The following is a 144179-nucleotide window of genomic DNA, read 5'->3' as shown; positions in this document are numbered from 1 at the left end:
GACAGTTCTTGTGGAATTGGGAACGTGATTTTTTTTAAGCCCAGAGAGGGCTATGGTAAAAAAGGAAATATAATCAGATGAAATCTGGAAAGAAGCTTTCTGAGAAACTGCTGAGTGTTCTGTTAATTCATCTCACTGAGTTACATCTGTATTTCGTGGATCTCTTTGCTAGCCTTATTTCTGAGGAATCTGATAACAGATATTTCGGATCCCTTTGAAGACTATAGGGCCAAAGGAAAAATCCTCCGATAACAAATAGAAAGAAGTTTTATGAGAAACTTCTTTGTGTTCTTTGAAATCATCTCACAGAGTTACAGCTTTCCCTCAAGAAGCCTTTCGCTAAGACAGTTCTTGTGGAATTGGCAAAGTGATATTTGGAAGCCCATAGAGGGCTAGGGTGAAAAAGGAAATATCCTCAGATGAAATCTGGCAAGAAGCTTTCTGAGATACTGCTGAGTGTTCTGTTAATTCATCTCACAGAGTTACATCTGTATATCGTGGATCTCTTTGCTAGCCTTATTCCTGTGGAATCTGAGAACAGATATTTCGGATCACTCTGAAGACTTTAGGGCCAAAGGAAATATCCTCCGATAAAAAAGAGAAAGAAGCTTTCTGAGAAACTTCTTTGTGTTCCGTGAAATCATCTCACAGAGTTACAGCATTCCCCTCAAGAAACCTTTCGCTAAGACATTTCTTGTGGAATTGGCAAAGGGATATTTGGAAGCCCATAGAGTGCTATGGTGAAAAAGGAAATATCCTCAGATGAAATCTGGAAAGAAGCTTTCTGAGAAAATGCTGAGTGTTCTGTTAATTCATCTCACAGAGTTCCATCTGTATTTCGTGGATCTCTTTGCTAGCCTTATTTCTGTGGTATCTGAGAACAGATATTTCGGATCCCTTTGAAGACTTTAGGGCCAAAGGAAATATCCTCCGATAACAAAGAGAAAGAAGCTTTCTGAGAAAATTCCTTGTGTTCTGTGAAATCATCTCACAGAGCTACAGCTTTCCCCTCAAGAAGCCTTTCGCTAAGACAGTTCTTGTGTAATTGGCAAAGTGATATTTGGAAGCCCATAGAGGGCTGTAGTGAAAAAGGAAATATCCTCAGATGAAATCTGGAAAGAAGCTTTCTGAGAAACTGCTGAGTGTTCTGTTAACTCATCTCACAGAGTTACATCTGTATGTCGTGGATCTCTTTGCTAGCCTTATTTTTGTGGAATCTGAGAACAGATATTTCGGATCCCTTTGAAGATTATAGGGCCAAAGAAAATATCCTCCGATAACAAAGAGAAGGAAGCTTTCTGAGAAACTTCTATGTGTTCTGTGAAATCATCTCACAGAGTTACAGCTTTCCCCTCAAGAAGACTTTCGCAAAGACAGTTCTTGTGGAATTGGCAAAGTGATATATGGAAGCCCATAGAGGGCTATGGTGAAAAAGGAAATATCCTCAGATGAAATCTGCAAAGAAGCTTTCTGAGAAACTGCTGAGTGTTCTGTTAATTCATCTCACAGAGTTACATCTGTATTTCGTGGGTCTCTTTGCTAGCCTTATTTCTGGGGAATCTGAGAACAGATATTTCGGATCCCTTTTAAGACTATAGGGCCAAAGGAAATATCCTCCGATAACAAAGAGACAGAAGCTTTCTGAGAAACTTCTTTGTGTTCTGTGAAATCATCTCACAGAGTTACAGCGTTCCCCTCAAGAAGCCTCTCGCTAATACTGTTCTTGTGGAATTGGCAAAGTGATATTTGGAAGCCCATAGAGGGCTATGGTGAAAAAGGAAATATCCTCAGATGAAATCTGGAAAGAAGCTTTCTGAGAAACTGCTGAGTGTTCTGTTAATTCATCTCACAGAGTTACATCTGTATTTCGTGGATCTCCTTGCTAGCCTTATTTCTGAGGAATCTGAGAACAGACATTTCGGATCCCTTTGAAGACTATAGGGCCAAAGGAAAAATCCTCGGATAACAAAGAGAAAAAAGTTTTCTGAGAAACTTCTTTGTGTTCTTTGAAACCATCTCACAGAGTTACAGCTTTCCCCTCAAGAAGCCTTTCGCTAAGACAGTTCTTGTGGAATTGGCAAAGTGATATTTGGAAGACCATAGAGGGCTGTGGTGAAAAAGGAAATATCCTCATATGAAATCTGTAAAGAAGCTTTCTGAGAAACTGCTGAGTGTTCTCTTAATTCAACTCACAGAGTTACATCTGTATGTCGTGGATGGCTTTTCTAGCCTTATTACTGTGGAATCTGAGAACAGATATTTCAGATCCCTTTGAAGACTATAGGGCCAAAGGAAATATCCTCCGATAACAAAGAGAAGGAAGCTCTCTGAGAAACGTCTTTGTGTTCTGTGAAATCACCTCACAGAGTTACAGCTTTCCTCTCAAGAAGCCTTTCGCTAAGGCAGTTCTTGTGGAATTGGCAAAGTGATATTTGGAAGCCCATGGAGGGCTATGGCGAAAAAGGAAATATCCTCAGATAAAATCTGGAAAGAAGCTTTCTGAGAAACTGCTGAGTGTTCTGATAATTCATATCACAGAGTTACATCTGTATTTCGTGGATCTCCTTGCCAGCCTTATTTCTGTGGAATCTGAGAACAGATATTTCGGATCCCTTTGAAGACTATAGGGCCAAAGGAAAAATCCTCTGATAACAAAGAGAAAGAAGTTTTCTGAGAAACTTCTTTGTTTTCTTTGAAATCATCTCACAGAGTTACAGCTTTCCCCTCAAGAAGCCTCTCGCTAAGACAGTTCTTGTGGAATTGGCAAAGTGCTATTTGGAAGCCCTTGGAGGGCTATGGTGAAAAAGGAAATATCCTCAGATGAAATCTGGAAAGAAGCTCTCTGAGAAACTGCTGAGTGTTGTGTGAATTCATCTCACAGAGTTACATCTGTATTTCATGGATCTCTTTGCTAGCCCTATTTCTGTGGAATCTGAGAACAGATATTTCGGATCCCTTTGAAGATTATAGGGCCAAAGAATATATCCTCCGATAACAAAGAGAAAGAAGCTTTCTGAGACACTTCTTTGTGTTCTGTGAAATCATCTCACAGAGTTACAGCTTTCCCCTCAAGAAGCCTTTCGCTAAGACAGTTCTTGTGGAATTGGCAAAGTGATATTTGGAAGCACATAGAGGGCTGTGTTGAAAAAGGAAATATCCTCAGATGAAATCTGGAAAGAAGCTTTCTGAGAACCTGCTGAGTGTTCTGTTAATTCATCTCACAGAGTTACATCTGTATTTCGTGAATCTCCTTGGTAGCCTTATTTCTGTGGAATCTGAGAACAGATATTTCGGATCCCTTTGAAGACTATAGGGCCAAAGGAAATATCCTCCGATAACAAAGAGAAAGAAGCTTTCTGAGAAACTTCTTTGTGTTCTGTGAAATCATCTCACAGAGTTACAGCTTTCCCCTCAAGAAGCCTTTCGCTAAGACAGTTCTTGTGGTATTGGCAAAGTGATATTTGGAAGGCCATAGAGGGCTATGGTTAAAAAGGAAATATCCTCAGATGATATCTGGAAAGAAGCTTTCTGAGAAACTGCTGAGTGTTCTGTTAATTCATCTCACAGAGTTACATCTGTATTTCGTGGGTCTCTTTGCTAGCCTTATTTCTGGGGAATCTGAGAACAGATATTTCGGATCCCTTTTAAGACTATAGGGCCAAAGGAAATATCCTCCGATAACAAAGAGACAGAAGCTTTCTGAGAAACTTCTTTGTGTTCTGTGAAATCATCTCACAGAGTTACAGCGTTCCCCTCAAGAAGCCTCTCGCTAATACTGTTCTTGTGGAATTGGCAAAGTGATATTTGGAAGCCCATAGAGGGCTATGGTGAAAAAGGAAATATCCTCAGATGAAATCTGGAAAGAAGCTTTCTGAGAAACTGCTGAGTGTTCTGTTAATTCATCTCACAGAGTTACATCTGTATTTCGTGGATCTCCTTGCTAGCCTTATTTCTGAGGAATCTGAGAACAGACATTTCGGATCCCTTTGAAGACTATAGGGCCAAAGGAAAAATCCTCGGATAACAAAGAGAAAAAAGTTTTCTGAGAAACTTCTTTGTGTTCTTTGAAACCATCTCACAGAGTTACAGCTTTCCCCTCAAGAAGCCTTTCGCTAAGACATTTCTTGTGGAATTGGCAAAGTGATATTTGGAAGCCCATAGAGGGCTGTGGTGAAAAAGGAAATATCCTCATATGAAATCTGTAAAGAAGCTTTCTGAGAAACTGCTGAGTGTTCTCTTAATTCAACTCACAGAGTTACATCTGTATGTCGTGGATGGCTTTTCTAGCCTTATTACTGTGGAATCTGAGAACAGATATTTCAGATCCCTTTGAAGACTATAGGGCCAAAGGAAATATCCTCCGATAACAAAGAGAAGGAAGCTCTCTGAGAAACGTCTTTGTGTTCTGTGAAATCACCTCACAGAGTTACAGCTTTCCTCTCAAGAAGCCTTTCGCTAAGGCAGTTCTTGTGGAATTGGCAAAGTGATATTTGGAAGCCCATGGAGGGCTATGGCGAAAAAGGAAATATCCTCAGATAAAATCTGGAAAGAAGCTTTCTGAGAAACTGCTGAGTGTTCTGTTAATTCATATCACAGAGTTACATCTGTATTTCGTGGATCTCCTTGCCAGCCTTATTTCTGTGGAATCTGAGAACAGATATTTCGGATCCCTTTGAAGACTATAGGGCCAAAGGAAAAATCCTCTGATAACAAAGAGAAAGAAGTTTTCTGAGAAACTTCTTTGTTTTCTTTGAAATCATCTCACAGAGTTACAGCTTTCCCCTCAAGAAGCCTCTCGCTAAGACAGTTCTTGTGGAATTGGCAAAGTGCTATTTGGAAGCCCTTGGAGGGCTATGGTGAAAAAGGAAATATCCTCAGATGAAATCTGGAAAGAAGCTCTCTGAGAAACTGCTGAGTGTTGTGTGAATTCATCTCACAGAGTTACATCTGTATTTCATGGATCTCTTTGCTAGCCCTATTTCTGTGGAATCTGAGAACAGATATTTCGGATCCCTTTGAAGATTATAGGGCCAAAGAATATATCCTCCGATAACAAAGAGAAAGAAGCTTTCTGAGACACTTCTTTGTGTTCTGTGAAATCATCTCACAGAGTTACAGCTTTCCCCTCAAGAAGCCTTTCGCTAAGACAGTTCTTGTGGAATTGGCAAAGTGATATTTGGAAGCACATAGAGGGCTGTGTTGAAAAAGGAAATATCCTCAGATGAAATCTGGAAAGAAGCTTTCTGAGAACCTGCTGAGTGTTCTGTTAATTCATCTCACAGAGTTACATCTGTATTTCGTGAATCTCCTTGGTAGCCTTATTTCTGTGGAATCTGAGAACAGATATTTCGGATCCCTTTGAAGACTATAGGGCCAAAGGAAATATCCTCCGATAACAAAGAGAAAGAAGCTTTCTGAGAAACTTCTTTGTGTTCTGTGAAATCATCTCACAGAGTTACAGCTTTCCCCTCAAGAAGCCTTTCGCTAAGACAGTTCTTGTGGTATTGGCAAAGTGATATTTGGAAGGCCATAGAGGGCTATGGTTAAAAAGGAAATATCCTCAGATGATATCTGGAAAGAAGCTTTCTGAGAAACTGCTGAGTGTTCTGTTAATTCATCTCACAGAGTTACATCAGTATTTCGTGGATCTCTTTGCTAGCCTTATTTCTGTGGAATCTGAGAACAGATATTTCGGATCCCTTTGGAGACTATAGGGCCAAAGGAAATATCCTCCGATAACAAAGAGAAAGAAGCTTTCTGAGAAACGTCTATGTGTTCTGTGAAATCATCTCACAGAGTTACAGCTTTGCCCTCAAGAAGCCTTTCGCTAAGACAGTTCTTGTGGAATTGGCAAAGTGATATTTGGAAGGCCATAGAGGGCTATGTTGAAAAAGGAAATATCCTCAGATGAAATCTGGAAAGAAGCTCTCTGAGAAACTGCTGAGTGTTCTGTTAATTCATCTCACAGAGTTACATCTGTATTTCGTGGATCTCTTTGCTAGCCTTATTTCTGTGGAATCTGAGAACAGCTATTTCGGATCCCTTTGAAGACTATAGGGCCGAATGAAAAATCCTCCGATAAGAAAGAGAAAGAATTTTTCTGAGAAACTTCTTTGTGTTCTTTGAAATCAACTCACAGAGTTGCAGCTTTCCCCTCAAGAAGCCTTTCGCTAAGACAGTTCTTGTGGAATTGGCAAAGTGATATTTCGAAGCCCATAGAGGGCTATGGTGAAAAAGGAAATATCCTCAGATGAAATCTGGAAAAAAGCTTTCTGGGAAACCGCTGAGTGTTCTGTTAATTCATCTCACAGAGTTACATCTGTGTTTCCTGGTACTCTGTGCTAGCCTTATTTCTGTGGAATCTGAGAATAGATATATCAGATCCCTTTGAAGATTGTAGGGAAAAACGAAATATTCTCCGATAACAAAGAGAAAGAAGCTTTCTGAGAAACTTGTTTGTGTTCTTTGAAATCATCTCACAGAGTTACAGCTTTCCCCTCAAGAAGCCTTTACCTAAGACAGTTCTTGTGGAATTGGCAAAGTGATATTTGGAAGCCCATAGAGGGCTATGGTGAAAAAGGAAATATCCTCAGATGATATCTGGAAAGAAGCTTTCTGAGAAACTGCTGAGTGTTCTGTTAATTCATCTCACAGAGTTACATCTGTATTTCGTGGATCTCTTTGCTAGCCTTATTACTGTGGAATCTGAGAACAGATATTTCGGATCCCTTTGAAGACTATAGGGCCAAAGGAAATATCCTCCGATAACAAAGAGAAAGAAGCGCTCTGAGAAACTTCTTTGTGTTCTGTGAAATCATCTCACAGAGTTACAGCTTCCCCCTCCATAAGCCTCTCGCCAAGACATTTCTTGTGGAATTGGCAAAGTGATATTTGGAAGCGCATAGAGGGCTATGGTGAAAAAGGAAATATACTCAGATGAAATCTGGAAAGAAGCTTTCTGAGAAACTGCTGAGTGTTCTGTTAATTCATCTCACAGAGTTACATCTGTATTTCGTGGATCTCTTTGCTAGCCTTATTTCTGTGGAATCTGAGAACAGATATTTCAGATCCCTTTGGAGACTATAGGGCCAAAGGAAATATCCTCCGTTAACAAAGAGAAAGAAGCTTTCTGAGAAACTTCTTTGTGTTCTGTGAAATCTTCTCACAGAGTTACAGCTTTGTCCTGAAGGAGCCATTCGCTAAGACAGTTCTTGTGGAATTGGCAAAGTGATAGTTGGAAGCCCATAGAGGGCTATGGTGAAAAAGGAAATATCCTCAGATGAAATCTGGAAAGAAGATTTCTGAGAAACTGCTTGGTGTTCTGTTAATTCATCTCACAGAGTTACATCTGTATTTCGTGGATCTCCTTGCTAGCCTTATTTCTGAGGAATCTGAGAACAGATATTTCGGATCCCTTTGAAGACTATAGGGCCAATGGAAAAATCCTCTGATAACAAAGAGAAAGAAGTTTTCTGAGAAACTTCTTTGTATTATTTGAAATCATCTCACCGAGTTACAGCTTTTCCCTCAAGAAGCCTTTCGCTATGACAGTTCTTGTGCAATTGGCAAAGAGATATTTGGAAGCCCATAGAGGGCTATGGTGAATAAGGAAATATCCTCAGATGAAATCTGGAAAGAAGCTCTCTGAGAAACTGCTGAGTGTTGTGTGAATTCATCTCACAAAGTTACATCTGTATTTCGTGGATCTCTTTGCTAGCCCTATTTCTGTGGAATCTGAGAACAGATATTTCGGATCCCTTTGAAGATTATAGGGCCAAAGAAAATATCCTCCGATAACAAAGAGAAAGAAGCTTTCTGAGAAACTTCTTTGTGTTCTGTGAAATCATCTCACAGAGTTACAGCTTTCCCCTCAAGAAGCCTTTCGCTAAGACAGTTCTTGTGGAATTGGCAAAGTGATATTTGGAAGCCCATAGAGGGCTATGGTGAAAAAGGAAATATCCTCAGATGATATATGGAAAGAAGCTTTCTGAGAAACTGCTGAGTGTTCTGTTAATTCATCTCACAGAGTTACATCTGTATTTCGTGGATCTCTTTGCTAGCCTTATTTCTGTGGCATCTGAGAACAGATATTTCGGATCCCTTTGGAGACTATAGGGCCAAAGGAAATATCCTCCGATAACAAAGAGAAAGAAGCTTTCTGAGAAACTTCTTTGTGTTCTGTGAAATCATCTCACAGAGTTACAGCTTTCCCCTAAAGAAGCCTTTCGCTAAGACAGTTCTTGTGGAATTGGCAAAGTGATATTTGGAAGGCCATAGAGGGCTATGGTGAAAAAGGAAATATCCTCAGATCAAATCTGGAAAGAAGCTTTCTGAGAAACTGCTGAGTGTTCTGTTAATTCATCTCACAGAGTTACATCTGTATTTCGTGGATCTCTTTGCTAGCCTTATTTCTGTGGAATCTGAGAACAGATATTTCGGATCCCTTTGAAGAATATAGGGCCTAATGAAAAATCCTCCGATTAGAAAGAGAAAGAATTTTTCTGAGAAACTTCTTTGTGTTCTTTGAAATCATCTCACAGAGTTGCAGCTTTCCCCTCAAGAATCCTTTCGCTAAGACAGTTCTTGTGGAATTGGCAAAGTGATATTTGGAAGCCCATAGAGGGCTATGGTAAAAAAGGAAATATCCTCAGATGAAATCTGGAAAGAAGCTTTCTGAGAAACTGCTTAGTGTTCTCTTAATTCATCTCACAGAGTTACATCGGTATTTCGTGGATCTCTTTGCTAGCCTTATTTCTGAGGAATCTGATAACAGATATTTCGGATCCCTTTGAAGACTATAGGGCCAAAGGAAAAATCTTGCAATAACAAAGAGAAAGAAGCTTTATGAGAAACTTGTTTGTGTTCTTTGAAATCATCTCACAGAGTTACAGCTTTCCCGTCAAGAAGCCTTTCGCTAAGACAGTTCTTGTGGAATTGGCAAAGTGATATTTGGAAGCCCATAGAGGGCTATGGTGAAAAAGGAAATATCCTCAGATGAAATCTGGAAAAAAGCTTTCTGGGAAACCGCTGAGTGTTCTGTTAATTCATCTCACAGAGTTACATCTGTGTTTCCTGGTACTCTGTGCTAGCCTTATTTCTGTGGAATCTGAGAATAGATATATCAGATCCCTTTGAAGATTGTAGGGAAAAACGAAATATTCTCCGATAACAAAGAGAAAGAAGCTTTCTGAGAAACTTGTTTGTGTTCTTTGAAATCATCTCACAGAGTTACAGCTTTCCCCTCAAGAATCCTTTCCCTAAGACAGTTCTTGTGGAATTGGCAAAGTGATATTTCGAAGCCCATAGAGGGCTATGGTGAAAAAGGAAATATCCTCAGATGAATCTGGAAAGAAGCTTTCTGAGAAACTGCTGAGTGTTCTGTTAATTCATCTCACAGAGTTACAGCTGTATTTCGTGGATCTCTTTGCTAGCCTTATTACTGTGGAATCTGAGAACAGATATTTCGGATCCCTTTGAAGACTATAGGGCCAAAGGAAATATCCTCCGATAACAAAGAGAAAGAAGCGCTCTGAGAAACTTCTTTGTGTTCTGTGAAATCATCTCACAGAGTTACAGCTTCCCCCTCCATAAGCCTCTCGCCAAGACATTTCTTGTGGAATTGGCAAAGTGATATTTGGAAGCGCATAGAGGGCTATGGTGAAAAAGGAAATATACTCAGATGAAATCTGGAAAGAAGCTTTCTGAGAAACTGCTGAGTGTTCTGTTAATTCATCTCACAGAGTTACATCGGTATTTCGTGGATGTCTTTGCTAGCCTTATTTCTGAAGAATCTGAGAACAGATATTTCGGATCCCTTTGAAGACTATAGGGCCGAAGGAAAAATCCTCCGATAACAAAGACAAAGAATTTTTCTGAGAAATTCTTTGTGTTCTTTGAAATCATCTCACAGAGTTTCAGCTTTCCCCTCAAGAATCCTTTCGCTAAGACAGTTCTTGTGGAATTGGCAACGTGATGTTTGGAAGCCCAGAGAGGGCTATGGTAAAAAAGGAAATATAATCAGATGAAATCTGGAAAGAAGCTTACTGAGAAACTGCTGAGTGTTGTGTGAATTCATCTCACAGAGTTACATCTGTATTTCGTGGATCTCTTTGCTAGCCTTATTTCTGAGGAATCTGATAACAGATATTTCGGATCCCTTTGAAGACTATAGGGCCAAAGGAAAAATCCTCCGATAACAAATAGAAAGAAGTTTTATGAGAAACTTCTTTGTGTTCTTTGAAATCATCTCACAGAGTTACAGCTTTCCCTCAAGAAGCCTTTAGCTAAGACAGTTCTTGTGGAATTGGCAAAGTGATATTTGGAAGCCCATAGAGGGCTATGGTGAAAAAGGAAATATCCTCACATGAAATCTGGAAAGAAGCTTTCTGAGAAACTGCTGAGTGTTCTCTTAATTCATCTCACAGAGTTACATCTGTATTTCGTGGATCTCTTTGCTAGCCTTATTACTGTGGATTCTGAGAACAGATATTTCGGATCCCTTTGAAGACTATAGGGCCAAAGGAAATATCCTCCGATAACAAAGAGAAAGAAGCTTTCTGAGAAACTTCTTTGTGTTCTGTGAAATCATCTCACAGAGTTACAGCGTTCCCGTCAAGAAGACTTTCGCTAAGACAGTTCTTGTGGAATTGGCAAAGTGATATTTGGAAGCCCTTAGAGGGCTATGGTGAAAAAGGAAATATCCTCAGATGAAATCTGGAAAGAAGATTTCTGAGAAACTGCTTAGTGTTCTGTTAATTCATCTCACAGAGTTACATCTGTATTTCGTGGTTCTCTTTGCTAGCCTTATTTCTGTGGAATCTGAGAACAGATATTTCAGATCCCTTTGGAGACTATAGGGCCAAAGGAAATATCCTCCGTTAACAAAGAGAAAGAAGCTTTCTGAGAAACTTCTTTGTGTTCTGTGAAATCTTCTCACAGAGTTACAGCTTTGTCCTGAAGGAGCCATTCGCTAAGACAGTTCTTGTGGAATTGGCAAAGTGATAGTTGGAAGCCCATAGAGGGCTATGGTGAAAAAGGAAATATCCTCAGATGAAATCTGGAAAGAAGATTTCTGAGAAACTGCTTGGTGTTCTGTTAATTCATCTCACAGAGTTACATCTGTATTTCGTGGATCTCCTTGCTAGCCTTATTTCTGAGGAATCTGAGAACAGATATTTCGGATCCCTTTGAAGACTATAGGGCCAATGGAAAAATCCTGTGATAACAAAGAGAAAGAAGTTTTCTGAGAAACTTCTTTGTGTTATTTGAAATCATCTCACAGAGTTACAGCTTTTCCCTCAAGAAGCCTTTCGCTATGACAGTTCTTGTGCAATTGGCAAAGAGATATTTGGAAGCCCATAGAGGGCTATGGTGAATAAGGAAATATCCTCAGATGAAATCTGGAAAGAAGCTCTCTGACAAACTGCTGAGTGTTGTGTGAATTCATCTCACAAAGTTACATCTGTATTTCGTGGATCTCTTTGCTAGCCCTATTTCTGTGGAATCTGAGAACAGATATTTCGGATCCCTTTGAAGATTATAGGGCCAAAGAAAATATCCTCCGATAACAAAGAGAAAGAATTTTTCTGAGAAACTTCTTTGTGTTCTTTGAAATCATCTCACAGAGTTGCAGCTTTCCCCTCAAGAATCCTTTCGCTAAGACAGTTCTTGTGGAATTGGCAAAGTGATATTTGGAAGCCCATAGAGGGCTATGGTAAAAAAGGAAATATCCTCAGATGAAATCTGGAAAGAAGCTTTCTGAGAAACTGCTTAGTGTTCTGTTAATTCATCTCACAGAGTTACATCGGTATTTCGTGGATCTCTTTGCTAGCCTTATTTCTGAGGAATCTGATAACAGATATTTCGGATCCCTTTGAAGACTATAGGGCCAAAGGAAAAATCTTCCAATAACAAAGAGAAAGAAGCTTTATGAGAAACTTCTTTGTGTTCTTTGAAATCATCTCACAGAGTTACAGCTTTCCCGTCAAGAAGCCTTTCACTAAGACAGTTCTTGTGGAATTGGCAAAGTGATATTTGGAAGCCCATAGAGGGGTATGGTGAAAAAGGAAATATCCTCAGATGAAATCTGGAAAGAAGCTTTCTGAGAAACTGCTGAGTGTTCTGTTAATTCATCTCACAGAGATACATCTGTATTTCGTGGATCTCTTTGGTAGCCTTATTTCTGTGGAATCTGAGAACAGATATTTCGGATCCCTTTCAAGACTATAGGGCCAAAGGAAGTATCCTCCCATAACAAAGAGGAAGAAGCTTTCTGACAAACTTCTTTGTGTTCTGTGAAATCATCTCACAGACTTACAGCTTTCCCCTCAAGAAGCCTTTCGCAAAACAGTTCTTGTGGAATTGGCAAAGTGATATTTGGAAGCCCATAGAGGGCTATGGTGAAAAAGGAAATATCCTCAGATGAAATCTGGAAAAAAGCTTTCTGGGAAACCGCTGAGTGTTCTGTTAATTCATCTCACAGAGTTACATCTGTGTTTCCTGGTACTCTGTGCTAGCCTTATTTCTGTGGAATCTGAGAACAGATATATCAGATCCCTTTGAAGATTGTAGGGAAAAAGGAAATATTCTCCGATAACAAAGAGAAAGAAGCTTTCTGAGAAACTTGTTTGTGTTCTTTGAAATCATCTCACAGAGTTACAGCTTTCCCCTCAAGAAGCCTTTCGCTAAGACAGTTCTTGTGGAATTGGCAAAGTGATATTTGGAAGCCCATAGAGGGCTATGGTGAAAAAGGAAATATCCTCACATGAAATCTGGAAAGAAGCTTTCTGAGAAACTGCTGAGTGTTCTCTTAATTCATCTCACAGAGTTACATCTGTATTTCGTGGATATCTTTGCTAGCCTTATTACTGTGGAATCTGAGAACAGATATTTCGGATCCCTTTGAAGACTATAGGGCCAAAGGAAATATCCTCCGATAACAAAGAGAAAGAAGCGCTCTGAGAAACTTCTTTGTGTTCTGTGAAATCATCTCACAGAGTTACAGATTCCCCGTCCAGAAGCCTCTCGCCAAGACAGTTCTTGTGGAATTGGCAAAGTGATATTTGGAAACGCATAGAGGGCTATGGTGAAAAAGGAAATATACTCAGATGAAATCTGGAAAGAAGCTTTCTGAGAAACTGCTGAGTGTTCTCTTAATTCATCTCACAGAGTTACATCTGTATTGCGTGGATGTCTTTGCTAGCCTTATTTCTGAGGAATCTGAGAACAGATATTTCGGATCCCTTTGAAGACTATAGGGCCGAAGGAAAAATCCTCCGATAACAAAGACAAAGAATTTTTCTGAGAAACTTCTTTGTGTTCTGTGAAATCATCTCACAGAGTTACAGCTTTCCCCTCAAGAAGCCTCTCGCCAAGACAGTTCTTGTGGAATTGGTAAGGTGATATTTGGAAGCCCTTAGAGGGCTATGGTGAAAAAGGAAATATCCTCAGATGAAATCTGGAAAGAAGCTTTCTGAGAAACTGCTTAGTGTTCTGTTAATTCATCTCACAGATTTACATCTGTATTTCGTGGATCTCTTTGCTAACCTTATTTCTGTGGAATCTGAGAACAGATATTTCGGATCCCTTTGAAGAGTATAGGGCCAAAGGAAATATCCACCGATAACAAAGAGAAAGAAGCTTTCTGAGAAACTTCTTTGTGTTCTGTGAAATCATCTCACAGAGTTACAGCTTTCCCCTCAAGAAGCCTTTCGCTAAGACAGTTCTTGTGGAATTGGCAAAGTGATATTTGGAAGCCCTTAGAGGGCTATGGTGAAAAAGGAAATATCCTCAGATGAAATCTGGAAAGAAGCTTTCTGAGAAACTGCTGAGTGTTCTGTTAATTCATCTCACAGAGTTACATCTGTATTTCGTGGATCTCTTTGCTAGCCTTATTTCTGTGGAATCTGAGAACAGATATTTCGTATCCCTTTGAAGACTTTAGGGCCAAAGGAAATATCCTCCGATCACAAAGAGAAAGAAGCTTTCTGAGAAACTTCTTTTTGTTCTGTGAATTCATCTCACAGAGTTACAGCTTTCCCCTCAAGAAGCCTCTCGCCAAGACAGTTCTTGTGGAATTGGCAAGGTGATATTTGGAAGCCCTTAGAGGGCTATGGTGAAAAAGGAAATATCTTCAGATGAAATCTGGAAAGAAGCTTTCTGAGAAACTGCTTACTGTTCTGTTAATTCATCTCACAGAGTTACATCTGTATTTCGTGGATCTCTTTGCTAGCCTTATTTCTGTGGAATCTGAGAACAGATATTTCGGATCCCTTTGAAGACTATAGGGCCAAAGGAAATATCCTCCGATAACAAAGAGAAAGAAGCTTTCTGAGAAACTTCTTTGTGTTCTGTGAAATCATCTCACAGAGTTACAGCTTTCCCCTCAAGAAGCCTCTCGCCAAGACAGTTCTTGTGGAATTGGCAAGGTGATATTTGGAAGCCCTTAGAGGGCTATGGTGAAAAAGGAAATATCCTCAGATGAAATCTGGAAAGAAGCTTTCTGAGAAACTGCTGAGTGTTCTGTTAATTCATCTCACAGAGTTACATCTGTATTTCGTGGATCTCTTTGCTAGCCTTATTTCTGTGGAATCTGAGAACAGTTATTTCAGATCCCTTTGAAGACTATAGGGCCAAAGGAAATATATTCCTATAACCAAGAGAAAGAAGTTTTCTGAGAAACTTCTTTGTGTTCTGTAAAATCATCTCACAGAGTTACAGCTTTCCCCTAAAGAAGCCTTTCGCTAACACAGTTCTTGTGAATTGGCAAAGTGATATTTGGAAGCCCATAGAGGGCTATGGTGAAAAAGGAAATATCCTCAGATGAAATCTGGAAAGAAGCTTTCTGAGAAACTGCTGAGTGTTCTGTTAATTCGTCTCACAGAGTTACATCTGTATTTCGTGGATCTCTTTGCTAACCTTATTTCTGTGGAATCTGACAACAGATAGTTCGGATCCCTTTGAAGACTATAGGGCCAAAGGAAATATCCTCCGATAACAAAGAGAAAGAAGCTTTCTGAGAAACTTCTTTGTGTTCTCTGAAATCATCTCACAGAGTTACCGCTTTCCCCTCAAGAAGACTTTCGCTAAGACAGTTCTTCTGGAATTGGCAAAGTGATATTTGGAAGCCCATAGAGGGCTATGGTGAAAAAGGAAATATCCTCAGATGAAATCTGGAAAGAAGCTTTCTGAGAAACTGCTGAGTGTTCTGTTAATTCATCTCACAGAGTAACATCCTGCATTTCGTGGATCTCTTTGCTAGCCTTATTTCTGTGGAATCTGAGAACAGATATTTCGGATCCCTTTGAAGATTATAGAGCCAAAGGAAATATCCTCCGATAACAAAGAGAAAGAAGCTTTCTGAGAAACTTCTTTCTGTTCTGTGAAATCATCTCTCAGAGTTACAGCTTTCCCCTCAAGAAGACTTTCGCTAAGACAGTTCTTGTGGAATTGGCAAAGTGATATTTGGAAGCCCTTAGAGGTCTATGGTGAAAAAGGAAATATCTTCACATGAAATCTGGAAAGAAGCTTTCTGAGAAACTGCTGAGTGTTCTGTTAATTCATCTCACAGAGTTACCTCTGTATTTCGTGGATCTCTTTGCTAGCCTTATTTCTGTGGAAACTGGGAACAGATATTTCGGATCCCTTTGAAGACTATAGGGTCAAAGGAAATATCCTCCGATAACAAAGAGAAAGAAGCTTTCTGAGAAACTTCTGTGTGTTCTGTGAAATCATCTCACAGAGTTACTGCTTTCCATTCAAGAAGCCTTTCGCTAAGACAGTTCTTCTGGAATTGGCAAAGTGATATTTGGAAGCACTTAGAGGGCTATGTTGAAAAAGGAAATATCCTCAGATGAAATCTGGAAAGAAGCTTTCTGAGAAACTGCTGAGTGTTCTGTTATTTCATCTCACAGAGTTACATCTGTATATCGTGGATCTCCTTGCTAGCCTTATTTCTGAGGAATCTGAGAACAGATATTTCGGATCCCTTTGAAGACTATAGGGCCAGTGGAAAAATCCTTTGATAACAAAGAGAAAGAAGTTTTCTGAGAAACTTCTTTGTGTTCTGTGAAATCATCTGACAGAGTTACAGCTTTCCCCTCAAGAAGCCTTTCGGTAAGACAGTTCTTGTGGAAATGGCAAAGTGATATTTGGAAGCCCATAGAGGGCTATGGTGAAAAAGGAAATATCCTCAGATGAAATCTGAAAAGAAGCTTTCTGAGTAACTGCTGAGTGTTCTCTTAATTCACCTCACAGAGTTACATCTGTATTTCGTGGATCTCTTCGCTAGCCTTATTACTGTGGAATCTGAGAACAGATATTACGGATCCCTTTGAAGACTACAGGGCCAAAGGAAATAACCTCCGATAACAAAGAGAAGGAAGCTTTCTGAGAAACTTCTTTGGGTTCTGTGAAATCATCTCACAGTGTTACAGCTTTCCCCTCAAGAAGCCTCTCGCCAAGACAGTTCTTGAGGAATTGGCAAAGTGATATTTGGAAGCGCATAGAGGGCTATGGTGTAAAAGGAAATATCCTCAGATGAAATCTGGAAAGAAGCTTTCTGAGAAATTGCTGAGTGTTCTGTTAATTCATCTCACAGAGTTACATCTGTATTTCTTGGATCTCTTTGCTAGCCTCATTTCTGAGGAATGTGATAACAGATATTTCGGATCCCTTTGAAGACTCTAGGGCCAAAGGAAAAATCCTCCGATAAAAAATAGAAAGAAGATTTCTGAGAAACTTCTTTGTGTTCTTTGAAATCATCTCAGAGAGTTACAGCTTTCCCCTCAAGAAGACTTTGGCTAAGACAGTTCTCTTGGAATTGGCAAAGTGATATTTGGAAGCACTTAGAGGGCTATGGTGAAAAAGGAAATATCCTCAGATGAAATCTGGAAAGAAGCTTTCTGAGAAACTGCTTACTGTTCTGTTAATTCATCTCACAGAGTTACATCTGTGTTTCGTGGATCTCTTTACTAGCCCTATTTCTGAGGAATCTGATAACAGATATTTCGGATCCCTTTGAAGACTATAGGGCCAAAGGAAAAATCCTCCGATAACAAAGAGAAACAAGCTTTCTGAGAAACTTCTTTGTGTTTTTTGAAATCATCTCACAGCGTTACAGCTTTCCCCTCAAGAAGCCTTTGGCCAAGACAGTTCTTGTGGAATTGGCAAAGTGATATTTGGAAGCCCACAGAGGGCTATGTTGAAAAAGGAAATATCCTCAGATGAAACCTGGAAAGAATCTTTCTGAGAAACTGCTGAGTGTTCTCTTAATTCATCTCACAGCGTTACATCTGTATTTCGTGGATCTCTTTGCTAGCCTTATTTCTGTGGAATCTGAGAACAGATATTTCGGATCCCTTTGAAGACTATAGGACCAAAGGAAATATCCTCCGATAACAAAGAGAAAGAAGATTTCTGAGAAACTTCTTTGTGTTCTGTGAAATCATCTCACAGAGTTACAGCTTTCCCCTCAAGAAGACTTTCGCTAAGACAGTTCTTGTGGAATTGGCAAAGTGATATTTGGAAGCCCATAGAGGGCTGTGGTGAAAAAGGAAATATCCTCAGATGAAATCTGGAAAGAGGCTTTCTGAGAAACTGCTGAGTGTTCTGTTAATTCATCTCACAGAGTTATATCTGTATTTCGTGGATCTCTATGCTAGCCCTATTTCTGTGGAACGTGAGAACAGATATTTCGGATCCCCTTGAAGAGTATAGGGCCAAAGGAAATATCCTCCGATAACAAAGAGAAAGAAGCTTTCTGAGAAACTTCTTTGTGTTCTGTGAAATCATCTCACAGAGTTACAGCTTTCCCCTCCAGAAGCGTCTCGGTGAGACAGTTCCTGTGCAATTGGCAAAGTGATATTTGGAAGCCCATAGAAGGCTATGGTGAAAAAGGAAATATCCTCAGATGAAATCTGGAAAGAAGCTTTCTGAGAAACTGCTGAGTGTTCTGTTAATTCATCGCACAGAGTTACATCTGTATTTCGTTGAACTCTGTGCTAGCCTTATTTCTGTGGAATCTGAGAACAGATATATCTGATCCCTTTGAAGATTATAGGGAAAAAGGAAATATCCTCCGATAACAAAGAGAAAGAAGCTTTCTGAGAAACGGCTTTGTGTTCTGGAAATCATCTCACAGAGTTACAGCATTCCCCTCAAGAAGCCTTTCGCTAAGACAGTTCTTGTGGAATTGGCAAAGTGATATTTGTAGCCCTTAGAGGTCTGTGGTGAAAAAGGAAATATGTTCACATGAAATCTGGAAAGAAGCTTTCTGAGAAACTGCTGAGTGTTCTGTTAATTCATCTCACAGAGTTACATCTGTATTTCGTGGATCTCTTTGCTAGCCTTATTTCTGTGGAAACTGAGAACAGATATTTCGGATCCCTTTGAAGACTATAGGGCCAAAGGAAATATCCTCCGATAACAAAGAGAAAGAAGCTTTCTGAGAAACTTCCTTGTGTTCTGTGAAATCATCTCACAGAGTTACAGCTTTCCCCTCAAGAAGCCTCTCGCTAAGACAGTTCTTCTGGAATTGGCAAAGTGATATTTGGAAGCACTTAGAGGGCTATGGTGAAAAAGGAAATATCCTCAGATGAAATCTGGAAAGAAGCTTTCTGAGAAACTGCTGAGTGTTGTGTTAATTCATCTCACAGAGTTCCATCTGTATTTCGTGGATCTCTTTCGTAGCCTTATTTCTGTGGTATCTGAGAACAGATATTTCGGATCCCTTTGAAGACTATAGGGCCAAAGGAAAAATCCTCCGATAACAAAGAGAAAGAAGCTTTCTGAGAAACTTCTTTGTGTTCTGTGAAATCATCTCACAGAGTTACAGCTTTCCCGTCAAGAAGCCTTTCGCTAAGACCGTTCTTGTGGAATTGGCAAAGTGATATTTGGAAGCCCTTAGAGGGCTATGGTGAAAGAGGAAATATCCTCAGATGAAATCTGGAAAGAAGCTTTCTGAGAAACTGCTTAGTGATCTGTTAATTCATCTCACAGAGTTACATCTGTATTTCGTGGTTCTCTTTGCTAGTCTTATTTCTGTGGAATCTGAGAACAGATATTTCAGATCCCTTTGGAGACTATAGGGCCAAAGGAAGTATTCTCCGATAACAAAGAGAAAGAAGCTTTCTGAGAAACTTCTTTGTGTTCTGTGAAATCATCTCACAGAGTTATAGCTTTTCCCTCAAGAAGCCGTTCGCTAAGACAGTTCTTGTGGAATTGGCAAAGTGATAGTTGGAAGCCCATAGAGGGCTATGGTGAAAAAGGAAATATCCTCAGATGAAATCTGGAAAGAGGCTTTCGGAGAAACTGCTGAGTGTTCTGGTAATTCATCTCACAGAGTTACATATGTATTTCGTGGATCTCTTTGCTAGCCTTATTTCTGTGGAATCTGAGAACAGATATTTCGAATCCCTTTGAAGACTATAGGGCCAAAGGAAGTATCCTCCGATAAGAAAGAGAAAGAAGCTTTCTGAGAAACTTCTTTTTGTTCTGTGAAATCATCTCACAGAGTTACAGCTTTGCCCTCAAGAAGCCTTTCGCTAAGACAGTTCTTGTGGAATTGGCAAAGTGATATTTGGAAGCCTTTAGAGGGCTATGGTGAAAAAGGAAATATCCTCAGATGAAATCTGGAAAGAAGCTTTCTGAGAAACTGCTGAGTTTTCTGTGAATTCATCTCACAGAGTTACATCTGTATTTCGTGGATCTCTTTGCTAGCCTTATTTCTGTGGAATCTGAGAACAGATATTTCGGATCCCTTTGAAGACTATAGGGCCAAAGGAAATATCCTCCGATAACAACGAGAAAGAAGATTTCTGAGAAACTTCTTTGTGTTCTGTGAAATCAACTCACAGAGTTACAGCTTTCCCCTCAAGAAGCCTCTCGCCAAGACAGTTCTTGTGTAATTGGCAAGTGATATTTTGAAGCCCATAGAGGGCTTTGGTGAAAAAGGAAATATCCTCAGATGAAATCTGGAAAGAGGCTTTCGGAGAAACTGCTGAGTGTTCTGTTAATTCATCTCACAGAGTTACATCTGTATTTCGTGGATCTCTTTGCTAGCCTTATTTCTGTGGAATCTGAGAACAGATATTTCGGATCCCTTTGAAGACTATAGGGCCAAAGGAAATATCCTCCGATAACAAAGAGAAAGAAGCTTTCTGAGAAACTTCTTTTTGTTCTGTGAAATCATCTCACAGAGTTACAGCTTTCCCTTCAAGAAGCCTCTCGCCAAGACAGTTCTGGTGGAATTGTCAAGGTGATATTTGGAAGCCCTTAGAGGGCTATGGTGAAAAAGGAAATATCCTAAGATGAAATCTGGAGGGAAGCTTTCTGAGAAACTGGTTACTGTTCTGTTAATTCATCTCACAGAGTTACATCTGTATTTCGTGGATCTCTTTGCTGGCCTTATTTCTGTGGAATCTGAGAACAGATATTTCGGATCCCTTTGAAGACTATAGGGCCAAAGGAAATATCCTCCGATAACAAAGAGAAAGAAGCTTTCTGAGAAACTTCTTTGTGTTCTGTGAAATCATCTCACAGAGTTACAGCTTTGCCCTCAGGAAGCCTTTCGCTAAGACAGTTCTTGTGGAATTGGCAAAGTGATATTTGGAAGCCCATAGAGGGCTATGGTCAAAAAGGAAATATCCTCAGATGAAATCTGGAAAGAAGCTTTCTGAGAAACTGCTTAGTGTTCTGTTAATTCATCTCACAGAGTTACATCTGTATTTCGTGGATCTCTTTGCTAGCCTTATTTCTGTGGAATCTGAGAACAGATATTTCGGATCCCTTTGAAGACTATAGGGCCAAAGGAAATATCCTCCGATAACAAAGAGAAAGAAGCTTTCTGAGAAACTTCTTTGTGTTCTGTGAAATCATCTCACAGAGTTACAGCTTTCCCCTCAAGAAGCCTCTCGCCAAGACAGTTATTGTGGAATTGACAAATTGATATTTGGAAGCCCATAGAGGGCTTTTGTGAAAAAGGAAATATCCTCAGATGAAATCTGGAAAGAAGCTTTCTGAGAAACTGCTGAGTGTTCTGTTAATTCATCTCACAGAATTACATCTGTATTTCGTGGATCTCTTTGCTAGCCTTATTTCTGTGGAATCTGAGAACAGATAATTCGTATCCCTTTGAAGACTTTAGGGCCAAAGTAAATATCCTCCGATCACAAAGAAAGAAGCTTTCTAAGAAACTTCTTTTTGTTCTGTGAATTCATCTCACAGAGTTACAGCTTTCCCCTCAAGAAGCCTCTCGCCAAGACAGTTCTTGTGGAATTGGCAAGGTGATATTTGGAAGCCCTTAGAGGGTATGGTGAAAAAGGAAATATCCTCAGATGAAATCTGGAAAGAAGCTTTCTGAGAAACTGCTTACTGTTCTGTTAATTCATCTCACAGAGTTACATCTGTATTTCGTGGATCTCTTTGCTAGCCTTATTTCTGTGGTATCTGAGAACAGATATTTCAGATCCCTTTTAAGACTATAGGACCAAAGGAAATATCCTCCTATAACAAAGAGAAAGAAGCTTTCTGAGAAACTTCTTTGTGTTCTGTGAAATCATCTCACAGAGTTACAGCTTTCGCCTAAAGAAGCCTTTCGCTAACACAGTTCTTGTGGAATTGGCAAAGTGATATTTGGAAGCCCATAGAGGGCTCTGGTCAAAAAGGAAATATCCTCAGATGAAATCTGGAAAGAAGCTTTCTGAGAAACTGCTGAGTGTTCTGTTAATTCATCTCACAGAGAACATCTGCATTTCGTGGATCACTTTGCTAGCCTTATTTCTGAGGAATCTGAGAACAGATATTTCGGATCCCTTTGAAGACTATAGGGCCAAAGGAAATATCCTCCGATAAGAAAGAGAAAGAAGCTTTCTGAGAAACTTCTTTTTGTTCTGTGAAATCATCTCACAAGTTACAGCTTTCCATTCAAGAAGCCTCTCGCCAAGAGAGTTCTTGTGGAATTGTCAAGGTGATATTTGGAAGCCCTTAGAGGGCTATGGTGAAAAAGGAAGTATCCTAAGATGAAATCTGGAAGGAAGCTTTCTGAGAAACTGCTTACTGTTCTGTTAATTCATCTCACAGAGTTACATCTGTATTTCGTGGATCTCTTTGCTGGCCTTATTTCTGTGGAATCTGAGAACAGATATTTCAGATCCCTTTGAAGACTATAGGGCCAAAGGAAATATCCTCCGATAACAAAGAGAAAGAAGCTTTCTGAGAAACTTCTTTGTGTTCTGTGAAATCATCTCACAGAGTTACAGCTTTCCCCTTAAGAAGCCTTTCGCTAAGACAGTTCTTGTGGAATTGGCAAAGTGATATTTGGAAGCCCTTAGAGGGCTACGGTGAAAAAGGAAATATCCTCAGATGAAATCTTTAAAGAAGCTTTCTGAGAAACTGCTTAGTGTTCTGTTAATTCATCTCACAGAGTTACATCTGTATTTCGTGGATCTCTTTGCTAGCCTTATTTCTGTGGAATCTAAGAACAGATATTTCGGATCAGTTTGAAGAGTATAGGGCCAAAGGAAATATCCTCCGATAACAAAGAGAAAGAAGCTTTCTGAGAAACTTCTTTGTGTTCTGTGAAATCATCTCACAGAGTTACAGCTTTCCCCTCCAGAAGCCTCTCGCCAAGACAGTTATTGCGGAATTGACAAAGTGATATTTGGAAGCCCATAGAGGGCTTTGGTGAAAAAGGAAATATCTTCAGATGAAATCTGGAAAGAAGCTTTCTGAGAAACTGCTGAGTGTTCTGTTAATTCATCTCTCAGAATTACATCTGTATTTCGTGGATCTCTTTGCTAGCCATATTTCTGTGGAATCTGAGAACAGATATTTCGGATCCCTTTGAAGACTTTAGGGCCATAGGAAATATCCTCCGATCACAAAGAGAAAGAAGCTTTCTGAGAAACTTCTTTTTGTTCTGTGAATTCATCTCACAGAGTTACAGCTTTCCCCTCAAGAAGCCTCTCGCCAAGACAGTTCTTGTGGAATTGGCAAGGTGATATTTGGAAGCCCTTAGAGGGCTATGGTGAAAAAGGAAATATCCTCAGATGAAATCAGGAAAAAAGCTTTCTGAGAAACTGCTTACTGTTCTGTTAATTCATCTCACAGAGTTACATCTGTATTTCGTGGATCTCTTTGCTAGCCTTATTTCTGTGGAATCTGAGAACAGATATTTCAGATCCCTTTTAACACTATAGGACCAAAGGAAATATCCTCCTATAACAAAGAGAAAGAAGCTTTCTGAGAAACTTCTTTGTGTTCTGTGAAATAATCTCACAGAGTTACAGCTTTCGCCTAAAGAAGCCTTTCGCTAACACAGTTCTTGTGGAATTGGCAAAGTGATATTTGCAAGCCCATAGAGGGCTCTGGTGAAAAAGGAAATATCCTCAGATGAAATCTGGAAAGAATCTTTCTGAGAAACTGCTGAGTGTTCTCTTAATTCATCTCACAGAGTTACATCTGTATTTCGTGGATCTCTTTGCTAGCCTTATTTCTTTCGAATCTGAGAACAGATATTTCGGATCCCTTTGAAGACTACAGGGCCGAAGGAAATATCCTCCGATAACAAAGAGCACGAATCTTTCTGAGAAACTTCTTTGTGTTCTGTGAAATCATCTCACAGAGTTACAGCTTTCCCCTCAAGAAGCCTATCGCTAAGACAGTTCTTGTGGAATTTGCAAAGTGATATTTGGAAGCCCTTAGAGGGCTATGTTGAAAAAGGAAATATCCTCAGATGAAATCTGGAAAGAAGCTTTCTGAGAAACTGCTGAGTGTTCTGTTAATTCATCTCACAGAGTTACATCTGTATTTCGTGGATCTCTTTGCTAGCCTTATTTCTGTGGAATCTGAGAACAGATATTTCGGATCCCTTTGAAGACTATAGGGCCAAAGGAAATATCCTCCGATAACAACGAGAAAGAAGCTTTCTGAGAAACTTCTTTGTGTTCTGTGAAATCATCTCACGGAGTTACAGCTTTCCCCTCAAGAAGCCTCTCGCCAAGACAGTTCTTGTGTAATTGGCAAGTGATATTTGGAGGCCCATAGAAGGCTTTTGTGAAAAAGGAAATATCCTCACATGAAATCTGGAAAGAGGCTTTCCGAGAAACTGCTGAGTGTTCTGTAAATTCATCTCACAGAGTTACATCTGTATTTCGTGGATCTCTTTGCTAGCCTTATTTCTGTGGAATCTGACAACAGATATTTCGGATCCCTTTGAAGACTATATGGCCAAATGAAATATCCTCTGATAACAAAGAGAAAGAAGCTTTCTGAGAAACTTCTTTTTGTTCTGTGAAATCATCTCACAGAGTTACATCTTTCCCTTCAAGAAGCCTCTCGCCAAGACAGTTCTTGTGGAATTGTCAAGGTGATATTTGGAAGCCCTTAGAGGGCTACGGTAAAAAAGGAAATATCCTAAGATGAAATCTAGAAGGAAGCTTTCTGAGAAACTGCTTACTGTTCTGTTAATTCATCTCACAGAGTTACATCTGTATTTCGTGGATCTCTTTGCTGGCCTTATTTCTGTGGAATCTGAGAACAGATATTTCGGATCCCTTTGAAGACTATAGGGCCAAAGGAAATATCCTCCGATAACAAAGAGAAAGAAGCTTTCTGAGAAACTTCTTTGTGTTCTGTGAAATCATCTCACAGAGTTACAGCTTTCGCCTAAAGAAGCCTTTCGCTAACACAGTTCTTGTGGAATTGGCAAAGTGATATTTGGAATCCCTAAGAGGGCTATGGTGAAAAAGGAAATATCCTCAGATGAAATCTGGAAAGAAGCTTTCTGAGAAACTGCTGAGTGTTCTGTTAATTCATCTGACAGAGTTACATCTGTATTTCGTGGATCTCTTTGCTAGCCTTATTTGTGTGGAATCTGAGAACAGATATTTCGGATCCCTTTGAAGACTACAGGGTCAAAGGAAATATCCTCCGATAACAAAGAGAAGGAAGCTTTCTGAGAAACTTCTTTGTGTTCTGTGAAATCATCTCACAGAGTTACAGCTTTCCCATCAAGAAGGCTCTCGCCAAGACAGTTCTTGTGGAATTGGAAAAGTGATATTTGGAAGCGCATTGAGGGCTATGGTGTAAAAGGAAATATCCTCAGATGAAATCTGGAAAGAAGCTTTCTGAGAAATTGCTGAGTGTTCTGTTAATTCATCTCACAGAGTTACATCTGTATTTCGTGGATCTCTTTGCTAGCCTTATTTGTGTGGAAACTGAGAACAGATATTTCGGATCCCTTTGAAGACTATAGGGCCAAAGGAAATGTCCTCCGATAACAAAGAGAAAGAAGCTTTCTGAGAAACTTCCTTGTGTTCTGTGAAATCATCTCACAGAGTTACAGCTTTCCCCTCAAGAAGCCTTTCGCTAAGACAGTTCTTCAGGAATTGGCAAAGTGATATTTGGAAGCTCTTAGAGGGCTATGGTGAAAAAGGAAATATCCTCAGATGAAATCCGGAAGAAGCTTTCTGAGAAACTGCTGAGTGTTGTGTTAATTCATCTCACAGAGTTACATCTGTATTTCGTGGATTTCTTTGCTAGCCTTATTTGTGTGGAAACTGAGAACAGATATTTCGGATCCCTTTGAAGACTATAGGGCCAAAGGAAATGTCCTCCGATAACAAAGAGAAAGAAGCTTTCTGAGAAACTTCCTTGTGTTCTGTGAAATCATCTCACAGAGTTACAGCTTTCCCCTCAAGAAGCCTTTCGCTAAGACAGTTCTTCTGGAATTGGCAAAGTGATATTTGGAAGCACTTAGAGGGCTATGGTGAAAAAGGAAATATCCTCAGATGAAATCTGGAAAGAAGCTTTCTGAGAAACTGCTGAGTGTTGCGTTAATTCATCTCACAGAGTTACATCTGTATTTCGTGGATCTCTTTGCTAGCCTTATTTCTGTGGCATCTGAGAACAGATATTTCGGATCCCTTTGGAGACTATAGGGCCAAAGGAAATATCCTCCGATAACAAAGAGAAAGAAGCTTTCTGAGAAACTTCTTTGTGTTCTGTGAAATCATCTCACAGAGTTACAGCTTTCCCCTAAAGAAGCCTTTCGCTAAGACAGTTCTTGTGGAATTGGCAAAGTGATATTTGGAAGGCCATAGAGGGCTATGGTGAAAAAGGAAATATCCTCAGATCAAATCTGGAAAGAAGCTTTCTGAGAAACTGCTGAGTGTTCTGTTAATTCATCTCACAGAGTTACATCTGTATTTCGTGGATCTCTTTGCTAGCCTTATTTCTGTGGAATCTGAGAACAGATATTTCGGATCCCTTTGAAGAATATAGGGCCTAATGAAAAATCCTCCGATTAGAAAGAGAAAGAATTTTTCTGAGAAACTTCTTTGTGTTCTTTGAAATCATCTCACAGAGTTGCAGCTTTCCCCTCAAGAATCCTTTCGCTAAGACAGTTCTTGTGGAATTGGCAAAGTGATATTTGGAAGCCCATAGAGGGCTATGGTAAAAAAGGAAATATCCTCAGATGAAATCTGGAAAGAAGCTTTCTGAGAAACTGCTTAGTGTTCTCTTAATTCATCTCACAGAGTTACATCGGTATTTCGTGGATCTCTTTGCTAGCCTTATTTCTGAGGAATCTGATAACAGATATTTCGGATCCCTTTGAAGACTATAGGGCCAAAGGAAAAATCTTGCAATAACAAAGAGAAAGAAGCTTTATGAGAAACTTGTTTGTGTTCTTTGAAATCATCTCACAGAGTTACAGCTTTCCCGTCAAGAAGCCTTTCGCTAAGACAGTTCTTGTGGAATTGGCAAAGTGATATTTGGAAGCCCATAGAGGGCTATGGTGAAAAAGGAAATATCCTCAGATGAAATCTGGAAAAAAGCTTTCTGGGAAACCGCTGAGTGTTCTGTTAATTCATCTCACAGAGTTACATCTGTGTTTCCTGGTACTCTGTGCTAGCCTTATTTCTGTGGAATCTGAGAATAGATATATCAGATCCCTTTGAAGATTGTAGGGAAAAACGAAATATTCTCCGATAACAAAGAGAAAGAAGCTTTCTGAGAAACTTGTTTGTGTTCTTTGAAATCATCTCACAGAGTTACAGCTTTCCCCTCAAGAATCCTTTCCCTAAGACAGTTCTTGTGGAATTGGCAAAGTGATATTTCGAAGCCCATAGAGGGCTATGGTGAAAAAGGAAATATCCTCAGATGAATCTGGAAAGAAGCTTTCTGAGAAACTGCTGAGTGTTCTGTTAATTCATCTCACAGAGTTACAGCTGTATTTCGTGGATCTCTTTGCTAGCCTTATTACTGTGGAATCTGAGAACAGATATTTCGGATCCCTTTGAAGACTATAGGGCCAAAGGAAATATCCTCCGATAACAAAGAGAAAGAAGCGCTCTGAGAAACTTCTTTGTGTTCTGTGAAATCATCTCACAGAGTTACAGCTTCCCCCTCCATAAGCCTCTCGCCAAGACATTTCTTGTGGAATTGGCAAAGTGATATTTGGAAGCGCATAGAGGGCTATTGTGAAAAAGGAAATATACTCAGATGAAATCTGGAAAGAAGCTTTCTGAGAAACTGCTGAGTGTTCTGTTAATTCATCTCACAGAGTTACATCGGTATTTCGTGGATGTCTTTGCTAGCCTTATTTCTGAAGAATCTGAGAACAGATATTTCGGATCCCTTTGAAGACTATAGGGCCGAAGGAAAAATCCTCCGATAACAAAGACAAAGAATTTTTCTGAGAAATTCTTTGTGTTCTTTGAAATCATCTCACAGAGTTTCAGCTTTCCCCTCAAGAATCCTTTCGCTAAGACAGTTCTTGTGGAATTGGCAACGTGATGTTTGGAAGCCCAGAGAGGGCTATGGTAAAAAAGGAAATATAATCAGATGAAATCTGGAAAGAAGCTTACTGAGAAACTGCTGAGTGTTGTGTGAATTCATCTCACAGAGTTACATCTGTATTTCGTGGATCTCTTTGCTAGCCTTATTTCTGAGGAATCTGATAACAGATATTTCGGATCCCTTTGAAGACTATAGGGCCAAAGGAAAAATCCTCCGATAACAAATAGAAAGAAGTTTTATGAGAAACTTCTTTGTGTTCTTTGAAATCATCTCACAGAGTTACAGCTTTCCCTCAAGAAGCCTTTAGCTAAGACAGTTCTTGTGGAATTGGCAAAGTGATATTTGGAAGCCCATAGAGGGCTATGGTGAAAAAGGAAATATCCTCACATGAAATCTGGAAAGAAGCTTTCTGAGAAACTGCTGAGTGTTCTCTTAATTCATCTCACAGAGTTACATCTGTATTTCGTGGATCTCTTTGCTAGCCTTATTACTGTGGATTCTGAGAACAGATATTTCGGATCCCTTTGAAGACTATAGGGCCAAAGGAAATATCCTCCGATAACAAAGAGAAAGAAGCTTTCTGAGAAACTTCTTTGTGTTCTGTGAAATCATCTCACAGAGTTACAGCGTTCCCGTCAAGAAGACTTTCGCTAAGACAGTTCTTGTGGAATTGGCAAAGTGATATTTGGAAGCCCTTAGAGGGCTATGGTGAAAAAGGAAATATCCTCAGATGAAATCTGGAAAGAAGATTTCTGAGAAACTGCTTAGTGTTCTGTTAATTCATCTCACAGAGTTACATCTGTATTTCGTGGTTCTCTTTGCTAGCCTTATTTCTGTGGAATCTGAGAACAGATATTTCAGATCCCTTTGGAGACTATAGGGCCAAAGGAAATATCCTCCGTTAACAAAGAGAAAGAAGCTTTCTGAGAAACTTCTTTGTGTTCTGTGAAATCTTCTCACAGAGTTACAGCTTTGTCCTGAAGGAGCCATTCGCTAAGACAGTTCTTGTGGAATTGGCAAAGTGATAGTTGGAAGCCCATAGAGGGCTATGGTGAAAAAGGAAATATCCTCAGATGAAATCTGGAAAGAAGATTTCTGAGAAACTGCTTGGTGTTCTGTTAATTCATCTCACAGAGTTACATCTGTATTTCGTGGATCTCCTTGCTAGCCTTATTTCTGAGGAATCTGAGAACAGATATTTCGGATCCCTTTGAAGACTATAGGGCCAATGGAAAAATCCTGTGATAACAAAGAGAAAGAAGTTTTCTGAGAAACTTCTTTGTGTTATTTGAAATCATCTCACAGAGTTACAGCTTTTCCCTCAAGAAGCCTTTCGCTATGACAGTTCTTGTGCAATTGGCAAAGAGATATTTGGAAGCCCATAGAGGGCTATGGTGAATAAGGAAATATCCTCAGATGAAATCTGGAAAGAAGCTCTCTGACAAACTGCTGAGTGTTGTGTGAATTCATCTCACAAAGTTACATCTGTATTTCGTGGATCTCTTTGCTAGCCCTATTTCTGTGGAATCTGAGAACAGATATTTCGGATCCCTTTGAAGATTATAGGGCCAAAGAAAATATCCTCCGATAACAAAGAGAAAGAATTTTTCTGAGAAACTTCTTTGTGTTCTTTGAAATCATCTCACAGAGTTGCAGCTTTCCCCTCAAGAATCCTTTCGCTAAGACAGTTCTTGTGGAATTGGCAAAGTGATATTTGGAAGCCCATAGAGGGCTATGGTAAAAAAGGAAATATCCTCAGATGAAATCTGGAAAGAAGCTTTCTGAGAAACTGCTTAGTGTTCTGTTAATTCATCTCACAGAGTTACATCGGTATTTCGTGGATCTCTTTGCTAGCCTTATTTCTGAGGAATCTGATAACAGATATTTCGGATCCCTTTGAAGACTATAGGGCCAAAGGAAAAATCTTCCAATAACAAAGAGAAAGAAGCTTTATGAGAAACTTCTTTGTGTTCTTTGAAATCATCTCACAGAGTTACAGCTTTCCCGTCAAGAAGCCTTTCACTAAGACAGTTCTTGTGGAATTGGCAAAGTGATATTTGGAAGCCCATAGAGGGGTATGGTGAAAAAGGAAATATCCTCAGATGAAATCTGGAAAGAAGCTTTCTGAGAAACTGCTGAGTGTTCTGTTAATTCATCTCACAGAGATACATCTGTATTTCGTGGATCTCTTTGGTAGCCTTATTTCTGTGGAATCTGAGAACAGATATTTCGGATCCCTTTCAAGACTATAGGGCCAAAGGAAGTATCCTCCCATAACAAAGAGGAAGAAGCTTTCTGACAAACTTCTTTGTGTTCTGTGAAATCATCTCACAGACTTACAGCTTTCCCCTCAAGAAGCCTTTCGCAAAACAGTTCTTGTGGAATTGGCAAAGTGATATTTGGAAGCCCATAGAGGGCTATGGTGAAAAAGGAAATATCCTCAGATGAAATCTGGAAAAAAGCTTTCTGGGAAACCGCTGAGTGTTCTGTTAATTCATCTCACAGAGTTACATCTGTGTTTCCTGGTACTCTGTGCTAGCCTTATTTCTGTGGAATCTGAGAACAGATATATCAGATCCCTTTGAAGATTGTAGGGAAAAAGGAAATATTCTCCGATAACAAAGAGAAAGAAGCTTTCTGAGAAACTTGTTTGTGTTCTTTGAAATCATCTCACAGAGTTACAGCTTTCCCCTCAAGAAGCCTTTCGCTAAGACAGTTCTTGTGGAATTGGCAAAGTGATATTTGGAAGCCCATAGAGGGCTATGGTGAAAAAGGAAATATCCTCACATGAAATCTGGAAAGAAGCTTTCTGAGAAACTGCTGAGTGTTCTCTTAATTCATCTCACAGAGTTACATCTGTATTTCGTGGATATCTTTGCTAGCCTTATTACTGTGGAATCTGAGAACAGATATTTCGGATCCCTTTGAAGACTATAGGGCCAAAGGAAATATCCTCCGATAACAAAGAGAAAGAAGCGCTCTGAGAAACTTCTTTGTGTTCTGTGAAATCATCTCACAGAGTTACAGATTCCCCGTCCAGAAGCCTCTCGCCAAGACAGTTCTTGTGGAATTGGCAAAGTGATATTTGGAAACGCATAGAGGGCTATGGTGAAAAAGGAAATATACTCAGATGAAATCTGGAAAGAAGCTTTCTGAGAAACTGCTGAGTGTTCTCTTAATTCATCTCACAGAGTTACATCTGTATTGCGTGGATGTCTTTGCTAGCCTTATTTCTGAGGAATCTGAGAACAGATATTTCGGATCCCTTTGAAGACTATAGGGCCGAAGGAAAAATCCTCCGATAACAAAGACAAAGAATTTTTCTGAGAAACTTCTTTGTGTTCTGTGAAATCATCTCACAGAGTTACAGCTTTCCCCTCAAGAAGCCTCTCGCCAAGACAGTTCTTGTGGAATTGGTAAGGTGATATTTGGAAGCCCTTAGAGGGCTATGGTGAAAAAGGAAATATCCTCAGATGAAATCTGGAAAGAAGCTTTCTGAGAAACTGCTTAGTGTTCTGTTAATTCATCTCACAGATTTACATCTGTATTTCGTGGATCTCTTTGCTAACCTTATTTCTGTGGAATCTGAGAACAGATATTTCGGATCCCTTTGAAGAGTATAGGGCCAAAGGAAATATCCACCGATAACAAAGAGAAAGAAGCTTTCTGAGAAACTTCTTTGTGTTCTGTGAAATCATCTCACAGAGTTACAGCTTTCCCCTCAAGAAGCCTTTCGCTAAGACAGTTCTTGTGGAATTGGCAAAGTGATATTTGGAAGCCCTTAGAGGGCTATGGTGAAAAAGGAAATATCCTCAGATGAAATCTGGAAAGAAGCTTTCTGAGAAACTGCTGAGTGTTCTGTTAATTCATCTCACAGAGTTACATCTGTATTTCGTGGATCTCTTTGCTAGCCTTATTTCTGTGGAATCTGAGAACAGATATTTCGTATCCCTTTGAAGACTTTAGGGCCAAAGGAAATATCCTCCGATCACAAAGAGAAAGAAGCTTTCTGAGAAACTTCTTTTTGTTCTGTGAATTCATCTCACAGAGTTACAGCTTTCCCCTCAAGAAGCCTCTCGCCAAGACAGTTCTTGTGGAATTGGCAAGGTGATATTTGGAAGCCCTTAGAGGGCTATGGTGAAAAAGGAAATATCTTCAGATGAAATCTGGAAAGAAGCTTTCTGAGAAACTGCTTACTGTTCTGTTAATTCATCTCACAGAGTTACATCTGTATTTCGTGGATCTCTTTGCTAGCCTTATTTCTGTGGAATCTGAGAACAGATATTTCGGATCCCTTTGAAGACTATAGGGCCAAAGGAAATATCCTCCGATAACAAAGAGAAAGAAGCTTTCTGAGAAACTTCTTTGTGTTCTGTGAAATCATCTCACAGAGTTACAGCTTTCCCCTCAAGAAGCCTCTCGCCAAGACAGTTCTTGTGGAATTGGCAAGGTGATATTTGGAAGCCCTTAGAGGGCTATGGTGAAAAAGGAAATATCCTCAGATGAAATCTGGAAAGAAGCTTTCTGAGAAACTGCTGAGTGTTCTGTTAATTCATCTCACAGAGTTACATCTGTATTTCGTGGATCTCTTTGCTAGCCTTATTTCTGTGGAATCTGAGAACAGTTATTTCAGATCCCTTTGAAGACTATAGGGCCAAAGGAAATATATTCCTATAACCAAGAGAAAGAAGTTTTCTGAGAAACTTCTTTGTGTTCTGTAAAATCATCTCACAGAGTTACAGCTTTCCCCTAAAGAAGCCTTTCGCTAACACAGTTCTTGTGAATTGGCAAAGTGATATTTGGAAGCCCATAGAGGGCTATGGTGAAAAAGGAAATATCCTCAGATGAAATCTGGAAAGAAGCTTTCTGAGAAACTGCTGAGTGTTCTGTTAATTCGTCTCACAGAGTTACATCTGTATTTCGTGGATCTCTTTGCTAACCTTATTTCTGTGGAATCTGACAACAGATAGTTCGGATCCCTTTGAAGACTATAGGGCCAAAGGAAATATCCTCCGATAACAAAGAGAAAGAAGCTTTCTGAGAAACTTCTTTGTGTTCTCTGAAATCATCTCACAGAGTTACCGCTTTCCCCTCAAGAAGACTTTCGCTAAGACAGTTCTTCTGGAATTGGCAAAGTGATATTTGGAAGCCCATAGAGGGCTATGGTGAAAAAGGAAATATCCTCAGATGAAATCTGGAAAGAAGCTTTCTGAGAAACTGCTGAGTGTTCTGTTAATTCATCTCACAGAGTAACATCCTGCATTTCGTGGATCTCTTTGCTAGCCTTATTTCTGTGGAATCTGAGAACAGATATTTCGGATCCCTTTGAAGATTATAGAGCCAAAGGAAATATCCTCCGATAACAAAGAGAAAGAAGCTTTCTGAGAAACTTCTTTCTGTTCTGTGAAATCATCTCTCAGAGTTACAGCTTTCCCCTCAAGAAGACTTTCGCTAAGACAGTTCTTGTGGAATTGGCAAAGTGATATTTGGAAGCCCTTAGAGGTCTATGGTGAAAAAGGAAATATCTTCACATGAAATCTGGAAAGAAGCTTTCTGAGAAACTGCTGAGTGTTCTGTTAATTCATCTCACAGAGTTACCTCTGTATTTCGTGGATCTCTTTGCTAGCCTTATTTCTGTGGAAACTGGGAACAGATATTTCGGATCCCTTTGAAGACTATAGGGTCAAAGGAAATATCCTCCGATAACAAAGAGAAAGAAGCTTTCTGAGAAACTTCTGTGTGTTCTGTGAAATCATCTCACAGAGTTACTGCTTTCCATTCAAGAAGCCTTTCGCTAAGACAGTTCTTCTGGAATTGGCAAAGTGATATTTGGAAGCACTTAGAGGGCTATGTTGAAAAAGGAAATATCCTCAGATGAAATCTGGAAAGAAGCTTTCTGAGAAACTGCTGAGTGTTCTGTTATTTCATCTCACAGAGTTACATCTGTATATCGTGGATCTCCTTGCTAGCCTTATTTCTGAGGAATCTGAGAACAGATATTTCGGATCCCTTTGAAGACTATAGGGCCAGTGGAAAAATCCTTTGATAACAAAGAGAAAGAAGTTTTCTGAGAAACTTCTTTGTGTTCTGTGAAATCATCTGACAGAGTTACAGCTTTCCCCTCAAGAAGCCTTTCGGTAAGACAGTTCTTGTGGAAATGGCAAAGTGATATTTGGAAGCCCATAGAGGGCTATGGTGAAAAAGGAAATATCCTCAGATGAAATCTGAAAAGAAGCTTTCTGAGTAACTGCTGAGTGTTCTCTTAATTCACCTCACAGAGTTACATCTGTATTTCGTGGATCTCTTCGCTAGCCTTATTACTGTGGAATCTGAGAACAGATATTACGGATCCCTTTGAAGACTACAGGGCCAAAGGAAATAACCTCCGATAACAAAGAGAAGGAAGCTTTCTGAGAAACTTCTTTGGGTTCTGTGAAATCATCTCACAGTGTTACAGCTTTCCCCTCAAGAAGCCTCTCGCCAAGACAGTTCTTGAGGAATTGGCAAAGTGATATTTGGAAGCGCATAGAGGGCTATGGTGTAAAAGGAAATATCCTCAGATGAAATCTGGAAAGAAGCTTTCTGAGAAATTGCTGAGTGTTCTGTTAATTCATCTCACAGAGTTACATCTGTATTTCTTGGATCTCTTTGCTAGCCTCATTTCTGAGGAATGTGATAACAGATATTTCGGATCCCTTTGAAGACTCTAGGGCCAAAGGAAAAATCCTCCGATAAAAAATAGAAAGAAGATTTCTGAGAAACTTCTTTGTGTTCTTTGAAATCATCTCAGAGAGTTACAGCTTTCCCCTCAAGAAGACTTTGGCTAAGACAGTTCTCTTGGAATTGGCAAAGTGATATTTGGAAGCACTTAGAGGGCTATGGTGAAAAAGGAAATATCCTCAGATGAAATCTGGAAAGAAGCTTTCTGAGAAACTGCTTACTGTTCTGTTAATTCATCTCACAGAGTTACATCTGTGTTTCGTGGATCTCTTTACTAGCCCTATTTCTGAGGAATCTGATAACAGATATTTCGGATCCCTTTGAAGACTATAGGGCCAAAGGAAAAATCCTCCGATAACAAAGAGAAACAAGCTTTCTGAGAAACTTCTTTGTGTTTTTTGAAATCATCTCACAGCGTTACAGCTTTCCCCTCAAGAAGCCTTTGGCCAAGACAGTTCTTGTGGAATTGGCAAAGTGATATTTGGAAGCCCACAGAGGGCTATGTTGAAAAAGGAAATATCCTCAGATGAAACCTGGAAAGAATCTTTCTGAGAAACTGCTGAGTGTTCTCTTAATTCATCTCACAGCGTTACATCTGTATTTCGTGGATCTCTTTGCTAGCCTTATTTCTGTGGAATCTGAGAACAGATATTTCGGATCCCTTTGAAGACTATAGGACCAAAGGAAATATCCTCCGATAACAAAGAGAAAGAAGATTTCTGAGAAACTTCTTTGTGTTCTGTGAAATCATCTCACAGAGTTACAGCTTTCCCCTCAAGAAGACTTTCGCTAAGACAGTTCTTGTGGAATTGGCAAAGTGATATTTGGAAGCCCATAGAGGGCTGTGGTGAAAAAGGAAATATCCTCAGATGAAATCTGGAAAGAGGCTTTCTGAGAAACTGCTGAGTGTTCTGTTAATTCATCTCACAGAGTTATATCTGTATTTCGTGGATCTCTATGCTAGCCCTATTTCTGTGGAACGTGAGAACAGATATTTCGGATCCCCTTGAAGAGTATAGGGCCAAAGGAAATATCCTCCGATAACAAAGAGAAAGAAGCTTTCTGAGAAACTTCTTTGTGTTCTGTGAAATCATCTCACAGAGTTACAGCTTTCCCCTCCAGAAGCGTCTCGGTGAGACAGTTCCTGTGCAATTGGCAAAGTGATATTTGGAAGCCCATAGAAGGCTATGGTGAAAAAGGAAATATCCTCAGATGAAATCTGGAAAGAAGCTTTCTGAGAAACTGCTGAGTGTTCTGTTAATTCATCGCACAGAGTTACATCTGTATTTCGTTGAACTCTGTGCTAGCCTTATTTCTGTGGAATCTGAGAACAGATATATCTGATCCCTTTGAAGATTATAGGGAAAAAGGAAATATCCTCCGATAACAAAGAGAAAGAAGCTTTCTGAGAAACGGCTTTGTGTTCTGGAAATCATCTCACAGAGTTACAGCATTCCCCTCAAGAAGCCTTTCGCTAAGACAGTTCTTGTGGAATTGGCAAAGTGATATTTGTAGCCCTTAGAGGTCTGTGGTGAAAAAGGAAATATGTTCACATGAAATCTGGAAAGAAGCTTTCTGAGAAACTGCTGAGTGTTCTGTTAATTCATCTCACAGAGTTACATCTGTATTTCGTGGATCTCTTTGCTAGCCTTATTTCTGTGGAAACTGAGAACAGATATTTCGGATCCCTTTGAAGACTATAGGGCCAAAGGAAATATCCTCCGATAACAAAGAGAAAGAAGCTTTCTGAGAAACTTCCTTGTGTTCTGTGAAATCATCTCACAGAGTTACAGCTTTCCCCTCAAGAAGCCTCTCGCTAAGACAGTTCTTCTGGAATTGGCAAAGTGATATTTGGAAGCACTTAGAGGGCTATGGTGAAAAAGGAAATATCCTCAGATGAAATCTGGAAAGAAGCTTTCTGAGAAACTGCTGAGTGTTGTGTTAATTCATCTCACAGAGTTCCATCTGTATTTCGTGGATCTCTTTCGTAGCCTTATTTCTGTGGTATCTGAGAACAGATATTTCGGATCCCTTTGAAGACTATAGGGCCAAAGGAAAAATCCTCCGATAACAAAGAGAAAGAAGCTTTCTGAGAAACTTCTTTGTGTTCTGTGAAATCATCTCACAGAGTTACAGCTTTCCCGTCAAGAAGCCTTTCGCTAAGACCGTTCTTGTGGAATTGGCAAAGTGATATTTGGAAGCCCTTAGAGGGCTATGGTGAAAGAGGAAATATCCTCAGATGAAATCTGGAAAGAAGCTTTCTGAGAAACTGCTTAGTGATCTGTTAATTCATCTCACAGAGTTACATCTGTATTTCGTGGTTCTCTTTGCTAGTCTTATTTCTGTGGAATCTGAGAACAGATATTTCAGATCCCTTTGGAGACTATAGGGCCAAAGGAAGTATTCTCCGATAACAAAGAGAAAGAAGCTTTCTGAGAAACTTCTTTGTGTTCTGTGAAATCATCTCACAGAGTTATAGCTTTTCCCTCAAGAAGCCGTTCGCTAAGACAGTTCTTGTGGAATTGGCAAAGTGATAGTTGGAAGCCCATAGAGGGCTATGGTGAAAAAGGAAATATCCTCAGATGAAATCTGGAAAGAGGCTTTCGGAGAAACTGCTGAGTGTTCTGGTAATTCATCTCACAGAGTTACATATGTATTTCGTGGATCTCTTTGCTAGCCTTATTTCTGTGGAATCTGAGAACAGATATTTCGAATCCCTTTGAAGACTATAGGGCCAAAGGAAGTATCCTCCGATAAGAAAGAGAAAGAAGCTTTCTGAGAAACTTCTTTTTGTTCTGTGAAATCATCTCACAGAGTTACAGCTTTGCCCTCAAGAAGCCTTTCGCTAAGACAGTTCTTGTGGAATTGGCAAAGTGATATTTGGAAGCCTTTAGAGGGCTATGGTGAAAAAGGAAATATCCTCAGATGAAATCTGGAAAGAAGCTTTCTGAGAAACTGCTGAGTTTTCTGTGAATTCATCTCACAGAGTTACATCTGTATTTCGTGGATCTCTTTGCTAGCCTTATTTCTGTGGAATCTGAGAACAGATATTTCGGATCCCTTTGAAGACTATAGGGCCAAAGGAAATATCCTCCGATAACAACGAGAAAGAAGATTTCTGAGAAACTTCTTTGTGTTCTGTGAAATCAACTCACAGAGTTACAGCTTTCCCCTCAAGAAGCCTCTCGCCAAGACAGTTCTTGTGTAATTGGCAAGTGATATTTTGAAGCCCATAGAGGGCTTTGGTGAAAAAGGAAATATCCTCAGATGAAATCTGGAAAGAGGCTTTCGGAGAAACTGCTGAGTGTTCTGTTAATTCATCTCACAGAGTTACATCTGTATTTCGTGGATCTCTTTGCTAGCCTTATTTCTGTGGAATCTGAGAACAGATATTTCGGATCCCTTTGAAGACTATAGGGCCAAAGGAAATATCCTCCGATAACAAAGAGAAAGAAGCTTTCTGAGAAACTTCTTTTTGTTCTGTGAAATCATCTCACAGAGTTACAGCTTTCCCTTCAAGAAGCCTCTCGCCAAGACAGTTCTGGTGGAATTGTCAAGGTGATATTTGGAAGCCCTTAGAGGGCTATGGTGAAAAAGGAAATATCCTAAGATGAAATCTGGAGGGAAGCTTTCTGAGAAACTGGTTACTGTTCTGTTAATTCATCTCACAGAGTTACATCTGTATTTCGTGGATCTCTTTGCTGGCCTTATTTCTGTGGAATCTGAGAACAGATATTTCGGATCCCTTTGAAGACTATAGGGCCAAAGGAAATATCCTCCGATAACAAAGAGAAAGAAGCTTTCTGAGAAACTTCTTTGTGTTCTGTGAAATCATCTCACAGAGTTACAGCTTTGCCCTCAGGAAGCCTTTCGCTAAGACAGTTCTTGTGGAATTGGCAAAGTGATATTTGGAAGCCCATAGAGGGCTATGGTCAAAAAGGAAATATCCTCAGATGAAATCTGGAAAGAAGCTTTCTGAGAAACTGCTTAGTGTTCTGTTAATTCATCTCACAGAGTTACATCTGTATTTCGTGGATCTCTTTGCTAGCCTTATTTCTGTGGAATCTGAGAACAGATATTTCGGATCCCTTTGAAGACTATTGGGCCAAAGGAAATATCCTCCGATAACAAAGAGAAAGAAGCTTTCTGAGAAACTTCTTTGTGTTCTGTGAAATCATCTCACAGAGTTACAGCTTTCCCCTCAAGAAGCCTCTCGCCAAGACAGTTATTGTGGAATTGACAAATTGATATTTGGAAGCCCATAGAGGGCTTTTGTGAAAAAGGAAATATCCTCAGATGAAATCTGGAAAGAAGCTTTCTGAGAAACTGCTGAGTGTTCTGTTAATTCATCTCACAGAATTACATCTGTATTTCGTGGATCTCTTTGCTAGCCTTATTTCTGTGGAATCTGAGAACAGATAATTCGTATCCCTTTGAAGACTTTAGGGCCAAAGTAAATATCCTCCGATCACAAAGAAAGAAGCTTTCTAAGAAACTTCTTTTTGTTCTGTGAATTCATCTCACAGAGTTACAGCTTTCCCCTCAAGAAGCCTCTCGCCAAGACAGTTCTTGTGGAATTGGCAAGGTGATATTTGGAAGCCCTTAGAGGGTATGGTGAAAAAGGAAATATCCTCAGATGAAATCTGGAAAGAAGCTTTCTGAGAAACTGCTTACTGTTCTGTTAATTCATCTCACAGAGTTACATCTGTATTTCGTGGATCTCTTTGCTAGCCTTATTTCTGTGGTATCTGAGAACAGATATTTCAGATCCCTTTTAAGACTATAGGACCAAAGGAAATATCCTCCTATAACAAAGAGAAAGAAGCTTTCTGAGAAACTTCTTTGTGTTCTGTGAAATCATCTCACAGAGTTACAGCTTTCGCCTAAAGAAGCCTTTCGCTAACACAGTTCTTGTGGAATTGGCAAAGTGATATTTGGAAGCCCATAGAGGGCTCTGGTCAAAAAGGAAATATCCTCAGATGAAATCTGGAAAGAAGCTTTCTGAGAAACTGCTGAGTGTTCTGTTAATTCATCTCACAGAGAACATCTGCATTTCGTGGATCACTTTGCTAGCCTTATTTCTGAGGAATCTGAGAACAGATATTTCGGATCCCTTTGAAGACTATAGGGCCAAAGGAAATATCCTCCGATAAGAAAGAGAAAGAAGCTTTCTGAGAAACTTCTTTTTGTTCTGTGAAATCATCTCACAAGTTACAGCTTTCCATTCAAGAAGCCTCTCGCCAAGAGAGTTCTTGTGGAATTGTCAAGGTGATATTTGGAAGCCCTTAGAGGGCTATGGTGAAAAAGGAAGTATCCTAAGATGAAATCTGGAAGGAAGCTTTCTGAGAAACTGCTTACTGTTCTGTTAATTCATCTCACAGAGTTACATCTGTATTTCGTGGATCTCTTTGCTGGCCTTATTTCTGTGGAATCTGAGAACAGATATTTCAGATCCCTTTGAAGACTATAGGGCCAAAGGAAATATCCTCCGATAACAAAGAGAAAGAAGCTTTCTGAGAAACTTCTTTGTGTTCTGTGAAATCATCTCACAGAGTTACAGCTTTCCCCTTAAGAAGCCTTTCGCTAAGACAGTTCTTGTGGAATTGGCAAAGTGATATTTGGAAGCCCTTAGAGGGCTACGGTGAAAAAGGAAATATCCTCAGATGAAATCTTTAAAGAAGCTTTCTGAGAAACTGCTTAGTGTTCTGTTAATTCATCTCACAGAGTTACATCTGTATTTCGTGGATCTCTTTGCTAGCCTTATTTCTGTGGAATCTAAGAACAGATATTTCGGATCAGTTTGAAGAGTATAGGGCCAAAGGAAATATCCTCCGATAACAAAGAGAAAGAAGCTTTCTGAGAAACTTCTTTGTGTTCTGTGAAATCATCTCACAGAGTTACAGCTTTCCCCTCCAGAAGCCTCTCGCCAAGACAGTTATTGCGGAATTGACAAAGTGATATTTGGAAGCCCATAGAGGGCTTTGGTGAAAAAGGAAATATCTTCAGATGAAATCTGGAAAGAAGCTTTCTGAGAAACTGCTGAGTGTTCTGTTAATTCATCTCTCAGAATTACATCTGTATTTCGTGGATCTCTTTGCTAGCCATATTTCTGTGGAATCTGAGAACAGATATTTCGGATCCCTTTGAAGACTTTAGGGCCATAGGAAATATCCTCCGATCACAAAGAGAAAGAAGCTTTCTGAGAAACTTCTTTTTGTTCTGTGAATTCATCTCACAGAGTTACAGCTTTCCCCTCAAGAAGCCTCTCGCCAAGACAGTTCTTGTGGAATTGGCAAGGTGATATTTGGAAGCCCTTAGAGGGCTATGGTGAAAAAGGAAATATCCTCAGATGAAATCAGGAAAAAAGCTTTCTGAGAAACTGCTTACTGTTCTGTTAATTCATCTCACAGAGTTACATCTGTATTTCGTGGATCTCTTTGCTAGCCTTATTTCTGTGGAATCTGAGAACAGATATTTCAGATCCCTTTTAACACTATAGGACCAAAGGAAATATCCTCCTATAACAAAGAGAAAGAAGCTTTCTGAGAAACTTCTTTGTGTTCTGTGAAATAATCTCACAGAGTTACAGCTTTCGCCTAAAGAAGCCTTTCGCTAACACAGTTCTTGTGGAATTGGCAAAGTGATATTTGCAAGCCCATAGAGGGCTCTGGTGAAAAAGGAAATATCCTCAGATGAAATCTGGAAAGAATCTTTCTGAGAAACTGCTGAGTGTTCTCTTAATTCATCTCACAGAGTTACATCTGTATTTCGTGGATCTCTTTGCTAGCCTTATTTCTTTCGAATCTGAGAACAGATATTTCGGATCCCTTTGAAGACTACAGGGCCGAAGGAAATATCCTCCGATAACAAAGAGCACGAATCTTTCTGAGAAACTTCTTTGTGTTCTGTGAAATCATCTCACAGAGTTACAGCTTTCCCCTCAAGAAGCCTATCGCTAAGACAGTTCTTGTGGAATTTGCAAAGTGATATTTGGAAGCCCTTAGAGGGCTATGTTGAAAAAGGAAATATCCTCAGATGAAATCTGGAAAGAAGCTTTCTGAGAAACTGCTGAGTGTTCTGTTAATTCATCTCACAGAGTTACATCTGTATTTCGTGGATCTCTTTGCTAGCCTTATTTCTGTGGAATCTGAGAACAGATATTTCGGATCCCTTTGAAGACTATAGGGCCAAAGGAAATATCCTCCGATAACAACGAGAAAGAAGCTTTCTGAGAAACTTCTTTGTGTTCTGTGAAATCATCTCACGGAGTTACAGCTTTCCCCTCAAGAAGCCTCTCGCCAAGACAGTTCTTGTGTAATTGGCAAGTGATATTTGGAGGCCCATAGAAGGCTTTTGTGAAAAAGGAAATATCCTCACATGAAATCTGGAAAGAGGCTTTCCGAGAAACTGCTGAGTGTTCTGTAAATTCATCTCACAGAGTTACATCTGTATTTCGTGGATCTCTTTGCTAGCCTTATTTCTGTGGAATCTGACAACAGATATTTCGGATCCCTTTGAAGACTATATGGCCAAATGAAATATCCTCTGATAACAAAGAGAAAGAAGCTTTCTGAGAAACTTCTTTTTGTTCTGTGAAATCATCTCACAGAGTTACATCTTTCCCTTCAAGAAGCCTCTCGCCAAGACAGTTCTTGTGGAATTGTCAAGGTGATATTTGGAAGCCCTTAGAGGGCTACGGTAAAAAAGGAAATATCCTAAGATGAAATCTAGAAGGAAGCTTTCTGAGAAACTGCTTACTGTTCTGTTAATTCATCTCACAGAGTTACATCTGTATTTCGTGGATCTCTTTGCTGGCCTTATTTCTGTGGAATCTGAGAACAGATATTTCGGATCCCTTTGAAGACTATAGGGCCAAAGGAAATATCCTCCGATAACAAAGAGAAAGAAGCTTTCTGAGAAACTTCTTTGTGTTCTGTGAAATCATCTCACAGAGTTACAGCTTTCGCCTAAAGAAGCCTTTCGCTAACACAGTTCTTGTGGAATTGGCAAAGTGATATTTGGAATCCCTAAGAGGGCTATGGTGAAAAAGGAAATATCCTCAGATGAAATCTGGAAAGAAGCTTTCTGAGAAACTGCTGAGTGTTCTGTTAATTCATCTGACAGAGTTACATCTGTATTTCGTGGATCTCTTTGCTAGCCTTATTTGTGTGGAATCTGAGAACAGATATTTCGGATCCCTTTGAAGACTACAGGGTCAAAGGAAATATCCTCCGATAACAAAGAGAAGGAAGCTTTCTGAGAAACTTCTTTGTGTTCTGTGAAATCATCTCACAGAGTTACAGCTTTCCCATCAAGAAGGCTCTCGCCAAGACAGTTCTTGTGGAATTGGAAAAGTGATATTTGGAAGCGCATTGAGGGCTATGGTGTAAAAGGAAATATCCTCAGATGAAATCTGGAAAGAAGCTTTCTGAGAAATTGCTGAGTGTTCTGTTAATTCATCTCACAGAGTTACATCTGTATTTCGTGGATCTCTTTGCTAGCCTTATTTGTGTGGAAACTGAGAACAGATATTTCGGATCCCTTTGAAGACTATAGGGCCAAAGGAAATGTCCTCCGATAACAAAGAGAAAGAAGCTTTCTGAGAAACTTCCTTGTGTTCTGTGAAATCATCTCACAGAGTTACAGCTTTCCCCTCAAGAAGCCTTTCGCTAAGACAGTTCTTCAGGAATTGGCAAAGTGATATTTGGAAGCTCTTAGAGGGCTATGGTGAAAAAGGAAATATCCTCAGATGAAATCCGGAAGAAGCTTTCTGAGAAACTGCTGAGTGTTGTGTTAATTCATCTCACAGAGTTACATCTGTATTTCGTGGATTTCTTTGCTAGCCTTATTTGTGTGGAAACTGAGAACAGATATTTCGGATCCCTTTGAAGACTATAGGGCCAAAGGAAATGTCCTCCGATAACAAAGAGAAAGAAGCTTTCTGAGAAACTTCCTTGTGTTCTGTGAAATCATCTCACAGAGTTACAGCTTTCCCCTCAAGAAGCCTTTCGCTAAGACAGTTCTTCTGGAATTGGCAAAGTGATATTTGGAAGCACTTAGAGGGCTATGGTGAAAAAGGAAATATCCTCAGATGAAATCTGGAAAGAAGCTTTCTGAGAAACTGCTGAGTGTTGCGTTAATTCATCTCACAGAGTTACATCTGTATTTCGTGGATCTCTTTGCTAACCTTATTTCTGTGGAATCTGAGAACAGATATTTCGGATCCCTTTGAAGACTATAGGGCCAAAGGAAATATCCTCCGATAACAAAGAGAAAGAAGCTTTCTGAGAAACTTCTTTGTGTTCTCTGAAATCATCTCACAGAGTTACCGATTTCCCCTCAAGAAGACTTTCGCTAAGACAGTTCTTGTGGAATTGGCAAAGTGATATTTGGAAGCCCATAGAGGGCTATGGTGAAAAAGGAAATATCCTCACATGAAATCTGGAAAGAAACTTTCTGAGAAACTGCTGAGTGTTCTGTTAATTCATCTCACAGAGTTCCATCTGTATTTCGTGGATCTCCTTGCTAGCCCTATTTCAGAGGAATCTGATAACAGATATTTCGGATCCGTTTGAAGAATATAGGGCCAAAGGAAATATCCTCCGATAACAAAGAGAAAGAAGCTTTCAGAGAAACTTCTTTGTGTTTTTTGAAATCATCTCACAGAGTTACAGCTTTCCCCTCAAGAAGCCTTTGGCTAAGACAGTTCTTGTGGAATTTTCAAAGTGATATTTGGAAGCCCACAGAGGGCTATGGTGAAAAAGGAAGTATCCTCAGATGAAATCTGGAAAGAAGCTTTCAGAGTAACTGCTGAGTGTTCCCTTAATTCACCTCACAGAGTTACATCTGTATGTCGTGGATCTCTTCGCTAGCCTTATTACTGTGGAATCTGAGAACAGATATTTCGGATCCCTTTGAAGACAACAGGGCCAAAGGAAATATCCTCCGATAACAAAGAGAAGGAAGCTTTCTGAGAAACTTCTTTGTTTTCTGTGAAATCATCTCACAGAGTTACAGCTTTCCCCTCAAGATGCCTCTCGCCAAGACAGTTCTTGTGGAATTGGCAAAGTGATATTTGGAATCGCATAGAGGGCTATGGTGTAAAAGGAAATATCCTCAGATGAAATCTGGAAAGAAGCTTTCTGAGAAAGTGCTGAGTGTTCTGTTAATTCATCTAATAGAGTTACATCTGTATTTCGTGGATCTCTTTGCCAGCCTTATTTCTGAGGAATGTGATAACAGATATTTCGGATCCCTTTGAAGACTATAGGGCCAAAGGAAAAATCCTCCGATAACAAAGAGAAAGAAGCTTTCTGAGAAACTTCTTTGTGTTCTGTGAAATCATCTCACAGAGTTACAGCTTTCCCCTCCAGAAGCCTCTCGCCAAGACAGTTATTGTGGAATTGACAAAGTGATATTTGGAAGCCCATAGAGGGCTTTGGTGAAAAAGGAAATATCCTCAGATGAAATCTGGAAAGAAGCTTTCTGAGAAACTGCTGAGTGTTCTGTTAATTCATCTCTCAGAATTACATCTGTATTTCGTGGATCTCTTTGCTAGCCATATTTCTGTGGAATCTGAGAACAGATATTTCGGATCCCTTTGAAGACTTTAGGGCCAAAGGAAATATCCTCCGATCACAAAGAGAAAGAAGCTTTCTGAGAAACTTCTTTTTGTTCTGTGAATTCATCTCACAGAGTTACAGCTTTCCCCTCAAGAAGCCTCTCGCCAAGACAGTTCTTGTGGAATTGGCAAGGTGATATTTGGAAGCCCTTAGAGGGCTATGGTGAAAAAGGAAATATCCTCAGATGAAATCTGGAAAGAAGCTTTCTGAGAAACTGCTTACTGTTCTGTTAATTCATCTCACAGAGTTACATCTGTATTTCGTGGATCTCTTTGCTAGCCTTATTTCTGTGGAATCTGAGAACAGATATTTCAGATCCCTTTTAACACTATAGGACCAAAGGAAATATCCTCCTATAACAAAGAGAAAGAAGCTTTCTGAGAAACTTCTTTGTGTTCTGTGAAATAATCTCACAGAGTTACAGCTTTCGCCTAAAGAAGCCTTTCGCTAACACAGTTCTTGTGGAATTGGCAAAGTGATATTTGGAAGCCCATAGAGGGCTCTGGTCAAAAAGGAAATATCCTCAGATGAAATCTGGAAAGAAGCTTTCTGAGAAATTGCTGAGTGTTCTGTTAATTCATCTCACAGAGAACATCTGCATTTCGTGGATCTCTTTGCTAGCCTTATTTCTGAGGAATCTGAGAACAGATATTTCGGATCCCTTTGAAGACTATAGGGCCAAAGGAAATATCCTCCAATAACAAAGAGAAAGAAGCTTTCTGAGAAAATTCTTTGTGTTCTGTGACATCATCTCACAGAGTTACAGCTCTCCCCTCAAGAAGCCTCTCGCCAAGTCAGTTCTTGTGGAATTGTCAAGGTGATATTTGGAAGCCCTTAGAGGGCTATGGTGAAAAAGGAAATATCCTAAGATGAAATCTGGAAGGAAGCTTTCTGAGAAACTGCTTACTGTTCTGTTAATTCATCTCACAGAGTTACAGCTTTCCCCTCAAGAAGCCTTTCGCTAAGACAGTTCTTGTGGAATTGGCAAAGTGATATTTGGAAGCCCTTAGAGGGCTATGGTGAAAAAGGAAATATACTCACATGAAATCTGAAAAGAAGCTTTCTGAGAAACTGCGTAGTGTTCTGTTAATTCATCTCACAGAGTTACATCTGTATTTCGTGGATCTCTTTGCTAGCCTTATTTCTGTGGAATCTGAGAACAGATATTTCGGATCCCTTTGAAGACTATAGGGCCAAAGGAAATATCCTCCGATATCAAAGAGAAAGAAGCTTTCTGAGACACTTCTTTGTGTTCTGTGAAATCATCTCACAGAGTTACAGCTTTCCCCTCAAGAAGCCTCTCGCCAAGACAGTTCTTGTGTAATTGGCAAGTGATATTTGGAGGCCCATAGAGGGCTTTTGTGAAAAAGGAAATATCCTCACATGAAATCTGGAAAGAGGCTTTCCGAGAAACTGCTGAGTGTTCTGTAAATTCATCTCACAGAGTTACATCTGTATTTCGTGGATCTCTTTGCTAGCCTTATTTCTGTGGAATCTGAGAACAGATATTTCGGATCCCTTTGAAGACTATATGGCCAAAGGAAATATCCTCCGATAACAAAGAGAAAGAAGCTTTCTGAGAAACTTCTTTTTGTTCTGTGAAATCATCTCACAGAGTTACATCTTTCCCTTCAAGAAGCCTCTCGCCAAGACAGTTCTTGTGGAATTGTCAAGGTGATATTTGGAAGCCCTTAGAGGGCTATGGTAAAAAAGGAAATATCCTAAGATGAAATCTGGAAGGAAGCTTTCTGAGAAACTGCTTACTGTTCTGTTAATTCATCTCACAGAGTTACATCTGTATTTCGTGGATCTCTTTGCTGGCCTTATTTCTGTGGAATCTGAGAACAGATATTTCGGATCCCTTTGAAGACTATAGGGCCAAAGGAAATATCCTCCGATAACAAAGAGAAAGAAGCTTTCTGAGAAACTTCTTTGTGTTCTGTGAAATCATCTCACAGAGTAACAGCTTTCGCCTAAAGAAGCCTTTCGCTAACACAGTTCTTGTGGAATTGGCAAAGTGATATTTGGAATCCCTAAGAGGGCTATGGTGAAAAAGGAAATATCCTCAGATGAAATCTGGAAAGAAGCTTTCTGAGAAACTGCTGAGTGTTCTGTTAATTCATCTCACAGAGTTACATCTGTATTTCGTGGATCTCTTTGCTAGCCTTATTTGTGTGGAATCTGAGAACAGATATTTCGGATCCCTTTGAAGACTACAGGGCCAAAGGAAATATCCTCCGATAACAAAGAGAAGGAAGCTTTCTGAGAAACTTCTTTGTGTTCTGTGAAATCATCTCACAGAGTTACAGCTTTCCCCTCAAGAAGGCTCTCGCCAAGACAGTTCTTGTGGAATTGGAAAAGTGATATTTGGAAGCGCATTGAGGGCTATGGTGTAAAAGGAAATATCCTCAGATGAAATCTGGAAAGAAGCTTTCTGAGAAATTGCTGAGTGTTCTGTTAATTCATCTCACAGAGTTACATCTGTATTTCGTGGATCTCTTTGCTGGCCTCATTTCTGAGGAATCTAAGAACAGATATTTCGTATCCCTTTGAAGACTTTAGGGCCAAAGGAAATATCCTCCGATCACAAAGAGAAAGAAGCTTTCTGAGAAACTTCTTTTTGTTCTGTGAATTCTTCTCACAGAGTTACAGCTTTCCCCTAAAGAAGCCTTTCGCTAAGACAGTTCTTGTGGAATTGGCAATGTGATATTTGGAAGCCCATAGAGGGCTATGGTGAAAAAGGAAATATCCTCAGATGAAATGTGGAAAGAAGCTTTCTGAGAAACTGCTGAGTGTTCTGTGAATTCATCTCACAGAGTTACATCTGTATTTCGTGGATCTCATTGCTAGCCTTATTTCTGAGGAATCTGAGAACAGATGGTTCGGATCCCTTTGAAGACTATAGGGCCAAAGGAAAAATCCTCTGATAACAAAGAGAAAGAAGTTTTCTGAGAAACTTCTCTGTGTTCTGTGAAATCATCTCACAGAGATACAGCTTTCCGCTCAAGAAGCCTTTCGCTAAGACAGTTCTTGTGGAATTGGCAAAGTGATATTTGGAAGCCCATAGAGGGTTATGGTGAAAAAAAAATATCCTCAGATGAAATCTGGAAAGAACTTTCTGAGAAACTGCTGAGTGTTCTTTTAATTCATCTCACAGAGTTACATCTGTATGTCGTGGATCTCTTTGCTGGCCTTATTACTGTGGAATCTGAGAACAGATATTTCGGATCCCTTTGAAGACTACAGGGCCAAAGGAAATATCCTCCGATAACAAAGAGAAGGAAGCTTTCTGAGAAACTTCTTTGTGTTCTGTGAAATCATCTCACAGAGTTACAGCTTTGCCCTCAAGAAGCCTTTCGCTAAGACAGTTCTTGTGGAATTGGCAAAGTGATATTTGGAAGCCCATAGAGGGCTATGGTGAAAAAGGAAATATCCTCAGACGAAATCTGGAAAGAAGCTTTCTGAGAAACTGCTGAGGGTGCTGTTAATTCATCTCACAGAGTTACATCTGTATTTCGTGGATCTCTTTGCTAGCCTTATTTCTGTGGAATCTGAGAACAGATATTTCGGATCCCTTTGAAGACTATAGGGCCAAAGGAAATATCCTCCGATAACAACGAGAAAGAAGCTTTCTGAGAAACTTCTTTGTGTTCTGTGAAATCATCTCACAGAGTTACAGCTTTCCCCTCAAGAAGCCTCTCGCCAAGACAGTTCTTGTGTAATTGGCAAGTGATATTTGGAGGCCCATAGAGGGCTTTTGTGAAAAAGGAAATATCCTCACATGAAATCTGGAAAGAGGCTTTCTGAGAAACTGCTGAGTGTTCTGTAAATTCATCTCACAGAGTTACATCTGTATTTCGTGGATCTCTTTGCTAGCCTTATTTCTGTGGAATCTGAGAACAGATATTTCGGATCCCTTTGAAGACTATATGGCCAAAGGAAATATCCTCCAATAACAAAGAGAAAGAAGCTTTCTGAGAAACTTCTTTGTGTTCTGTGACATCATCTCACAGAGTTACAGCTCTCCCCTCAAGAAGCCTCTCGCCAAGTCAGTTCTTGTGGAATTGTCAAGGTGATATTTGGAAGCCCTTAGAGGGCTATGGTGAAAAAGGAAATATCCTAAGATGAAATCTGGAAGGAAGCTTTCTGAGAAACTGCTTACTGTTCTGTTAATTCATCTCACAGAGTTACAGCTTTCCCCTCAAGAAGCCTTTCGCTAAGACAGTTCTTGTGGAATTGGCAAAGTGATATTTGGAAGCCCTTAGAGGGCTATGGTGAAAAAGGAAATATACTCACATGAAATCTGAAAAGAAGCTTTCTGAGAAACTGCGTAGTGTTCTGTTAATTCATCTCACAGAGTTACATCTGTATTTCGTGGATCTCTTTGCTAGCCTTATTTCTGTGGAATCTGAGAACAGATATTTCGGATCCCTTTGAAGACTATAGGGCCAAAGGAAATATCCTCCGATATCAAAGAGAAAGAAGCTTTCTGAGACACTTCTTTGTGTTCTGTGAAATCATCTCACAGAGTTACAGCTTTCCCCTCAAGAAGCCTCTCGCCAAGACAGTTCTTGTGTAATTGGCAAGTGATATTTGGAGGCCCATAGAGGGCTTTTGTGAAAAAGGAAATATCCTCACATGAAATCTGGAAAGAGGCTTTCCGAGAAACTGCTGAGTGTTCTGTAAATTCATCTCACAGAGTTACATCTGTATTTCGTGGATCTCTTTGCTAGCCTTATTTCTGTGGAATCTGAGAACAGATATTTCGGATCCCTTTGAAGACTATATGGCCAAAGGAAATATCCTCCGATAACAAAGAGAAAGAAGCTTTCTGAGAAACTTCTTTTTGTTCTGTGAAATCATCTCACAGAGTTACATCTTTCCCTTCAAGAAGCCTCTCGCCAAGACAGTTCTTGTGGAATTGTCAAGGTGATATTTGGAAGCCCTTAGAGGGCTATGGTAAAAAAGGAAATATCCTAAGATGAAATCTGGAAGGAAGCTTTCTGAGAAACTGCTTACTGTTCTGTTAATTCATCTCACAGAGTTACATCTGTATTTCGTGGATCTCTTTGCTGGCCTTATTTCTGTGGAATCTGAGAACAGATATTTCGGATCCCTTTGAAGACTATAGGGCCAAAGGAAATATCCTCCGATAACAAAGAGAAAGAAGCTTTCTGAGAAACTTCTTTGTGTTCTGTGAAATCATCTCACAGAGTAACAACTTTCGCCTAAAGAAGCCTTTCGCTAACACAGTTCTTGTGGAATTGGCAAAGTGATATTTGGAATCCCTAAGAGGGCTATGGTGAAAATGGAAATATCCTCAGATGAAATCTGGAAAGAAGCTTTCTGAGAAACTGCTGAGTGTTCTGTTAATTCATCTCACAGAGTTACATCTGTATTTCGTGGATCTCTTTGCTAGCCTTATTTGTGTGGAATCTGAGAACAGATATTTCGGATCCCTTTGAAGACTACAGGGCCAAAGGAAATATCCTCCGATAACAAAGAGAAGGAAGCTTTCTGAGAAACTTCTTTGTGTTCTGTGAAATCATCTCACAGAGTTACAGCTTTCCCCTCAAGAAGGCTCTCGCCAAGACAGTTCTTGTGGAATTGGAAAAGTGATATTTGGAAGCGCATTGAGGGCTATGGTGTAAAAGGAAATATCCTCAGATGAAATCTGGAAAGAAGCTTTCTGAGAAATTGCTGAGTGTTCTGTTAATTCATCTCACCGAGTTACATCGGTATTTCGTGGATCTCTTTGCTGGCCTCATTTCTGAGGAATCTAAGAACAGATATTTCGTATCCCTTTGAAGACTTTAGGGCCAAAGGAAATATCCTCCGATCACAAAGAGAAAGAAGCTTTCTGAGAAACTTCTTTTTGTTCTGTGAATTCTTCTCACAGAGTTACAGCTTTCCCCTAAAGAAGCCTTTCGCTAAGACAGTTCTTGTGGAATTGGCAATGTGATATTTGGAAGCCCATAGAGGGCTATGGTGAAAAAGGAAATATCCTCAGATGAAATGTGGAAAGAAGCTTTCTGAGAAACTGCTGAGTGTTCTGTGAATTCATCTCACAGAGTTACATCTGTATTTCGTGGATCTCATTGCTAGCCTTATTTCTGAGGAATCTGAGAACAGATGGTTCGGATCCCTTTGAAGACTATAGGGCCAAAGGAAAAATCCTCTGATAACAAAGAGAAAGAAGTTTTCTGAGAAACTTCTCTGTGTTCTGTGAAATCATCTCACAGAGATACAGCTTTCCGCTCAAGAAGCCTTTCGCTAAGACAGTTCTTGTGGAATTGGCAAAGTGATATTTGGAAGCCCATAGAGGGTTATGGTGAAAAAAAAATATCCTCAGATGAATTCTGGAAAGAACTTTCTGAGAAACTGCTGAGTGTTCTTTTAATTCATCTCACAGAGTTACATCTGTATGTCGTGGATCTCTTTGCTGGCCTTATTACTGTGGAATCTGAGAACAGATATTTCGGATCCCTTTGAAGACTACAGGGCCAAAGGAAATATCCTCCGATAACAAAGAGAAGGAAGCTTTCTGAGAATCTTCTTTGTGTTCTGTGAAATCATCTCACAGAGTTACAGCTTTGCCCTCAAGAAGCCTTTCGCTAAGACAGTTCTTGTGGAATTGGCAAAGTGATATTTGGAAGCCCATAGAGGGCTATGGTGAAAAAGGAAATATCCTCAGACGAAATCTGGAAAGAAGCTTTCTGAGAAACTGCTGAGGGTGCTGTTAATTCATCTCACAGAGTTACATCTGTATTTCGTGGATCTCTTTGCTAGCCTTATTTCTGTGGAATCTGAGAACAGATATTTCGGATCCCTTTGAAGACTATAGGGCCAAAGGAAATATCCTCCGATAACAACGAGAAAGAAGCTTTCTGAGAAACTTCTTTGTGTTCTGTGAAATCATCTCACAGAGTTACAGCTTTCCCCTCAAGAAGCCTCTCGCCAAGACAGTTCTTGTGTAATTGGCAAGTGATATTTGGAGGCCCATAGAGGGCTTTTGTGAAAAAGGAAATATCCTCACATGAAATCTGGAAAGAGGCTTTCTGAGAAACTGCTGAGTGTTCTGTAAATTCATCTCACAGAGTTACATCTGTATTTCGTGGATCTCTTTGCTAGCCTTTTTTCTGTGGAATCTGAGAACAGATATTTCGGATCCCTTTGAAGACTATATGGCCAAAGGAAATATCCTCCGATAACAAAGAGAAAGAAGCTTTCTGAGAAACTTCTTTTTGTTCTGTGAAATCATCTCACAGAGTTACATCTTTCCCTTCAAGAAGCCTCTCGCCAAGACAGTTCTTGTGGAATTGTCAAGGTGATATTTGGAAGCCCTTAGAGGGCTATGGTAAAAAAGGAAATATCCTAAGATGAAATCTGGAAGGAAGCTTTCTGAGAAACTGCTTACTGTTCTGTTAATTCATCTCACAGAGTTACATCTGTATTTCGTGGATCTCTTTGCTGGCCTTATTTCTGTGGAATCTGAGAACAGATATTTCGGATCCCTTTGAAGACTATAGGGCCAAAGGAAATATCCTCCGATAACAAAGAGAAAGAAGCTTTCTGAGAAACTTCTTTGTGTTCTGTGAAATCATCTCACAGAGTAACAGCTTTCGCCTAAAGAAGCCTTTCGCTAACACAGTTCTTGTGGAATTGGCAAAGTGATATTTGGAATCCCTAAGAGGGCTATGGTGAAAAAGGAAATATCCTCAGATGAAATCTGGAAAGAAGCTTTCTGAGAAACTGCTGAGTGTTCTGTTAATTCATCTCACAGAGTTACATCTGTATTTCGTGGATCTCTTTGCTAGCCTTATTTGTGTGGAATCTGAGAACAGATATTTCGGATCCCTTTGAAGACTACAGGGCCAAAGGAAATATCCTCCGATAACAAAGAGAAGGAAGCTTTCTGAGAAACTTCTTTGTGTTCTGTGAAATCATCTCACAGAGTTACAGCTTTCCCCTCAAGAAGGCTCTCGCCAAGACAGTTCTTGTGGAATTGGAAAAGTGATATTTGGAAGCGCATTGAGGGCTATGGTGTAAAAGGAAATATCCCCAGATGAAATCTGGAAAGAAGCTTTCTGAGAAATTGCTGAGTGTTCTGTTAATTCATCTCACAGAGTTACATCTGTATTTCGTGGATCTCTTTGCTAGCCTCATTTCTGAGGAATGTGATAACAGATATTTCGGATCCCTTTGAAGACACTAGGGCCAAAGGAAAAATCCTCCGATAACAAAGAGAAAGAAGCTTTCTGAGAAACTTCTTTGTGTTTTTTGAAATCATCTCACAGAGTTACAGCTTTCCCCTCAATAAGCCTTTGGCTAAGACAGTTCTTGTGGAATTGGCAAAGTGATATTTGGAAGCCCACAGAGGGCTATGGTGAAAAAGGAAATATCCTCAGATGAAATCTGGAAAGAATCTTTCTGAGAAACTGCTGAGTGTTCTCTTAATTCATCTCACAGAGTTACATCTGTATTTCGTGGATCTCTTTGCTAGCCTTATTTCTTTCGAATCTGAGAACAGATATTTCGGATCCCTTTGAAGACTATAGGGCCGAAGGAAATATCCTCCGATAACAAAGAGCACGAAGCTTTCTGAGAAACTTCTTTGTGTTCTGTGAAATCATCTCACAGAGTTACAGCTTTCCCCTCAAGAAGCCTATCGCTAAGACAGTTCTTGTGGAATTTGCAAAGTGATATTTGGAAGCCCTTAGAGGGCTATGTTGAAAAAGGAAATATCCTCAGATGAAATCTGGAAAGAAGCTTTCTGAGAAACTGCTGAGTGTTCTGTTAATTCATCTCACAGAGTTACATCTGTATTTCGTGGATCTCTTTGCTAGCCTTATTTCTGTGGAATCTGAGAACAGATATTTCGGATCCCTTTGAAGACTATAGGGCCAAAGGAAATATCCTCCGATAACAACGAGAAAGAAGCTTTCTGAGAAACTTCTTTGTGTTCTGTGAAATCATCTCACGGAGTTACAGCTTTCCCCTCAAGAAGCCTCTCGCCAAGACAGTTCTTGTGTAATTGGCAAGTGATATTTGGAGGCCCATAGAGGGCTTTTGTGAAAAAGGAAATATCCTCACATGAAATCTGGAAAGAGGCTTTCCGAGAAACTGCTGAGTGTTCTGTAAATTCATCTCACAGAGTTACATCTGTATTTCGTGGATCTCTTTGCTAGCCTTATTTCTGTGGAATCTGAGAGCAGATATTTCGGATCCCTTTGAAGACTATATGGCCAAAGGAAATATCGTCCGATAACAAAGAGAAAGAAGCTTTCTGAGAAACTTCTTTTTGTTCTGTGAAATCATCTCACAGAGTTACATCTTTACCTTCAAGAAGCCTCTCGCCAAGACAGTTCTTGTGGAATTGTCAAGGTGATATTTGGAAGCCCTTAGAGGGCTATGGTAAAAAAGGAAATATCCTAAGATGAAATCTGGAAGGAAGCTTTCTGAGAAACTGCTTACTGTTCTGTTAATTCATCTCACAGAGTTACATCTGTATTTCGTGGATCTCTTTGCTGGCCTTATTTCTGTGGAATCTGAGAACAGATATTTCGGATCCCTTTGAAGACTATAGGGCCAAAGGAAATATCCTCCGATAACAAAGAGAAAGAAGCTTTCTGAGAAACTTCTTTGTGTTCTGTGAAATCATCTCACAGAGTTACAGCTTTCGCCTAAAGAAGCCTTTTGCTAACACAGTTCTTGTGGAATTGGCAAAGTGATATTTGGAATCCCTAAGAGGGCTATGGTGAAAAAGGAAATATCCTCAGATGAAATCTGGAAAGAAGCTTTCTGAGAAACTGCTGAGTGTTCTGTTAATTCATCTCACAGAGTTACATCTGTATTTCGTGGATCTCTTTGCTAGCCTCATTTCTGAGGAATGTGATAACAGATATTTCGGATCCCTTTGAAGACTCTAGGGCCAAAGGAAAAATCCTCCGATAACAAAGAGAAAGAAGATTTCTGAGAAACTTCTTTGTGTTCTTTGAAATCATATCAGAGAGTTACAGCTTTCCCCTCAAGAAGCCTTTGGCTAAGACAGTTCTTGTGGAATTGGCAAAGTGATATTTGGAATCGCATAGAGGGCTATGGTGTAAAAGGAAATATCCTCAGATGAAATCTGGAAAGAAGCTTTCTGAGAAAGTGCTGAGTGTTCTGTTAATTCATCTCACAGAGTTACATCTGTATTTCGTGGATCTCTTTGCTAGCTGTATTTCTGAGGAATCTGATAACAGATATTTCGGATCCGTTTGAAGACTATAGGGCCAAAGGAAAAATCCTCCGATAACAAAGAGAAAGAAGCTTTCTGAGAAACTTCTTTGTGTTTTTTGAAATCATCTCACAGAGTTACAGCTTTCCCCTCAAGAAGCCTTTGGCTAAGACAGTTCTTGTGGAATTGGCAAAGTGATATTTGGAAGCCCACAGAGGGTTATGGTGAAAAAGGAAATATCCTCAGATGAAATCTGGAAAGAATCTTTCTGAGGAACTGCTGAGTGTTCCCTTAATTCATCTCACAGAGTTACATCTGTATTTCGTGGATCTCTTTGCTAGCCTTATTTCTTTCGAATCTGAGAACAGATATTTCGGATCCCTTTGAAGACTATAGGGCCGAAGGAAATATTCTTCGATAAGAAAGAGCACGAAGCTTTCTGAGAAACTTCTTTGTGTTCTGTGAAATCATCTCACAGAGTTACAGCTTTCCCCTCAAGAAGCCTATCGCTAAGACAGTTCTTGTGGAATTTGCAAAGTGATATTTGGAAGCCCTTAGAGGGCTATGTTGAAAAAGGTAATATCCTCAATTGAAATCTGGAAAGAAGCTTTCTGAGAAACTGCTGAGTGTTCTGTTAATTCATCTCACAGAGTTACATCTGCATTTCGTGGATCTCTTTGCTAGCCTTATTTCTGTGGAATCTGAGAACAGATATTTCGGATCCCTTTGAAGATTATAGGGCCAAAGGAAATATCCTCCGATTACAAAGAGAAAGAAGCTTTCTGAGAAACTTCTTTCTGTTCTTTGAAATCATCTCACAGAGTTACAGCTTTCCCCTCAAGAAGCCTTTCGCTAAGACAGTTCTTGTGGAATTGGCAAAGTGATATTTGTAGCCCTTAGAGGTCTATGGTGAAAAAGGAAATCTGTTCACATGAAATCTGGAAAGAAGCTTTCTGAGAAACTGCTGAGTGTTCTGTTAATTCATCTCACAGAGTTACATCTGTATTTCGTGGATCTCTTTGCTAGCCTTATTTGTGTGGAAACTGAGAACAGATATTTCGGATCCCTTTGAAGACTATAGGGCCAAAGTAAATGTCCTCCGATAACAAAGAGAAAGAAGCTTTCTGAGAAACTTCCTTGTGTTCTGTGAAATCATCTCACAGAGTTACAGCTTTCCCCTCAAGAAGACTTTCGCTAAGACAGTTCTTCAGTAATTGGCAAAGTGATATTTGGAAGCACTTAGAGAGCTATGGTGAAAAAGGAAATATCCTCAGATGAAATCTGGAAGAAGCTTTCTGAGAAACTGCTGAGTGTTGTGTTAATTCATCTCACAGAGTTACATCTGTATTTCGTGGATCTCTTTGCTAACCTTATTTCTGTGGAATCTGAGAACAGATATTACGGATCCCTTTGAAGAATATAGGGCCAAAGGAAATATCCTCCGATAACAAAGAGAAAGAAGCTTTCTGAGAAACTTCTTTGTGTTCTCTGAAATCATCTCACAGAGTTACCGCTTTCCCCTCAAGAAGACTTTCGCTAATACAGTTCTTGTGGAATTGGCAAAGTGATATTTGGAAGCCCATAGAGGGCTATGGTGAAAAAGGAAATATCCTCACATGAAATCTGGAAAGAAACTTTCTGAGAAACTGCTGAGTGTTCTGTTAATTCATCTCACAGTGTTCCATCTGTATTTCGTGGATCTCTTTGCTAGCCCTATTTCTGAGGAATCTGATAACAGATATTTCGGATCCGTTTGAAGACTATAGGGCCAATGGAAATATCCTCCGATAACAAAGAGAAAGAAGCTTTCTGAGAAACTTCTTTGTGTTTTTTGAAATCATCTAACAGAGTTACAGCTTTCCCCTCAAGAAGCCTTTGGCTAAGACAGTTCTTGTGGAATTGGCAAAGTGATATTTGGAAGCCCACAGAGGGCTATGGTGAAAAAGGAAGTATCCTCAGATGAAATCTGGAAAGAATCTTTCTGAGAAACTGCTGAGTGTTCTCTTAATTCATCTCACAGAGTTACCTCTGTATTTCGTGGATCTCTTTGCTAGCCTTATTTCTTTCGAATCTGAGAACAGACATTTCGGATCCCTTTGAAGACTACAGGGCCAAAGGAAATATCCTCCGATAACAAAGAGAAGGAAGCTTTCTGAGAAACTTCTTTGTGTTCTGTGAAATCATCTCACAGAGTTACAGCTTTCCCCTCAAGAAGCCTCTCGCCAAGACAGTTCTTGTGGAATTGGCAAAGTGATATTTGGAAGCGCATAGAGGGCTATGGTGTAAAAGGAAATATCCTCAGATGAAATCTGGAAAGAAGCTTTCTGAGAAACTGCTGAGTGTTCTGTTAATTCATCTCACAGAGTTACATCTGTATTTCGTGGATCTCTTTGCCAGCCTTATTTCTGAGTAATGTGATAACAGATATTTCGGATCCCTTTGAAGACTATAGGGCCTAAGGAAAAATCCTCCGATAACAAAGAGAAAGAAGCTTTCTGAGAAACTTCTTTGTGTTCTGTGAAATCATCTCACAGAGTTACAGCTTTCCCGTCAAGAAGCCTTTCGCTAAGACAGTTCTTGTGGAATTGGCAAAGTGATATTTGGAAGCCCTTAGAGGGCTATGGTGAAAGAGGAAATATCCTCAGATGAAATCTGGAAAGAAGCTTTCTGAGAAACTGCTTAGTGTTCTGTTAATTCATCTCACAGAGTTACATCTGTATTTCGTGGTTCTGTTTGCTAGCCTTATTTCTGTGGAATCTGAGAACAGATATTTCGGATAGCTTTGGAGACTATAGGGCCAAAGGAAGTATTCTCCGATAACAAAGAGAAAGAAGCTTTCTGAGAAACTTCTTTGTGTTCTGTGAAATCATCTCACAGAGTTACAGCTTTCCCCTCAAGAAGCCTTTCGCTAAGACACTTCTTGTGGAATTGGCAAAGTGATATTTGGAAGCCCTTAGAGGGCTTTGGTGAAAAAGGAAATATCCTCAGATGAAATCTGGAAAGAAGCTTTCTGAGAAACTGCTGAGTGTTCTGTTAATTCATCTCACAGAGTTACATCTGTATTTCGTGGATCTCTTTGCTAACGTTATTTCTGTGGAATCTGAGAACAGATATTTCCGATCCCTTTGAAGACTATAGGGCCAAAGGAAATATCCTCCGATAACAAAGAGAAAGAAGCTTTCTGAGAAACTTCTTTGTGTTCTGTGAAATCATCTCACAGAGTTACAGCTTTCCCCTCAAGAAGCCTTTCGCTAAGACAGTTCTTGTGGAATTGGCAAAGTGATATTTGGAAGCCCATAGAGGGCTATGGTGAAAAAGGAAATATCCTCAGACGAAATCTGGAAAGAAGCTTTCTGAGAAATTGCTGAGTGTTCTGTTAATTCATCTCACAGAGTTACATCTGTATTTCGTGGATCTCTTTGCTAGCCTTATTTCTGTGGAATCTGAGAACAGATATTTCGGATCCCTTTGAAGACTATAAGGCCAAAGGAAATATCCTCCGATAACAACGAGAAAGAACCTTTCTGAGAAACTTCTTTGTGTTCTGTGAAATCATCTCACAGAGTTACAGCTTTCCCCTCAAGAAGCCTCTCGCCAAGACAGTTGTTGTGTAATTGGCAAGTGATATTTGGAAGCCCATAGAGGGCTTTGGTGAAAAAGGAAATATCCTCAGATGAAATCTGGAAAGAGGCTTTCGGAGAAACGGCTGAGTGTTCTGTTAATTCATCTCACAGAGTTACATCTGTATTTCGTGGATCTCTTTGCTAGCCTTATTTCTGTGGAATCTGAGAACAGATATTTCGGATCCCTTTGAAGACTATAGGGCCAAAGGAAATATCCTCCGATAACAAAGAGAAAGAAGCTTTCTGAGAAACTTCTTTGTGTTCTGTGAAATCATCTCACAGAGTTACAGCTTTCCCCTCAAGAAGCCTTTCGCTAAGACAGTTCTTGTGGAATTGGCAAAGTGATATTTGGAAGCCCTTAGAGGGCTATGGTGAAAAAGGAAATATCCTCAGATGAAATCTGGAAAGAAGCTTTCTGAGAAACTGCTGAGTGTTCTGTTAATACATCTCACAGAGTTACATCTGTATTTCGTGGATCTCTTTGCTAGCCTTATTTCTGTGGAATCTGAGAACAGATATTTCGGATCCCTTTGAAGACTATATGGCCAAAGGAAATATCCTCCGATAACAAAGAGAAAGAAGCTTTCTGAGAAACTTCTTTGTGTTCTGTGAAATCATCTCACAGATTTACAGCTTTGCCCTCAAGAAGCCTTTCGCTAAGACAGTTCTTGTGGAATTGGCAAAGTGATATTTGGAAGCCCATAGAGGGATATGGTCAAAACGGAAATATCCTCAGATGAAATCTGGAAAGAAGCTTTCTGAGAAACTGCTTAGTGTTCTGTTAATTCATCTCACAGAGTTACATCTGTATTTCTTGGATCTCTTTGCTAGCCTTATTTCTGTGGAATCTGAGAACAGATATTTCGGATCCCTTTGAAGAGTATAGGGCCAAAGGAAATATCCTCCGATAACAAAGAGAAAGAAGCTTTCTGAGAAACTTCTTTGTGTTCTGTGAAATCATCTCACAGAGTTACAGCTTTACCCTCAAGAAGCCTTTCGCTAAGACAGTTCTTGTGGAATTGGCAAAGTGATATTTGGAAGCCCGTAGAGGGCTATGGTGAAAAAGGAAATATCCTCAGATGGAATCTGGAAAGAAGCTTTCTGAGAAACTGCTGAGTGTTCTGTTAACTCATCTCACAGAGTTCCATCTGTGTTTCGTGGATCTCCTTGCTAGCCTTTTTTCTGAGGAATCTGAGAACAGATATTTCGGATCCCTTTGAAGACTATAGGGCCAAGGGAAAAATCCTCTGATAACAAAGAGAAAGAAGTTTTCTGAGAAACTTCTTTGTGTTCTGTGAAATCATCTCACAGAGTTACAGCTTTGCCCTCAAGAAGCCTTTCGCTAAGACAGTTCTTGTGGAATGGGCAAAGTGATATTTGGAAGCCCATAGAGGGCTATGGTGAAAAAGGAAATATCCTCAGACGAAATCTGGAAAGAAGCTTTCTGAGAAACTGCTTACTGTTCTGTTAATTCATCTCACAGAGTTACATCTGTATTTCGTGGATCTCTTTGCTGGCCTTATTTCTGTGGAATCTGAGAACAGATATTTCGGATCCCTTTGAAGACTATAGGGCCATAGGAAATATCCTCCGATAACAAAGAGAAAGAAGCTTTCTGAGAAACTTCTTTGTGTTTTTTGAAATCATCTCACAGAGTTACAGCTTTCCCCTCAAGAAGCCTTTGGCTAAGACAGTTCTTGTGGAATTGGCAAAGTGATATTTGGAAGCCCACAGAGGGCGGTGGTGAAAAAGGAAATATGTTCACATGAAATCTGGAAAGAAGCTTTCTGAGAAACTGCTGAGTGTTCTGTTAATTCATCTCACAGAGTTACATCTGTATTTCGTGGATCTCTTTGCTAGCCTTATTTGTGTGGAAACTGAGAACAGATATTTCGGATCCCTTTGAAGGCTATAGGGCCAAAGGAAATGTCCTCCGATAACAAAGAGAAAGAAGCTTTCTGAGAAACTTCCTTGTGTTCTGTGAAATCATCTCACAGAGTTACAGCTTTCCCCTCAAGAAGCCTTTCGCTAAGACAGTTCTTCGGGAATTGGCAAAGTGATATTTGGAAGCACTTAGAGGGCAATGGTGAAAAAGGAAATATCCTCAGATGAAATCTGGAAAGAAGCTTTCTGAGAAACTGCTGAGTGTTGTGTTAATTCATCTCACAGAGTTACATCTGTATTTCCTGGATCTCTTTGCTAACCTTATTTCTGTGGAATCTGAGAACAGATATTTCGGATCCCTTTGAAGACTATGGGCCAAAGGAAATATCCTCCGATAACAAAGAGAAAGAAGCTTTCTGAGAAACTTCTTTGTGTTCTCTGAAATCATCTCACAGTGTTACCGCTTTCCACTCAAGAAGATTTTCGCTAAGACAGTTCTTGTGGAATTGGCAAAGTGATATTTGGAAGCCCATAGAGGGCAATGGTGATAAAGGAAATATCCTCACATGAAATCTGGAAAGAAACTTTCTGAGAAACTGCTGAGTGTTCTGTTAATTCATCTCACAGAGTTCCATCTGTATTTCGTGGATCTCTTTGCTAACCTTATTTCTGTGGAATCTGAGAACAGATATTTTGGATCCCTTTGAAGATTATAGGGCCAAAGGAAATATCCTCCGATAACAAAGAGAAAGGACCTTTCTGCGAAACTTCTTTCTGTTCTGTGAAATCATCTCACAGAGTTACAGCTTTGCTCTCAAGAAGCCTTTCGCTATGACAGTTCTTGTGGAATTGGCAAAGTGATATTTGGAAGCCCTTAGAGGTCTATGGTGAAAGAGGAAATATCTTCACATGAAATCTGGAAAGAAGTTTTCTGAGAAACTGCTGAGTGTTCTGTTAATTCATCTCACAGAGTTACATCTGTATTTCGTGGATCTCTTTGCTAGCCTTATTTCTGTGGAAACTGAAAACAGATATTTCGGATCCCTTTGAAGAATATAGGGCCAAAGGAAATATCCTCCGATAACAAAGAGAAAGAAGCTTTCTGCGAAACTTCTTTGTGTTCTGTGAAATCATCTCACAGAGTTACAGCTTTCCCCTTCAGAAGCCTTTCGCTAAGACAGTTCTTCTGGAATTGGCAAAGTGATATTTGGAAGCCCATAGAGGGCTATGGTGAAAAAGGAAATATCCTCAGACGAAATCTGGAAAGAAGCTTTCTGAGAAACTGCTTACTGTTCTGTTAATTCATCTCACAGAGTTACATCTGTATTTCGTGGATCTCTTTGCTGGCCTTATTTCTGTGGAATCTGAGAACAGATATTTCGGATCCCTTTGAAGACTATAGGGCCAAAGGAAATATCCTCCGATAACAACGAGAAAGAAGCTTTCGGAGAAACTTCTTTGTGTTCTGTGAAATCATCACACAGAGTTACAGCTTTCCCCTCAAGAAGCCTCTCGCCAAGACAGTTCTTGTGTAAATGGCAAGTTATATTTGCAAGCCCATAGAGGGCTCTGGTGAAAAAGGAAATATCCTCAGATGAAATCTGGAAAGAGGCTTTCGGAGAAACGGCTGAGTGTTCTGTTAATTCATCTCACAGAGTTACATCTGTATTTCGTGGATCTCTTTGCTAGTCTTACTTCTGTGGAATGTGAGAACAGATATTTCGGATCCCTTTGAAGACTACAGGGCCAAAGGAAATATCCTCCGATAACAAAGAGAAAGAAGCTTTCTGAGAAACTTCTTTTTGTTCTGTGAAATCATCTCACAGAGTTACAGCTTTCCCCTCAACAAGCCTCTTGCCAAGACAGTTCTTGTGGAATTGTCAAGGTGATATTTGGAAGCCCTTAGAGGGCTATGGTGAAAAAGGAAATATCCTAAGATGAAATCTGGAAGGAAGCTTTCTGAGAAACTGCTTACTGTTCTGTTAATTCATCTCACAGAGTTACTTCTGTATTTCGTGGATCTCTTTGCTGGCCTTATTTCTGTGGAATCTGAGAACAGATATTTCGGATCCCTTTGAAGACTATAGGGCCAAAGGAAATATCCTCTGATAACAAAGAGAAAGAAGCTTTCTGAGAAACTTCTTTGTGTTCTGTGAAATCATCTCACAGAGTTACAGCTTTCCCCTCAAGAAGCCTTTCGCTAAGACAGTTCTTGTGGAATTGGCAAAGTGCTATTTGGAAGCCCTTAGAGGGCTATGGTGAAAAAGGAAATATCCTCAGATGAAATCTGGAAAGAAGCTTTCTGAGAAACTGCTGAGTGTTCTGTTAATTCATCTCACAGAGTTACATCTGTATTTCGTGGATCTCTTTGCTAGCCTTATTTCTGTGGAATCTGAGAACAGATATTTCGTATCCCTTTGAAGACTTTAGTGCCAAAGGAAATATCCTCCGATAATAAAGAGAAAGAAGCTTTCTGAGAAACTTCTTTTTGTTCTGTGAATTCATCTCACAGAGTTACAGCTTTCTCCTCAAGAAGCCTCTCGCCAAGACAGTTCTTGTGGAATTGGCAAGGTGATATTTGGAAGCCCTTAGAGGGCTATGGTGAAAAAGGAAATATTCTCAGATGAAATCTGGAAAGAAGCTTTCTGAGAAACTGCTTAGTGTTCTCTTAATTCATCTCACAGAGTTACATCTGTATTTCGTGGATCTCTTTGCTAACGTTATTTCTGTGGAATCTGAGAACAGATATTTCCGATCCCTTTGAAGACTATAGGGCCAAAGGAAATATCCTCCGATAACAAAGAGAAGAAGCTTTCTGAGAAACTTCTTTGTGTTCTGTGAAATCATCTCACAGAGTTACAGCTTTGCCCTCAAGAAGCCTTTCGCTAAGACAGTTCTTGTGGAATTGGCAAAGTGATATTTCGAAGCCCATAGAGGGCTATGGTGAAAAAGGAAATATCCTCCGACGAAATCTGGAAAGAAGCTTTCTGAGAAATTGCTGAGTGTTATGTTAATTCATCTCACAGAGTTACATCTGTATTTCGTGGATCTCTTTGCTAGCCTTATTTCTGTGGAATCTGAGAACAGATATTTCGGATCCCTTTGAAGACTATAGGGCCAAAGGAAATATCCTCCGATTACAACGAGAAAGAACCTTTCTGAGAAACTTCTTTGTGTTCTGTGAAATCATCTCACAGAGTTACAGCTTTCCCCTCAAGAAGCCTCTCGCCAAGACAGTTCTTGTGTAATTGGCAAGTGATATTTGGAAGCCCATAGAGGGCTTTGGTGAAAAAGGAAATATGCTCAGATGAAATCTGGAAAGAGCCTTTCGGAAAAACGGCTGAGTGTTCTGTTAATTCATCTCACAGAGTTACATCTGTATTTCGTGGATCTCTTTGCTAGCCTTATTTCTGTGGAATCTGAGAACAGATATTTCGGATCCCTTTGAAGACTATAGGGCCAAAGGAAATATCCTCCGATAACAAAGAGAAAGAAGCTTTCTGAGAAACCTCTTTGTGTTCTCTGAAATCATCTCAAAGAGTTACAGCTTTCCGCTCAAGAAGCCTTTCGCTAAGACAGTTCTTGTGGAATTGGCAAAGTGATATTTGGAAGCCCTTAGAGGGCTATGGTGAAGAAGGAAATATCCTCAGATGAAATCTGGAAAGAAGCTTTCTGAGAAACTGCTGAGTGTTCTGTTAATACATCTCACAGAGTTACATCTGTATTTCGTGGATCTCTTTGCTAGCCTTATTTCTGTGGAATCTGAGAACAGATATTTCGGATCCCTTTGAAGAGTATAAGGCCAAAGGAAATATCCTCCGATAAAAACGAGAAAGAAGCTTTCGGAGAAACTTCTTTGTGTTCTGTGAAATCATCTCACAGAGTTACAGCTTTCCCCTCAAGAAGCCTCTCGCCAAGACAGTTCTTGTGTAATTGGCAAGTAATATTTGCAAGCCCATAGAGGGCTTTGGTGAAAAAGGAAATATCCTCAGATGAAATCTGGAAAAGAGGATTTCGGAGAAACGGCTGAGTGTTCTGTTAATTCATCTCACAGAGTTACATCTGTATTTCGTGGATCTCTTTGCTAGTCTTATTTCTGTGGAATGTGAGAACAGATATTTCGGATCCCTTTGAAGACTACAGGGCCAAAGGAAATATCCTCCGATAACAAAGAGAAAGAAGCTTTCTGAGAAACTTCTTTTTGTTCTGTGAAATTATCTCACAGAGTTACAGCTTTCCCCTCAAGAAGCCTCTCGCCAAGACAGTTCTTGTGGAATTGGCAAGGTGATATTTGGAAGCCCTTAGAGGGCTATGGTGAAAAAGGAAATATCCTCAGATGAAATCTGGAAAGAAGCTTTCTGAGAAACTGCTTAGTGTTCTCTTAATTCATCTCACAGATTTACATCTGTATTTCGTGGATCTCTTTGCTAACGTTATTTCTGTGGAATCTGAGAACAGATATTTCGGATCCCTTTGAAGACGATAGGGCCAAAGGAAATATCCTCCGATAACAAAGAGAAGAAGCTTTCTGAGAAACTTCTTTGTGTTCTGTGAAATCATCTCACAGAGTTACAGCTTTGCCCTCAAGAAGCCTTTCGCTAAGACAGTTCTTGTGGAATTGGCAAAGTGATATTTGGAAGCCCATAGAGGGCTATGGTGAAAAAGGAAATATCCTCAGACGAAATCTGGAAAGAAGCTTTCTGAGAAATTGCTGAGTGTTCTGTTAATTCATCTCACAGAGTTACATCTGTATTTCGTGGATCTCTTTGCTAGCCTTATTTCTGTGGAATCTGAGAACAGATATTTCGGATCCCTTTGAAGACTATAGGGTCAAAGGAAATATCCTCCGATAACAACGAGAAAGAACCTTTCTGAGAAACTTCTTTGTGTTCTGTGAAATCATCTCACAGAGTTACAGCTTTCCCCTCAAGAAGCCTCTCGCCAAGACAGTTCTTGTGTAATTGGCAAGTGATATTTGGAAGCCCATAGAGGGCTTTGGTGAAAAAGGAAATATCCTCAGATGAAATCTGGAAAGAGGCTTTCGGAAAAACGGCTGAGTGTTCTGTTAATTCATCTCACAGAGTTACATCTGTATTTCGTGGATCTCTTTGCTAGCCTTATTTCGGTGGAATCTGAGAACAGATATTTCGGATCCCTTTGAAGAGTATAGGGCCAAAGGAAATATCCTCCGATAACAAAGAGAAAGAAGCTTTCTGAGAAACTTCTTTGTGTTCTGTGAAAACATCTCACAGAGTTACAGCTTTCCCCTCAAGAAGCCTTTCGCTAAGACAGTTCTTGTGGAATTGGCAAAGTGATATTTGGAAGCCCGTAGAGGGCTACGGTGAAAAAGGAAATATCCTCAGATGGAATCTGGAAAGAAGCTTTCTGAGAAACTGCTGAGTGTTCTGTTAACTCATCTCACAGAGTTCCATCTGTATTTCGTGGATCTCCTTGCTAGCCTTTTTTCTGAGGAATCTGAGAACAGATATTTCGGATCCCTTTGAAGACTACAGGGCCAAGGGAAAAATCCTCTGATAACAAAGAGAAAGAAGTTTTCTGAGAAACTTCTTTGTGTTCTGTCAAATCATCTCACAGAGTTACAGCTTTCCCCTCAAGAAGCCTTTGGCTAAGACAGTTCTTGTGGAATTGGCAAAGTGATATTTGGAAGCCCACAGAGGGCGGTGGTGAAAAAGGAAATATCCTCAGATGAAATCTGGAAAGAATCTTTCTGAGAAACTGCTGAGTGTTCTCTTAATTCATCTCACAGAGTTACATCGGTATTTCGTGGATCTCTTTGCTAGCCTTATTTCTTTCGAATCTGAGAACAGATATTTCGGATCCCTTTGAAGACTGTAGGGCCGAAGGAAATATCCTCCGATAACAAAGAGAAAGAAGCTTTCTGAGAAACTTCTTTGTGTTCTGTGAAATCATCTCACAGAGTTACAGCTTTCCCCTCAAGAAGCCTCTCGCTAAGACAGTTCTTGTGGAATTTGCAAAGTGATATTTGGAAGCCCTTAGAGGGCTATGTTGAAAAAGGAAATATCCTCAGATGAAATCTGGAAAGAAGCTTTCTGAGAAACTGCTGAGTGATCTGTTAATTCATCTCACAGAGTTACATCTGTATTTCGTGGATCTCTTTGCTAGCCTTATTTGTGTGGAACCTGAGAACAGATATTTCGGATCCCTTTGAAGACTATAGGGCCAAAGGAAATGTCCTCCGATAACAAAGAGAAAGAAGCTTTCTGAGAAACTTCCTTGTGTTCTGTGAAATCATCTCACAGAGTTACAGCTTTCCCCTCAAGAAGCCTTTCGCTAAGACAGTTCTTCGGGAATTGGCAAAGTGATATTTGGAAGCACTTAGAGGGCTATGGTGAAAAAGGAAATATCCTCAGATGAAATCTGGAAAGAAGCTTTCTGAGAAACTGCTGAGTGTTGTGTTAATTCATCTCACAGAGTTACATCTGTATTTCCTGGATCTCTTTGCTAACCTTATTTCTGTGGAATCTGAGAACAGATATTTCGGATCCCTTTGAAGACTATAGGGCCAATGGAAATATCCTCCGATAACAAAGAGAAAGAAGCTTTCTGAGAAACTTCTTTGTGTTCTCTGAAATCATCTCACAGAGTTACCGCTTTCCCCTCAAGAAGATTTTCGCTAAGACAGTTCTTGTGGAATTGGCAAAGTGATATTTGGAAGCCCATAGAGGGCAATGGTGATAAAGGAAATATCCTCACATGAAATCTGGAAAGAAACTTTCTGAGAAACTGCTGAGTGTTCTGTTAATTCATCTCACAGAGTTCCATCCGTATTTCGTGGATCTCTTTGCTAGCCTTATTTCTGTGGAATCTGAGAACAGATATTTTGGATCCCTTTGAAGATTATAGGGCCAAAGGAAATATCCTCCGATAACATAGAGAAAGAAGCTTTCTGAGAAACTTCTTTCTGTTCTGTGAAATCATCTCACAGAGTTACAGCTTTGCCCTCAAGAAGCCTTTCGCTATGACAGTTCTTGTGGAATTGGCAAAGTGATATTTGGAAGCCCTTAGAGGTCTATGGTGAAAGAGGAAATATCTTCACATGAAATCTGGAAAGAAGCTTTCTGAGAAACTGCTGAGTGTTCTGTTAATTCATCTCACAGAGTTACATCTGTATTTCGTGGATCTCTTTGCTAGCCTTATTTTTGTGGAAACTGAGAACAGATATTTCGGATCCCTTTGAAGAATATAGGGCCAAAGGAAATATCCTCCGATAACAAAGAGAAAGAAGCTTTCTGCGAAACTTCTTTGTGTTCTGTGAAATCATCTCACAGAGTTACAGCTTTCCCCTCCAGAAGCCTTTCGCTAAGACAGTTCTTCTGGAATTGGCAAAGTGATATTTGGAAGGACTTAGAGGGCTATGGTGAAAAAGGAAATATCCTCAGATGAAATCTGGAAAGAAGCTTTCTGAGAAACTGCTGAGTGTTCTGTTAATTCATCTCACAGAGTTACATCTGTATATCGTGGATCTCCTTGCTAGCCTTATTTCTGAGGAATCTGAGAACAGATATTTCGGATCCCTTTGAAAACTATAGGGCCAATGGAAAAATCCTCTGATAACAAAGAGAAAGAAGTTTTCTGAGAAACTTCTTTGTGTTCTGTGAAATCATCTCACAGAGTTACAGCTTTCCCCTCAAGAAGCCTTTCGCTAAGACAGTTCTTGTGGAATTGGCAAAGTGATATTTGGAAGCCCATAGAGGGCTTTGGTGAAAAAGGAAATATCCTCAGATGAAATCTGGAAAGAAGCTTTCTGAGTAACTGCTGAGTGTTCCCTTAATTCACCTCACAGAGTTACATCTGTATGTCGTGGATCTCTTCGCTAGCCTTATTACTGTGAAATCTGAGAACAGATATTTCGGATCCCTTTGAAGACTACAGGGCCAAAGGAAATATCCTCCGATAACAAAGAGAAGGAAGCTTTCTGAGAAACTTCTTTGTGTTCTGTGAAATCATCTCACAGAGTTACAGCTTTCCCCTCAAGAAGCCTCTCGCCAAGACAGTTCTTTTGGAATTGGCAAATTGATATTTGGAAGCGCATAGAGGGCTATGGTGTAAAAGGAAATATCCTCAGATGAAATCTGGAAAGAAGCTTTCTGAGAAACTGCTGAGTGTTCTGTTAATTCATCTCACAGAGTTACATCTGTATTTCGTGGATCTCTTTGCCAGCCTTATTTCTGAGCAATGTGATAACAGATATTTCGGATCCCTTTGAAGACTATAGGGCCAGAGGAAAAATCCTCCGATAACAAAGAGAAAGAAGCTTTCTGAGAAACTTCTTTGTGTTCTGTGAAATCATCTCACAGAGTTACAGCTTTCCCGTCAAGAAGCCTTTCGCTAAGACAGTTCTTGTGGAATTGGCAAAGTGATATTTGGAAGCCCTTAAAGGGCTATGGTGAAAATGGAAATATCCTCAGATGAAATCTGGAAAGAAGCTTTCTGAGAAACTGCTGAGTGTTCTGTTAATTCATCTCACAGAGTTATATCTGTATTTCGTGGATCTCTTTGCTAGCCTTATTTCTGTGGAATCTGAGAACAGATATTTCGTATCCCTTTGAAGACTTTAGGGCCAAAGGAAATATCCTCCGATAATAAAGAGAAAGAAGCTTTCTGAGAAACTTCTTTTTGTTCTGTGAATTCATCTCACAGAGTTACAGCTTTCCCCTCAAGAAGCCTCTCGCCAAGACAGTTCTTGTGGAATTGGCAAGGTGATATTTGGAAGCGCTTAGAGGGCTATGGTGAAAAAGGAAATATCCTCAGATGAAATCTGGAAAGAAGCTTTCTGAGAAACTGCTTAGTGATCTCTTAATTCACCTCACAGAGTTACATCTGTATTTCGTGGATCTCTTTGCTAACGTGATTTCTGTGGAATCTGAGAACAGATATTTCCGATCCCTTTGAAGACTATAGGGCCAAAGGAAATATCCTCCGATAACAAAGAGAAAGAAGCTTTCTGAGAAACTTCTTTGTGTTCTGTGAAATCATCTCACAGAGTTACAGCTTTGCCCTCAAGAAGCCTTTCGCTAAGACAGTTCTTGTGGAATTGGCAAAGTGATATTTGGAAGCCCTAGAGGGCTATGGTGAAAAAGGAAATATCCTCAGACGAAATCTGGAAAGAAGCTTTCTGAGAAGTTGCTGAGTGTTTTGTTAATTCATCTCACAGAGTTACATCTGTATTTCGTGGATCTCTTTGCTAGCCTTATTTCTGTGGAATCTGAGAACAGATATTTCGGATCCCTTTGAAGACTATAGGGCCAAAGGAAATATCCTCCGATAACAACGAGAAAGAACCTTTCTGAGAAACTTCTTTGTGTTCTGTGAAATCATCTCACAGAGTTACAGCTTTCCCCTCAAGAAGCCTCTCGCCAAGACAGTTCTTGTGTAATTGGCAAGTGATATTTGGAAGCCCATAGAGGGCTTTGGTGAAAAAGGAAATATCCTCAGATGAAATCTGGAAAGAGGCTTTCGGAGAAACGGCTGAGTGTTCTGTTAATTCATCTCACAGAGTTACATCTGTATTTCGTGGATCTCTTTGCTAGCCTTATTTCTGTGGAATCTGAGAACAGATATTTCGGATCCCTTTGAAGACTATAGGGCCAAAGGAAATATCCTCCGATAACAAAGAGAAAGAAGCTTTCTGAGAAACTTCTTTGTGTTCTGTGAAATCATCTCACAGAGTTACAGCTTTCCGCTCAAGAAGCCTTTCGCTAAGACAGTTCTTGTGGAATTGGCAAAGTGATATTTGGAAGCCCTTAGAGGGCTATGGTGAAAAAGGAAATATCCTCAGATGAAATCTGGAAAGAAGCTTTCTGAGAAACTGCTGAGTGTTCTGTTAATACATCTCACAGAGTTACATCTGTATTTCGTGGATCTCTTTGCTAGCCTTATTTCTGTGGAATCTGAGAACAGATATTTCGGATCCCTTTGAAGACTATAGGGCCAAAGGAAATATCCTCCGATAACAAAGAGAAAGAAGCTTTCTGAGAAACTTCTTTGTGTTCTGTGAAATCATCTCACAGAGTTACAGCTTTCCCCTCAAGAAGCCTTTCGCTAAGACAGTTCTTGTGGAATTGGCAAAGTGATATTTGGAAGCCCGTAGAGGGCTACGGTGAAAAAGGAAATATCCTCAGATGGAATCTGGAAAGAAGCTTTCTGAGAAACTGCTGAGTGTTCTGTTAACTCATCTCACAGAGTTCCATCTGTATTTCGTGGATCTCCTTGCTAGCCTTTTTTCTGAGGAATCTGAGAACAGATATTTCGGATCCCTTTGAAGACTATAGGGCCAAGGGAAAAATCCTCTGATAACAAAGAGAAAGAAGTTTTCTGAGAAACTTCTTTGTGTTCTGTGAAATCATCTCACAGAGTTACAGCTTTGCCCTCAAGAAGCCTTTCGCTAAGACAGTTCTTGTGGAATTGGCAAAGTGATATTTGGAAGCCCATAGAGGGCTATGGTGAAAAAGGAAATATCCTCAGACGAAATCTGGAAAGAAGCTTTCTGAGAAACTGCTTACTGTTCTGTTAATTCATCTCACAGAGTTACATCTGTATTTCGTGGTTCTCTTTGCTGGCCTTATTTCTGTGGAATCTGAGAACAGATATTTCGGATCCCTTTGAAGACTATAGGGCCGAAGGAAATATCCTCCGATAACAAAGAGAAAGAAGCTTTCTGAGAAACTTCTTTGTGTTCTGTGAAATCATCTCACAGAGTTACAGCTTTCCCCTCAAGAAGCCTCTCGCTAAGACAGTTTTTGTGGAATTTGCAAAGTGATATTTGGAAGCCCTTAGAGGGCTATGTTGAAAAAGGAAATATCCTCAGATGAAATCTGGAAAGAAGCTTTCTGAGAAACTGCTGAGTGTTCTGTTAATTCATCTCACAGAGTTACATCTGCATTTCGTGGATCTCTTTGCTAGCCTTATTTCTGTGGAATCTGAGAACAGATATTTCGGATCCGTTTGAAGTATACAGGGCCAAAGGAAATATCCTCCGATAACAAAGAGAAAGAAGCATTCTGAGAAACTTCCTTGTGTTCTGTGAAATCATCTCACAGAGTTACAGCTTTCCCCTCAAGAAGCCTTTCGCTAAGACAGTTCTTCTGGAATTGGCAAAGTGATATTTGGAAGCACTTAGAGGGCTATGGTGAAAAAGGAAATATCCTCAGATGAAATCTGGAAAGAAGCTTTCTGAGAAACTGCTGAGTGTTGTGTTAATTCATCTCACAGAGTTACATCTGTATTTCGTGGATCTCTTTGCTAGCCTTATTTGTGTGGAACCTGAGAACAGATATTTCGGATCCCTTTGAAGACTATAGGGCCAAAGGAAATGTCCTGCGATAACAAAGAGAAAGAAGCTTTCTGAGAAACTTCCTTGTGTTCTGTGAAATCATCTCACAGAGTTACAGCTTTCCCCTCAAGAAGCCTTTCGCTAAGACAGTTCTTCGGGAATTGGCAAAGTGATATTTGGAAGCACTTAAAGGGCTATGGTGAAAAAGGAAATATCCTCAGATGAAATCTGGAAAGAAGCTTTCTGAGAAACTGCTGAGTGTTGTGTTAATTCATCTCACAGAGTTACATCTGTATTTCCTGGATCTCTTTGCTAACCTTATTTCTGTGGAATCTGAGAACAGATATTTCGGATCCCTTTGAAGACTATAGGGCCAAAGGAAATATCCTCCGATAACAAAGAGAAAGAGGCTTTCTGAGAAACTTCTTTGTGTTCTCTGAAATCATCTCACAGAGTTACCGCTTTCCCCTCAAGAAGATTTTCGCTAAGACAGTTCTTGTGGAATTGGCAAAGTGATATTTGGAAGCCCATAGAGGGCAATGGTGAAAAAGGAAATATCCTCACATGAAATCTGGAAAGAAACTTTCTGAGAAACTGCTGAGTGTTCTGTTAATTCATCTCACAGAGTTCCATCTGTATTTCGTGGATCTCTTTGCTGGCCTTATTTCTGTGGAATCTGAGAACAGATATTTTGGATCCCTTTGAAGATTATAGGGCCAAAGGAAATATCCTCCGATAACAAAGAGAAAGAAGCTTTCTGAGAAACTTCTTTCTGTTCTGTGAAATCATCTCACAGAGTTACAGCTTTGCCCTCAAGAAGCCTTTCGCTATGACAGTTCTTGTGGAATTGGCAAAGTGATATTTGGAAGCCCTTAGAGGTCTATGGTGAAAGAGGAAATATCTTCACATGAAATCTGGAAAGAAGTTTTCTGAGAAACTGCTGAGTGTTCTGTTAATTCATCTCACAGAGTTACATCTGTATTTCGTGGATCTCTTTGCTAGCCTTATTTCTGTGGAAACTGAGAACAGATATTTCGGATCCCTTTGAAGAATATAGGGCCAAAGGAAATATCCTCCGAAAACAAAGAGAAAGAAGTTTTCTGAGAAACTTCTTTGTGTTCTGTGAAATCATCTCACAGAGTTGCAGCTTTGCCCTCAAGAAGCCTTTCGCTAAGACAGTTCTTGTGGAATTGGCAAAGTGATATTTGGAAGCCCATAGAAGGCTTTGGTGAAAAAGGAAATATCCTCAGATGAAATCTGGAAAGAAGCTTTCTGAGTAACTGCTGAGTGTTCCCTTAATTCACCTCACAGAGTTACATCTGTATGTCGTGGATCTCTTCGCTAGCCTTATTACTGTGAAATCTGAGAACAGATATTTCGGATCCCTTTGAAGACTACAGGGCCAAAGGAAATATCCTCCGATAACAAAGAGAAGGAAGCTTTCTGAGAAACTTCTTTGTGTTCTGTGAAATCATCTCACAGAGTTACAGCTTTCCCCTCAAGAAGCCTATCGCCAAGACAGTTCTTTTGGAATTGGCAAATTGATATTTGGAAGCGCATAGAGGGCTATGGTGTAAAAGGAAATATCCTCAGATGAAATCTGGAAAGAAGCTTTCTGAGAAACTGCTGAGGGTGCTGTTAATTCATCTCACAGAGTTACATCTGTATTTCGTGGATCTCTTTGCCAGCCTTATTTCTGAGCAATATGATAACAGATATTTCGGATCCCTTTGAAGACTATAGGGCCAAAGGAAAAATCCTCCGATAACAAAGAGAAAGAAGCTTTCTGAGAAACTTCTTTGTGTTCTGTGAAATCATCTCACAGAGTTACAGCTTTCCCGTCAAGAAGCCTTTCGCTAAGACAGTTCTTGTGGAATTGGCAAAGTGATATTTGGAAGCCCTTAAAGGGCTATGGTGAAAATGGAAATATCCTCAGATGAAATCTGGAAAGAAGCTTTCTGAGAAACTGCTGAGTGTTCTGTTAATTCATCTCACAGAGTTACATCTGCATTTCGTGGATCTCTTTGCTAGCCTTATTTCTGTGGAATCTGAGAACAGATATTTCGTATCCCTTTGAAGACTTTAGGGCCAAAGGAAATATCCTCCGATAATAAAGAGAAAGAAGCTTTCTGAGAAACTTCTTTTTGTTCTGTGAATTCATCTCACAGAGTTACAGCTTTCCCCTCAAGAAGCCTCTCGCCAAGACAGTTCTTGTGGAATTGGCAAGGTGATATTTGGAAGCCCTTAGAGGGCTATGGTGAAAAAGGAAATATCCTCAGATGAAATCTGGAAAGAAGCTTTCTGAGAAACTGCTTAGTGTTCTCTTAATTCACCTCACAGAGTTACATCTGTATTTCGTGGATCTCTTTGCTAACGTTATTTCTGTGGAATCTGAGAACAGATATTTCCGATCCCTTTGAAGACTATAGGGCCAAAGGAAATATCCTCCGATAACAAAGAGAAAGAAGCTTTCTGAGAAACTTCTTTGTGTTCTGTGAAATCATCTCACAGAGTTACAGCTTTGCCCTCAAGAAGCCTTTCGCTAAGACAGTTCTTGTGGAATTGGCAAAGTGATATTTGGAAGCCCTAGAGGGCTATGGTGAAAAAGGAAATATCCTCAGACGAAATCTGGAAAGAAGCTTTCTGAGAAGTTGCTGAGTGTTCTGTTAATTCATCTCACAGAGTTACATCTGTATTTCGTGGATCTCTTTGCTAGCCTTATTTCTGTGGAATCTGAGAACAGATATTTCGGATCCCTTTGAAGACTATAGGGCCAAAGGAAATATCCTCCGATAACAACGAGAAAGAACCTTTCTGAGAAACTTCTTTGTGTTCTGTGAAATCATCTCACAGAGTTACAGCTTTCCCCTCAAGAAGCCTCTCGCCAAGACAGTTCTTGTGTAATTGGCAAGTGATATTTGGAAGCCCATAGAGGGCTTTGGTGAAAAAGGAAATATCCTCAGATGAAATCTGGAAAGAGGCTTTCGGAGAAACGGCTGAGTGTTCTGTTAATTCATCTCACAGAGTTACATCTGTATTTCGTGGATCTCTTTGCTAGCCTTATTTCTGTGGAATCTGAGAACAGATATTTCGGATCCCTTTGAAGACTATAGGGCCAAAGGAAATATCCTCCGATAACAAAGAGAAAGAAGCTTTCTGAGAAACTTCTTTGTGTTCTGTGAAATCATCTCACAGAGTTACAGCTTTCCGCTCAAGACGCCTTTCGCTAAGACAGTTCTTGTGGAATTGGCAAAGTGATATTTGGACACCCATAGAGGGCTATGGTGAAAAAGGAAATATCCTCAGATGAAATCTGGAAAGAAGCTTTCTGAGAAACTGCTGAGTGTTCTGTTAATACATCTCACAGAGTTACATCTGTATTTCGTGGATCTCTTTGCTAGCCTTATTTCTGTGGAATCTGAGAACAGATATTTCGGATCCCTTTGAAGACTATAGGGCCAAAGGAAATATCCTCCGATAACAAAGAGAAAGAAGCTTTCTGAGAAACTTCTTTGTGTTCTGTGAAATCATCTCACAGATTTACAGCTTTGCCCTCAAGAAGCCTTTCGCTAAGACAGTTCTTGTGGAATTGGCAAAGTGATATTTGGAAGCCCATAGAGGGCTATGGTCAAAAAGGAAATATCCTCAGATGAAATCTGGAAAGAAGCTTTCTGAGAAACTGCTTAGTGTTCTGTTAATTCATCTCACAGAGTTACATCTGTATTTCGTGGATCTCTTTGCTAGCCTTATTTCTGTGGAATCTGAGAACAGATATTTCGGATCCCTTTGAAGAGTATAGGGCCAAAGGAAATATCCTCCGATAACAAAGAGAAAGAAGCTTTCTGAGAAACTTCTTTGTGTTCTGTGAAATCATCTCACAGAGTTACAGCTTTCCCCTCAAGAAGCCTTTCGCTAAGACAGTTCTTGTGGAATTGGCAAAGTGATATTTGGAAGCCCGTAGAGGGCTACGGTGAAAAAGGAAATATCCTCAGATGGAATCTGGAAAGAAGCTTTCTGAGAAACTGCTGAGTGTTCTGTTAACTCATCTCACAGAGTTCCATCTGTATTTCGTGGATCTCCTTGCTAGCCTTTTTTCTGAGGAATCTGAGAACAGATATTTCGGATCCCTTTGAAGACTATAGGGACAAGGGAAAAATCCTCTGATAACAAAGAGAAAGAAGTTTTCTGAGAAACTTCTTTGTGTTCTGTGAAATCATCTCACAGAGTTACAGCTTTGCCCTCAAGAAGCCTTTCGCTAAGACAGTTCTTGTGGAATTGGCAAAGTGATATTTGGAAGCCCATAGAGGTCTATGGTGAAAAAGGAAATATCCTCAGACGAAATCTGGAAAGAAGCTTTCTGAGAAACTGCTTACTGTTCTGTTAATTCATCTCACAGAGTTACATCTGTATTTCGTGGATCTCTTTGCTGGCCTTATTTCTGTGGAATCTGAGAACAGATATTTCGGATCCCTTTGAAGACTATAGGGCCGAAGGAAATATCCTCCGATAACAAAGAGAAAGAAGCTTTCTGAGAAACTTCTTTGTGTTCTGTGAAATCATCTCACAGAGTTACAGCTTTCCCCTCAAGAAGCCTCTCGCTAAGACAGTTCTTGTGGAATTTGCAAAGTGATATTTGGAAGCCCCAGAGGGCTATGCTGAAAAAGGAAATATCCTCAGATGAAATCTGGAAAGAAGCTTTCTGAGAAACTGCTGAGTGTTCTGTTAATTCATCTCACAGAGTTACATCTGCATTTCGTGGATCTCTTTGCTAGCCTTATTTCTGTGGAATCTGAGAACAGATATTTCGGATCCGTTTGAAGTATACAGGGCCAAAGGAAATATCCTCCGATAACAAAGAGAAAGAAGCATTCTGAGAAACTTCCTTGTGTTCTGTGAAATCATCTCACAGAGTTACAGCTTTCCCCTCAAGAAGCCTTTCGCTAAGACAGTTCTTCTGGAATTGGCAAAGTGATATTTGGAAGCACTTAGAGGGCTATGGTGAAAAAGGAAATATCCTCAGATGAAATCTGGAAAGAAGCTTTCTGAGAAACTGCTGAGTGTTGTGTTAATTCATCTCACAGAGTTACATCTGTATTTCGTGGATCTCTTTGCTAGCCTTATTTGTGTGGAACCTGAGAACAGATATTTCGGATCCCTTTGAAGACTATAGGGCCAAAGGAAATGTCCTCCGATAACAAAGAGAAAGAAGCTTTCTGAGAAACTTCCTTGTGTTCTGTGAAATCATCTCACAGAGTTACAGCTTTCCCCTCAAGAAGCCTTTCGCTAAGACAGTTCTTCGGGAATTGGCAAAGTGATATTTGGAAGCACTTAGAGGGCTATTGTGAAAAAGGAAATATCCTCAGATGAAATCTGGAAAGAAGCTTTCTGAGAAACTGCTGAGTGTTGTGTTAATTCATCTCACAGAGTTACATCTGTATTTCCTGGATCTCTTTGCTAACCTTATTTCTGTGGAATCTGAGAACAGATATTTCGGATCCCTTTGAAGACTATAGGGCCAAAGGAAATATCCTCCGATAACAAAGAGAAAGAGGCTTTCTGAGAAACTTCTTTGTGTTCTCTGAAATCATCTCACAGAGTTACCGCTTTCCCCTCAAGAAGATTTTCGCTAAGACAGTTCTTGTGGAATTGGCAAAGTGATATTTGGAAGCCCATAGAGGGCAATGGTGAAAAAGGAAATATCCTCACATGAAATCTGGAAAGAAACTTTCTGAGAAACTGCTGAGTGTTCTGTTAATTCATCTCACAGAGTTCCATCTGTATTTCGTGGATCTCTTTGCTAGCCTTATTTCTGTGGAATCTGAGAACAGATATTTTGGATCCCTTTGAAGATTATAGGGCCAAAGGAAATATCCTCCGATATCATAGAGAAAGAAGCTTTCTGAGAAACTTCTTTCTGTTCTGTGAAATCATCTCACAGAGTTACAGCTTTGCTCTCAAGAAGCCTTTCGCTATGACAGTTCTTGTGAAATTGGCAAAGTGATATTTGGAAGCCCTTAGAGGTCTATGGTGAAAGAGGAAATATCTTCACATGAAATCTGGAAAGAAGTTTTCTGAGAAACTGCTGAGTGTTCTGTTAATTCATCTCACAGAGTTACATCTGTATTTCGTGGATCTCTTTGCTAGCCTTATTTCTGTGGAAACTGAGAACAGATATTTCGGATCCCTTTGAAGAATATAGGGCCAAAGGAAATATCCTCCGAAAACAAAGAGAAAGAAGCTTTCTGCGAAACTTCTTTGTGTTCTGTGAAATCATCTCACAGAGTTACAGCTTTCCCCTCCAGAAGCCTTTCGCTAAGACAGTTCTTCTGGAATTGGCAAAGTGATATTTGGAAGGACTTAGAGGGCTATGGTGAAAAAGGAAATATCCTCAGATGAAATGTGGAAAGAAGCTTTCTGAGAAACTGCTGAGTGTTCTGTTAATTCATCTCACAGAGTTACATCTGTATATCGTGGATCTCCTTGCTAGCCTTATTTTTGAGGAATCTGAGAACAGATATTTCGGATCCCTTTGAAAACTATAGGGCCAATGGAAAAATCCTCTGATAACAAAGAGAAAGAAGTTTTCTGAGAAACTTCTTTGTGTTCTGTGAAATCATCTCACAGAGTTACAGCTTTGCCCTCAAGAAGCCTTTCGCTAAGACAGTTCTTGTGGAATTGGCAAAGTGATATTTGGAAGCCCATAGAGGGCTTTGGTGAAAAAGGAAATATCCTCAGATGAAATCTGGAAAGAAGCTTTCTGAGTAACTGCTGAGTGTTCCCTTAATTCACCGCACAGAGTAACATCTGTATGTCGTGGATCTCTTCGCTAGCCTTATTACTGTGAAATCTGAGAACAGATATTTCGGATCCCTTTGAAGACTACAGGGCCAAAGGAAATATCCTCCGATAACAAAGAGAAGGAAGCTTTCTGAGAAACTTCTTTGTGTTCTGTGAAATCATCTCACAGAGTTACAGCTTTCCCCTCAAGAAGCCTCTCGCCAAGACAGTTCTTTTGGAATTGGCAAATTGATATTTGGAAGCGCATAGAGGGCTATGGTGTAAAAGGAAATATCCTCAGATGAAATCTGGAAAGAAGCTTTCTGAGAAACTGCTGAGTGTTCTGTTAATTCATCTCACAGAGTTACATCTGTATTTCGTGGATCTGTTTGCCAGCCTTATTTCTGAGCAATGTGATAACAGATATTTCGGATCCCTTTGAAGACTATAGGGCCAAAGGAAAAATCCTCCGATAACAAAGAGAAAGAAGCTTTCTGAGAAACTTCTTTGTGTTCTGTGAAATCATCTCACAGAGTTACAGCTTTCCCGTCAAGAAGCCTTTCGCTAAGACAGTTCTTGTGGAATTGGCAAAGTGATATTTGGAAGCCCTTAGAGGGCTATGGTGAAAAAGGAAATATCCTCAGATGAAATCTGGAAAGAAGCTTTCTGAGAAACTGCTGAGTGTTCTGTTAATTCATCTCACAGAGTTACATCTGTATTTCGTGGATCTCTTTGCTAGCCTTATTTCTGTGGAATCTGAGAACAGATATTTCGTATCCCTTTGAAGACTTTAGGGCCAAAGGAAATATCCTCCGATAATAAAGAGAAAGAAGCTTTCTGAGAAACTTCTTTTTGTTCTGTGAATTCATCTCACAGAGTTACAGCTTTCCCCTCAAGCAGCCTCTCGCCAAGACAGTTCTTGTGGAATTGGCAAGGTGATATTTGGAAGCCCTTAGAGGGCTATGGTGAAAAAGGAAATATCCTCAGATGAAATCTGGAAAGAAGCTTTCTGAGAAACTGCTTAGTGTTCTCTTAATTCACCTCACAGAGTTACATCTGTATTTCGTGGATCTCTTTGCTAACGTTATTTCTGTGGAATCTGAGAACAGATATTTCCGATCCCTTTGAAGACTATAGGGCCAAAGGAAATATCCTCCGATAACAAAGAGAAAGAAGCTTTCTGAGAAACTTCTTTGTGTTCTGTGAAATCATCTCACAGAGTTACAGCTTTGCCCTCAAGAAGCCTTTCGCTAAGACAGTTCTTGTGGAATTGGCAAAGTGATATTTGGAAGCCCATAGAGGGCTATGGTGAAAAAGGAAATATCCTCAGACGAAATCTGGAAAGAAGGTTTCTGAGAAGTTGCTGAGTGTTCTGTTAATTCATCTCACAGAGTTACATCTGTATTTCGTGGATCTCTTTGCTAGCCTTATTTCTGTGGAATCTGAGAACAGATATTTCGGATCCCTTTGAAGACTATAGGGCCAAAGGAAATATCCTCCGATAACAACGAGAAAGAACCTTTCTGAGAAACTTCTTTGTGTTCTGTGAAATCATCTCACAGAGTTACAGCTTTCCCCTCAAGAAGCCTCTCGCCAAGACAGTTCTTGTGTAATTGGCAAGTGATATTTGGAAGCCCATAGAGGGCTTTGGTGAAAAAGGAAATATCCTCAGATGAAATCTGGAAAGAGGCTTTCGGAGAAACGGCTGAGTGTTCTGTTAATTCATCTCACAGAGTTACATCTGTATTTCGTGGATCTCTTTGCTAGCCTTATTTCTGTGGAATCTGAGAACAGATATTTCGGATCCCTTTGAAGAGTATAGGGCCAAAGGAAATATCCTCCGATAACAAAGAGAAAGAAGCTTTCTGAGAAACTTCTTTGTGTTCTGTGAAATCATCTCACAGAGTTACAGCTTTCCGCTCAAGAAGCCTTTCGCTAAGACAGTTCTTGTGGAATTGGCAAAGTGATATTTGGAAGCCCTTAGAGGGCTATGGTGAAAAAGGAAATATCCTCAGATGAAATCTGGAAAGAAGCTTTCTGAGAAACTGCTGAGTGTTCTGTTAATACATCTCACAGAGTTACATCTGTATTTCGTGGATCTCTTTGCTAGCCTTATTTCTGTGGAATCTGAGAACAGATATTTCGGATCCCTTTGAAGACTATAGGGCCAAAGGAAATATCCTCCGATAACAAAGAGAAAGAAGCTTTCTGAGAAACTTCTTTGTGTTCTGTGAAATCATCTCACAGATTTACAGCTTTGCCCTCAAGAAGCCTTTCGCTAAGACAGTTCTTGTGGAATTGGCAAAGTGATATTTGGAAGCCCATAGAGGGATATGGTCAAAAAGGAAATATCCTCAGATGAAATCTGGAAAGAAGCTTTCTGAGAAACTGCTTAGTGTTCTGTTAATTCATCTCACAGAGTTACATCTGTATTTCGTGGATCTCTTTGCTAGCCTTATTTCTGTGGAATCTGAGAACAGATATTTCGGATCCCTTTGAAGAGTATAGGGCCAAAGGAAATATCCTCCGATAACAAAGAGAAAGAAGCTTTCTGAGAAACTTCTTTGTGTTCTGTGAAATCATCTCACAGAGTTACAGCTTTCCCCTCAAGAAGCCTTTCGCTAAGACAGTTCTTGTGGAATTGGCAAAGTGATATTTGGAAGCCCGTAGAGGGCTACGGTGAAAAAGGAAATATCCTCAGATGGAATCTGGAAAGAAGCTTTCTGAGAAACTGCTGAGTGTTCTGTTAACTCATCTCACAGAGTTCCATCTGTATTTCGTGGATCTCCTTGCTAGCCTTTTTTCTGAGGAATCTGAGAACAGATATTTCGGATCCCTTTGAAGACTATAGGGCCAAGGGAAAAATCCTCTGATAACAAAGAGAAAGAAGTTTTCTGAGAAACTTCTTTGTGTTCTGTGAAATCATCTCACAGAGTTACAGCTTTGCCCTCAAGAAGCCTTTCGCTAAGACAGTTCTTGTGGAATGGGCAAAGTGATATTTGGAAGCCCATAGAGGGCTATGGTGAAAAAGGAAATATCCTCAGACGAAATCTGGAAAGAAGCTTTCTGAGAAACTGCTTACTGTTCTGTTAATTCATCTCACAGAGTTACATCTGTATTTCGTGGATCTCTTTGCTGGTCTTATTTCTGTGGAATCTGAGAACAGATATTTCGGATCCCTTTGAAGACTATAGGGCCAAAAGAAGTATCCTCCGATAACAAAGAGAAAGAAGCTTTCTGAGAAACTTCTTTGTGTTTTTTGAAATCATCTCACAGAGTTACAGCTTTCCCCTCAAGAAGCCTTTGGCTAAGACAGTTCTTGTGGAATTGGCAAAGTGATATTTGGAAGCCCACAGAGGGCGGTGGTGAAAAAGGAAATATGTTCACATGAAATCTGGAAAGAAGCTTTCTGAGAAACTGCTGAGTGTTCTGTTAATTCATCTCACAGAGTTACATCTGTATTTCGTGGATCTCTTTGCTAGCCTTATTTGTGTGGAAACTGAGAACAGATATTTCGGATCCCTTTGAAGACTATAGGGCCAAAGGAAATGTCCTCCGATAACAAAGAGAAAGAAGCTTTCTGAGAAACTTCCTTGTGTTCTGTGAAATCATCTCACAGAGTTTCAGCTTTCCCCTGAAGAAGCCTTTCGCTAAGACAGTTCTTCGGGAATTGGCAAAGTGATATTTGGAAGCACTTAGAGGGCTATGGTGAAAAAGGAAATATCCTCAGATGAAATCTGGAAAGAAGCTTTCTGAGAAACTGCTGAGTGTTGTGTTAATTCATCTCACAGAGTTACATCTGTATTTCCTGGATCTCTTTGCTAACCTTATTTCTGTGGAATCTGAGAACAGATATTTCGGATCCCTTTGAAGACTATGGGCCAAAGGAAATATCCTCCGATAACAAAGAGAAAGAAGCTTTCTGAGAAACTTCTTTGTGTTCTCTGAAATCATCTCACAGTGTTACCGCTTTCCACTCAAGAAGATTTTCGCTAAGACAGTTCTTGTGGAATTGGCAAAGTGATATTTGGAAGCCCATAGAGGGCAATGGTGAAAAAGGAAATATCCTCACATGAAATCTGGAAAGAAACTTTCTGAGAAACTGCTGAGTGTTCTGTTAATTCATCTCACAGAGTTCCATCTGTATTTCGTGGATCTCTTTGCTAACCTTATTTCTGTGGAATCTGAGAACAGATATTTTGGATCCCTTTGAAGATTATAGGGCCAAAGGAAATACCTTCCGATAACAAAGAGAAAGAACCTTTCTGCGAAACTTCTTTCTGTTCTGTGAAATCATCTCACAGAGTTACAGCTTTGCCCTCAAGAAGCCTTTCGCTATGACAGTTCTTGTGGAATTGGCAAAGTGATATTTGGAAGCCCTTAGAGGTCTATGGTGAAAGAGGAAATATCTTCACATGAAATCTGGAAAGAAGTTTTCTGAGAAACTGCTGAGTGTTCTGTTAATTCATCTCACAGAGTTACATCTGTATTTCGTGGATCTCTTTGCTAGCCTTATTTCTGTGGAATCTGAGAACAGATATTTCGGATCCCTTTGAAGACTATAGGGCCAAAGGAAATATCCTCCGATAACAAAGAGAAAGAAGCTTTCTGAGAAACTTCTTTGTGTTCTGTGAAATCATCTCACAGATTTACAGCTTTGCCCTCAAGAAGCCTTTCGCTAAGACAGTTCTTGTGGAATTGGCAAAGTGATATTTGGAAGCCCATAGAGGGCTATGGTCAAAAAGGAAATATCCTCAGATGAAATCTGGAAAGAAGCTTTCTGAGAAACTGCTTAGTGTTCTGTTAATTCATCTCACAGAGTTACATCTGTATTTCGTGGAACTCTTTGCTAGCCTTATTTCTGTGGAATCTGAGAACAGATATTTCGGATCCCTTTGAAGAGTATAGGGCCAAAGGAAATATCCTCCGATAACAAAGAGAAAGAAGCTTTGTGAGAAACTTCTTTGTGTTCTGTGAAATCATCTCACAGAGTTACAGCTTTCCCCTCAAGAAGCCTTTCGCTAACAAAGTTCTTGTGGAATTGGCAAAGTGATATTTGGAAGCCCGTAGAGGGCTACGGTGAAAAAGGAAATATCCTCAGATGGAATCTGGAAAGAAGCTTTCTGAGAAACTGCTGAGTGTTCTGTTAACTCATCTCACAGAGTTCCATCTGTATTTCGTGGATCTCCTTGCTAGCCTTTTTTCTGAGGAATCTTAGAACAGATATTTCGGATCCCTTTGAAGACTATAGGGCCAAGGGAAAAATCCTCTGATAACAAAGAGAAAGAAGTTTTCTGAGAAACTTCTTTGTGTTCTGTGAAATCATCTCACAGAGTTACAGCTTTGCCCTCAAGAAGCCTTTCGCTAAGACAGTTCTTGTGGAATTGGCAAAGTGATATTTGGAAGCCCATAGAGGGCTATGGTGAAAAAGGAAATATCCTCAGACGAAATCTGGAAAGAAGCTTTCTGAGAAACTGCTTACTGTTCTGTTAATTCATCTCACAGAGTTACATCTGTATTTCGTGGATCTCTTTGCTGGCCTTATTTCTGTGGAATCTGAGAACAGATATTTCGGATCCCTTTGAAGACTATAGGGCCAAAGGAAATATCCTCCGATAACAAAGAGAAAGAAGCTTTCTGAGAAACTTCTTTGTGTTTTTTGAAATCATCTCACAGAGTTACAGCTTTCCCCTCAAGAAGCCTTTGGCTAAGACAGTTCTTGTGGAATTGGCAAAGTGATATTTGGAAGCCCACAGAGGGCGGTGGTGAAAAAGGAAATATCCTCAGATGAAATCTGGAAAGAATCTTTCTGAGAAACTGCTGAGTGTTTTCTTAATTCATCTCACAGAGTTACATCGGTATTTCGTGGATCTCTTTGCTAGCCTTATTTCTTTCGAAACTGAGAACAGATATTTCGGATCCCTTTGAAGACTATAGGGCCGAAGGAAATATCCTCCGATAACAAAGAGAAAGAAGCTTTCTGAGAAACTTCTTTGTGTTCTGTGAAATCATCTCACAGAGTTACAGCTTTCCCCTCAAGAAGCCTCTCGCTAAGACAGTTCTTGTGGAATTGGCAAAGTGATATTTGGAAGCCCTTAGAGGGCCATGTTGAAAAAGGAAATATCCTCAGATGAAATCTTGAAAGAAGCTTTCTGAGAAACTGCTGAGTGTTCTGTTAATTCATCTCACAGAGTTACATCTGCATTTCGTGGATCTCTTTGCTAGCCTTATTTCTGTGGAATCTGAGAACAGATATTTCGGATCCCTTTGAAGATTAAAGGGCCAAAGGAAATATCCTCCGATAACAAAGAGAAAGAAGCTTTCTGAGAAACTTCTTTCTGTTCTTTGAAATCATCTCACAGAGTTACAGCTTTCCCCTCAAGAAGCCTTTCGCTAAGACAGTTCTTGTGGAATTGGCAAAGTGATATTTGTAGCCCTTAGAGGTCTATGGTGAAAAAGGAAATATCCTCAGATGGAATCTGGAAAGAAGCTTTCTGAGAAACTGCTGAGTGTTCTGTTAACTCATCTCACAGAGTTCCATCTGTATTTCGTGGATCTCCTTGCTAGCCTTTTTTCTGAGGAATCTGAGAACAGATATTTCGGATCCCTTTGAAGACTATAGGGCCAAGGGAAAAATCCTCTGATAACAAAGAGAAAGAAGTTTTCTGAGAAACTTCTTTGTGTTCTGTGAAATCATCTCACAGAGTTACAGCTTTGCCCTCAAGAAGCCTTTCGCTAAGACAGTTCTTGTGGAATGGGCAAAGTGATATTTGGAAGCCCATAGAGGGCTATGGTGAAAAAGGAAATATCCTCAGACGAAATCTGGAAAGAAGCTTTCTGAGAAACTGCTTACTGTTCTGTTAATTCATCTCACAGAGTTACATCTGTATTTCGTGGATCTCTTTGCTGGCCTTATTTCTGTGGAATCTGAGAACAGATATTTCGGATCCCTTTGAAGACTATAGGGCCAAAGGAAATATCCTCCGATAACAAAGAGAAAGAAGCTTTCTGAGAAACTTCTTTGTGATCTGTGAAATCATCTCACAGAGTTACAGCTTTCCCCTCAAGAAGCCTTTGGCTAAGACAGTTCTTGTGGAATTGGCAAAGTGATATTTGGAAGCCCACAGAGGGCGGTGGTGAAAAAGGAAATATGTTCACATGAAATCTGGAAAGAAGCTTTCTGAGAAACTGCTGAGTGTTCTGTTAATTCATCTCACAGAGTTACATCTGTATTTCGTGGATCTCTTTGCTAGCCTTATTTGTGTGGAAACTGAGAACAGATATTTCGGATCCCTTTGAAGACTATAGGGCCAAAGGAAATGTCCTCCGATAACAAAGAGAAAGAAGCTTTCTGAGAAACTTCCTTGTGTTCTGTGAAATCATCTCACAGAGTTACAGCTTTCCCCTCAAGTAGCCTTTCGCTAAGACAGTTCTTCGGGAATTGGCAAAGTGATATTTGGAAGCACTTAGAGGGCTATGGTGAAAAAGGAAATATCCTCAGATGAAATCTGGAAAGAAGCTTTCTGAGAAACTGCTGAGTGTTGTGTTAATTCATCTCACAGAGTTACATCTGTATTTCCTGGATCTCTTTGCTAACCTTATTTCTGTGGAATCTGAGAACAGATATTTCGGATCCCTTTGAAGACTATGGGCCAAAGGAAATATCCTCCGATAACAAAGAGAAAGAAGCTTTCTGAGAAACTTCTTTTTGTTCTCTGAAATCATCTCACAGTGTTACCGCTTTCCACTCAAGAAGATTTTCGCTAAGACAGTTCTTGTGGAATTGGCAAAGTGATATTTGGAAGCCCATAGAGGGCAATGGTGAAAAAGGAAATATCCTCACATGAAATCTGGAAAGAAACTTTCTGAGAAACTGCTGAGTGTTCTGTTAATTCATCTCACAGAGTTCCATCTGTATTTCGTGGATCTCTTTGCTAACCTTATTTCTGTGGAATCTGAGAACAGATATTTTGGATCCCTTTGAAGATTATAGGGCCAAAGGAAATATCCTCCGATAACAAAGAGAAAGAAGCTTTCTGAGAAACTTCTTTGTGTTCTGTGAAATCATCTCACAGAGTTACAGCTTTCCCCTTCAGAAGCCTTTCGCTAAGACAGTTCTTCTGGAATTGGCAAAGTGATATTTGGAAGCCCATAGAGGGCTATGGTGAAAAAGGAAATATCCTCAGACGAAATCTGGAAAGAAGCTTTCTGAGAAACTGCTTACTGTTCTGTTAATTCATCTCACAGAGTTACATCTGTATTTCGTGGATCTCTTTGCTGGCCTTATTTCTGTGGAATCTGAGAACAGATATTTCGGATCCCTTTGAAGATTAAAGGGCCAAAGGAAATATCCTCCGATAACAAAGAGAAAGAAGCTTTCTGAGAAACTTCTTTCGGTTCTTTGAAATCATCTCACAGAGTTACAGCTTTCCCCTCAAGAAGCCTTTCGCTAAGACAGTTCTTGTGGAATTGGCAAAGTGATATTTGTAGCCCTTAGAGGTCTATGGTGAAAAAGGAAATATGTTCACATGAAATCTGGAAAGAAGCTTTCTGAGAAACTGCTGAGTGTTTTGTTAATTCATCTCACAGAGTTACATCTGTATTTCGTGGATCTCTTTGCTAGCCTTATTTGTGTGGAAACTGAGAACAGATATTTCGGATCCCTTTGAAGACTATAGGGCCAAAGGAAATGTCCCCCGATAACAAAGAGAAAGAAGCTTTCTGAGAAACTTCCTTGTGTTCTGTGAAATCATCTCACAGAGTTACAGCTTTCCCCTCAAGAAGCCTTTCGCTAAGACAGTTCTTCTGGAATTGGCAAAGTGATATTTGGAAGCACTTAGAGGGCTATGGTGAAAAAGGAAATATCCTCAGATGAAATCTGGAAAGAAGCTTTCTGAGAAACTGCTGAGTGTTGTGTTAATTCATCTCACAGAGTTACATCTGTATTTCGTGGATCTCTTTGCTAGCCTTATTTGTGTGGAAACTCAGAACAGATATTTCGGATCCCTTTGAAGACTATAGGGCCAAAGGAAATGTCCTCCGATATCAAAGAGAAAGAAGCTTTCTGAGAAACTTCCTTGTGTTCTGTGAAATCATCTCACAGAGTTACAGCTTTCCCCTCAAGAAGCCTTTCGCTAAGACAGTTCTTCGGGAATTGGCAAAGTGATATTTGGAAGCACTTAGAGGGCTATGGTGAAAAAGGAGATATCCTCAGATGAAATCTGGAAAGAAGCTTTCTGAGAAACTGCTGAGTGTTGTCTTAATTCATCTCACAGAGTTACATCTGTATTTCCTGGATCTCTTTGCTAACCTTATTTCTGTGGAATCTGAGAACAGATATTTCGGATCCCTTTGAAGACTATAGGGCCAAAGGAAATATCCTCCGATAACAAAGAGAAAGAAGCTTTCTGAGAAACTTCTTTGTGTTCTCTGAAATCATCTCACAGAGTTACCGCTTTCCCCTCAAGAAGACTTTCGCTAAGACAGTTCTTGTGGAATTGGCAAAGTGATATTTGGAAGCCCATAGAGGGCAATGGTGAAAAAAGAAATATCCTCACATGAAATCTGGAAACAAACTTTCTGAGAAACTGCTGAGTGTTCTGTTAATCCATCTCACAGAGTTCCATCTGTATTTCGTGGATCTCTTTGCTAGCCTTATTTCTGTGGAATCTGAGAACAGATATTTCGGATCCCTTTGAAGATTATAGGGCCAAGGGAAATATCCTCCGATAACAAAGAGAAAGAAGCTTTCTGAGAAACTTCTTTCTGTTCTGTGAAATCATCTCACAGAGTTACAGCTTTGCCCTCAAGAAGCCTTTCGCTATGACAGTTCTTGTGGAAATGGCAAAGTGATATTTGGAAGCCCTTAGAGGTCTATGGTGAAAGAGGAAATATCTTCACATGAAATCTGGAAAGAAGCTTTCTGAGAAACTGCTGAGTGTTCTGTTAATTCATCTCACAGAGTTACCTCTGTATTTCGTGGATCTCTTTGCTAGCCTTATTTCTGTGGAAACTGAGAACAGATATTTCGGATCCCTTTGAAGACTATAGGGCCAAAGGAAATATCCTCCGATAACAAAGAGAAAGAAGCTTTCTGATAAACTTCTTTGTGTTCTGTGAAATCATCTCACAGAGTTACAGCTCTCCCCTCAAGAAGCCTTTCGCTAAGACAGTTCTTGTGGAATTGGCAAAGTGATATTTGGAAGCCCGTAGAGGGCTATGGTGAAAAAGGAAATATCCTCAGATGGAATCTGGAAACAAGCTTTCTGAGAAACTGCTGAGTTTTCTGTTATCTCATCTCACAGAGTTCCATCTGTATTTCGTGGATCTCCTTGCTAGCCTTTTTTCTGAGGAATCTGAGAACAGATATTTCGGATCCCTTTGAAGACTGTAGGGCCAAAGGAAAAATCCTCTGATAACAAAGAGAAAGAAGTTTTCTGAGAAACTTCTTTGTGTTCTGTGAAATCATCTCACAGAGTTACGGCTTTGCCCTGAAGAAGCCTTTCGCTAAGACAGTTCTTGTGGAATTGGCAAAGTGATATTTGGAAGCCCATAGAGGGCTATGGTGAAAAAGGAAATATCCTCAGACGAAATCTGGAAAGAAGCTTTCTGAGAAACTGCTGAGTGTTCTCTTAATTCATCTCACAGAGTTACATCTGTATTTCGTGGATCTCTTTGCTAGCCTTATTTCTGTGGAATCTGAGAACAGATATTTCGGATCCCTTTGAAGACTATAGGGCCAAAGGAAATATCCTCCGATAACAACGAGAAAGAAGCTTTCTGAGAAACTTCTTTGTGTTCTGTGAAATCATCTCACAGAGTTACAGCTTTCCCCTCAAGAAGCCTCTCGCCAAGACAGTTCTTGTGTAATTGCCAAGTGATATTTGGAAGCCCATAGAGGGCTTTTGTGAAAAAGGAAATATCCTCACATGAAATCTGGAAAGAGGCTTTCTGAGAAACTGCTGAGTGTTCTGTTAATTCATCTCACAGAGTTACATCTGTATTTCGTGGATCTCTTTACTAGCCTTATTTCTGTGGAATCTGAGAACAGATATTTCGGATCCCTTTGAAGACTATATGGCCAAAGGATATATCCTCCGATAACAAAGAGAAAGAAGCTTTCTGAGAAACTTCTTTTTGTTCTGTGAAATCATCTCACAGAGTTACATCTTTCCCTTCAAGAAGCCTCTCGCCAAGACAGTTCTTGTGGAATTGTCAAGGTGATATTTGGAAGCCCTTAGAGGGCTATGGTAAAAAAGGAAATATCCTAAGATGAAATCTGGAAGGAAGCTTTCTGAGAAACTGCTTACTGTTCTGTTAATTCATCTCACAGAGTTACATCTGTATTTCGTGGATCTCTTTGCTGGCCTTATTTCTGTGGAATCTGAGAACAGATATTTCGGATCCCTTTGAAGACTATAGGGCCACAGGAAATATCCTCCGATAACAAAGACAAAGAAGCTTTCTGAGAAACTTCTTTGTGTTTTTTGAAATCATGTCACAGAGTTACAGCTTTCCCCTCAAGAAGCCTTTGGCTAAGACAGTTCTTGTGGAATTGGCAAAGTGATATTTGGAAGCCCACAGAGGGCTGTGGTGAAAAAGGAAATATCCTCAGATGAAATCTGGAAAGAATCTTTCTGAGAAACTGCTGAGTGTTCTCTTAATTCATCTCACAGAGTTACATCGGTATTTCGTGGATCTCTTTGCTAGCCTTATTTCTTTCGCATCTGAGAACAGATATTTCGGATCCCTTTGAAGACTATAGGGCCGAAGGAAATATCCTCCGATAACAAAGAGAAAGAAGCTTTCTGAGAAACTTCTTTGTGTTCTGTGAAATCATCTCACAGAGTTACAGCTTTGCCCTCAAGAAGCCTCTCGCTAAGACAGTTCTTGTGGAATTTTCAAAGTGATATTTGGAAGCCCTTAGAGGGCTATGTTGAAAAAGGAAATATCCTCAGATGAAATCTGGAAAGAAGCTTTCTGAGAAACTGCTGAGTGTTCTGTTAATTCATCTCACAGAGTTACATCTGCATTTCGTGGATGTCTTTGCTAGCCTTATTTCTGTGGAATCTGACAACAGATATTTCGGATCCCTTTGAAGATTATAGGGCCAAAGGAAATATCCTCCGATTACAAGGAGAAAGAAGCTTTCTGAGAAACTTCTTTCTGTTCTTTGAAATCATCTCACAGAGTTACAGCTTTCCCCTCAAGAAGCCTTTCGCTAAGACAGTTCTTGTGGAATTGGCAAAGTGATATTTGTAGCCCTTAGAGGTCTATGGTGAAAAAGGAAATATGTTCACATGAAATCTGGAAAGAAGCTTTCTGAGAAACTGCTGAGTGTTCTGTTAATTCATCTCACAGAGTTACATCTGTATTTCGTGGATCTCTTTGCTAGCCTTATTTGTGTGGAAACTGAGAACAGATATTTCGGATCCCTTTGAAGACTATAGGGTCAAAGGAAATGTCCTCCGATAACAAAGAGAAAGAAGCTTTCTGAGAAACTTCCTTGTGTTCTGTGAAATCATCTCACAGAGTTACAGCTTTCCCCTCAAGAAGCCTTTCGCTAAGACAGTTCTTCGGGAATTGGCAAAGTGATATTTGGAAGCACTTAGAGGGCTATGGTGAAAAAGGAGATATCCTCAGATGAAATCTGGAAAGAAGCTTTCTGAGAAACTGCTGAGTGTTGTCTTAATTCATCTCACAGAGTTACATCTGTATTTCCTGGATCTCTTTGCTAACCTTATTTCTGTGGAATCTGAGAACAGATATTTCGGATCCCTTTGAAGACTATAGGGCCAAAGGAAATATCCTCCGATAACAAAGAGAAAGAAGCTTTCTGAGAAACTTCTTTGTGTTCTCTGAAATCATCTCACAGAGTTACCGCTTTCCCCTCAAGAAGACTTTCGCTAAGACAGTTCTTGTGGAATTGGCAAAGTGATATTTGGAAGCCCATAGAGGGCAATGGTGAAAAAAGAAATATCCTCACATGAAATCTGGAAACAAACTTTCTGAGAAACTGCTGAGTGTTCTGTTAATCCATCTCACAGAGTTCCATCTGTATTTCGTGGATCTCTTTGCTAGCCTTATTTCTGTGGAATCTGAGAACAGATATTTCGGATCCCTTTGAAGATTATAGGGAGAAGGGAAATATCCTCCGATAACAAAGAGAAAGAAGCTTTCTGAGAAACTTCTTTCTGTTCTGTGAAATCATCTCACAGAGTTACAGCTTTGCCCTCAAGAAGCCTTTCGCTATGACAGTTCTTGTGGAAATGGCAAAGTGATATTTGGAAGCCCTTAGAGGTCTATGGTGAAAGAGGAAATATCTTCACATGAAATCTGGAAAGAAGCTTTCTGAGAAACTGCTGAGTGTTCTGTTAATTCATCTCACAGAGTTACCTCTGTATTTCGTGGATCTCTTTGCTAGCCTTATTTCTGTGGAAACTGAGAACAGATATTTCGGATCCCTTTGAAGACTATAGGGCCAAAGGAAATATCCTCCGATAACAAAGAGAAAGAAGCTTTCTGATAAACTTCTTTGTGTTCTGTGAAATCATCTCACAGAGTTACAGCTCTCCCCTCAAGAAGCCTTTCGCTAAGACAGTTCTTGTGGAATTGGCAAAGTGATATTTGGAAGCCCGTAGAGGGCTATGGTGAAAAAGGAAATATCCTCAGATGGAATCTGGAAACAAGCTTTCTGAGAAACTGCTGAGTTTTCTGTTATCTCATCTCACAGAGTTCCATCTGTATTTCGTGGATCTCCTTGCTAGCCTTTTTTCTGAGGAATCTGAGAACAGATATTTCGGATCCCTTTGAAGACTGTAGGGCCAAAGGAAAAATCCTCTGATAACAAAGAGAAAGAAGTTTTCTGAGAAACTTCTTTGTGTTCTGTGAAATCATCTCACAGAGTTACGGCTTTGCCCTGAAGAAGCCTTTCGCTAAGACAGTTCTTGTGGAATTGGCAAAGTGATATTTGGAAGCCCATAGAGGGCTATGGTGAAAAAGGAAATATCCTCAGACGAAATCTGGAAAGAAGCTTTCTGAGAAACTGCTGAGTGTTCTCTTAATTCATCTCACAGAGTTACATCTGTATTTCGTGGATCTCTTTGCTAGCCTTATTTCTGTGGAATCTGAGAACAGATATTTCGGATCCCTTTGAAGACTATAGGGCCAAAGGAAATATCCTCCGATAACAACGAGAAAGAAGCTTTCTGAGAAACTTCTTTGTGTTCTGTGAAATCATCTCACAGAGTTACAGCTTTCCCCTCAAGAAGCCTCTCGCCAAGACAGTTCTTGTGTAATTGCCAAGTGATATTTGGAAGCCCATAGAGGGCTTTTGTGAAAAAGGAAATATCCTCACATGAAATCTGGAAAGAGGCTTTCTGAGAAACTGCTGAGTGTTCTGTTAATTCATCTCACAGAGTTACATCTGTATTTCGTGGATCTCTTTACTAGCCTTATTTCTGTGGAATCTGAGAACAGATATTTCGGATCCCTTTGAAGACTATATGGCCAAAGGATATATCCTCCGATAACAAAGAGAAAGAAGCTTTCTGAGAAACTTCTTTTTGTTCTGTGAAATCATCTCACAGAGTTACATCTTTCCCTTCAAGAAGCCTCTCGCCAAGACAGTTCTTGTGGAATTGTCAAGGTGATATTTGGAAGCCCTTAGAGGGCTATGGTAAAAAAGGAAATATCCTAAGATGAAATCTGGAAGGAAGCTTTCTGAGAAACTGCTTACTGTTCTGTTAATTCATCTCACAGAGTTACATCTGTATTTCGTGGATCTCTTTGCTGGCCTTATTTCTGTGGAATCTGAGAACAGATATTTCGGATCCCTTTGAAGACTATAGGGCCACAGGAAATATCCTCCGATAACAAAGACAAAGAAGCTTTCTGAGAAACTTCTTTGTGTTTTTTGAAATCATGTCACAGAGTTACAGCTTTCCCCTCAAGAAGCCTTTGGCTAAGACAGTTCTTGTGGAATTGGCAAAGTGATATTTGGAAGCCCACAGAGGGCTGTGGTGAAAAAGGAAATATCCTCAGATGAAATCTGGAAAGAATCTTTCTGAGAAACTGCTGAGTGTTCTCTTAATTCATCTCACAGAGTTACATCGGTATTTCGTGGATCTCTTTGCTAGCCTTATTTCTTTCGCATCTGAGAACAGATATTTCGGATCCCTTTGAAGACTATAGGGCCAAAGGAAATATCCTCCGATAACAAAGAGAAAGAAGCTTTCTGAGAAACTTCTTTGTGTTCTGTGAAATCATCTCACAGAGTTACAGCTTTGCCCTCAAGAAGCCTCTCGCTAAGACAGTTCTTGTGGAATTTTCAAAGTGATATTTGGAAGCCCTTAGAGGGCTATGTTGAAAAAGGAAATATCCTCAGATGAAATCTGGAAAGAAGCTTTCTGAGAAACTGCTGAGTGTTCTGTTAATTCATCTCACAGAGTTACATCTGCATTTCGTGGATGTCTTTGCTAGCCTTATTTCTGTGGAATCTGACAACAGATATTTCGGATCCCTTTGAAGATTATAGGGCCAAAGGAAATATCCTCCGATTACAAGGAGAAAGAAGCTTTCTGAGAAACTTCTTTCTGTTCTTTGAAATCATCTCACAGAGTTACAGCTTTCCCCTCAAGAAGCCTTTCGCTAAGACAGTTCTTGTGGAATTGGCAAAGTGATATTTGTAGCCCTTAGAGGTCTATGGTGAAAAAGGAAATATGTTCACATGAAATCTGGAAAGAAGCTTTCTGAGAAACTGCTGAGTGTTCTGTTAATTCATCTCACAGAGTTACATCTGTATTTCGTGGATCTCTTTGCTAGCCTTATTTGTGTGGAAACTGAGAACAGATATTTCGGATCCCTTTGAAGACTATAGGGCCAAAGGAAATGTCCTCCGATAACAAAGAGAAAGAAGCTTTCTGAGAAACTTCCTTGTGTTCTGTGAAATCATCTCACAGCCTTACAGCTTTCCCCTCAAGAAGCCTTTCGCTAAGACAGTTCTTCTGGAATTGGCAAAGTGATATTTGGAAGCACTTAGAGGGCTATGGTGAAAAAGGAAATATCCTCACATGAAATCTGGAAAGAAACTTGCTGAGAAACTGCTGAGTGTTGTGTTAATTCATCTCACAGAGTTACATCTGTATTTCGTGGATCTCTTTGCTAGCCTCATTTCTGTGGAATCTGAGAACAGATATTTCGGATCCCTTTGAAGACTATAGGGTCAAAGGAAATGTCCTCCGATAACAAAGAGAAAGAAGCTTTCTGAGAAACTTCCTTGTGTTCTGTGAAATCATCTCACAGAGTTACAGCTTTCCCCTCAAGAAGCCTTTCGCTAAGACAGTTCTTCGGGAATTGGCAAAGTGATATTTGGAAGCACTTAGAGGGCTATGGTGAAAAAGGAGATATCCTCAGATGAAATCTGGAAAGAAGCTTTCTGAGAAACTGCTGAGTGTTGTCTTAATTCATCTCACAGAGTTACATCTGTATTTCCTGGATCTCTTTGCTAACCTTATTTCTGTGGAATCTGAGAACAGATATTTCGGATCCCTTTGAAGACTATAGGGCCAAAGGAAATATCCTCCGATAACAAAGAGAAAGAAGCTTTCTGAGAAACTTCTTTGTGTTCTCTGAAATCATCTCACAGAGTTACCGCTTTCCCCTCAAGAAGACTTTCGCTAAGACAGTTCTTGTGGAATTGGCAAAGTGATATTTGGAAGCCCATAGAGGGCAATGGTGAAAAAAGAAATATCCTCACATGAAATCTGGAAAGAAACTTTCTGAGAAACTGCTGAGTGTTCTGTTAATTCATCTCACAGAGTTACATCTGCATTTCGTGGATCTCTTTGCTAGCCTTATTTCTGTGGAATCTGAGAACAGATATTTTGGATCCCTTTGAAGATTATAGGGCCAAAGGAAATATCCTCCGATAACAAAGAGAAAGAAGCTTTCTGAGAAACTTCTTTCTGTTCCGTGAAATCATCTCACAGAGTTACAGCTTTGCCCTCAAGAAGCCTTTGGCTAAGACAGTTCTTGTGGAATTGGCCAAGTGATATTTGGAATCCCACAGAGGGCTATGGTGAAAAAGGAAATATCCTCAGATGAAATCTGGAAAGAATCTTTCTGAGAAACTGCTGAGTGTTCTCTTAATTCATCTCACAGAGTTACATCGGTATTTCGTGGATCTCTTTGCTAGCCTTATTTCTTTCGAATCTGAGAACAGATATCTCGGATCCCTTTGAAGACTATAGGGCCGAAGGAAATATCCTCCGATACAAAGAGAAAGAAGCTTTCTGAGAAACTTCTTTGTGTTCTCTGAAATCATCTCACAGAGTTACAGCTTTCCCCTCAAGAAGCCTTTCGCTAAGACAGTTCTTGTGGATTTGGCAAAGTGATATTTGGAAGCCCGTAGAGGGCTACGGTGAAAAAGGAAATATCCTCAGATGGAATCTGGAAAGAAGCTTTCTGAGAAACTGCTGAGTGTTCTGTTAACTCATCTCACAGAGTTCCATCTGTATTTCGTGGATCTCCTTGCTAGCCTTTTTTCTGAGGAATCTGAGAACAGATATTTCGGATCCCTTTGAAGACTATAGGGCCAAGGGAAAAATCCTCTGATAACAAAGAGAAAGAAGTTTTCTGAGAAACTTCTTTGTGTTCTGTGAAATCATCTCACAGAGTTACAGCTTTGCCCTCAAGAAGCCTTTCGCTAAGACAGTTCTTGTGGAATTGGCAAAGTGATATTTGGAAGCCCATAGAGGGCTATGGTGAAAAAGGAAATATCCTCAGACGAAATCGGGAAAGAAGCTTTCTGAGAAACTGCTTACTGTTCTGTTAATTCATCTCACAGAGTTACATCTGTATTTCGTGGATCTCTTTGCTGGCCTTATTTCTGTGGAATCTGAGAACAGATATTTCGGATCCCTTTGAAGACTATAGGGCCGAAGGAAATATCCTCCGATAACAAAGAGAAAGAAGCTTTCTGAGAAACGTCTTTGTGTTCTGTGAAATCATCTCACAGAGTTACAGCTTTCCCCTCAAGAAGCCTCTCGCTAAGACAGTTCTTGTGGAAATTGCAAAGTGATATTTGGAAGCCCTTAGAGGGCTATGTTGAAAAAGGAAATATCCTCAGATGAAATCTGGAAAGAAGCTTTCTGAGAAACTGCTGAGTGTTCTGTTAATTCATCTCACAGAGTTACATCTGCATTTCGTGGATCTCTTTGCTAGCCTTATTTCTGTGGAATCTGAGAACAGATATTTCGGATCCCTTTGAAGATTATAGGGCCAAAGGAAATATCCTCCGATTACAAAGAGAAAGAAGCTTTCTGAGAAACTTCTTTCTGTTCTTTGAAATCATCTCACAGAGTTACAGCTTTCCCCTCAAGAAGCCTTTCGCTAAGACAGTTCTTGTGGAATTGGCAAAGTGATATTTGTAGCCCTTAGAGGTCTATGGTGAAAAAGGAAATATGTTCACATGAAATCTGGAAAGAAGCTTTCTGAGAAGCTGCTGAGTGTTCTGTTAATTCATCTCACAAAGTTACATCTGTATTTCGTGGATCTCTTTGCTAGCCTTATTTGTGTGGAAACTGAGAACAGATATTTTGGATCCCTTTGAAGACTATAGGGCCAAAGGAAATGTCCTCCGACAACAAAGAGAAAGAAGCTTTCTGAGAAACTTCCTTGTTTTCTGTGAAATCATCTCACAGAGTTACAGCTTTCCCCTCAAGAAGCCTTTCGCTAAGACAGTTCTTCGGGAATTGGCAAAGTGATATTTGGAAGCACTTAGAGGGCTATGGTGAAAAAGGAAATATCCTCAGATGAAATCTGGAAAGAAGCTTTCTGAGAAACTGCTGAGTGTTGTGTTAATTCATCTCACAGAGTTACATCTGTATTTCGTGGATCTCTTTGCTAGCCTTATTTGTGTGGAAACTGAGAACAGATATTTCGGATCCCTTTGAAGACTATAGGGCCAAAGGAAATGTCCTCCGATAACAAAGAGAAAGAAGCTTTCTGAGAAACTTCCTTGTGTTCTGTGAAATCATCTCACAGAGTTACAGCTTTCCCCTCAAGAAGCCTTTCGCTAAGACAGTTCTTCGGGAATTGGCAAAGTGATATTTGGAAGCACTTAGAGGGCTATGGTGAAAAAGGAAATATCCTCAGATGAAATCTGGAAAGAGGCTTTCTGAGAAACTGCTGAGTGTTCTGTTAATTCATCTCACAGAGTTACATCTGTATTTCCTGGATCTCTTTGCTAACCTTATTTCTGTGGAATCTGAGAACAGATATTTCGGATCCCTTTGTAGACTATAGGGCCAAAGGAAATATCCTCCGATAACAAAGAGAAAGAAGCTTTCTGAGAAACTTCTTTGTGTTCTCTGAAATCATCTCACAGAGTTACCGCTTTCCCCTCAAGAAGATTTTCGATAAGACAGTTCTTGTGGAATTGGCAAAGTGATATTTGGAAGCCCATAGAGGGCAATGGTGAAAAAGGAAATATCCTCACATGAAATCTGGAAAGAAACTTTCTGAGAAATTGCTGAGTGTTCTGTTAATTCATCTCACAGAGTTCCATCTGTATTTCGTGGATCTCTTTGCTAACCTTATTTCTGTGGAATCTGAGAACAGATATTTTGGATCCCTTTGAAGATTATAGGGCCAAAGGAAATATCCTCCGATAACAAAGAGAAAGAAGCTTTCTGAGAAACTTCTTTCTGTTCTGTGAAATCATCTCACAGAGTTACAGCTTTGCCCTCAAGAAGCCTTTCGCTATGACAGTTCTTGTGGAATTGGCAAAGTGATATTTGGAAGCCCTTAGAGGTCTATGGTGAAAGAGGAAATATCTTCACATGAAATCTGGAAAGAAGCTTTCTGAGAAACTGCTGAGTGTTCTGTTAATTCATCTCACAGAGTTACATCTGTATTTCGTGGATCTCTTTGCTAGCCTTATTTCTGTGGAAACTGAGAACAGATATTTCGGATCCCTTTGAAGAATATAGGGCAAAAGGAAATATCCTCCGATAACAAAGAGAAAGAAGCTTTCTGCGAAACTTCTTTGTGTTCTGTTGAATCATCTCACAGAGTTACAGCTTTCCCCTCCAGAAGCCTTTCGCTAAGACAGTTCTTCTGGAATTGGCAAAGTGATATTTGGAAGCACTTAGAGGGCTATGGTGAAAAAGGAAATATCCTCAGATGAAATCTGGAAAGAAGCTTTCTGAGAAACTCCTGAGTGTTCTGTTAATTCATCTCACAGAGCTACATCTGTATATCGTGGATCTCCTTGCTAGCCTTATTTCTGAGGAATCTGAGAACAGATATTTCGGATCCCTTTGAAAACTATAGGGCCAATGGAAAAATCCTCTGATAACAAAGAGAAAGAAGTTTTCTGAGAAACTTCTTTGTGTTCTGTGAAATCATCTCACAGAGTTACAGCTTTCCCCTCAAGAAGCCTTTCGCTAAGACAGTTCTTGTGGAATTGGCAAAGTGATATTTGGAAGCCCATAGAGGGCTTTGGTGAAAAAGGAAATATCCTCAGATGAAATCTGGAAAGAAGCTTTCTGAAGTAACTGCTGAGTGTTCCCTTAATTCACCTCACAGAGTTACATCTGTATGTCGTGGATCTCTTCGCTAGCCTTATTACTGTGAAATCTGAGAACAGATACTTCGGATCCCTTTGAAGACTACAGGGCCAAAGGAAATATCCTCCGATAACAAAGAGAAGGAAGCTTTCTGAGAAACTTCTTTGTGTTCTGTGAAATCATCTCACAGAGTTACAGCTTTCCCCTCAAGAAGCCTCTCGCCAAGACAGTTCTTGTGGAATTGGCAAAGTGATATTTGGAAGCACATAGAGGTCTATGGTGTAAAAGGAAATATCCTCAGATGAAATCTGGAAAGAAGCTTTCTGAGAAACTGCTGAGTGTTCTGTTAATTCATCTCACAGAGTTACATCTGTATTTCGTGGATCTCTTTGTCAGCCTTATTTCTGAGCAATGTGATAACAGATATTTCGGATCCCTTTGAAGACTATAGGGCCAAAGGAAAAATCCTCCGATAACAAAGAGAAAGAAGCTTTCTGAGAAACTTCTTTGTGTTCTGTGAAATCATCTCACAGAGTTACAGCTTTCCCGTCAAGAAGCCTTTCGCTAAGACAGTTCTTGTGGAATTGGCAAAGTGATATTTGGAAGCCCTTAGAGGGCTATGGTGAAAGAGGAAATATCCTCAGATGAAATCTGGAAAGAAGTTTTCTGAGAAACTGCTTAGTGTTCTGTTAATTCATCTCACAGAATTATATCTGTATTTCGTGGTTCTCTTTGCTAGCCTTATTTCTGTGGAATCTGAGAACAGATATTTCGGATCCCTTTGAAGACTATAGGGCCAAAGGAAATATCCTCCGATAACAAAGAGAAAGAAGCTTTCTGAGAAACTTCTTTTTCTTCTGTGAAATCATCTCACAGAGTTACAGCTTTCCCCTCAAGAAGCCTCTCGCCAAGACAGTTCTTGTGGAATTGTCAAGGTGATATTTGGAAGCCCTTAGAGGGCTATGGTGAAAAAGGAAATATCCTCCGATGAAATCTGGAAGGAAGCTTTCTGAGAAACTGCTTACTGTTCTGTTAATTCATCTCACAGAGTTACTTCTGTATTTCGTGGATCTCTTTGCTGGCCTTATTTCTGTGGAATCTGAGAACAGATATTTCGGATCCCTTTGAAGACTATAGGGCCAAAGGAATTATCCTCCGATAACAAAGAGAAAGAAGCTTTCTGAGAAACTTCTTTGTGTTCTGTGAAATCATCTCACAGAGTTACAGCTTTCCCCTCAAGAAGCCTTTCGCTAAGACAGTTCTTGTGGAATTGGCAAAGTGATATTTGGAAGCCCATAGAGGGCTATGGTGAAAAAGGAAATATCCTCAGATGAAATCTGGAAAGAAGCTTTCTGAGAAACTGCTGAGTGTTCTCTTAATTCATCTCACAGAGTTACATCTGTATTTCGTGGATCTCTTTGCTAGCCTTATTTCTGTGGAATCTGAGAACAGATATTTAGTATCCCTTTGAAGACTTTAGGGCCACAGGAAATGTCCTCCGATAATAAAGAGAAAGAAGCTTTCTGAGAAACTTCTTTTTGTTCTGTGAATTCATCTCACAGAGTTACAGCTTTCCCCTCAAGAAGCCTCTCGCCAAGACAGTTCTTGTGGAATTGGCAAGGTGATATTTGGAAGCCCTTAGAGGGCTACGGTGAAAAAGGAAATATCCTCAGATGAAATCTGGAAAGAAGCTTTCTGAGAAACTGCTTACTGTTCTGTTAATTCATCTCACAGAGTTACATCTGTATTTCGTGGATCTCTTTGCTAACGTTATTTCTGTGGAATCTGAGAACAGATATTTCGGATCCCTTTGAAGACTATAGGGCCAAATGAAATATCCTCCGATAACAAAGAGAAAGAAGCTTTCTGAGAAACTGCTGAGTGTTCTGTTAATTCATCTCACAGAGTTACATCTGTATTTCGTGGATCTCTTTGCTAGCCTTATTTCTGTGGAATCTGAGAACAGATATTTCGGATCCCTTTGAAGACTATAGGGCCAAAGGAAATATCCTCCGATAACAACGAGAACGAAGCTTTCTGAGAAACTTCTTTGTGTTCTGTGAAATCATCTCACAGAGTTACAGCTTTCCCCTCAAGAAGCCTTTCGCTAAGACAGTTCTTGTGGAATTGGCAAAGTGATATTTGGAAGCCCATAGAGGGCTATGGTGAAAAAGGAAATATCCTCAGACGAAATCTGGAAAGAAGCTTTCTGAGAAACTGCTGAGTGTTCTCTTAATTCATCTCACAGAGTTACATCGGTATTTCGTGGATCTCTTTGCTAGCCTTATTTCTTTCGCATCTGAGAACAGATATTTCGGATCCCTTTGAAGACTATAGGGCCGAAGGAAATATCCTCCGATAACAAAGAGAAAGAAGCTTTCTGAGAAACTTCTTCGTGTTCTGTGAAATCATCTCACAGAGTTACAGCTTTCCCCTCAAGAAGCCTCTCGCTAAGACAGTTCTTGTGGAATTGGCAAAGTGATATTTGGAAGCCCATAGAGGGCTATGGTGAAAAAGGAAATATCCTCAGACGAAATCTGGAAAGAAGCTTTCTGAGAAACTGCTGAGTGTTCTGTTAATTCATCTCACAGAGTTACATCTGTATTTCGTGGATCTCTTTGCTAGCCTCGTTTCTGTGGAATCTGAGAACAGATATTTCGGATCCCTTTGAAGACTATAGGGCCAAAGGAAATATCCTCCGATAACAACGAGAAAGAAGCTTTCTGAGAAACTTCTTTGTGTTCTGTGAAATCATCTCACAGAGTTACAGCTTTCCCCTCAAGAAGCCTCTCGCCAAGACAGTTCTTGTGTAATTGGCAAGTGATATTTGGAAGCCCATAGAGGGCTTTTGTGAAAAAGGAAATATCCTCACATGAAATCTGGAAAGAGGCTTTCTGAGAAACTGCTGAGTGTTCTGTTAATTCATCTCACAGAGTTACATCTGTATTTCGTGGATCTCTTTGCTAGCCTTATTTCTGTGGAATCTGAGAACAGATATTTCGGATCCCTTTGAAGACTATATGGCCAAAGGAAATATCCTCCGATAACAAAGAGAAAGAAGCTTTCTGAGAAACTTCTTTTTGTTCTGTGAAATCATCTCACAGAGTTACATCTTTCCCTTCAAGAAGCCTCTCGCCAAGACAGTTCTTGTGGAATTGTCAAGGTGATATTTGGAAGCCCTTAGAAGGCTATGGTAAAAAAGGAAATATCCTAAGATGAAATCTGGAAGGAAGCTTTCTGAGAAACTGCTTACTGTTCTGTTAATTCATCTCACAGAGTTACATCTGTATTTCGTGGATCTCTTTGCTGGCCTTATTTCTGTGGAATCTGAGAACAGATATTTCGGATCCCTTTGAAGACTATAGGGCCACAGGAAATATCCTCCGATAACAAAGACAAAGAAGCTTTCTGAGAAACTTCTTTGTGTTTTTTGAAATCATCTCACAGAGTTACAGCTTTCCCCTCAAGAAGCCTTTGGCTAAGACAGTTCTTGTGGAATTGGCAAAGTGATATTTGGAAGCCCACAGAGGGCTGTGGTGAAAAAGGAAATATCCTCAGATGAAATCTGGAAAGAATCTTTCTGAGAAACTGCTGAGTGTTCTCTTAATTCATCTCACAGAGTTACATCGGTATTTCGTGGATCTCTTTGCTAGCCTTATTTCTTTCGCATCTGAGAACAGATATTTCGGATCCCTTTGAAGACTATAGGGCCGAAGGAAATATCCTCCGATAACAAAGAGAAAGAAGCTTTCTGAGAAACTTCTTCGTGTTCTGTGAAATCATCTCACAGAGTTACAGCTTTCCCCTCAAGAAGCCTCTCGCTAAGACAGTTCTTGTGGAATTTGCAAAGTGATATTTGGAAGCGCATAGAGGGCTATGGTGTAAAAGGAAATATCCTCAGATGAAATCTGGAAAGAAGCTTTCTGAGAAACTGCTGAGTGTTCTGTTAATTCATCTCACAGAGTTACATCTGTATTTCGTGGATCTCTTTGTCAGCCTTATTTCTGAGCAATGTGATAACAGATATTTCGGATCCCTTTGAAGACTATAGGGCCAAAGGAAAAATCCTCCGATAACAAAGAGAAAGAAGCTTTCTGAGAAACTTCTTTGTGTTCCGTGAAATCATCTCACAGAGTTACAGCTTTCCCGTCAAGAAGCCTTTCGCTAAGACAGTTCTTGTGGAATTGGCAAAGTGATATTTGGAAGCCCATAGAGGGCTATGGTGAAAAAGGAAATATCCTCAGATGAAATCTGGAAAGAAGCTTTCTGAGAAACTGCTGAGTGTTCTGTTAATTCATCTCACAGAGTTACATCTGTATTTCGTGGATCTCTTTGCTAGCCTTATTTCTGTGGAATCTGAGAACAGATATTTCGTATCCCTTTGAAGACTTTAGGGCCAAAGGAAATATCCTCCGATAATAAAGAGAAAGAAGCTTTCTGAGAAACTTCTTTTTGTTCTGTGAATTCATCTCACAGAGTTACAGCTTTCCCCTCAAGAAGCCTCTCGCCAAGACAGTTCTTGTGGAATTGGCAAGGTGATATTTGGAAGCCCTTAGAGGGCTATGGTGAAAAAGGAAATATCCTCAGATGAAATCTGGAAAGAAGCTTTCTGAGAAACTGCTTAGTGTTCTGTTAATTCATCTCACAGAGTTACATCTGTATTTCGTGGATCTCTTTGCTAACGTTATTTCTGTGGAATCTGAGAACAGATATTTCGGATCCCTTTGAAGACTATAGGGCCAAAGGAAATATCCTCCGATAACAAAGAGAAAGAAGCTTTCTGAGAAACTTCTTTGTGTTCTGTGAAATCATCTCACAGAGTTACAGCTTTGCCCTCAAGAAGCCTTTCGCTAAGACAGTTCTTGTGGAACTGGCAAAGTGATATTTGGAAGCCCATAGAGCGCTATGGTGAAAAAGGAAATATCCTCAGACGAAATCTGGAAAGAAGCTTTCTGAGAAACTGCTGAGTGTTCTGTTAATTCATCTCACAGAGTTACATCTGTATTTCGTGGATCTCTTTGCTAGCCTTATTTCTGTGGAATCTGAGAACAGATATTTCGGATCCCTTTGAAGACTATAGGGCCAAAGGAAATATCCTCCGATAACAACGAGAACGAAGCTTTCTGAGAAACTTCTTTGTGTTCTGTGAAATCATCTCACAGAGTTACAGCTTTCCCCTCAAGAAGCCTTTCGCTAAGACAGTTCTTGTGGAATTGGCAAAGTGATATTTGGAAGCCCGTAGAGGGCTATGGTGAAAAAGGAAATATCCTCAGATGGAATCTGGAAACAAGCTTTCTGAGAAACTGCTGAGTGTTCTGTTATCTCATCTCACAGAGTTCCATCTGTATTTCGTGGATCTCCTTGCTAGCCTTTTTTCTGAGGAATCTGAGAACAGATATTTCGGATCCCTTTGAAGACTATAGGGCCAAAGGAAAAATCCTCTGATAACAAAGAGAAAGAAGTTTCCTGAGAAACTTCTTTGTGTTCTGTGAAATCATCTCACAGAGTTACAGCTTTGCCCTGAAGAAGCCTTTCGCTAAGACAGTTCTTGTGGAATTGGCAAAGTGATATTTGGAAGCCCATAGAGGGCTATGGTGAAAAAGGAAATATCCTCAGACGAAATCTGGAAAGAAGCTTTCTGAGAAACTGCTGAGTGTTCTGTTAATTCATCTCACAGAGTTACATCTGTATTTCGTGGATCTCTTTGCCAGCCTTATTTCTGTGGAATCTGAGAACAGATATTTCTGATCCCTTTGAAGACTATAGGGCCAAAGGAAATATCCTCCGATAACAACGAGAAAGAAGCTTTCTGAGAAACTTCTTTGTGTTCTGTGAAATCATCTCACAGAGTTACAGCTTTCCCCTCAAGAAGCCTCTCGCCAAGACAGTTCTTGTGTAATTGCCAAGTGATATTTGGAAGCCCATAGAGGGCTTTTGTGAAAAAGGAAATATCCTCACATGAAATCTGGAAAGAGGCTTTCTGAGAAACTGCTGAGTGTTCTGTTAATTCATCTCACAGAGTTACATCTGTATTTCGTGGATCTCTTTGCTAGCCTTATTTCTGTGGAATCTGAGAACAGATATTTCGGATCCCTTTGAAGACTATATGGCCAAAGGAAATATCCTCCGATAACAAAGAGAAAGAAGCTTTCTGAGAAACTTCTTTTTGTTCTGTGAAATCATCTCACAGAGTTACATCTTTCCCTTCAAGAAGCCTCTCGCCAAGACAGTTCTTGTGGAATTGTCAAGGTGATATTTGGAAGCCCTTAGAGGGCTATGGTAAAAAAGGAAATATCCTAAGATGAAATCTGGAAGGAAGCTTTCTGAGAAACTGCTTACTGTTCTGTTAATTCATCTCACAGAGTTACATCTGTATTTCGTGGATCTCTTTGCTGGCCTTATTTCTGTGGAATCTGAGAACAGATATTTCGGATCCCTTTGAAGACTATAGGGCCACAGGAAATATCCTCCGATAACAAAGACAAAGAAGCTTTCTGAGAAACTGCTGAGTGTTCTGTTAATTCATCCCACTGAGTTACATCTGTATTTCGTGGATCTCTTTGCTAGCCTTATTTCTGAGGAATGTGATAACAGACATTTCGGATCCCTTTGAAGACTATAGGGCCAAAGGAAAAATCCTCCGATAACAAAGAGAAAGAAGCTTTCTGAGAAACTACTTTGTGTTCTGTGAAATCATCTCACAGAGTTACAGCTTTTCCCTCAAGAAGCCGTTCGCTAAGACAGTTCTTGTGGAATTGGCAAAGTGATAGTTGGAAGCCCATTGAGGGCTATGGTGAAAAAGGAAATATCCTCAGATGAAATCTGGAAAGAAGATTTCTGAGAAACTGCTGAGTGTTCTGTTAATTCATCTCACAGAGTTACATCTGTATTTCGTGGATCTCTTTGCTAACCTTATTTCTGTGGAATCTGAGAACAGATATTTTGGATCCCTTTGAAGGCTATAGGGCCAAAGGAAATATCCTCCGATAACAAAGAGAAAGAAGCTTTCTGAGAAACTTCTTTGTGTTCTGTGAAATCATCTCACAGAGTTACAGCTTTGCCCTCAAGAAGCCTTTCGCTAAGACAGTTCTTGTGGAATTGGCAAAGTGATATTTGGAAACCTATAGAGGGCTATGGTGAAAAAGGAAATATCCTCAGATGAAATCTGGAAAGAAGCTTTCTGAGAAACTGCTGAGTGTTCTGTTAATTCATCTCACAGAGTTACATCTGTATTTCGTGGATCTCTTTGCTAGCATTATTTCTGTGGAATCTGAGAACAGATATTTCGTATCCCTTTGAAGACTTTAGGGCCAAAGGAAATATCCTCCGATAACAAAGAGAAAGAAGCTTTCTGAGAAACTTCTTTTTGTTCTGTGAATTCATCTCACAGAGTTACAGCTTTCCCCTCAAGAAGCCTCTCGCCAAGACAGTTCTTGTGGAATTGGCAAGGTGATATTTGGAAGCCCTTAGAGGGCTATGGTGAACAAGGAAATATCCTCAGATGAAATATGGAAAGAAGCTTTCTGAGATTCTGCTTACTGTTCTGTTAATTCATCTCACAGAGTTACATCTGTATTTCGTGGATCTCTTTGCTAGCCTTATTTAGGTGGAATCTGAGAACAGATATTTCAGATCCCTTTTAAGACTATAGGACCAAAGGAAATATCCTCCTATAACACTGAGAAAGAAGCTTTCTGAGAAACTTCTTTGTGTTCTGTGAAATCATCTCACAGAATTACAGCTTTCCCCTAAAGAAGCCTTTCGCTAACACAGTTCTTGTGGAATTGGCAAAGTGATATTTGGAAGCCCATAGAGGGCTATGGTGAAAAAGGAAATATCCTCAGATGAAATCTGGAAAGAAGCTTTCTGAGAAACTCCTGAGTGTTCTGTCAATTCATCTCACAGAGTTACATCTGTATTTCGTGGAATTCTTTGCTAGCCTTATTTCTGTGGAATCTGAAAACAGATATATCTGATCCCTTTGAAGATTATAGGGAAAAAGGAAATATCCTCCGATAACAAAGAGAAAGAAGCTTTCTGAGAAACGTCTTTGTGTTCTGTGAAATCATCTCACAGAGTTACAGCATTCCCCTCAAGAAGCCTTTCGCTAAGACAGTTCTTGTGGAATTGGCAAAGTGATATATGGAAGCCCATAGAGGGCTATGGTGAAAATGGAAATATCCTCAGATGAAATCTGGAAAGAAGCTTTCTGAGAAACTGCTGAGTGTTCTGTTAATTCATCTCACACAGTTACCTCTATATTTTGTGGATCTCTTTGCTAGCCTTATTTCTTTCGAATCTGAGAACAGATATTTCGGATCCCTTTGAAGACTATAGGGCCGAAGGAAATATCCTCCGATAACAAAGAGAACGAAGCTTTCTGAGAAACTTCTTTGTGTTCTGTGAAATCATCTCACAGAGTTACAGCTTTCTCCTCAAGAAGCCTTTCGCTAAGACAGTTCTTGTGGAATTTGCAAAGTGATATTTGGAAGCCCTTAGAGGGCTATGGTGAAAAAGGAAATATCCTCAGATGAAATCTGGAAAGAAGCTTTCTGAGAAACTGCTGAGTGTTCTGTTAATTCATCTCACAGAGTTACATCTGTATTTCGTGGATCTCTTTGCTAGCCTTATTTCTGTGGAAACTGAGAACAGATATTTCGGATCCCTTTGAAGACTATAGGGCCAAAGGAAATATCCTCCGATAACAAAGAGAAAGAAGCTTTCTGAGAAACTTCTTTGTGTTCTGTGAAATCATCTCACAGAGTTACAGCTTTCCCCTCAAGAAGCCTTTCGCTAAGACAGTTCTTGTGGAATTGGCAAAGTGATATTTGTAGCTCTTAGAGGTCTATGGTAAAAAAGGAAATATGTTCACATTAAATCTGGAAAGAAGCTTTCTGAGAAACTGCTGAGTGTTCTGTTAATTCATCTCACAGAGTTCCATCTGTATTTCGTGGATCTCTTTGCTAGCCTTATTTCTGTGGAATCTGAGAACAGATATTTCGTATCCCTTTGAAGACTTTAGGGCCAAAGGAAAAATTCTCCGATAACAAAGAGAAAGAAGCTTTCTGAGAAACTTCTTTTTGTTCTGTGAATTCATCTCACAGAGTTACAGCTTTCCCCTCAAGAAGCCTCTCGCCAAGACAGTTCTTGTGGAATTGGCAAGGTGATATTTGGAAGCCCATAGACGGCTATGGTGAAAAAGGAAATATCCTCAGATGAAATCTGGAAAGAAGCTTTCTGAGAAACTGCTTACTGTTCTGTTAATTCATCTCACAGATTTACATCTGTATTTCGTGGATCTCTTTGCTAGCTTTATTTCTGTGGATTCTGAGAACAGATATTTCAGATCCCTTTTAAGACTATAGGACCAAAGGAAATATCCTCCTATAACAAAGAGAAAGAAGCTTTCTGAGAAACTTCTTTGTGTTCTGTGAAATCATCTCACAGAGTTACAGCTTTCCCCTAAAGAAGCCTTTCGCTAAGACAGTTCTTGTGGAATTGGCAAAGTGATATTTGGAAGCCCATAGAGAGCTATGGTGAAAAAGGAAATATCCTCAGATGAAATCTGGAAAGAAGCTTTCTGAGAAACTGCTGAGTGTTCTGTTAATTCATCTCACAGAGTTACATCTGTATTTCGTGGAATTCTGTGCTAGCCTTATTTCTGTGGAATCTGAGAACAGATATATCTGATCCCTTTGAAGATTATAGGGAAAAAGGAAATATCCTCCGATAACAAAGAGAAAGAAGCTTTCTGAGAAACGTCTTTGTGTTCTGTGAAATCATCTCACAGAGTTACAGCATTCCCCTCAAGAAGCCTTTCGCTAAGACAGTTCTTGTGGAATTGGCAAAGTGATATATGGAAGCCCATAGCGGGCTATGGTGAAAAAGGAAATATCCTCAGATGAAATCTGGAAAGAAGCTTTCTGAGAAACTGCTTACTGTTCTGTGAATTCATCTCACAGAGTTACATCTGTATTTCGTGGATCTCCTTGCTAGCCTTATTTGTGTGGAACCTGAGAACAGATATTTCGGATCCCTTTGAAGACTATAGGGCCAAAGGAAATGTCCTCCGATAACAAAGAGAAAGAAGCTTTCTGAGAAACTTCTTTGTGTTCTCTGAAATCATCTCACAGAGTTACCGCTTTCCCCTCAAGAAGACTTTCGCTAAGACAGTTCTTGTGGAATTGGCAAAGTGATATTTGGAAGCCCATAGAGGGCTATGGTGAAAAAGGAAATATCCTCACATGAAATCTGGAAAGAAGTTCTCTGAGAAACTGCTTAGTGTTCTGCTAATTCATCTCACAGAGTTACCTCTGTATTTCGTGGATCTCTTTGCTAGCCTCATTTCTGTGGAATCTGAGAACAGATATTTCGGATCCCTTTGAAGACTATTGGGCCAAAGGAAATATCCTCCGATAACAAAGAGAAAAAAGCTTTCTGAGAAACTTCTTTGTGTTCTGTGAAATCATCTCACAGAGTTACAGCTTTCCCCTCAAGAAGCCTTTCGCTAAGACAGTTCTTGTGGAATTTGCAAAGTGATATTTGGAAGCCCTTAGAGGGCTATGGTGAAAAAGGAAATATCCTCAGATGAAATCTAGAAAGAAGCTTTCTGAGAAACTGCTTAGTCTTCTGTTCATTCATCTCACAGAGTTACATCTGCATTTCGTGGATCTCTTTGCTAGCCTTATTTCTGTGGAATCTGAGAACAGATATTTCGGATCCCTTTGAAGATTATAGGGCCAAAGGAAATATCCTCCGATAAAAAAGAGAAAGAAGCTTTCTGAGAAACTTCTTTGTGTTCTGTGAAATCATCTCACAGATTTACAGCTTTCCCCTCAAGAGTCTTTCGCTATGACAGTTCTTTGGAACTGGCAAAGTGATATTTGGAAGCCCTTAGAAGTCTAAGGTGAAAAAGGAAATATCTTCACATGAAATCTGGAAAGAAGCTTTCTGAGAAACTGCTGAGTGTTCTGTTAATTCATCTCACAGAGTTACCTCTGTATTTCGTGGATCTCTTTGCTAGCCTTATTTCTGTGTAAACTGAGAACAGATATTTCGGATCCCTTTGAAGACTATAGGGCCAAAGGAAATATCCTCCGATAACAAAGAGAAAGAAGCTTTCTGAGAAACTTCTTTGTGTTCTGTGAAATCATCTCACAGAGTTACAGCTTTCCCCTCAAGAAGCCTTTCGCCAACACAGTTCTTGTGGAATTGGCAAAGTGATATTTGGAAGCGCATAGAGGGCTATGGTGTAAAAGGAAATATCCTCAGATGAAATCTGGAAAGAAGCTTTCTGAGAAACTGCTGAGTGTTCTGTTAATTCATCCCACAGAGTTACATCTGTATTTCGTGGATCTCTTTGCTAGCCTTATTTCTGAGGAATGTGATAACAGACATTTCGGATCCCTTTGAAGACTATAGGGCCAAAGGAAAAATCCTCCGATAACAAAGAGAAAGAAGCTTTCTGAGAAACTTCTTTGTGTTCTGTGAAATCATCTCACAGAGTTACAGCTTTTCCCTCAAGAAGCCGTTCGCTAAGACAGTTCTTGTGGAATTGGCAAAGTGATAGTTGGAAGCCCATTGAGGGCTATGGTGAAAAAGGAAATATCCTCACATGAAATCTGGAAAGAAGCTTTCTGAGAAACTGCTGAGTGTTCTGTTAATTCATCTCACAGAGTTACATCTGTATTTCGTGGATCTCTTTGCTAACCGTATTTCTGTGGAATCTGAGAACAGATATTTTGGATCCCTTTGAAGACTATAGGGCCAAAGGAAATATCCTCCGATAACAAAGAGAAAGAAGCTTTCTCTGAAACTTCTTTGTGTTCTGTGAAATCATCTCACAGAGTTACAGCTTTGCCCTCAAGAAGCCTTTCGCTAAGACAGTTCTTGTGGAATTGGCAAAGTGATATTTGTAGCTCTTAGAGGTCTATGGTGAAAAAGGAAATATGTTCACATGAAATCTGGAAAGAAGCTTTCTGAGAAACTGCTGAGTGTTCTGTTAATTCATCTCACAGAGTTACATCTGTATTTCGTGGATCTCTTTGCTAGCCTTATTTCTGTGGAATCTGAGAACAGATATTTCGTATCCCTTTGAAGACTTTAGGGCCAAAGGAAATAACCTCCGATAACAAAGAGAAAGAAGCTTTCTGAGAACCTTCTTTTTGTTCTGTGAATTCATCTCACAGAGTTACAGCTTTCCCCTCAAGAAGCCTCTCGCCAAGACAGTTCTTGTGGAATTGGCAAGGTGATATTTGGAAGCCCTTAGAGGGCTATGGTGAAAAAGGAAATATCCTCAGATGAAATCTGGAAAGAAGCTTTCTGAGAAACTGCTTACTGTTCTGTTAATTCATCTCACAGAGTTACATCTGTATTTCGTGGATCTCTTTGCTAGCCTTATTTCTGTGGAATCTGAGAACAGATATTTCAGATCCCTTTTAAGACTATAGGACCAAAGGAAATATCCTCCTATAACAAAGAGAAAGAAGCTTTCTGAGAAACTTCTTTGTGTTCTGTGAAATCATCTCACAGAGTTACAGCTTTCCCCTAAAGAAGCGTTTCGCTAAGACAGTTCTTGTGGAATTGGCAAAGTGATATTTGGAAGCCCATAGAGGGCTATGGTGAAAAAGGAAATATCCTCAGATGAAATCTGGAAAGAAGCTTTCTGAGAAACTCCTGAGTTTTCTGTCAATTCATCTCACAGAGTTACATCTGTATTTCGTGGAATTCTTTGCTAGCCTTATTTCTGTGGAATCTGAGAACAGATATATCTGATCCCTTTGAAGATTATAGGGAAAAAGGAAATATCCTCCGATAACAAAGAGAAAGAAGCTTTCTGAGAAACGTCTCTGTGTTCTGTGAAATCAACTCACAGAGTTACAGCATTCCCCTCAAGAAGCCTTTCGCTAAGACAGTTCTTGTGGAATTGGCAAAGTGATATATGGAAGCCCATAGAGGGCTATGGTGAAAAAGGAAATATCCTCATATGAAATCTGGAAAGAAGCTTTCTGAGAAACTGCTGAGTGTTCTGTTAATTCATCTCACAGAGTTACCTCTATATTTTGTGGATCTCTTTGCTAGCCTTATTTCTTTCGAATCTGAGAACAGATATTTCGCATCCCTTTGAAGACTATAGGGCCGAAGGAAATATCCTCCGATAACAAAGAGAACGAAGCTTTCTGAGAAACTTCTTTGTGTTCTGTGAAATCATCTCACAGAGTTACAACTTTCCCCTCAAGAAGCCTTTCGCTAAGACAGTTCTTGTGGAATTTTCAAAGTGATATTTGGAAGCCCTTAGAAGGCTATGGTGAAAAAGGAAATATCCTCAGAAGAAATCTGGAGAGAAGCTTTCTGAGAAACTGCTGAGTGTTCTGTTAATTCATCTCACAGAGTTACATCTGTATTTCGTGGATCTCTTTGCTAGCCTTATTACTGTGGAAACTGAGAACAGATATTTCGGATCCCTTTGAAGACTATAGGGCCAAAGGAAATATCCTCCGATAACAAAGAGAAAGAAGCTTTCTGAGAAACTTCCTTGTGTTCTGTGAAATCATCTCACAGAGTTACAGCTTTCCCCTCAAGAAGCCTTTCGCTAAGACAGTTCTTCTGGAATTGGCAAAGTGATATTTGGAAGCACTTTGAGGGCTATGGTGAAAAAGGAAATATCCTCACATGAAATCTGGAAAGAAGCTTTCTCAGAACCTGCTGAGTGTTGTGTTAATTCATCTCACAGAGTTACATCTGTATTTCGTGGATCTCTTTGCTAACCTTATTTCTGTGGAATCTGAGAACAGATATTTCGGATCCCTTTGAAGACTATAGGGCCAAAGGAAATATCCTCCGATAACAAAGAGAAAGAAGCTTTCTGAGAAACTTCTTTGTGTTCTCTGAAATCATCTCACAGAGTTACCGCTTTCCCCTCAAGAAGACTATCGCTAAGACAGTTCTTGTGGAATTGGCAAAGTGATATTTGGAAGCCCATAGAGGGCTATGGTGAAAAAGGAAATATCCTCAGATGAAATCTGGAAAGAAGCTTTCTGAGAAACTGCTTACTGTTCTGTTAATTCATCTCACAGAGTTACATCTGTATTTCGTGGATCTCTTTGCTAGCCTTATATCTGTGGAATCTGAGAACAGATATTTCAGATCCCTTTTAAGACTATAGGACAAAAGGAAATATCCTCCTATAACAAAGAGAAAGAAGCTTTCTGAGAAACTTCTTTGTGCTCTGTGAAATCATCTCACAGAGTTACAGCTTTCCACTAAAGAAGCCTTTCGCTAAGACAGTTCTTGTGGAATTGGCAAAGTGATATTTGGAAGCCCATAGAGGGCTACGGTGAAAAAGGAAATATCCTCAGATGAAATATGGAAAGAAGCTTTCTGAGAAACTCCTGAGTGTTCTGTCAATTCATCTCACAGAGTTACATCTGTATTTCGTGGAATTCTTTGCTAGCCTTATTTCTGTGGAATCTCAGAACAGATATATATGATCCCTTTGAAGATTATAGGGAAAAAGGAAATATCCTCCGATAACAAAGAGAAAGAAGCTTTCTGAGAAACGTCTTTGTGTTCTGTGAAATCATCTCACAGAGTTACAGCATTCCCCTCAAGAAGCCTTTCGCTAAGACAGTTCTTGTGGAATTGGCAAAGTGATATATGGAAGCCGATAGAGAGCTATGGTGAAAAAGGAAATATCCTCAGATGAAATCTGGAAAGAAGCTTTCTGAGAAACTGCTGAGTGTTCTGTTAATTCATCTCACACAGTTACCTCTATATTTTGTGGATCTCTTTGCTAGCCTTATTTCTTTCGAATCTGAGAACAGATATTTCGGATCCCTTTGAAGACTATAGGGCCGAAGGAAATATCCTCAGATAACAAAGAGAACGAAGCTTTCTGAGAAACTTCTTTGTGTTCTGTGAAATCATCTCACAGAGTTACAGGTTTCCCCTCAAGAAGCCTTTCGCTAAGGCAGTTCTTGTGGAATTTGCAAAGTGATATTTGGAAGCCCTTAGAGGGCTATGGTGAAAAAGGAAATATCCTCAGATGAAATCTGGAAAGAAGCTTTCTGAGAAACTGCTGAGTGTTCTGTTAATTCATCTCACAGAGTTACATCTGCATTTCGTGGATCTCTTTGCTAGCCTTATTTCTGTGGAATCTGAGAATAGATATTTCGGATCCGTTTGAAGATTATAGGGCCAAAGGAAATATCCTCCGATAACAAAGAGAAAGAAGCTTTCTGAGAAACTTCTTTGTGTTCTGTGAAATCATCTCACAGAGTTACAGCTTTCCCCTCAAGAAGCCTTTCGCTAAGACAGTTCTTGTGGAATTGGCAAAGTGATATTTGTAGCTCTTAGAGGTCTATGGTGAAAAAGGAAATATGTTCACATGAAATCTGGAAAGAAGCTCTCTGAGAAACTACTGAGTGTTCTGTTAATTCATCTCACAGAGTTCCATCTGTATTTCGTGGATCTCTTTGCTAGCCTTATTTCTGTGGAATCTGAGAACAGATATTTCGTATCCCTTTGAAGACTTTAGGGCCAAAGGAAATAACCTCCGATAACAAAGAGAAAGAAGCTTTCTGAGAAACTTCTTTTTGTTCTGTGAATTCATGTCACAGAGTTACAGCTTTCCCCTCAAGAAGCCTCTCGCCAAGACAGTTCTGGTGGAATTGGCAAGGTGATATTTGGAAGCCCTTAGAGGGCTATGGTGAAAAAGGAAATATCCTCAGATGAAATCTGGAAAGAAGCTTTCTGAGAAACTGCTTACTGTTCTGTTAATTCATCTCACAGATTTACATCTGTATTTCGTGGATCTCTTTGCTAGCTTTATTTCTGTGGAATCTGAGAACAGATATTTCAGATCCCTTTTAAGACTATGGGACCAAAGGAAATATCCTCCTATAACAAAGAGAAAGAAGCTTTCTGAGAAACTTCTTTGTGTTCTGTGAAATCATCTCACAGAGTTACAGCTTTCCCCTCAAGAAGTCTTTCGCTAAGACAGTTCTTGTGGAATTGGCAAAGTGATATTTGGAAGCCCATAGAGGGCTATGGTGAAAAAGGAAATATCCTCAGATGAAATCTGGAAAGAAGCTTTCTGAGAAACTGCTGAGTGTTCTGTTAATTCATCTCACAGAGTTACATCTGTATTTCGTGGAATTCTGTGCTAGCCTTATTTCTGTGGAATCTGAGAACAGATATATCTGATCCCTTTGAAGATTATAGGGAAAAAGGAAATATCCTCCGATAAAAAAGAGAAAGAAGCTTTCTGAGAAACGTCTTTGTGTTCTGTGAAATCATCTCACAGAGTTACAGCATTCCCCTCAAGAAGCCTTTCGCTAAGACAGTTCTTGTGGAATTGGCAAAGTGATATATGGAATCCCATAGAGGGCTATGGTGAAAAAGGAAATATCCTCAGATGAAATCTGGAAAGAAGCTTTCTGAGAAACTGCTTACTGTTCTGTTAATTCATCTCACAGAGTTACATCTGTATTTCGTGGATCTCTTTGCTAGCCTTATTTCTTTCGAATCTGAGAACAGATATTTCGGATCCCTTTGAAGACTATAGGGCCGAAGGAAATATCCTCCGATAACAAAGAGAACGAAGCTTTCTGAGAAACTTCTTTGTGTTCTGTGAAATCATCTCACAGAGTTACAGCTTTACCCTCAAGAAGCCGTTCGCTAAGACAGTTCTTGTGGAATTGGCAAAGTGATATTTGGAAGCCCATAGAGGGCTATGGTGAAAAAGGAAATATCGTCAGATGAAATCTGGAATGAAGCTTTCTGAGAAACTGCTGAGTGTTCTGTTAATTCATCCCACAGAGTTACATCTGTATTTCGTGGATCTCTTTGCCAGCCTTATTTCTGAGGAATGTGATAACAGACATTTCGGATCCCTTTGAAGACAATAGGGCCAAAGGAAAAATCCTCCGATAACAAACAGAAAGAAGCTTTCTGAGAAACTTCTTTGTGTTCTGTGAAATCATCTCACAGAGTTACAGCTTTTCCCTCAAGAAGCCGTTCGCTAAGACAGTTCTTGTGGAATTGGCAAAGAGATAGTTGGAAGCCCATAGAGGGCTATGGTGAAAAAGGAAATATCCTCAGATGAAATCTGGAAAGAAGCTTTCTGAGAAACTGCTGAGTGTTCTGTTAATTCATCTCACAGAGTTACATCTGTATTTCGTGGATCTCTTTGCTAACCTTATTTCTGTGGAATCTGAGAACAGATATTTTGGATCCCTTTGAAGACTATAGGGCCAAAGGAAATATCCTCCGATAAGAAAGAGAAAGAAGCTTTCTGAGAAACTTCTTTGTGTTCTGTGAAATCATCTCACAGAGTTACAGCTTTGCCCTCAAGAAGCCTTTCGCTAAGACAGTTCTTGTGGAATTGGCAAAGTGATATTTGGAAGCGCATAGAGGGCTATGGTGAAAAAGGAAATATCCTCAGATGAAATCTGGAAAGAAGCTTTCTGAGAAACTGCTGAGTGTTCTGTTAATTCATCCCACAGAGTTACATCTGTATTTCGTGGATCTCTTTGCTAGCCTTATTTCTGAGGAATGTGATAACAGACATTTCGGATCCCTTTGAAGACTATAGGGCCAAAGGAAAAATCCTCCGATAACAAAGAGAAAGAAGCTTTTTGAGAAACTTCTTTGTGTTCTGTGAAATCATCTCACAGAGTTACAGCTTTTCGCTCAAGAAACCGTTCGCTAAGACAGTTCTTGTGGAATTGGCAAAGTGATAGTTGGAAGCCCATTGAGGGCTATGGTGAAAAAGGAAATATCCTCAGATGAAATCTGGAAAGAAGCTTTCTGAGAAACTGCTGAGTGTTCTGTTAATTCATCTCACAGAGTTACATCTGTATTTCGTGGATCTCTTTGCTAACCGTATTTCTGTGGAATCTGAGAACAGATATTTTGGATCCCTTTGAAGACTATAGGGCCAAAGGAAATGTCCTCCGATAACAAAGAGAAAGAAGCTTTCTGAGAAACTTCTTTGTGTTCTGTGAAATCATCTCACAGAGTTACAGCTTTGCCCTCAAGAAGCCTTTCGCTAAGACAGTTCTTGTGGAATTGGCAAAGTGATATTTGGAAACCTATAGAGGGCTATGGTGAAAAAGGAAATATCCTCAGATGAAATCTGGAAAGAAGCTTTCTGAGAAACTGCCTAGTGTTCTGTTAATTCATCTCACAGAGTTACATCTGTATTTCGTGGATCTCTTTGCTAGCCTTATTTCTGTGGAATCTGAGAACAGATATTTCGTATCCCTTTGAAGACTTTAGGGCCAAAGGAAATATCCTCCGATAACAAAGAGAAAGAAGCTTTCTGAGAAACTTCTTTTTGTTCTGTGAATTCATCTCACAGAGTTACAGCTTTCCCCTCAAGAAGCCTCTCGCCAAGACAGTTCTTGTGGAATTGGCAAGGTGATATTTGGAAGCCCTTAGAGGGCTATGGTGAAAAAGGAAATATCCTCAGATGAAATCTGGAAAGAAGCTTTCTGAGAAACTGCTTACTGTTCTGTTAATTCATCTCACAGAGTTACATCTGTATTTCGTGGATCTCTTTGATAGCCTTATTTCTGTGGAATCTGAGAATAGATATTTCGGATCCGTTTGAAGATTATAGGGCCAAAGGAAATATCCTCCGATAACAAAGAGAAAGAAGCTTTCTGAGAAACTTCTTTGTGTTCTCTGAAATCATCTCACAGAGTTACAGCTTTCCCCTCAAGAAGCCTTACGCTAAGACAGTTCTTGTGGAATTGGCAAAGTGATATTTGTAGCTCTTAGAGGTCTATGGTGAAAAAGGAAATATGTTCACATGAAATCTGGAAAGAAGCTTTCTGAGAAACTGCTGAGTGTTCTGTTAATTCATCTCACAGATTTACATCTGTATTTCGTGGATCTCTTTGCTAGCTTTATTTCTGTGGAATCTGAGAACAGATATTTCAGATCCCTTTTAAGACTATAGGACCAAAGGAAATATCCTCCTATAACAAAGAGAAAGAAGCTTTCTGAGAAACTTCTTTGTGTTCTGTGAAATCATCTCACAGAGTTACAGCTTTCCCCTAAAGAAGCCTTTCGCTAAGACAGTTCTTGTGGAATTGGCAAAGTGATATATGGAAGCCCATAGAGGGCTATGGTGAAAAAGGAAATATCCTCAGATGAAATCTGGAAAGAAGCTTTCTGAGAAACTGCTTACTGTTCTGTTAATTCATCTCACAGAGTTACCTCTGTATTTCGTGAATCTCTTTGCTAGCCTTATTTCTTTCGAATCTGAGAACAGATATTTCGGATCCCTTTGAAGACTATAGGGCCGAAGGAAATATCCTCCGATAACAAAGAGAACGAAGCTTTCTGAGAAACTTCTTTGTGTTCTGTGAAATCATCTCACAGAGTTACAGCTTTCCCCTCAAGAAGCCTTTCGCTAAGACAGTTCTTGTGGAATTTTCAAAGTGATATTTGGAAGCCCTTAGAGGGCTATGGTGAAAAAGGAAATATCCTCAGATGTAATCTGGAAAGAAGCTTTCTGAGAAACTGCTGAGTGTTCTGTTAATTCATCTCACAGAGTTACATCTGTATTTCGAGGATCTCTTTGCTAGTCTTATTTCTGTGGAAACTGAGAACAGATATTTCGGATCCCTTTGAAGACTATAGGGCCAAAGGAAATATCCTCCAATAACAAAGAGAAAGAAGCTTTCTGAGAAACTTCCTTGTGTTCTGTGAAATCATCTCACAGAGTTACAGCTTTCCCCTCAAGAAGCCTTTCTCTAAAACAGTTCTTCTGGAATTGGCAAAGTGATATTTGGAAGCACTTAGAGGGCTATGGTGAAAAAGGAAATATCCTCAGATGAAATCTGGAAAGAAGCTTTCTGAGAAACTGCTGAGTGTTGTGTTAATTCATCTCACAGAGTTACATCTGTATTTCGTGGATCTCTTTGCTAACCTTATTTCTGTGGAATCTGAGAACAGATATTTCGGATCCCTTTGAAGACTATAGGGCCAAAGGAAATATCCTCCGATAACAAAGAGAAAGAAGCTTTCTGAGAAACTTCTTTGTGTTCTCTGAAATCATCTCACAGAGTTACCGCTTTCCCCTCAAGAAGACTTTCGCTAAGACAGTTCTTGTGGAATTGGCAAAGTGATATTTGGAAGCCCATAGAGGGCTATGGTGAAAAAGGAAATATCCTCACATGAAATCTGGAAAGAAGCTTTCTGAGAAACTGCTTAGTGTTCTGCTAATTCATCTCACAGAGTTACCTCTGTATTTCGTGGATCTCTTTGCTAGCCTTAGTTCTTTGGAATCTGAGAACAGATATTTCGGATCCCTTTGAAGACTATAGGGCCAAAGGAAATATCCTCCGATTACAAAGAGAAAAAAGCTTTCGGAGAAAATTCTTTGTGTTCTGTGAAATCATCTCACAGAGTTACAGCTTTCCCCTCAAGAAGCCTTTCGCTAAGACAGTTCTTGTGGAATTTGCAAAGTGATATTTGGAAGCCCTTAGAGGGCTATGGTGAAAAAGGAAATATCCTCAGATGAAATCTGGAAAGAAGCTTTCTGAGAAACTGCTGAGTGTTCTGTTAATTCATCTCACAGAGTAACATCTGCATTTCGTGGATCTCTTTGCTAGCCTTATTTCTGTGGAATCTGAGAAGAGATATTTCGGATTCCTTTGAAGATTATAGGGCCAAAGGAAATATCCTCCGATAAAAAAGAGAAAGAAGCTTTCTGAGAAACTTCTTTGTGTTCTGTGAAATCATCTCACAGAGTTACAGCTTTCCCCTCAAGAAGTCTTTCGCTATGACAGTTCTTGTGGAATTGGCAAAGTGATATTTGGAAGCCCTTAGAAGTCTAAGGTGAAATAGGAAATATCTTCACATGAAATCTGGAAAGAAGCTTTCTGAGAAACTGCTGAGTGTTCTGTTAATTCATCTCACAGAGTTACCTCTGTATTTCGTGGATCTCTTTGCTAGCCTTATTTCTGTGGAAACTGAGAACAGATATTTCGGATCCCTTTGAAGACTATAGGGCCAAAGGAAATATCCTCCGATAACAAAGAGAAAGAAGCTTTCTGAGAAACTTCTTTGTGTTCTGTGAAATCATCTCACAGAGTTACAGCTTTCCCCTCAAGAAGCCTTTCGCTAAGACAGTTCTTCTGGAATTGGCAAAGTGATATTTGGAAGCACTTAGAGGGCTATGGTGAAAAAGGAAATATCCTCAGATGAAATCTGGAAAGAAGCTTTCTGAGTAACTGTTGAGTGTTCTCTTAATTCACCTCACAGAGTTACATCTGTATGTCGTGGATCTCTTCGCTAGCCTTATTACTGTGGAATCTGAGAACAGATATTTCGGATCCCTTTGAAGACTACAGGGCCAAAGGAAATATCCTCCGATAACAAAGAGAAGGAAGCTTTCGGAGAAACTTCTTTGTGTTCTGTGAAATCATCTCACAGAGTTACAGCTTTCCCCTCAAGAAGCCTTTCGCTAAGACAGTTCTTGTGGAATTGGCAAAGTGATAGTTGGAAGCCCATAGAGGGCTATGGTGAAAAAGGAAATATCCTCCGATGAAATCTGGAAAGAAGCTTTCTGAAAAACTGCTTAGTGTTCTGTTAATTCATCTCACAGAGTTACATCTGTATTTCGTGGATCTCTTTGCTAACCTTATTTCTGTGGAATCTGAGAACAGATATTTTGGATCCCTTTGAAGACTATAGGGCCAAAGGAAATATCCTCCTATAACAAAGAGAAAGAAGCTTTCTGAGAAACTTCTTTGTGTTCTGTGAAATCATCTCACAGAGTTACAGCTTTGCCCTCAAGAAGCCTTTCGCTAAGACAGTTCTTGTGGAATTGGCAAAGTGATATTTGGAAGCCTATAGAGGGGTATGGTGAAAAAGGAAATATCCTCAGATGAAATCTGGAAAGAAGCTTTCTGAGAAACTGCTGAGTGTTCTGTTAATTCATCTCACAGAGTTACATCTGTATTTCGTGGATCTCTTTGCTAGCCTTATTTCTGTGGAATCTGAGAACAGATATTTCGTATCCCTTTGAAGACTTTAGGGCCAAAGGAAATATCCTCCGATAACAAAGAGAAAGAAGCTTTCTGAGAAACTTCTTTTTGTTCTGTGAATTCATCTCACAGAGTTACAGCTTTCCCCTCAAGAAGCCTCTCGCCAAGACAGTTCTTGTGGAATTGGCAAGGTGATATTTGGAAGCCCTTAGAGGGCTATGGTGAAAAAGGAAATATCCTCAGATGAAATCTGGAAAGAAGCTTTCTGAGAAACTGCTTACTGTTCTGTTAATTCATCTCACAGAGTTACATCTGTATTTCGTGGATCTCTTTGATAGCCTTATTTCTGTGGAATCTGAGAATAGATATTTCGGATCCGTTTGAAGATTATAGGGCCAAAGGAAATATCCTCCGATAACAAAGAGAAAGAAGCTTTCTGAGAAACTTCTTTGTGTTCTCTGAAATCATCTCACAGAGTTACAGCTTTCCCCTCAAGAAGCCTTACGCTAAGACAGTTCTTGTGGAATTGGCAAAGTGATATTTGTAGCTCTTAGAGGTCTATGGTGAAAAAGGAAATATGTTCACATGAAATCTGGAAAGAAGCTTTCTGAGAAACTGCTGAGTGTTCTGTTAATTCATCTCACAGATTTACATCTGTATTTCGTGGATCTCTTTGCTAGCTTTATTTCTGTGGAATCTGAGAACAGATATTTCAGATCCCTTTTAAGACTATAGGACCAAAGGAAATATCCTCCTATAACAAAGAGAAAGAAGCTTTCTGAGAAACTTCTTTGTGTTCTGTGAAATCATCTCACAGAGTTACAGCTTTCCCCTAAAGAAGCCTTTCGCTAAGACAGTTCTTGTGGAATTGGCAAAGTGATATATGGAAGCCCATAGAGGGCTATGGTGAAAAAGGAAATATCCTCAGATGAAATCTGGAAAGAAGCTTTCTGAGAAACTGCTTACTGTTCTGTTAATTCATCTCACAGAGTTACCTCTGTATTTCGTGAATCTCTTTGCTAGCCTTATTTCTTTCGAATCTGAGAACAGATATTTCGGATCCCTTTGAAGACTATAGGGCCGAAGGAAATATCCTCCGATAACAAAGAGAACGAAGCTTTCTGAGAAACTTCTTTGTGTTCTGTGAAATCATCTCACAGAGTTACAGCTTTCCCCTCAAGAAGCCTTTCGCTAAGACAGTTCTTGTGGAATTTTCAAAGTGATATTTGGAAGCCCTTAGAGGGCTATGGTGAAAAAGGAAATATCCTCAGATGTAATCTGGAAAGAAGCTTTCTGAGAAACTGCTGAGTGTTCTGTTAATTCATCTCACAGAGTTACATCTGTATTTCGAGGATCTCTTTGCTAGTCTTATTTCTGTGGAAACTGAGAACAGATATTTCGGATCCCTTTGAAGACTATAGGGCCAAAGGAAATATCCTCCAATAACAAAGAGAAAGAAGCTTTCTGAGAAACTTCCTTGTGTTCTGTGAAATCATCTCACAGAGTTACAGCTTTCCCCTCAAGAAGCCTTTCTCTAAGACAGTTCTTCTGGAATTGGCAAAGTGATATTTGGAAGCACTTAGAGGGCTATGGTGAAAAAGGAAATATCCTCAGATGAAATCTGGAAAGAAGCTTTCTGAGAAACTGCTGAGTGTTGTGTTAATTCATCTCACAGAGTTACATCTGTATTTCGTGGATCTCTTTGTTAACCTTATTTCTGTGGAATCTGAGAACAGATATTTCGGATCCCTTTGAAGACTATAGGGCCAAAGGAAATATCCTCCGATAACAAAGAGAAAGAAGCTTTCTGAGAAACTTCTTTGTGTTCTCTGAAATCATCTCACAGAGTTACCGCTTTCCCCTCAAGAAGACTTTCGCTAAGACAGTTCTTGTGGAATTGGCAAAGTGATAGTTGGAAGCCCATAGAGGGCTATGGTGAAAAAGGAAATATCCTCCGATGAAATCTGGAAAGAAGCTTTCTGAAAAACTGCTTAGTGTTCTGTTAATTCATCTCACAGAGTTACATCTGTATTTCGTGGATCTCTTTGCTAACCTTATTTCTGTGGAATCTGAGAACAGATATTTTGGATCCCTTTGAAGACTATAGGGCCAAAGGAAATATCCTCCCATAACAAAGAGAAAGAAGCTTTCTGAGAAACTTCTTTGTGTTCTGTGAAATCATCTCACAGAGTTACAGCTTTGCCCTCAAGAAGCCTTTCGCTAAGACAGTTCTTGTGGAATTGGCAAAGTGATATTTGGAAGCCTATAGAGGGGTATGGTGAAAAAGGAAATATCCTCAGATGAAATCTGGAAAGAAGCTTTCTGAGAAACTGCTGAGTGTTCTGTTAATTCATCTCACAGAGTTACATCTGTGTTTCGTGGATCTCTTTGCTAGCCTTATTTCTGTGGAATCTGAGAACAGATATTTCGTATCCCTTTGAAGACTTTAGGGCCAAAGGAAATATCCTCCGATAACAAAGAGAAAGAAGCTTTCTGAGAAACTTCTTTTTGTTCTGTGAATTCATCTCACAGAGTTACAGCTTTCCCCTCAAGAAGCCTCTCGCCAAGACAGTTCTTGTGGAATTGGCAAGGTGATATTTGGAAGCCCTTAGAGGGCTATGGTGAAAAAGGAAATATCCTCAGATGAAATCTGGAAAGAAGCTTTCTGAGAAACTGCTTACTGTTCTGTTAATTCATCTCACAGAGTTACATCTGTATTTCGTGGATCTCTTTGCTAGCCTTATTTCTGTGGAATCTGAGAACAGATATTTCAGATCCCTTTTAAGACTATAGGACCAAAGGAAATATCCTCCTATAACAAAGAGAAAGAAGCTTTCTGAGAAACTTCTTTGTGTTCTGTGAAATCATCTCACAGAGTTACAGCTTTCCCCTAAAGAAGCCTTTCGATAAGACAGTTCTTGTGGAATTGGCAAAGTGATATTTGGAAGCCCATAGAGGGCTATGGTGTAAAAGGAAATATCCTCAGATGAAATCTGGAAAGAAGCTTTCTGAGAAACTGCTGAGTGTTCTGTCAATTCATCTCACAGAGTTACATCTGTATTTCGTGGAATTCTGTGCTAGCCTTATTTCTGTGGAATCTGAGAACAGATATATCTGATCCATTTGAAGATTATAGGGAAAAAGGAAATATCCTCCGATAACAAAGAAAAAGAAGCTTTCTGAGAAACTTCTTTGTGTTCTGTGAAATCATCTCACAGAGTTACAGCTTTCCCCTCAAGAAGCCTTTCGCTAAGACAGTTCTTGTGGAATTTGCAAAGTGATATTTGGAAGCCCTTAGAGGGCTATGGTGAAAAAGGAAATATCCTCAGATGAAATCTGGAAAGAAGCTTTCTGAGAAACTGCTGAGTGTTCTGTTAATTCATCTCACAGAGTTACATCTGCATTTCGTGGATCTCTTTGCTAGCCTTATTTCTGTGGAATCTGAGAACAGATATTTCGGATCCCTTTGAAGATTATAGGGCCAAAGGAAATATCCTCCGATAAAAAGAGAAAGAAACTTTCTGAGAAACTTCTTTGTGTTCTGTGAAATCATCTCACAGAGTTACAGCTTTCCTCTCAAGAGTCTTTCGCTATGACAGTTCTTTGGAATTGGCAAAGTGATATTTGGAGCCCTTAGAAATCTAAGGTGAAAAAGGAAATATCTTCACATGAAATCTGGAAAGAAGCTTTCTGAGAAACTGCTGAGTGTTCTGTTAATTCATCTCACAGAGTTACCTCTGTATTTCGTGGATCTCTTTGCTAGCCTTATTTCTGTGGAAACTGAGAACAGATATTTCGGATCCCTTTGAAGACTATAGGGCCAAAGTAAATATCCTCCGATAACAAAGAGAAAGAAGCTTTCTGATAAACTTCTTTGTGTTCTGTGAAATCATCTCACAGAGTTACAGCTTTCCCCTCAAGAAGCCTTTCGCCAAGACAGTTCTTGTGGAATTGGCAAAGTGATATTTGGAAGCGCATAGAGGGCTATGGTGTAAAAGGAAATATCCTCAGATGAAATCTGGAAAGAAGCTTTCTGAGAAACTGCTGAGTGTACTGTTAATTCATCCCACAGAGTTACACCTGTATTTCGTGGATCTCTTTGCTAGCCTTATTTCTGAGGAATGTGATAACAGACATTTCGGATCCCTTTGAAGACTATAGGGCCAAAGGAAAAATCCTCCGATAACAAAGAGAAAGAAGCTTTTTGAGAAACTTCTTTGTGTTCTGTGAAATCATCTCACAGAGTTACAGGTTTTCGCTCAAGAAGCCGTTCGCTAAGACAGTTCTTGTGGAATTGGCAAAGTGATAGTTGGAAGCCCATAGAGGGCTATGGTGAAAAAGGAAATATCCTCACATGAAATCTGGAAAGAAGCTTTCTGAGAAACTGCTGAGTGTTCTGTTAATTCATCTCACAGAGTTACATCTGTATTTCGTGGATCTCTTTGCTAACCTTATTTCTGTGGAATCTGAGAACAGATATTTTGGATCCCTTTGAAGACTATAGGGCCAAAGGAAATATCCTCCGATAAGAAAGAGAAAGAAGCTTTCTGAGAAACTTCTTTGTTTTCTGTGAAATCATCTCACAGAGTTACAGCTTTGCCCTCAAGAAGCCTTTCGCTAAGACAGTTCTTGTGGAATTGGCAAAGTGATATTTGGAAACCTATAGAGGGCTATGGTGAAAAAGGAAATATCCTCAGATGAAATCTGGAAAGAAGCTTTCTGAGAAACTGCTGAGTGTTCTGTTAATTCATCTCACAGAGTTACATCTGTATTTCGTGGATCTCTTTGCTAGCCTTATTTCTGTGGAATCTGAGAACAGATATTTCGTATCCCTTTGAAGACTTTAGGGCCAAAGGAAATATCCTCCGATAACAAAGAGAAAGAAGCTTTCTGAGAAACTTCTTTGTGTTCTGTGAAATCATCTCACAGAGTTACAGCTTTCCCCTCAAGAAGCCTTTCGCTAAGACAGTTCTTGTGGAATTGGCAAAGTGATATTTGGAAGCCCGTAGAGGGCTACGGTGAAAAAGGAAATATCCTCAGATGGAATCTGGAAAGAAGCTTTCTGAGAAACTGCTGAGTGTTCTGTTAACTCATCTCACAGAGTTCCATCTGTATTTCGTGGATCTCCTTGCTAGCCTTTTTTCTGAGGAATCTGAGAACAGATATTTCGGATCCCTTTGAAGACTATAGGGCCAAGGGAAAAATCCTCTGATAACAAAGAGAAAGAAGTTTTCTGAGAAACTTCTTTTTGTTCTGTGAATTCATCTCACAGAGTTACAGCTTTCCCCTCAAGAAGCCTCTCGCCAAGACAGTTCTTGTGGAATTGGCAAGGTGATATTTGGAAGCCCTTAGAGGGCTATGGTGAAAAAGGAAATATCCTCAGATGAAATCTGGAAAGAAGCTTTCTGAGAAACTGCTTACTGTTTTGTTAATTCATCTCACAGAGTTACATCTGTATTTCGTGGATCTCTTTGCTAGCCTTATTTCTGTGGAATCTGAGAACAGATATTTCAGATCCCTTTTAAGACTACAGGACCAAAGGAAATATCCTCCTATAACAAAGAGAAAGAAGCTTTCTGAGAAACTTCTTTGTGTTCTGTGAAATCATCTCACAGAGTTACAGCTTTCCCCTAAAGAAGCCTTTCGCTAAGACAGTTCTTGGGAATTGGCAAAGTGATATTTGGAAGCCCATAGAGGGCTATGGTGAAAAAGGAAATATCCTCAGATGAAATCTGGAAAGAAGCTTTCTGAGAAACTCCTGAGGGTTCTGTCAATTCATCTCACAGAGTTACATCTGTATTTCGTGGAATTCTTTGCTAGACTTATTTCTGTGGAATCTGAGAACAGATATATCTGATCCCTTTGAAGATTATAGGGAAAAAGGAAATATCCTCCGATAACAAAGAGAAAGAAGCTTTCTGAGAAACGTCTTTGTGTTCTGTGAAATCATCTCACAGAGTTACAGCATTCCCCTCAAGAAGCCTTTCGCTAAGACAGTTCTTGTGGAATTGGCAAAGTGATATAAGAAAGCCCATAGAGGCCTATGGTGAAAAAGGAAATATCCTCAGATGAAATCTGGAAAGAAGCTTTCTGAGAAACTGCTGAGTGTTCTGTTAATTCATCTCACAGAGTTACCTCTATATTTTGTGGATCTCTTTGCTAGCCTTATTTCTTTCGAATCTGAGAACAGATATTTCGGATCCCTTTGAAGACTATAGGGCCGAAGGAATTATCCTCCGATAACAAAGAGAACGAAGCTTTCTGAGAAACTTCTTTGTGTTCTGTGAAATCATCTCACAGAGTTACAGCTTTCCCCTCAAGAAGCCTTTCGCTAAGACAGTTCTTGTGGAATTTGCAAAGTGATATTTGGAAGCCCTAAGAGGGCTATGGTGAAAAAGGAAATATCCTCAGATGAAATCTGGAAAGAAGCTTTCTGAGAAACTGCTGAGTGTTCTGTTAATTCATCTCACAGAGTTACACCTGCATTTCGTGGATCTCTTTGCTAGCCTTATTTCTGTGGAATCTGAGAATAGATATTTCGGATCCGTTTGAAGATTATAGGGCCAAAGGAAATATCCTCCGATAACAAAGAGAAAGAAGCTTTCTGAGAAACTTCTTTGTGTTCTCTGAAATCATCTCACAGAGTTACAGCTTTCCCCTCAAGAAGCCTTTCGCTAAGACAGTTCTTGTGGAATTGGCACAGTGATATTTGTAGCTCTTGGAGGTCTATGGTGAAAAAGGAAATATGTTCACATGAAATCTGGAAAGAAGCTTTCTGAGAAACTGCTGAGTGTTCTGTTAATTCATCTCACAGATTTACATCTGTATTTCGTGGATCTCTTTGCTAGCTTTATTTCTGTGGAATCTGAGAACAGATATTTCAGATCCCTTTTAAGACTATAGGACCAAAGGAAATATCCTCCTATAACAAAGAGAAAGAAGCTTTCTGAGAAACTTCTTTGTGTTCTGTGAAATCATCTCACAGAGTTACAGCTTTCCCCTAAAGAAGCCTTTCGCTAAGACAGTTCTTGTGGAATTGGCAAAGTGATATTTGGAAGCCGATAGAGGGCTATGGTGAAAAAGGAAATATCCTCAGATGAAATCTGGAAAGAAGCTTTCTGAGAAACTGCTGAGTGTTCTGTTAATTCATCTCACAGAGTTACATCTGTATTTCGTGGAATTCTGTGCTAGCCTTATTTCTGTGGAATCTGAGAACAGATATATCTGATCCATTTGAAGATTATAGGGAAAAAGGAAATATCCTCCAATAACAAAGAGAAAGAAGCTTTCTGAGAAACGTCTGCGTGTTCTGTGATATCATCTCACAGAGTTACAGCATTCCCCTAAAGAAGCCTTTCGCTAAGACAGTTCTTGTGGAATTGGCAAAGTGATATATGGAAGCCCATAGAGGGCTATGGTGAAAAAGGAAATATCCTCAGATGAAATCTGGAAAGAAGCTTTCTGAGAAACTGCTTACTGTTCTGTTAATTCATCCACAGAGTTACCTCTGTATTTCGTGAATCTCTTTGCTAGCCTTATTTCTTTCGAATCTGAGAACAGATATTTCGGATCCCTTTGAAGACTATAGGGCCGAAGGAAATATCCTAAGATAACAAAGAGAACGAAGCTTTCTGAGAAACTTCTTTGTGTTCTGTGAAATCATCTCACAGAGTTACAGCTTTCCCCTCAAGAAGCCTTTCGCTAAGACAGTTCTTGTGGAATTTTCAAAGTGATATTTGGAAGCCCTTAGAGGGCTATGGTGAAAAAGGAAATATCCTCAGATGAAATCTGGAAAGAAGCTTTCTGAGAAACTGCTGAGTGTTCTGTTAATTCATCTCACAGAGTTACATCTGTATTTCGAGGATCTCTTTGCTAGTCTTATTTCTGTGGAAACTGAGAACAGATATTTCGGATCCCTTTGAAGACTATAGGGCCAAAGGAAATATCCTCCGATAACAAAGAGAAAGAAGCTTTCTGAGAAACTTCCTTGTGTTCTGTGAAATCATCTCACAGAGTTACAGCTTTCCCCTCAAGAAGCCTTTCGCTAAGACAGTTCTTCTGGAATTGGCAAATTGATATTTGGAAGCACTTAGAGGGCTATGGTGAAAAAGGAAATATCCTCAGATGAAATCTGGAAAGAAGCTTTCTGAGAAACTGCTGAGTGTTGTGTTAATTCATCTCACAGAGTTACATCTGTATTTCGTGGATCTCTTTGCTAACCTTATTTCTGTGGAATCTGAGAACAGATATTTCGGATCCCTTTGAAGACTATAGGGCCAAAGGAAATATCCTCCGATAACAAAGAGAAAGAAGCTTTCTGAGAAACTTCTTTGTGTTCTGTGAATTCATCTCACAGAGTTACAGCTTTCCCCTCAAGAAGCCTTTCGCTAAGACAGTTCTTCTGGAATTGGCAAAGTGATATTTGGAAGCACTTAGAGGGCTATGGTGAAAAAGGAAATATCCTCAGATGAAATCAGGAAAGAAGCTTTCTGAGTAACTGTTGAGTGTTCTCTTAATTCACCTCACAGAGTTACATCTGTATGTCGTGGATCTCTTCGCTAGCCTTATTACTGTGGAATCTGAGAACAGATATTTCGGATCCCTTTGAAGACTACAGTGCCAAAGGAAATATCCTCCGATAACAAAGAGAAGGAAGCTTTCGGAGAAACTTCTTTGTGTTCTGTGAAATCATCTCACAGAGTTACAGCTTTCCCCTCAAGAAGCCTTTCGCTAAGACAGTTCTTGTGGAATTGGCAAAGTGATAGTTGGAAGACCATAGAGGGCTATGGTGAAAAAGGAAATATCCTCCGATGAAATCTGGAAAGAAGCTTTCTGAAAAACTGCTTAGTGTTCTGTTAATTCATCTCACAGAGTTACATCTGTATTTCGTGGATCTCTTTGCTAGCCTTATTTCTGTGGAATCTGAGAACAGATATTTCGTATCGCTTTGAAGACTTTAGGGCCAAAGGAAATATCCTCCGATAACAAAGAGAAAGAAGCTTTCTGAGAAACTTCTTTTTGTTCTGTGAATTCATCTCACAGAGTTACAGCTTTCCCCTCACGAAGCCTCTCGCCAAGACAGTTCTTGTGGAATTGGCAAGGTGATATTTGGAAGCCCTTAGAGGGCTATGGTGAAAAAGGAAATATCCTCAGATGAAATCTGGAAAGAAGCTTTCTGAGAAACTGCTTACTGTTCTGTTAATTCATCTCACAGAGTTACATCTGTATTTCGTGGATCTCTTTGCTAGCCTTATTTCTGTGGAATCTGAGAACAGATATTTCAGATCCCTTTTAAGACTATAGGACCAAAGGAAATATCCTCCTATAACAAAGAGAAAGAAGCTTTCTGAGAAACTTCTTTGTGTTCTGTGAAATCATCTCACAGAGTTACAGCTTTCCCCTAAAGAAGCCTTTCGCTAAGACAGTTCTTGTGGAATTGGCAAAGTGATATTTGGAAGCCCATAGAGGGCTATGGTGAAAAAGGAAATATCCTCAGATGAAATCTGGAAAGAAGCTTTCTGAGAAACTGCTGAGTGTTCTGTCAATTCATCTCACAGAGTTACATCTGTATTTCGTGGAATTCTGTGCTAGCCTTATTTCTGTGGAATCTGAGAACAGATATATCTGATCCATTTGAAGATTATAGGGAAAAAGGAAATATCCTCCGATAACAAAGAGAAAGAAGCTTTCTGAGAAACTTCTTTGTGTTCTGTGAAATCATCTCACAGAGTTACAGCTTTCCCCTCAAGAAGCCTTTCGCTAAGACAGTTCTTGTGGAATTTGCAAAGTGATATTTGGAAGCCCTTAGAGGGCTATGGTGAAAAAGGAAATATCCTCAGATGAAATCTGGAAAGAAGCTTTCTGAGAAACTGCTGAGTGTTCTGTTAATTCATCTCACAGAGTTACATCTGTATTTCGTGGATCTCTTTGCTAGCCTTATTTCTGTGGAATCTGAGAACAGATATTTCGGATCCCTTTGAAGATTATAGGGCCAAAGGAAATATCCTACGATAAAAAAGAGAAAGAAACTTTCTGAGAAACTTCTTTGTGTTCTGTGAAATCATCTCACAGAGTTACAGCTTTCCCCTCAAGAGTCTTTCGCTATGACAGTTCTTTGGTATTGGCAAAGTGATATTTGGAAGCCCTTAGAAGTCTAAGGTGAAAAAGGAAATATCTTCACATGAAACCTGGAAAGAAGCTTTCTGAGAAACTGCTGAGTGTTCTGTTAATTCATCCCACAGAGTTACATCTGTATTTCGTGGATCTCTTTGCTAGCCTTATTTCTGAGGAATGTGATAACAGACATTTCGGATCCCTTTGAAGACTATAGGGCCAAAGGAAAAATCCTCCGATAACAAAGAGAAAGAAGCTTTTTGAGATACTTCTTTGTGTTCTGTGAAATCATCTCACAGAGTTACAGGTTTTCGCTCAAGAAGCCGTTCGCTAAGACAGTTCTTGTGGAATTGGCAAAGTGATAGTTGGAAGCCCATTGAGGGCTATGGTGAAAAAGGAAATATCCTCAGATGAAATCTGGAAAGAAGCTTTCTGAGAAACTGCTGAGTGTTCTGTTAATTCATCTCACAGAGTTACATCTGTATTTCGTGGATCTCTTTGCTAACCTTATTTCTGTGGAATCTGAGAACAGATATTTTGGATCCCTTTGAAGACTATAGGGCCAAAGGAAATATCCTCCGATAACAAAGAGAAAGAAGCTTTCTGAGAAACTTCTTTGTGTTCTGTGTAATCATCTCACAGAGTTACAGCTTTGCCCTCAAGAAGCCTTTCGCTAAGACAGTTCTTGTGGAATTGGCAAAGTGATATTTGGAAGCCCATAGAGTGCTATGGTGAAAAAGGAAATATCCTCAGATGAAATCTGGAAAGAAGCTTTCTGAGAAACTGCTGAGTGTTCTGTTAATTCATCTCACAGAGTTACATCTGTATTTCGTGGATCTCTTTGCTAGCCTTATTTCTGTGGAATCTGAGAACAGATATTTCGTATCCCTTTGAAGACTTTAGGGCCAAAGGAAATATCCTCCGATAACAAAGAGAAAGAAGCTTTCTGAGAAACTTCTTTTTGTTCTGTGAATTCATCTCACAGAGTTACAGCTTTCCCCTCAAGAAGCCTCTCGCCAAGACAGTTCTTGTGGAATTGGCAAGGTGATATTTGGAAGCCCTTAGAGGGCTATGGTGAAAAAGGAAATATCCTCAGATGAAATCTGGAAAGAAGCTTTCTGAGAAACTGCTTACTGTTCTGTTAATTCATCTCACAGAGTTACATCTGTATTTCGTGGATCTCTTTGCTAGCCTTATTTCTGTGGAATCTGAGAACAGATATTTCAGATCCCTTTTAAGACTATAGGACCAAAGGAAATATCCTCCTATAACAAAGAGAAAGAAGCTTTCTGAGAAACTTCTTTGTGTTCTGTGAAATCATCTCACAGAGTTACAGCTTTCCCCTAAAGAAGCCTTTCGCTAAGACAGTTCTTGGGAATTGGCAAAGTGATATTTGGAAGCCCATAGAGGGCTATGGTGAAAAAGGAAATATCCTCAGATGAAATCTGGAAAGAAGCTTTCTGAGAAACTCCTGAGTGTTCTGTCAATTCATCTCACAGAGTTACATCTGTATTTCGTGGAATTCTTTGCTAGCCTTATTTCTGTGGAATCTCAGAACAGATATATCTGATCCCTTTGAAGATTATAGGGAAAAAGGAAATATCCTCCGATAACAAAGAGAAAGAAGCTTTCTGAGAAACGTCTTTGTGTTCTGTGAAATCATCTCACAGAGTTACAGCATTCCCCTCAAGAAGCCTTTCGCTAAGACAGTTCTTGTGGAATTGGCAAAGTGATATATGGAAGCCCATAGAGGCCTATGGTGAAAAAGGAAATATCCTCAGATGAAATCTGGAAAGAAGCTTTCTGAGAAACTCCTGAGTGTTCTGTTAATTCACCTCACAGAGTTACCTCTATATTTTGTGGATCTCTTTGCTAGCCTTATTTCTTTCGAATCTGAGAACAGATATTTCGGATCCCTTTGAAGACTATAGGGCCGAAGGAAATATCCTCCGATAACAAAGAGAACGAAGCTTTCTGAGAAACTTCTTTGTGTTCTGTGAAATCATCTCACAGAGTTACAGCTTTCCCCTCAAGAATCCTTTCGCTAAGACAGTTCTTGTGGAATTTTCAAAGTGATATTTGGAAGCCCTTAGAGGGCTATGGTGAAAAAGGAAATATCCTCAGATGAAATCTGGAAAGAAGCTTTCTGAGAAAATGCTGAGTGTTCTGTTAATTCATCTCACAGAGTTACATCTGCATTTCGTGGATCTCTTTGCTAGCCTTATTTCTGTGGAATCTGAGAACAGATATTTCGGATCCGTTTGAAGATTATAGGGCCAAAGGAAATATCCTCCGATAACAAAGAGAAAGAAGCTTTCTGAGAAACTTCTTTGTGTTCTGTGAAATCATCTCACAGAGTTACAGCTTTCCCCTCAAGAAGCCTTTCGCTAAGACAGTTCTTGTGGAATTGGCAAAGTGATATTTGTAGCTCTTAGAGGTCTATGGTGAAAAAGGAAATATGTTCACATGAAATCTGGAAAGAAGCTTTCTGAGAAACTGCTGAGTGTTCTGTTAATTCATCTCACAGATTTACATCTGTATTTCGTGGATCTCTTTGCTAGCTTTATTTCTGTGGAATCTGAGAACAGATATTTCAGATCCCTTTTAAGACTATAGGAGAAAAGGAAATATCCTCCTGTAACAAAGAGAAAGAAGCTTTCTGAGAAACTTCTTTGTGTTCTGTGAAATCATCTCACAGAGTTACAGCTTTCCCCTAAAGAAGCCTTTCGCTAAGACAGTTCTTGTGGAATTGGCAAAGTGATATTTGGAAGCCCATAGAGGGCTATGGTGAAAAAGGAAATATCCTCAGATGAAATCTGGAAAGAAGCTTTCTGAGAAACTGCTGAGTGTTCTGTTAATTCATCTCACAGAGTTACATCTGTATTTCGTGGAATTCTGTGCTAGCCTTATTTCTGTGGAATCTGAGAACAGATATATCTGATCCCTTTGAAGATTATAGGGAAAAAGGAAATATCCTCCGATAACAAAGAGAAAGAAGCTTTCTGAGAAACGTCTTTGTTTTCTGTGAAATCATCTCACAGAGTTACAGCTTTCCCCTCAAGAAGCCTTTCGCTAAGACAGTTCTTGTGGAATTTGCAAAGTGATATTTGGAAGCCCTTAGAGGGCTATGGTGAAAAAGGAAATATCCTCAGATGAAATCTGGAAAGAAGCTTTCTGAGAAACTGCTGAGTGTTCTGTTAATTCATCTCACAGAGTTACATCTGCATTTCGTGGATCTCTTTGCTAGCCTTATTTCTGTGGAATCTGAGAACAGATATTTCGGATCCCTTTGAAGATTATAGGGCCAAAGGAAATATCCTCCGATAACAAAGAGAAAGAAGCTTTCTGAGAAACTTCTTTTTGTTCTCTGAAATCATCTCACAGAGTTACAGCTTTCCCCTCAAGAAGCCTCTCGCCAAGACAGTTCTTGTGGAATTGTCAAGGTGATATTTGGAAGCCCTTAGAGGGCTATGGTGAAAAAGGAAATATCCTCAGATGAAATATGGAAGGAAGCTTTCTGAGAAACTGCTTACTGTTCTGTTAATTCATCTCACAGAGTTACATTTGTATTGCGTGGATCTCTTTGCTGGCCTTATTTCTGTGGAATCTGAGAACAGATATTTCGGATTCCTTTGAAGAATATAGGGCCAAAGGAAATATCCTCCGATAACAAAGAGAAAGAAGCTTTCTGAGAAACTTCTTTGTGTTCCGTGAAATCATCTCACAGAGTTACAGCTTTCCCCTCAAGAAGCCTTTCGCTAAGACAGTTCTTGTGGAATTGGCAAAGTGATATTTGGAAGCCCTTAGAGGGCTATTTTGAAAAAGGAAATATCCTCACATGAAATCTGGAAAGAAGCTTTCTGAGAAACTGCTGAGTGTTCTGTTAATTCATCTCACATAGTTACATCTGTATTTCGTGGATCTCTTTGCTAGCCTTATTTCTGTGGAATCTGAGAACAGATATTTCGGATCCCTTTGAAGAGTATAGGGCCAAAGGAAATATCCTCTGATAACAAAGAGAAAGAAGCTTTCTGAGAAACTTCTTTGTGTTCTGTGAAATCATCTCACAGATTTACAGCTTTGCCCTCAAGAAGCCTTTCGCTAAGACAGTTCTTGTGGAATTGGCAAAGTGATATTTGGAAGCCCCTTGAGGGCTATGGTGAAAAAGGAAATATCCTCAGATGAAATCTGGAAAGAAGCTTTCTGAGAAACTGCTTATTGTTCTCTTAATTCATCTCACAGAGTTACATCTGTATTTCGTGGATCTCTTTGCTAGCCTTATTTCTGTGGAATCTGAGAACAGATATTTCGGATCCCTTTGAAGAGTATAGGGCCAAAGGAAATATCCTCCGATAACAAAGAGAAAGAAGCTTTCTGAGAAACTTCTTTGTGTTCTGTGAAATCATCTCACAGAGTTACAGCTTTCCCCTCAAGAAGCCTCTCGCCAAGACAGTTATTGTGGAATTGACAAAGTGATATTTGGAAGCCCATAGAGGGCTTTGGTGAAAAAGGAAATATCCTCAGATGAAATCTGGAAAGAAGCTTTCCGAGAAACTGCTGAGTGTTCTGTTAATTCATCTCACAGAGTTACATCTGTATTTCGTGGATCTCTTTGCTAGCCTTATTTCTTTCGAATCTGAGAACAGATATTTCGGATCCCTTTGAAGACTATAGGGCCAAAGGAAATATCCTCCAATAACAAAGAGAAAGAAGCTTTCTCAGAAACTTCTTTGTGTTCTGTGAAATCATCTCACGGAGTTACATCTCTCCCCTCAAGAAGCCTTCACCAAGACAGTTATTGTGGAATTGACAAAGTGATATTTGGAAACCCATAGAGGGCTTTGGTGAAAAAGGAAATATCCTTAGATGAAATCTGGAAAGAAGCTTTCTGAGAAACTGCTGAGTGTTCAGTCAATTCATCTCACAGAGTTACATCTGTATTTCGTGGATCTCTTTGCTAGCCTTATTTCTGTGGAATATGAGAACAGATATTTCGGATCCCTTTGAAGACTATAGGGCCAAAGGAAATATCCCCCGATAACAAAGAGAAAGAAGCTTTCTGAGAAACTTCTTTGTGTTCTGTGAAATCATCTCACAGAGTTACAGCTTTCCCCTCAAGAAGCCTCTCGCCAAGACACTTCTTGTGGAATTGGGAAGGTGATATTTGGAAGCCCTTAGAGGGTTATGGTGAAAAAGGAAATATCCTCAGATGAAATCTGGAAAGAAGCTTTCTGAGAAACTGCTGAGTGTTCTGTTAATTCATCTCACAGAGTTACATCTGTATTTCGTGGATCTCTTTGCTAGCCTTATTTCTGTGGAATCTGAGAACAGATATTTCAGATCCCTTTTAAGACTATAGGACCAAAGGAAATATCCTCCTATAACAAAGAGAAAGAAGCTTTCTGAGAAACTTCTTTGTATTCTGTGAAATCATCTCACAGAGTTACAGCTTTCCCCTAAAGAAGCCTTTCGCTAAGACAGTTCTTGTGGAATTGGCAAAGTGATATTTGGAAGCCCATAGAGGGCTATGGTGAAAAAGGAAATATCCTCAGATGAAATCTGGAAAGAAGCTTTCTGAGAAACCGCTGAGTGTTCTGTTAATTCATCTCACAGAGTTCCATCTGTATTTCTTGGATCTCCTTGCTAGCCTTATTTCTGAGGAATCTGAGAACAGATAGTTCCGATCCCTTTGAAGACTATAGGGCCAAAGGAAAAATCCTCTGATAACAAAGAGAAAGAAGTTTTCTGAGAAACTTCTTTGTGTTCTGTGAAATCATCTCACAGAGTTACAGCTTTCTGCTCAAGAAGCCTTTCGCTAAGACAGTTTTTGTGGAATTGGCAAAGTGATATTTGGAAGCACATAGAGGGCTATGGTGAAAAAGGAAATATCCTCAGATGAAATCTGGAAAGAACTTTCTGAGAAACTGCTGAGTGTTCTCTTAATTCATCTCACAGAGTTACATCTGTATGTCGTGGATCTCTTTGCTAGCCTTATTACTTTGGAATCTGAGAACAGATATTTCGCATCCCTTTGAAGACTACAGGGCCAAAGGAAATATCCTCCGATAACAAAGAGAAGGAAGCTTTCTGAGAAACTTCTTTGTGTTCTGTGAAATCATCTCACAGAGTTACAGCTTTCCCCTCAAGAAGCCTTTCGCTAAGACAGTTCTTGTGGAATTTGCAAAGTGATATTTGGAAGCCCTTAGAGGGCTACGGTGAAAAAGGAAATATCCTCAGATGAAATCTGGAAAGAAGCTTTCTGAGAAACTGCTGAGCGTTCTGTTAATTCATCTCACAGAGTTACATCTGCATTTCGTGGATCTCTTTGCTAGCCTTATTTCTGTGGAATCTGAGAATAGATATTTCGGATCCCTTTGAAGAATATGGGGCCAAAGGAAATATCCTCCGATAACAAAGAGAAAGAAGCTTTCTGAGAAACTTCTTTGTGTTCTGTGAAATCATCTCACAGAGTTAGAGCTTTCCCCTCAAGAAGCCTTTCGCTAAGACAGTTCTTGTGGAATTTGCAAAGTGATATTTGGAAGCCCTTAGAGGGCTATGGTGAAAAAGGAAATATCCTCAGATGAAATCTGGAAAGAAGCTTTCTGAGAAACTGCTGAGTGTTCTGTTAATTCATCTCACAGAGTTACATCTGCATTTCGTGGATCTCTTTGCTAGCCTTATTTCTGTGGAATCTGAGAACAGATATTTCGGATCCCTTTGAAGATTATAGGGCCAAAGGAAATATCCTCCGATAACAAAGAGAAAGAAGCTTTCTGAGAAACTTCTTTTTGTTCTCTGAAATCATCTCACAGAGTTACAGCTTTCCCCTCAAGAAGCCTCTCGCCAAGACAGTTCTTGTGGAATTGTCAAGGTGATATTTGGAAGCCCTTAGAGGGCTATGGTGAAAAAGGAAATATCCTCAGATGAAATATGGAAGGAAGCTTTCTGAGAAACTGCTTACTGTTCTGTTAATTCATCTCACAGAGTTACATCTGTATTGCGTGGATCTCTTTGCTGGCCTTATTTCTGTGGAATCTGAGAACAGATATTTCGGATTCCTTTGAAGACTATAGGGCCAAAGGAAATATCCTCCGATAACAAAGAGAAAGAAGCTTTCTGAGAAAATTCTTTGTGTTCCGTGAAATCATCTCACAGAGTTACAGCTTTCCCCTCAAGAAGCCTTTCGCTAAGACAGTTCTTGTGGAATTGGCAAAGTGATATTTGGAAGCCCTTAGAGGGCTATGGTGAAAAAGGAAATATCCTCACATGAAATCTGGAAAGAAGCTTTCTGAGAAACTGCTGAGTGTTCTGTTAATTCATCTCACATAGTTACATCTGTATTTCGTGGATCTCTTTGCTAGCCTTATTTCTGTGGAATCTGAGAACAGATATTTCGGATCCCTTTGAAGAGTATAGGGCCAAAGGAAATATCCTCTGATAACAAAGAGAAAGAAGCTTTCTGAGAAACTTCTTTGTGTTCTGTGAAATCATCTCACAGATTTACAGCTTTGCCCTCAAGAAGCCTTTCGCTAAGACAGTTCTTGTGGAATTGGCAAAGTGATATTTGGAAGCCCATAGAGGGCTATGGTGAAAAAGGAAATATCCTCAGATGAAATCTGGAAAGAAGCTTTCTGAGAAACTGCTTATTGTTCTCTTAATTCATCTCACAGAGTTACATCTGTATTTCGTGGATCTCTTTGCTAGCCTTATTTCTGTGGAATCTGAGAACAGATATTTCGGATCCCTTTGAAGAGTATAGGGCCAAAGGAAATATCCTCCGATAACAAAGAGAAAGAAGCTTTCTGAGAAACTTCTTTGTGTTCTGTGAAATCATCTCACAGAGTTACAGCTTTCCCCTCAAGAAGCCTCTCGCCAAGACAGTTATTGTGGAATTGACAAAGTGATATTTGGAAGCCCATAGAGGGCTTTGGTGAAAAAGGAAATATCCTCAGATGAAATCTGGAAAGAAGCTTTCTGAGAAACTGCTGAGTGTTCTGTTAATTCATCTCACAGAGTTCCATCTGTATTTCGTGGATCTCTTTGCTAGCCTTATTTCTTTCGAATCTGAGAACAGATATTTCGGATCCCTTTGAAGACTATAGGGCCAAAGGAAATATCCTCCAATAACAAAGAGAAAGAAGCTTTCTCAGAAACTTCTTTGTGTTCTGTGAAATCATCTCACGGAGTTACATCTCTCCCCTCAAGAAGCCTTCACCAAGACAGTTATTGTGGAATTGACAAATTGATATTTGGAAACCCATAGAGGGCTTTGGTGAAAAAGGAAATATCCTTAGATGAAATCTGGAAAGAAGCTTTCTGAGAAACTGCTGAGTGTTCAGTTAATTCATCTCACAGAGTTACATCTGTATTTCGTGGATCTCTTTGCTAGCCTTATTTCTGTGGAATCTGAGAACAGATATTTCGGATCCCTTTGAAGACTATAGGGACAAAGGAAATATCCCCCGATAACAAAGAGAAAGAAGCTTTCTGAGAAACTATTTTGTGTTCTGTGAAATCATCTCACAGAGTTACAGCTTTCCCCTCAAGAAGCCTCTCGCCAAGACACTTCTTGTGGAATTGGCAAGGTGATATTTGGAAGCCCTTAGAGGGTTATGGTGAAAAAGGAAATATCCTCAGATGAAATCTGGAAAGAAGCTTTCTGAGAAACTGCTGAGTGTTCTGTTAATTCATCTCACAGAGTTACATCTGTATTTCGTGGATTTCTTTGCTAGCCTTATTTCTGTGGAATCTGAGAACAGATATTTCAGATCCCTTTTAAGACTATAGGACCAAAGGAAATATCCTCCTATAACAAAGAGAAAGAAGCTTTCTGAGAAACTTCTTTGTATTCTGTGAAATCATCTCACAGAGTTACAGCTTTCCCCTAAAGAAGCCTTTCGCTAAGACCGTTCTTGTGGAATTGGCAAAGTGATATTTGGAAGCCCATAGAGGGCTATGGTGAAAAAGGAAATATCCTCAGATGAAATCTGGAAAGAAGCTTTCTGAGAAACTGCTGAGTGTTCTGTTAATTCATCTCACAGAGTTCCATCTGTATTTCTTGGATCTCCTTGCTAGCCTTATTTCTGAGGAATCTGAGAACAGATAGTTCCGATCCCTTTGAAGACTATAGGGCCAAAGGAAAAATCCTCTGATAACAAAGAGAAAGAAGGTTTCTGAGAAACTTCTTTGTGTTCTGTGAAATCATCTCACAGAGTTACAGCTTTCCGCTCAAGAAGCCTTTCGCTAAGACAGTTCTTGTGGAAATGGCAAAGTGATATTTGGAAGCCCATAGAGGGCTACGGTGAAAAAGGAAATATCCTCAGATGAAATCTGGAAAGAACTTTCTGAGAAACTGCTGAGTGTTCTCTTAATTCATCTCACAGAGGTACATCTGTATGTCGTGGATCTCTTTGCTAGCCTTATTTCTTTCGAATCTGAGAACAGATATTTCGGATTCCTTTGAAGACTATAGGGCCAAAGGAAATATCCTCCGATAACAAAGAGAAAGAAGCTTTCTGAGAAACTTCTTTGTGTTCTGTGAAATCATCTCACAGAGTTACAGCTTTCCCCTCAAGAAGCCTTTCGATAAGACAGTTCTTGTGGAATTGGCAAAGTGATATTTGGAAGCCCTTAGAGGGCTATGGTGAAAAAGGAAATATCCTCAGATGAAATCTGGAAAGAAGCTTTCTGAGAAACTGCTGAGTGTTCTGTTAATTCATCTCACAGAGTTACATCTGTATTTCGTGGATCTCTTTGCTAGCCTTATTTCTGTGGAATCTGAGAAGAGATATTTCGGATCCGTTTGAAGAGTATAGGGCCAAAGGAAATATCCTCCGATAACAAAGAGAAAGAAGCTTTCTGAGAAACTTCTTTGTGTTCTGTGAAATCATCTCACAGAGTTACAGCTTTGCCCTCAAGAAGCCCCTCGCCAAGACAGTTATTGTGGAATTGACAAAGTGATATTTGGAAGCCCATAGAGGGCTTTGGTGAAAAAGGAAATATCCTCAGATGAAATCTGGAAAGAAGCTTTCTGAGAAACTGCTGAGTGTTCTGTTAATTCATCTCACAGAGTTACATCTGTATTTCGTGGATCTCTTTGCTAGCCTTATTTCTTTCGAATCTGAGAACAGATATTTCGGATCCCTTTGAAGACTATAGGGCCAAAGGAAATATCCTCCGATAACAAAGAGAAAGAAGCTTTCTCAGAAACTTCTTTGTGTTCTGTGAAATCATCTCACGGAGTTACATCTCTCCCCTCAAGAAGCCTCTCACCAAGACAGTTATTGTGGAATTGACAAAGTCATATTTGGAAACCCATAGAGGGCTTTGGTGAAAAAGGAAATATCCTTAGATGAAATCTGGAAAGAAGCTTTCTGAGAAACTGCTGAGTGTTCAGTTAATTCATCTCACAGAGTTACATCTGTATTTCGTGGATCTCTTTGCTAGCCTTATTTCTGTGGAATCTGAGAACAGATATTTCGGATCCCTTTGAAGACTATAGGGCCAAAGGAAATATCCCCCGATAACAAAGAGAAAGAAGCTTTCTGAGAAACTTCTTTGTGTTCTGTGAAATCATCTCACAGAGTTACAGCTTTCCCCTCAAGAAGCCTCTCGCCAAGACTCTTCTTGTGGAATTGGCAAGGTGATATTTGGAAGCCCTTAGAGGGTTATGGTGAAAAAGGAAATATCCTCAGATGAAATCTGGAAAGAAGCTTTCTGAGAAACTGCTGAGTGTTCTGTTAATTCATCTCACAGAGTTACATCTGTATTTCGTGGATCTCTTTGCTAGCCTTATTTCTGTGGAATCTGAGAACAGATATTTCAGATCCCTTTTAAGACTATAGGACCAAAGGAAATATCCTCCTATAACAAAGAGAAAGAAGCTTTCTGAGAAACTTCTTTGTATTCTGTGAAATCATCTCACAGAGTTACAGCTTTCCACTAAAGAAGCCTTTCGCTAAGACCGTTCTTGTGGAATTGGCAAAGTGATATTTGGAAGCCCATAGAGGGCTATGGTGAAAAAGGAAATATCCTCAGATGAAATCTGGAAAGAAGCTTTCTGAGAAACTGCTGAGTGTTCTGTTAATTCATCTCACAGATTTCCATCTGCATTTCTTGGATCTCCTTGCTAGCCTTATTTCTGAGGAATCTGAGAACAGATAGTTCCGATCCCTTTGAAGACTATAGGGCCAAAGGAAAAATCCTCTGATAAGAAAGAGAAAGAAGTTTTCTGAGAAACTTCTTTGTGTTCTGTGAAATCATCTCACAGAGTTACAGCTTTCCGCCCAAGAAGCCTTTCGCGAAGACAGTTCTTGTGGAATTGGCAAAGTGATATTTGGAAGCCCATAGAGGGCTACGGTGAAAAAGGAAATATCCTCAGATGAAATCTGGAAAGAACTTTCTGAGAAACTGGTGAGTGTTCTCTTAATTCATCTCACAGAGTTACATCTGTATGTCGTGGATCTCTTTGCTAGCCTTATTTCTTTCGAATCTGAGAACAGATATTTCGGATCCCTTTGAAGACTATAGGGCCAAAGGAAATATCCTCCAATAACAAAGAGAAAGAAGCTTTCTCAGAAACTTCTTTGTGTTCTGTGAAATCATCTCACGGAGTTACATCTCTCCCCTCAAGAAGCCTTCACCAAGACAGTTATTGTGGAATTGACAAATTGATATTTGGAAACCCATAGAGGGCTTTGGTGAAAAAGGAAATATCCTTAGATGAAATCTGGAAAGAAGCTTTCTGAGAAACTGCTGAGTGTTCAGTTAATTCATCTCACAGAGTTACATCTGTATTTCGTGGATCTCTTTGCTAGCCTTATTTCTGTGGAATCTGAGAACAGATATTTCGGATCCCTTTGAAGACTATAGGGACAAAGGAAATATCCCCCGATAACAAAGAGAAAGAAGCTTTCTGAGAAACTATTTTGTGTTCTGTGAAATCATCTCACAGAGTTACAGCTTTCCCCTCAAGAAGCCTCTCGCCAAGACACTTCTTGTGGAATTGGCAAGGTGATATTTGGAAGCCCTTAGAGGGTTATGGTGAAAAAGGAAATATCCTCAGATGAAATCTGGAAAGAAGCTTTCTGAGAAACTGCTGAGTGTTCTGTTAATTCATCTCACAGAGTTACATCTGTATTTCGTGGATTTCTTTGCTAGCCTTATTTCTGTGGAATCTGAGAACAGATATTTCAGATCCCTTTTAAGACTATAGGACCAAAGGAAATATCCTCCTATAACAAAGAGAAAGAAGCTTTCTGAGAAACTTCTTTGTATTCTGTGAAATCATCTCACAGAGTTACAGCTTTCCCCTAAAGAAGCCTTTCGCTAAGACCGTTCTTGTGGAATTGGCAAAGTGATATTTGGAAGCCCATAGAGGGCTATGGTGAAAAAGGAAATATCCTCAGATGAAATCTGGAAAGAAGCTTTCTGAGAAACTGCTGAGTGTTCTGTTAATTCATCTCACAGAGTTCCATCTGTATTTCTTGGATCTCCTTGCTAGCCTTATTTCTGAGGAATCTGAGAACAGATAGTTCCG

This window comes from Macaca mulatta, chromosome 7, assembly GCF_049350105.2.
Source record: "Macaca mulatta isolate MMU2019108-1 chromosome 7, T2T-MMU8v2.0, whole genome shotgun sequence".
Classification (NCBI taxonomy): domain Eukaryota; kingdom Metazoa; phylum Chordata; class Mammalia; order Primates; family Cercopithecidae; genus Macaca; species Macaca mulatta.
This window is presented reverse-complemented; position numbering follows the sequence as displayed.